Source organism: Lates calcarifer, linkage group LG12 (assembly GCF_001640805.2).
Source record: "Lates calcarifer isolate ASB-BC8 linkage group LG12, TLL_Latcal_v3, whole genome shotgun sequence".
Taxonomy (NCBI): domain Eukaryota; kingdom Metazoa; phylum Chordata; class Actinopteri; family Centropomidae; genus Lates; species Lates calcarifer.
In genome coordinates this window covers 13937835-14082013 of record NC_066844.1, presented here as the reverse complement: position 1 = coordinate 14082013, position 144179 = coordinate 13937835, and the positions used below count along the sequence as shown (strand labels likewise).

Genomic DNA, 144179 nt, shown 5'->3' with positions numbered 1-144179 from the left:
ATCCTTCACACAAGACATGGCAATGGAATAAATGACTGGAAAGTTTGCTTTGGAAAAGTCTCAACGACAACATGCTAAAGCAAAACTGCCACTTGGAAACCACTGCAGGCAAGTCAGTGAAATTAAAATGGACAATCCATTAAACTCACACACAGTGAATACAGTGTGGAAAACATGAACGTGTTATAGGTAGGAAAAAGGACGTCATAGTGACATTCAGTATCTAGTACGTATTAGTAAGACTTTGCTGTCATACAGTACAGTTCTCTATATTTCTCTCTGCATGCTGCTTGTAGCTGAAAACTATGTATGTTCAGGCAGGTGGTTGAAAGTTGCCCAAGTGCTATTTTTTCCTATTCGTGTGACTGAGGTAGACTACAGCTGTTTCTCATCAGCAAAACTTCAGCCCCTCTCGCAGTTTATAATGGAGCACAAACCCACAGGGAAAAACTGTTGCTTGTACAGTATGAGCAAGAGTAAATCATGTTGCTCAAGAGACGGCACGGATGTTTCCCTCATGTAATAAAAAAATGACTGAGAAAAAAATTCAAACAAATGTAGTTAAGAGGATTAAGCCAGAAGAAGAGCAGCAGATCACCACCGGGCTCTCAAAATGACTTCCCACACTGGAGGCCTCTTCACAAATCACTTTTCAGCTTTTCAGCCACACTAACTCCGTCATTGCGACATGCATTAAGGATGAATATATGATCGCCCTCTGTCTGTGTGTCTGACTCTGGGAAAGTTGCAGGAGGTGCACTGGCAGGGGATCAGACCAAGGTAAAGGCTGTTCTTCCATCTGATTGGCCTTGTGTTGTCTGCCAAAGCCAGCTACCTGCAGAGGAAAGGCTCTGCCGATATCAAAGGCAGGTTACTGGTCTGAGTCCAGCTGTCACTGGGTTTCCAGTTCATCTGGCCCAAGGGAACATCTGTCCCTCTCATTGAACTGAATCCAAAGTCTCATCAAGGCCTTATTTAAAGGAGTGAGGATGGTGGGAACGATTGCTTAACTTTTTCTGGCAGTCAGGCTCACTCAGAGGAAGACAACCATGAAAATAAAATATTGTCTCAAGGTACTAAACAAAACCTGCACCTATGGGTTCAGACATGAAATACCAAACTAGAACTTAACCAATAAAAATGGCATGAACCTTTGGGTTGTTACACTGTTTGCTCTACATTATTTTGTCCCTATTGTTAAACATTTTTTTCTTACATTCCATCCTGCTGTGCACCATTTGTCCTCTCAGCCTCTCTATTCACAACCCACAGGGTTTTCAGCCATTGACAACCTGAAGCCACAGTGACTGGAGGATAAAGGACTCACACGGCTCCTGTGAAGTCCTCCTAACACACTCATACCTGATGCTGCATGCAAACAATGAGCAGCAGATTCCTCAAGCCTCCAGCCAGCTAGGCTGTGAGCACACAGTGAGAACATCCTTTGTAAGGCTTTGGACAACATTTATCAGAAAAGACACATTTTAGTGGCATGTTGTCTTTTCTCTTTTTACAATTGTCTTGTGTAGTTTAAAGACCTTCCCAGGGTCCAGTATGTACGTTAATGAATAATCAACTCAAATTACATTGAGTTTGAGACTGTCATAGAGATAAATGAAGCAGTTGCACTAATAATCAAGTTACTTTACACCAGCGGAATTGCACAACGGAATTACCGAAATATGGATTCGACATAAAAACAAACACACGTAAAGAGCATTATAAATACAACTCACCATGACGCAGCAGCAGGCAGCACCAACAATGAAAGACTTCTTAGCCATAACAAGCGGTTAGCCATGAAGTACGGCGTTCTCAATGCAGTTACACTTGCAGACTTGCTTCTGTCCTTCTTGTCCACGTTTTTTTTTCTTGAAAGAACTTGGGTCTCATGCTTGTCTTTTAACGCAGGGTGCTTTGTCTCTACGTGTCGAAGCAGTTTTGAAGGCTTCACGTCTCAATTGATAGCCTGTTGCCACATATTATGTAGAGCGGGCCTGGGGCCTGTGAATCACCTGTCGCGATAATACTTCTGGTATTTCCCACTAAATGCAGCTTTGTTTTTTTCTTGACAGTGTTGGGCTTTTCTATTGTTTCATCATTGGGCGGTTTTCTCCTTTTATAGAGGCTCTCCACAGACATTTGGGTTTTTTTATTCATTTTAGCTAGTTAGCTAGCTGGCTTAATTTACCGGGCATTACAGCCATAACATACAAAGGTATGTGTCAAGTGGTATCAGGAGTTACCATACAGTCTATGGGAGTTATATACGGATGTAATGGGCAGAGATTCTGGTCATTTTTCAAAATAAAACACCGCGCAGACTACAACAGTCAATAACATGAAATAATATAAATTATTTATTTATTCTGTGCAGCTCGGTACCAAATGATCCACGGCCCAGTACCGGCTCGCGGCCCGGTAGTTAGGGACCACTGCTTTACACAGCATAAAGAGACAACAAAGTTGTGTGCATGGACATCAACATTAATATCACTCCTATGTCTGGTCATTAAATATGAGGCTACTGCAGCCAGTTAGCTTAGCTCAGTGATGTGATCACTTTTTTCAGTAGTAGTCAACAAGTAGTTTGAGAGATTACAGTTTGAAATTTGAAAAAGTAATAAAATTACTAATCACACTAACATTTCATTACTTTGACATGTTAGGGGGGCTGTTGGGTTACTGTCCTCCCAGGAGATGTTGATATACATTTGGTCTCTGTGTGCTCAGTGGGCAGACTGGTCTGGGATATCTTACAGCTTGGTAGGAGCGGATGGCGAGGAGTTGCTTGCCTTTATGAAAAGAGAGGAGCAATTCAAAAGTTGTAATGTTGTTCATTCTTAGATGGCTTGCCGACCTTAGCCACTGGTTAGTCTTCATTTAAGAATCAGTTGGTTTTGCTCAGAGTCAGAATGTGTGTGAATTCTGAGGACAGGAGAGTGCTGTTGCATGCATTAGCCAACATTAAGCCAATTGTTGATGGTCTGTAAATACCTCCAAAAAATAGGCTTGTTAAACTATGTTTCTACAGGAGATGAGATGAGTGGGTATGAAGGCTTTGGAGTTGTTTAAAGGCATCTTTGAAGGATTGTACTGAGTTAGTAAAGTGAAGTAATAAATAATGTAACAATTTCTTTATCTGTTGAGTAATTGGCATTGAGTAATTGATTAATCTCTCAAGTATCTTGCAACCAACACTGAATATGAGAGTGGTATTGATCCTCTCAACTAACTCTTGTCAAGAAAGGGAATGAGCATATTTCCATGTACCTTCAACTGCAACTGTTCCTTTAAATGTGAGAATGTGAATCTGTGTACGTTTCTCCAGATTCTGGCTGAGTGGTTGGTATCTCACATGGCAGATGACCTCGGGGGATATGGATCACAACCTGCGCCAGCTTGTGTAACTTTCAAAGGTGTGGCTAATGACCTGTCTCACGTCCATCTGCTTTTATAGCACAATAAAGAAACTGAAGATTGATATTTCATATCATATAATCGCATGATTATTTTAATCGCATGATGTTGGTGGAGCAATGTTTACGTGTAGGTACCTAGGACAGAGGTCTGAAGGAGTAGACACACAAGAAAAAGGGACTGACAGAACCATAGCAAGAAATTTCAGAACTTATAAGTTCACAGTAAGTTGTTCACAGCCCCTGCATTACTATTCACCCCACATACCAAGTATACCCCCTTGTTCAAAGAATTACACTCCCTACATCAACTTTTCATTAAATATACATAAATCCAACATGGTTTAATAAAGTGGACTACAGTGAATCTGCCTTAAAATGCAGACTGATAAATACTCAATCTATATGTAAATATGAGGTACATTCAAAAAAAAAAAAAATCAAAACGCAGGAAAAATGCATTAGCCACCCTATTTGATCAGAGCCCCAGGAGCTGAAGTTATGATTTTTAATGGAATCTGAGGAGGGGAGAGTGTCGGAGCCGAGGCATGGAGGTGAGAGTATGAAAGCATTCACAGGGGAGCTGGCTATCTGAGAGGACGCTGGATAACAGAGTGGACCTGAAAGATTACTCTCACTGAGTGGAAATGGAATTATTGCATTTGGAGGTCTCAGCAGCTTTTCTGCACTCCCACAATCACAAAAAAGAAAATGAAGTCATGGTTTACGTCAAATAAAAAATAACTTTCTCTTTTGCCAATCAACCAGTGGTTTTCTGTTGTGGCTTGCAGCCACTGAAACTAAACCAATGCCAGGATGTTTTACTTTACTTAACTGATCAAAAAACACCAAATTCACAAAATCAAAGGAAGCGAGTATTGATTTAAAATGAAAATGAAAAAAAATGATAAAGCATGTGTTAATTTATATAAAACATTAGCCTTATCTTTTTATTATTCAACAAAAGTCTACAGCTGAACCATGCTGCTGTATTTCTGTAGTTCTGTGCTAATGTTGCTGATGTTGCTCTGCTAACATGACAAAATGACAATGCTAACATGCTGATGTTTAACAGGTATGTTTGGTGCTTAGTTTGGTCTGTTCTTATAACATTTTATAACATGCACACAGGCATTTGGTCATAAACAATGTGATGGACTAAATGAAATTTTGACCTGAGGATGGCACTACAGTCTGCTCTCTGTAACTATTGTAACTATTAAAATGGTGCAGTATTTTGTTTGTTTATTTTTCACACATGCAAAATCTTCTATGGCTCTTCGGCACAAGTGCAATATCTTGTACGGCTCCTGTCACACGTGTAATATTCTGTATATTTTGTATGGCTCTTGTTTTTCTTTCTTCGTGGTTTCACTAGTCCTTTTAATTTTAATTAAATTTATGTTTGGTGTTGGTTGGTGTGCTGCTCCTGTAACAAAGCAATTTCCTGTCAAGGATCAATAAAGTACTATTCTAATTCAAATTCTAATGACAATCTCAAATGTCAACCTATTGGTGGTGCTAGAGGAAAAGTCAGTGAATTACAAAGTTATATGGATCTGTATATCTGTAGCAAAACTCATAGCAATCCATCCCACAGTCGTTGAGATATTTCACTGTGGACCAACCAATAGACTGACAATGTTATTCCAAGACCCATGCTGCTACATAACATTTACTTGTTATGAAGAAATACACATTTAAAGAAATAAACACCATGATGTGACAGGAAAAAAACCTAAATAATTCAATGTAGTTAAACTGAAAATCACACTCTCTCACTAGTGTATCTGTGCTAATATATGCCAATGGTCTGGGTAAACCAGTCTAGGAATGTATTCATCTATGGAGCCTCATTAAGCTGGGCTATTACAGGGTGTGTATGCTTGTAACCATCTGCCTTTTACAGGGTGTAGAGCAGTAACGGATGGTGATATGTGCCACGCAGCTCTGTATGAATCATGTGACATTCCACAAATAGTGATTAGTGCCAAATTATGGTCCACACAGGGACCTGAATGAAGTGTTTGCAGATGTCTGTTGTTGCTCCAAACCTCTAATCCTTAAACTATACTTTAACAACTTTGGAACAACTTATTTACGTCTCATAAAACAGAGTCTTTAAGATCTCGGGACAAATTACCCCACAGTTAGCACAGCTAAAGACAGTGGTACGCTGATGTCATCTCTGTTACATGAACAAAGAGGATTTAGAGGCGAACTGCAATAAATAAACAAGTGACTGCATGGGCCGATGTGAAACCACGTCTTCAGTGTGAATGACTGTTTATAGGTGTGTCCAGTCGAAGAGGAGGAGACTTACTCAACATGCCATCAATCTGAACATAAGTTGATTTATTTTGTTTTGATGAAACACTTGGTAGAAAGAGTAGCTCCTCTTGTGCTTCATTTGAGATTCCACAAAGTCAGGTTGCATCCGCTTCTAATTCTCTGCTGAAATGCAGATTTAATACCTTGCTGTTTAACACCCATACCGATGCAGGCGCTGTAAATCAGACATGAAATGACCTCCGCCTTTACAGCCACATGTTCACAGCTTGGGGATTTAGTGAGATGCTTCATGGGTGCCCTGCAGATGCTGTATATCGTAAAGATTATGACTTAAGTGTGACTTTAGTATTATTGCAGACCTTTCTGGATTGGGATACTTCAGTACAGTAGTTACTAATACTTTCATTGTGTATGTTATATAAACCCAGATAGACACAGCAACACAGTATATCAGACTATATGTCAGTAGGAAAAAAAAAACCAAACTGTCTTTGAATGGACAGACATTACACATTTTAACACTGTAAAAAATGTCTTGTGACTTTCACAGATAACAGTGTGACCTTTGCCTCGCACATTCTGACCAGGCTGTGTGAGAGAAATGGATTACGAGGTTGCATAAACCAGGTGTGATGTGTTCGCTTGTTACAGTGCTGTCCGACAATGAGTGAGAGTAAAGCACAGGCTTCCTTCGCTGAATGTTGAGTGAGACTGTCCAGGGCTGCAAGGACATAAATAAACCAGTCCGTATAAGTGACAGCAGCTTCAATCAGGAGCTGTTTTTGTGTATTAGGAAGCTGAACGGATGCTTACTATATCAGTTTATTTTTGGTAAAGTTCAACATTGGTTCAGCATAAGCTCAGACTTGAACATTATGGATCATTATGCAGAGAACTATCCACAGGGCCATGCAGCAGTTAAATAAGAGTGAAAACTATGAGAGAGAGTGAAAGTGAATCATGTCAGGAGAAATATTCCATAATTCAGTTTGTAGCAGCCCTTGAAATTTTGGTGATGACCGGTCATTTATGGGACAGATGAAGAGTTTGGACACTTAGGAAATGCAAACAGTGCATATGTGACAGTCTGAAGGTGCAAAACATGTATTACTTAATGAGCGCATTGGTAATGGAGTGTAACTACATTAATAGTATGTCGCGCCTTTGGGTCGTCTCCATGACCTCCTCTCTACATAAATCCACGAGGCAGGTTTGTAACCAACACTTAATCCCTTTGCAGTCATTGCAGTTGTAAACCACACACACAGACACACAGGGACCCACACATGCATGCATATAGTTCCACACACATGCTATGGTCTCTGCTGACCCATGGAATTCATCGGGTAACACCTACATCTGTCCACACGTTCTAACTATTGCTGTGGCATACAATAAATGCCAGCACCTGTTCATTAAATGCTACATTTTAGAAATGAGATTAATTAAGGTTTTCCTGCTTTAACTGCACAGTCCGGCTCCAGCTGTGAGATCACAGTTTGCGTTTATTGCCCCCTAGTTTCCAACGCACTCCCTGCACTTGTTTTTTTAAATGTTAACAGTGTTACATATCTGAACATAATAGCCACTTCTTTGCCAAGAAACACTAAGAGGTGTTAATAATCTATTATGGATCTCTAAGTAACAATGGCTGCCTAATGGATAACACAGAACTCTATCTATCCACAAAGGTAGTTAAGTTTGTGTGATGGAAATTATGAGAAACAAGTGTATTGTGGGTGCAGCTAGGCTGCCTGCCATGGGATCCATTGTGGACAAAGGTGTTGTGAGGTTTTAAGTGAGAACTGCAGTGTAAGAAATCCCGAAAACTGAGCTGGAATTAATCATCATGCTCATTTACATTTGGTGCAGTTCTCTAAACCTGCACAGAAACCTGCCCTAAATTAATAACCATATAGCGAGGAAGGCAGGTTCATGATGCACCAAATGAGAACTTAAGGTAAAACTTAAAGGAGCTTAGAGTCTGTGGAGATTTTAAAGTTTTTCCTTCCAAAGTCCTCTGCCTCCACCTAGTGGTGACAAATTAAACTAACAACTTTCCAAGAAGTTTGGATGCAGCACTTGAGATCCTTAAAAATAAAAACAAATTTATTAGCAATCACAGGGAAAGAATGCATTACATCTACAGGAGCATTTGTTGGAATAAAAATGCTAACTTCTTATTTACAAAGTCTGCAATTGAATGTGAATAAGTTCAGCACATGCACATACAAATTGCAAATAGGCTATATTATTACACAGGTAACAAAGCTTTCCCCAAATTACCCACACAGTCACCCAATTATACAGCCCCTCACTGCTGCTGTGGTCCCAACAATCGACATTTAGGATTACAACGATCACCGACAGACACAGCACAACATGTGAGATAACAGAGAGTGTGTGATGGATTTGTAGAACAAACATTACAGTGAAATGCAGGAGCCATGTGGGCCTACATATAGTATTGTAGCAGAAGGGAAAACTCACCCGCATCTGGCGATACACACACACACACTCGCACACACAGACACACACAAAATTAACAGATCAAAATGCACTGGCCAAGCAAGGGGCAGATTAAGATGCAGTGGTCGAGCCTGGGAGAAATCATTGTCTTGGCGCTGAAAGGAAATGGTGAGTCAATCAATGTGTAGCTTTTAGAGGAGCTAGAGTTGTCAGTGGACTGCTAAAGCTTTTACAAAAAGACATCAGGATTCAGACAAGGGTGTGGCGAGGCATGGATGACATTAAGCATCCAACCCTTTGAACTAATGGGCTGTCTTCTGGCCTGTGTCATCTCAGTCATCATGACTAACACTGGCTTTCTGTTATCTGACCCGAACAAAGTAGGGATTATGAAACCGATACCTCGGCATACCCATACTATGATCAGACACTTTTTGGGGAGAAAATAAAAATAAAAAATCCTATAACAACCTGAGAACCGCAAGCAAAAGTCAGCCCGCATTTCAAGCTACATGTAAGAGTCACAGGCTACAAGTTAAACAGCATTCAAATTACCCATCAACCAAACAAAATGTAACATTTTCATCCATTACTTCATTCTTCTTCACTAGTACAGTACTGTCTTCTCTCAGACATCATAATGTGTTTATATAATTACAAAACATAAAATGAGATTGTCTAGAAGTGGTGTTAAGTGTAATCAAGGGATTTATGCTGTGTCTGTACCAAGTATTTCTTCTTATAATGGGTTATAAGTTGCATTGGGCAATAACTGTCGGATTGGGACACTCGCTTAGCCAAAGGCACTTAAAAATCTGCTGACCTATCTCAGGATTTCTGCCTCAGACACAACAACCATTCACAGTCTTAACCTTCTACTGCTCTTTATGTTATGTGTAAACTTTTAATTTAAGTCACTTAATAAAATAGATACTTCCATATGCCAGCAAATACAATGCAGGCTACATTGCTAAGGGTTTATCAGGACTTGAAGGCATTAGCGCAAGCGACCATCATCATTTGGCAAATAACTGTTAAAAACTACAATCACACGATGTCACGTAAACACCAAGATGTTGACAGGCAACAAAACGGATGTTTGATTGTGGGATTAGAGGAGCTCCATCCTAGTGTAGCCAGGGGAACAGTACACTGCAACATCATTTGATTCCTGTGTTGAGGAAACAGTAGCTATTAAAAAAAAAAAAAAAAAAAAAAAAAAAACACTCCATGATGACACAGGCATGTCCGATAAGGCATGATGAGTATGGACAATCCACCTTCTAGCACAGTACTGAGACAACTTTTCAAGACTCCAGATAGTTGGGGTGACGTTAGTGCTGTACAGGGGCTACACATTTATGGTAGTGTATTGGGTGGTGCAGGTGGTGACGGTAGTGAGCAGAGAGAGAGCTGGATTACTTCACGGAGGCAGTGGAAGGGATGACTGTCGAGGACCCATGACCATTAGAGGGCTGAGGCCAGAGCTGCGACTGGGGAGGGCTTCACTTTCAGCTTCTCCGGGACTTTGAATGCTGGATGAGCCACTGCAGTGTGATATCTACAGGGAGGAAAGATATTTGAAACATTTTTATGACCTCAGCAAGCAAATATTATTATAGCCGTACCCACGTGGTTCGATGTAGAATTATTTCAACACTGGTGGGGGGGGGTTTCACTCTCTCTTGCTGGACCCCTCTATTAGCTCAGCTTATTTCATCAGTGTGTTAATATCCAATGTGAGCAATGGGAATTTTATGACCACTGTTTACTTTATTGTCATCAAGTCTTCAAGTGTTGGGCTCCCCCTTATCTATTTAGTTCTGCTTGTTTTTTTAGTCTATTTTTATCTATTCATTGATTATTATCACTTTTTCATCAGTTTTATTTCTTGTGTGTGTTAGTCTCAAGCCGTTTTACTGTTTATATCAAAATTTTCCTACTATTAGCTTGTTAGTCATCTGTAAAACATTCTGACTCGCACTACCCTGTACAAAAGATGCAACACAAAGGTAGTTTGATTGCTTGACTTAAATAAAGTGCTAAAAATTCATGGCACAAAATGCAAGATGCAGACATTAAACATAAACTAAACACAAACTAAACTCTGAAGCATCAACTAGGACAGGTTATTTATTTCACACTAAGAAAATAAAATAATTTGCCTTTTCTAGAAACCTAACTTCTATATCATTTGGGCTGTATATAAGGTATCAGAATCCATATGATGAAAATACATTCAGATTGGATGTGTACCAGTACACAGATTTATGGGTGTGTGTTTCTTGAAATGTTATCAAGTGGCAGGAAAAGGTGAAAATGCCACTCACATTGAGGCTACAGCCATGAGTCACAATTGATTATTAGCTTTAAAAAGGTATGGGCTCAGATTTTAAGAATGCTCTAAGTGCAGCCCATATCGAAGTGATCTGACCAGTCTGACTAAGCCTGAAAACAAGCCCTACTGGGACCAGGCTAGCCAAGAGGGAAGAATTTCTCTAGTAACTCAAGTCAAACTTATTTACACCTCCTGAACTAAACTGAATTTTCTTCAGGTTTCTGAATAAGCCTGCTTTACTGAGCCTGGCTTAACTGGTGATCTAGCTTTATGAACCGCCCCTCAGATGTTTACCTATGTTGTCTTTCTCTTTGCAGGAGACAGAGTAGCAGCAGATCTCTCGGTCCTGAATGGCAGATAGGTTCCTGCAAACAGAGTGGGAAACATCAAATGGCATACTCACGTGTCTAGAAACAAGAAGATCTATAAGAGCCTTCTACTCTGTGGACCCCAGGATATTTCATGAGATTGCTGGATATGCCATTCCAAACCCATGTGCAATAATATGCTGCTAATGACAGCCTGCACTTTGTTATTACAGGGAACCGTTACCTCAAGATTGATGTGTGATGTAAGTATAAAATACAGTATTTGAAGTGCCTCACATTTTTTCAATCAGCTGCTTCTCATCAAGTGCGCCGGGTAAGTCTCGTTTGTTACCCAGTACTAGAACCTGGAAAATGAGAAAAAGAGCTGATCAATATCCAGCACAGCAATATATCACTGTAATAATACAGTGTGATCAGACAATCTAAAGGATTTCTCTCAACCACACACTCCACTCTTCACAGAATCCTTACAGACAGAATAAACTGCCTATGTGTGGTGTCAAGTCACAGCAGCTGGAAGCTTATCGATTCAGCACATCAAACCATGTCAAGTCAATTATCCTGTCAGCTAAGATATTGAAAACTCATTTAAAAAATCCTGGCTTGGGTTCAAAAAACCACTGAGTGTGGCATCATTAAGCCTGAGTCACTGCAAGCCATTAGTTGCAGTGATTACTAATTATGAGTCTAATCAATCAGCAGACCAAAAGAAATCAATGTGATAAACCAAGGTGAGCCTGAACCATAATGATTTTTTTTTTTTTTTTTGGTCCAAAAAAATACAAGCGGCCTCTTACAGGAATTCCCTGTAGTTGTGGTTTGTCTAAAAGGTTGTGCAATTCATTTCTGGAAGCTTCTATCTTCTCTCGATCTGCTGCATCCACCATGTAACTGCAAAGGGAAAAAAGACAATGCGACTTAAAATATGGTAGCACTGAAACATCCATTTTTACCAAGCCAAAATAAAACACCTTTCACAAACACTTTGTTCAAATATTTAATGTAAAACATAATATCTAAGATAACTATGTATTGAAACTATTATGAGAGATAATAAATTGTAATGCTAGAAACCAAGCCAAACGTAAACCGGATGAATACGCATTTTATTACACATATATGTGTTATTCCTGTTCATTTTTTCCACATTTCCAGCCTCAAAGGTCATGTACTGTATTCTACAGCATCCACATACTTACACAATTGCATTGACTCCTCTACAGTAGCGCTCCCACATGCTTCTGAAGCGGGGCTGTCCACCTATGTCCCATATCTAGAACAAAAAAGAACAAAATCAACAATACAGTCCAAAAAAAAGTGCCTGTGTAACATTTTGTTCCCTTTACAAACCTAATTGTTGCACCATTACTGCTCCCAAGATCAGAGTATACAGCTCTAGGCTGGCACTGATCCAGTATAAAATTGATTTTAGTTGAGCAGTGAAGGCATCAAGCCGGACACTTTTTGCTTGTTAGCCTACCTTTATTGTCACATTGCCTTTGGTGACCTTCCGCATGTTGAAACCGACTGTGGGTATCATGTCTTCACTGAACTGGCCCGACTGTATGAGATAAATACAAGGACAGAGGGTGGCATATTGGTTAACATTGCATGCTACGTTATTAAAAGAGACACAAGTGATATATTAACTGCTGAGATGACTAATTGTTTAAGTGACTAACAGATTGTTTCAGCTATTGTCTGCATCAGCATAACCAAATAAAAATCTGTCAACATGTAAGTGTAGTTTCAGGAGATTCAGTAGTCACATGAAAAGCCTAGAGGATGTGAATCATTTCTGTGCATAGGGCTAACATTAAATTAGGAAATGATTTCATTGTGGGGGTGATATTAGCTACTCTAAGCCTGTAGCTGAATTTGAAAACTTGCCCTTTCACTCCATAAATCATATTGTGATGATGCCATCTATGCATCAGCATGCATCATCCTTCAATTAAGCTTTTTACAACCAGCCACAAACATTCCAGAGGCTCAAAGTGCCATACAAAACATGTTTTTATCCTAAGTTGTGTCACCCAACTATGGAGCCATACTGTTTAGATAGACACTACCTAGTCTCACTAATAAATAACATGATCAAATATTTGAAAAAATTCAATTATGCTACATAACTTTAATAGCTTTGGCTGTGCGGCTTATACACAGCCTGTGTCTAGTAGAACAGCCTTGCAATGTCTGTGTGAAGGAAAAGGCAGCTTTGTTCAAACCTAATTGCTGATCACCTGACATGACCACAACAGAGATGGAGGAAAATTCCATTTATTGTTACGAATGGGAGGGAGGGGGCAACTATACTGTGGCCTTGAAACTTGACTTCATCTTGTAGAGTGTGGCCTATCACCTAGAAACACAGACATAAACAAGACTGGACTACTTAATACAGCTCTTACCCAAGCAAAACTGTGGTAGGCTGAACAAGCTAGACAAAGACTGCAAGTATCAAAAACTATTACAAGTTCTAACATTAAACAGGGCTGACAACGTGCCATAAATCCAACAGAGGGGCATGGCAGTAGCAGGAAGCAGTCAACAGGAAGCATAAACAGTTGTGCAATGCTGAGCTCAGCCATATAGGCTTTGCATACAATAGGTTATTCCGAGCAAAGCTAATTTTCGGATATTTAAAATCGATTCTAATGGCACATTTACAGTTGACAGGCTGTACACACGATGGCTCCAGGCCTCACCAGCTTGTTAACACCCAGCTAGATGACGTAGACAAGACAGGCTGTTTACAAAATGTAGTTGCAGCCCGTGTTGTCAACTTATCGCTGGTGTTGACACACCGGCAGAGATTACAAAGCACCTACGAGTCTGTTCACATGACCGGTTTCATAAGAAAGCACACAGTCATACCAACAACTTCGTCATTTTAGCTAGCAAAACAACAACTGAGTGAAATCGTTACCAGTGTTGGTACCGCAGCAATATGTGCTATTTGTGACGCAACCAAAGCTATTCAGACATAGAGACATGTTCCTGAATTTGAGGAACAGTAACTTATAAATAAAACTGTAACATATTCAGAGAAAGCTTCGATCACTACCTCCTCCAGGTAGTAGCCGGGGCCCACACTGACTCTGCTTGTTTGCTAGCTACTTACTGCAATCACATTGACGAATGTGGTTTTTCCGGAGTACTGAAGTCCCACTAATGTAAGCTCCATCTCCTCTTTCCAGAAGAGGGACCTGAACCAGTCCAAAAGCCTGTTTATGAGGGCCAGCATCTTGGATGACACAGCAGTCACAATCGCTGCGGCCGTCTGGATGTGAACTGGCTAGCAGTCTACACAGGAAGTAGCTAGCTGCTTGGTCATATCATGTGATCTACTGACAAGTGTTGCTGGTTCTGCCTGCGAGAAGTGCATGAAATCTGACGGGAGCGCGCACAGTGACTGCGGAGCATTAATTAAAGGAAATCATGATATGTTTGAAGGGTTTATGGAAAGAACAAAACAAATCCAACATCTTAATAGTCATCCATCAGGGTTTTCAGCCTTTGCAATACAGTACTTTATGGGATGTTTTTTCATTCCTATATCCCAAGCAGAATTTCATTTTTTACAATAATTTTCTTGTAACAATAGCCTAATGAGGACATAAAAGCTGCGATTTGTTTGTTACTTTAATTCCATTAAACCTGTATATTAATAAGGTGAATATGTCTTCAAATAAAACAGCATATTATGCATACATGTATCAAGTTTTTTACAGGTCTATCAGTTTTACCCAGTCACCAAGTTGAAATAGATTTTATCTGCCATATGTTTCAAAAAGTTTTTTGTTACTTTTCATTGATGTTTCTCCACACATACTAGGTAATAAAAACTCACTGAGATGTTTGAATTGTGAAAGTCTTAATAATGTTCTCAACTTCATTGTGTAATTATTAATTAGTACAGAGCAGAGGGCCACACAATTGTTGCTGGATCAACGCATCTCAAGAGATGTTCCATTCATCCTCGAGGGTGCACATCTGGAACATCCTGTCCACTCCCACATTGTCCCCCTGCGCATGATGGGTCTTCAGTGAGCAGATGAAGTGACCTTCCTTTGTCAGTATCTCTGCAGGATAGGCGACCTAGTGCCCACCTGTTTAAGTAAACTACAACTGTGGTGTTGTTCAACCCGCTCTCAGATCCAGCAGCTTGATTTGGCAGATCAATTCTGACTACAAACTACCTACCATGGCCCAGTCAAATTACCCCAGGTGCTCAGGGGTGGGTCTATGAACATGTGAACTTAGTGTGGGACACACCACAGACACCATGAGTTCCAAAATGTTATATTGCATTGTACCTGGGCAGGGACACACAGCATAATCCTCTTGGCTTCCATTCTCTTTGTGTTGACAGTGAGGTTGGAACTTCAGCGCTAGGTGCCACTCTCTCTGACATAGCCCCTCACCCCCCTCACGAACCTGGCACCTGATAGGCCTGCTTGTGCTATGCAAGCATAATGAACTGTGCTCTTTATAATTTACTGCGGTACTGAACTAAGGCTTGGACAGTGGACAGCTCAGTGACCAAGTGCTAAGCCTACTAGGAGAAGGAAGAAACGGAGATGTATTGGGGTGACACTGCTGCTGTTTAGACTGCTGGGTCGAATGTGGACCCAGCAGTCTAAATGACGCCAGCTGCTACGACACCTTCTTCATCTCCAGCTATTCTATCATTTGCTTGGAAGTCTAGGTCGAAGAGGACAGGCTGGGTAGTTGATGGTGCTTAAGGTGGAGAGATGCAGCTGCATGTATCTCTGACCTATCTGCGTCCGACAGTGTTGTTTACAGCTACACAACCCATAGTGCCACTGATCTTGGAAAATAAGCAGGGATGGTTCATCAGATTAGCACTTGCATGGGAGCCTAAGCCTAAGCTTTTTATCCTGGTCTTTCATCAGCAGAGGGTGCTGCTGTTTTTGTAATTGAGACAAGGGGCAACCACACCCAACTATGTTTTATTTTGCAGTCTGACCTCCAGGCTGTGTTTTATAGTTTATTTTATAGTCACTTTCAGCAATCCCATTTTAGGCGCTGCAAAAATGGAAATCTACGCTGCCTCTGATTAATAAATGAGCATTTGTATATTGACTCAAAGTACAGTGTGCATTATCCCTACAATAAACAAACATGTCACCCATGACATTAATGTCTGTTATTATCATATAAAAACAGGGAAATATACCAGGGTAATAACTCATTTTAAGTGTATTTTATTTTGTAGTCTGTACATCCTGCTCTGTATTATGTACTTTTATTTACTTTCAGCAATCACATATTAAGTGCTGGGAAGTTACCCTTTTTGGGAAGCTGTCTGCACTGTTGCAGACTGATAAAAGAAATTCAGTGAGTTTTAAAGCATAAGGAACATATCACCCAAAAAGAGGTATAATATACTGATGTTCATTTTAATGCATTTTGTTTGATCAATTCATTTTTGGTTTTGGTCTTGTGTCTGGATTTGTTAAATATTAGAGAAATTTAGATTCATCAATTGCCATTTTCAACATTAGCACTGTTAGTGGTGTTTTAGCATGTATAAATAGCTTGTATATATCAGCCACTGTCCATACTCCATAGAAACAGCAGAATATGAGCTTTGATTTGGTATGTAACTTTCTTCTACTGGTTTGATATTTGCTACAGGAAAAGAGGAAGAATTTTTAAAAATATTTTGGTTTTGACCTGTGACCTTTGTCTTGCTTTGGCAAATTTAATCAGCTCCTTGCAAATCAAAACATGCGACAGTAATGTGATGGTGAAAGATGACATTGTGAGCTTAGTATCAAAATAAGCTTTCTATCCTTTAGAGGGTTTCACAACCAAATTCCTGTTTGCAGGAATTGCAAATCAGAAAAATATGAAAGGAAACGTGACCACTATGAATTTGTTTTAGTTCATGGTGGATTATCAGTGCTGTGCTTGAAGCAGTATTTTGTCTGTTTCTTGTTTACAGAAAAATGGAAGATTATGAAGGAAATCATGTTCTTTTTTTAACCATGGTGTGTCAGCGTTACATGGAGGAGAAATGGCCCAACTCTCAACTATGTGAGTTTATCAATCAAAACTCAAAATTTAGAACCACTGATGATGTTCAACACAAACACAGCCACTATGTTATGTGTAATACAAAGCAAATTTGATGTGGCCAGTCAAATTAGCATGTCCATAATGTCTGCTGGTGTTAGGGGATGAGTAGTTGATCCAGTTTTGGCTGGCCTCTGACCTATGTTGCGTATTGAATTCCTGTGAGTTTTCCTTCATCTGTCTCCTGGTACTAGGCCACAGTCAATGACAAAATGTCTCCAGAAAATGCAGGACATGGTGCTGGTAGCATAGCGTCTAGAGCCAAATAGAGGTCTAAGCCCTCTCCTCTCAAAGACTTGCTCACCACTACATAATCAAACAGAAGCTCTTCATTTATTTCAATGTTCCTGCTTGTAAGAACAAGAATGACATCCTTTTCCTCTCAGTATAAAGCCTGAGCCTTAGGTTGGATCTTTACCCTGAGTGGTTGATCAACTGGCAAAAGTCTTCTCTGTTTTTAAGTTGCATAAATAGATAAATTAAGACTCATCTCTGGTCAGCTAGGTGGCATCGAGTCATCATCCAAACTTATCCAAACAAATAATAGTCTATTTGCAGTTGTAATTTTAATTAAAGGGCTTTCTGGATAATAAAGAAAAATATGTCCCATGAAACTAAAAGCTTACAGGTAGCAAAGATAAATAAATAAAAAAATTACAAACATGATAGTTATGCTTTTAAATAACTGTAAAGACTGCATAAGGACATTATTCTTTTCTGAACTAAAAACAAATTGCATTTGAATGTACTCAGATCTCTCAATAATAATAAGATGAGTACACCATATTTAAATAACGATAAAAAAATACTGTCACCTTTCATATACTTTTGTCACACTGTTGGAGGTGAAGTTTGGTTACTAATATTTAAGCAGTCATGGTCATATGCCTCTCCCAGCCAGTCCAGCTGTAGTTGTTGAGTTATGGCCAAAAACATATTTTTTTGTAATCACTATGAGCTTAACCTCTGACCACCAAAGTCTAGTGAACATTTGCACAGAATGAAGAAATGAAGGAATTCATTACTGAGATATCACATTCACAAGAATGGGACAGAGATGAAGATAAACATAATGCCTCCGGCCACAGCTGTCGCCGACACAAAGGCATAAAACAGAGTGGTGTATAAATTTAAGGGATGAAGCAGACTCAGTTTACTCCATTTTATCTGGGAAACATTTTGACTGGTGCTGAATCTCAGTGTCATTTATGCACTCAAAAATTGGTCCTCAGTTTAGTGCAGACAATCACAGTCATTTCAGTATCCAAAGTTGTATTAAGCTTGATGTATAATTTGCAAAATGATCACATTTACATTCATTAGAGGCAGAAAAGCATTGTCACCCTAAAAACGCAGGTGTCCAATTTCCCTGCTATTCTCAATTCTATAATCTCCACATGATCGTGAATCCGTATCTAACCATGCTGTGCTCAGATACAGTTCAGATACAGGTTCAGATACACAAGGGCAATGCAGCAAAAATCAGTGCGTTGTTGGCTGCAGTCAGTTCAGTCCGTCCTCAGGCAGCCCTTCAAAGAGATTAGAAAGGATGAGGGAGACAGTCATACTTTTCAGAGGCGTCTCACCATTCCATTGCTTATTATTCTAAGACAAAATGATTAGGAAAGAAATTGAGAGTGCAAGCAAATACATTTAAGACATAATGTAATTACCTGTGGCCTGACAAGTGTATTATACCTCTCAGGAGCTGCTGCACTCATTGTTGTTGTGTAAACAGTAATTCTGGGGGATAGCAAGATAGGAGATATTAAATACTATCAAATGTGAGGCAATCCACAAACTTCAATAAAACAAGTTGTGTGAATGTTTTTTAAAGACTGTGTAGGATACACTCACAATTTTAAACACCCTGACTTAAACTCAGCCATAGCTGTTCTATATGTTACTTGCTAAGTGCTGGGAGTAAGGTGTCAAACAAAGGCCTATTGACATTCTTGCTGAGGTGTGGGCAAAGGGAACTGAAACTGCTATGCACACAACTGCCCCATCTCAGCAACATGAACAGTCATGCGATACCTTAAGCAACAAATGAGAGAATAGCTGTACAAATAACTTACCCATTGCACACTGGAATCAGTGACAAAACCTGGAGGACAACACTCCAGTTAAAAATCCATACATTGTCTCTGACTTTCAAAATGTTCACTGCAGCATTTCTGCCAATATCTGCGGTGTACTTTGGTCTACACTTGCCTGATAAAGCGTATCCATGTTTATGTTATCTTGGCCAGTAGCATTTAGCGCTTTGTTGGCTGCTTCTCTGAGAAATGAACATACAACAACAGTGTAATTAATGGGAATAACAAGAATATTTTGGATGCATTCATCATATGAGATGACTCACCTTCGATGATCCCAGGATGGTGGAGGAAGCCAGTGGTCAAAGTTTGTCTCCACTCTGTACCATCTAAAACAGGAACATGCAGCTTTCTGTTTGGATCCAGTTGTGTAATTATGCTCAACACACACTTTGAAGTACCAGATTCTACTCGAATCCTTTATTTTGCCTACCCTCCATTCACAGGATCCAGTGGCCAGATATCAGCGGGACCCACTCGGTCTCTGGTGATGACAGCCCCTTCCCCTGCTCGCACACCACCCACAATGTAATACACCCCAGTGATGATGGGGATTTTAGAAAGACGAATCACTGCGTCCTGAAAGTCTTGTGCTTCCTCCAGTGTCTGCATAGGTTACACATGATTAGTTTAATTTCCTTATACAGTAAGGGCCCTCATTATACTAGTTTACATAACATACTCACCTCCCTCACCAGCCAGCTGACTGGGGACCTCTGAAAGAGGAAAAGCTGACACCACGTTCTTCCACCAGTCCCACCAGTGTTCCTTGCCTAATGATCATGAACAAAAAAATGTAAATGAAAAAAAAGAAGAAAACTACAACAAAATGTTACTATTATAGCCTTTCTGGACAAACATGGCTACTGAGAGTCCATTCTTACCACGTTGGTCACCAGAGACAGTAAACTTGTTGGGACTCTGTCCTGTCCACAGTCCAACATAGCCAGCAAAAGACGTTCCACGGTACGCTACCTGAATGGGGATTTGTGAAAAAAATAATCATATTGTACCCTGGACATCAGATCATCATGCAAGAACATTGTGCACATGCTAAACTTTATAGACTGATATGTGATTCTGCATAAGTATTCTTAGCTATTTTTCTAGGTATAGTTTGAGGAGGTACATTTGCCTGCTATTGAGTTTTTTAATGTTTGGAAAATATACCATACCTCTCCATTTTTGAGGAAAATTATGTTGACAGTCAGATTCCTCAGAACAGGATGTGGATAATCAAGATTCCTGCCGTGGTACACGTGGCCATTTTTGTCCTGAGCTACGATGCTAGTGCAAAATCTAGGAACGCATAGAGGTTGTTTGCATGCATGAGTGGCCTCTCACTTAATCCTGCATACGTGTTTGACATTCTGTGCCTCTGCACGGTACTTGTGTTTCAACTATCAATGCGTAAGTAGGGTTTAATACATACGCAGTTATTTCATAGGCGAAGTTGAGAATGATGACGTCTGAAAGGCTTCCTCCCATGTATGAGGCCATGCCGCGGATCTCTCCCGCGTAAGGCTGAGGGACATACTTTTCCAAGGCCATCACAACAGGTTCAACTGCATGATGCACCCATTTTGGAACTGTGGAGCTGACAAAAACAAAAAAACGTCTGTGTAGTCAATGTCAACATAGATATAGTGGAGGATAAACACAATAACAAAGTCCGGAAGTCCATTAGTTGAGAAGTTAATTTACTCACTGATAAATTGTGTTATATGTAAGGTTTTGCAATCGCTACATAGATCACTTGCCAAGAGCTTCAACTAATGTTCTGTTTACAAGACAAGAGGTTAGATTACGCCCTCTGGGCTACTTCTTCATTCTCGCATGTTTGACTGAGGGCAGAGCAGGATGCTACAGTTATTTATATTCCCGAAGTGGTGGGGATGTAACCCTATTGACACGTTAGTGCAACTGACTGTTTTTTGCACTTTATTATCCAATTGACTGTTGGCACTCTAAAATTAATGCCTTGTTCAATAAACAGATCTTTTTAATAAATACTTATTGTGGACCTGTTACCGAGGTATTACCGTATCGTGAGATTTTGATATTGTTCCATCCCTACAAATTGGTATTACTAGCTGGTTAACATGCTAACTTAAGTAGAAGATAAAAATTATAGAATTAGAAGCAAAACAACAATTTAAAATTGTGTTTGCTTTCCACCCCTCTGAACTGCTCTTGGCTAACACAAGAAAGAAGTATGATGCTGAACCTGCAGCATTTCTTCTGGTCCTCTACTGAACAGGTGTTAATGCTAACCTTGCTTATATAGTGATAGCAAAAACTTACATATAGCACATTTAAAGGCTAACATAGCATGTTAGCTGCCTGACAGAATTGATTTTTTAAGGGTATTTGTAGTTATACCCTTGATGAATTTAGTTCACCCTCTTTTTCTTTACCACCACTGATAACGTAAAGAGGGTGAAACTCTGCCATTTTTGGCCTGTTAGTTACCTAAGCTTGTTTACATTTCGATCTTGACAAACGCCTATTTTGTCCAATTACCTATTTTGGCAATTTCCCTGATAATGTTGATGCATATTCGGCAATACACTACCTCTAACAGAGTGCTAACCTTTGCACATCTGACAAATGTAGCATTACAGAGTAATAGAGCACTTTCTAGAATTAAACACTTACATACAAACTTTTCATGTATAATGAACTAAGTAGCATGCAAAGAAAAGAGCTTCTGGAAAACTTACTCAATGACCTCTGCGGCAGCTTTCTTAAGGTAGTCTACGTCAAACACTTCGAGCAGAGGCATCCATCGCACTTCTGGATCAACATCCAGGCTGATATTTACTGTGGGTGGGGCGAACTCTGCCTGGCACAACACCACCGGTACGAGTCCGAGCAGCAGAACCGCAGATCCCACCATCTTAGCCGGTCCAGCCCGTGACACCCGCTGCCAGACGGCAATGACGGCGAAATTCCTCTGTGCTCCAGTTAGTTGCAGACAAAGTACAAAAGCGAGGCTTCCGCTCCAAGATTTTCAGAATAAAAGCCGATAAGTACCCTGGTCACTTCACAAACTTCTAGCGGAACAGATCAATTCCTTATAACTTCCTCTATACTACTACTACCACCACCACTACTAATGATAATGATAATAATACAACCATGGAATAAGTATCCAGAGCATTTCCAAGGTGAAACAACTTCACATCATGAAAATACTATGAAAACAAACTATGAAAAATTCCTGTAGAGTAGTAGAACTACGGAGCCAATACCAGCACATCCACCAAAAGTGTGAGAAGCAAAAGCACAGTATGCAGAATAGCCCCATTTCCTATTTGCATATGTATATGCATATAGAGTAAATAGTTGCTAAATAATGGTAGAAGTGCAGTCGTTCACTCTAAAATGTAGTGGAGTTGACAAGTAGAAGTAGTAGTACAAGTAACCTACCTCAAAACTGTACATGTGCAGTAGTTCTTATTCTTATTCTTATTATTTTAAGTAGTGTCAGTATTTAATCAATATTGTACTTTTAGTGCTTCACTTGTGGAACTTATTTGATAACAGAATGAGAATAAGGTGCAGACAAAAAAAAAAAAAAAAAAAAAAAAAAAAAAAAAAAGCTGTTGGATCTGTGCCTACCCTCCTAGAATGATACAGGAAGTCAGTTACTGGAATCACAGGAACTGAAAGTTGAAAGAGGAACTCTTTGGTTTGGTGTGGACTTGTTATCACATGTCACAGTTGTTGATGTCCTGCCCTGGTTATCATGCAAAGATGGAGTCAAATCACGAGTGGGCTATCTTTAACACGGGCCTTGAAATCAGTAGAGTGTAGAAAGCTCCCTCTCACTTCATCATGAAAATTTCTGGCATCACTTTGTATTTTGGCAGGTGTGCCCTCTGCTGGACAACACTGACATGTAAGACATCACTGTTTGCTGTTTTGTGATTTATTCACTCCATTCAGTTATTGAAAAAGACAAAAATCAAATATAGACAATAATGTGGATTGTATTGTTTGTTGACCAACATAATGTCCAGCTGGTTAGCCATCACCAGCTTGTCAGTCTGGATCTGGAAGTTCTGCAGGATCTTAGTTCGGTCATTCTCCAATACCTTAGTGCTGTCTTCCATTCTGACCTTCGGACTTCCAGCAAATACTCAGCACAGATATTTCTGTACACTGTGCCAGCCACTTTGTTATGACGTTCCGTGTACACTGTTCCTGCCTGAATCTTACACCCTGCTGTTATGTGCTGAGTTGTCTCAGGGGCAGCTTTGCACACCCTGCACCTGGGGTCTTGTCCGGTGCAGTAGACCCCAGCCTCTATTGATCTTGTACTAAGTGCTGCCTGTTCTTGTGCTGCCATGATTAATGCCTCTGTACTGTCTTTCAGTCCAGGCTTTTCCAGCCACTGGTAGTATTTCTTGATATCAGCCACTTCCTCTATCCATCCATGATACATGCAGTGCAGGGGATTGCCCCTCCATGATGGTTCATGGTATTAATAATAACACTAGAAGTAACTACAACTAATAAACTAGAAATAGGACAAATAAAAGTTGGGCAGATGACCTTCATTCCCTGAGTGTTGCCGTGAACATTGCCTGCTGTGACCCTGCGCCACCCAACCCACTGCTGAAACCACCAGCAGTTTGAATAAAATGCAGCTGAACCAGTTATAGAGCCAGTTAGTGGCAAATATCTGCAGGCTGTTTAGAGATGGTGTTGTCGAAGGTCAAAATGAAAAGTTTCTATGCACAATAAGCACCTCAGAAATAAAATGTTATAAGCTCCTCTTCATGATGCTTTATGTTAATGAAATGCACAGATCATTGAGAGTGTTGTGATCCTTGAGGGCTTTAGTATCCAGCTGTTGCTCCTCATGAGGACACACACACACACACACACACACAACTGAAAGTCTCATGTAACATGAGGCTGCAGCTGATCATTCTGAGTTTGATGACTGGAAAATGTGAATAGTTTGGAATAATAAGTAGATCCCAGAAATGTTAATTTTTTGGGAGGATGCAACATGACTTTTAAGTCCTTAAAACAAATGCATGAATGTGTGCTGTAATCATTCATGAACTTGAAAAGCTCATTTTGTGCAATACAATGTTTAAAAGTATTTGTCCTTACAAATAACTATTCACAGCTTTTGCAAATTGTTACATTAGATACTTTTAGACATGATTATTTTGTCTTTCTCAAATCAATAAATCCAGGAAGAAAAGCTGTTGGTTGAACAGGCTGTTTGTCTGATATTGAACTTGTGTTGAGGTATTGACAGGAGCCCCTGCATCAGGTTTTTATGAAAGATTCTTGTCCTTAGCTAATCCTCAATGTTTCTGAATGAATGGATGTTTTTCAGCCTTCCTCTTAACGTCATCTCTTTCTTTGAAGAGTGCTCAATAAGTATTTTGAGCCCTATAGGAAATCAGCCTTTCAGTCATGATAATTCTCCCTGCTGCCTCACTCACAGTGCAGACACTGTTCTCAGCAACAGTTACCATGGAAGCTATGTCTATGCACATAAGTTCCACAGTAATCCCAGCTGTTATGCCCTTTGTGACACCCAGATTCAAAGTTAGATGTTTATTGGGCAGCTTCTCAATAACAAGGTCATGCTTTTATATATGCTATCTCTTATCTGGGGTTGGCACTTTCTTGGAAGCCAGTCTTTTGATTCCTCTTTTACACTGGTGTCACTGTTTTCTGCAAGAGCCATTAGGGTTGCCACTTTAGCACTGAGGCTCCAGCAAGGCCACATCCTGTCAGTTGGTAGAAGATACAGTCAGATAAGATTGTGAACCAAGTGCAGATGAGGAAAACAAACAATATGAATGAAGAGATTAATTCAAATTACAGTTGTGTGTAGTTTAATGGTTAGTGTATGTGATATCAACACTGCCAGGATGAAAATTTAGGATAATGATTCCCACTATTAGGTATACCAAGACTAGTGATTTTACAAGACCTGGAACTCAACACAGTGGGTTTGACTGGCTTCATGTCCTTTACCTATGGGTTCTTCTCTGGACGCAGCAGCTTCACTGATCATGTCAGAAGTCATTGTGCTCATGTTGGATTTAGCCAGTTTTTGGTGACCTGTGGGCATTAGAAACAAGCTGTAAATATTGCATTGGCATGTTTTTACAGCATAATGTTTATAGACCCATCAACTTGCTGAATAATGGCTTATTTATACATCCAGCAAATATAAGAAAGATTAGCATCAGTTCAGAGTCTCTGTCCAATAATCACTTTTCTTTTAGCTCTGGCCAGGTTCGACATAGAGCTGCTAAATGTTCACCAGCAAACTGCTAACTTTGTCTGTTTGGTGTGTGGTGTTTCAATTCTCCATTCTCCAATCCCACAGTAGCTTCAACACTTGCAAGTATTCTCCTTGGCTAATTATGGATCCACCATTTGTACTTTGCTTATAAGACTGTAAACGCAATGCCTGCCACCTGGGCTTTTATTATTATATCTTGACAAAAAGCACCTATGCACTGTACTATTTATAGGTGTTTGCCATTATATTTTTGACCTGCTATTATTTATACTGTCCCAAAACTCTATGAAACTCTATTAAACATGCTGGGCATTGACTAAAAACATAGTGAAAAAGCATGATATTACTGATGAGAGGTTTCGCATTGATGTCATCAACAAGATTGTCAATGACATCCTCTCAGTTATGGTCCCTGAAGGCAACATCATATCAGTTGTAGTCTTATTTACCAGTTTCTCGTTGGTGTGAAAATGGTAGCTAGTGCAGTGCAATGCCACAAGATGGAGCCAGTGCTGCATTTTCAAGTCCAGTGGTACTGTCAGCAGTCCTGTCAAAATAAAATCTCAAGATACCGTGTTCGAAATATTCCACTAATCAGCAAAATGCTGTAATGATTACAAGAAAAGAAAAACTGCTATTCCCACCTTTCTCAGGGAGGGACTGTGGGTGATAAGCAGTGCATGACAGAGGCCTTTTTATTCTCACTATTACTGCAACTACAGCAGTGTTACCACCCAGGAAACAGAGCCCAAACAAGCAGCAGAGAGTTGGAGGAGACTGATCGCTCATATCATTAAATATGAAAGTAAATCAGAGACTTGCCTCCACAACCTCAAGTACCATTTCCATCCAATGTTGTGTCCTCAGACACGTTTTCTGCTCATATTGTTACAGTTACTGTAATGTATAGGAGAGAAAATACCAAACCACAATAGTATATTTCTACATCTTAAAAAAAAAAAAAAAAAAAAAAATCTGGTAATATTGTGGATTATATTTCATCAGTGTATCTTATTTTTATGACAGTATTTAGTAAACAAAATCATGTTTGTGATTACCCCAGTTGTGATGAGCTAAAGGTGGCACTGATAAAAGATAAATAAAATAAATTCATAATTTGAGCATTGAGCAAGTTTACTACACATAGTTCCTTGGAAATGCTTTAGAATTTGACATGTTTACAGCCTGTAATGTAAGACATGCTATTGATTTACAGAGGCTCTGCTGCTTTATGGGTTATGTAAGTGTTATGTAAGTATGTGTTGTTATGAGGAACTGTCAGGTTGGCTGGCTACAACACGTTTAAGCCATCAGGCAGTGAAACACAAATTCCACGGGGGGAAAAGCTTTATTAATATTTTAATATATATCAATAATACTTTATATACAAAATATGTACAACAAACAACATTGTGTTACATTTCAAAATAAAAATCCCATGTACCTCTTTCTATACAAAACTATTATTTTTGTTTGAACTTTACATTCACTCTCTTTGCCACAGACACAACATTTAAAGCAAATACATTTAAACACCTGCCATCGTTGTGTCCGCATTAAACGAGTAAAGGCAACAGCATGAGCTAAGATCTTGGTCTTAACTTGACCGGGAATTTGTGGGTAAGATGCAAATCTGGCTGAGCACGACGCTATGTACTGTACACGTTCTACCGGCATACAGCTAAAGACTACCTCGCCCGTCTTCTGGTAGCGATGCAAATACACTTCAGCGGGTCACTTATCAAAAATAGAGATGTATGAGTAGTATAAACAAAAATTATTACAAGACATTACTTCACAGGGTCTCCATCTAGATGCACAAAACAGTCATGACTCACAAATTAAATCGTAAAAGCACGTATGGCCACATCACTCCTCAACAGATATGAGTGACACACCTCGTACACTGACAACGCCCTGAATTTTTTGAAAATTATGAACACTGAAGGGTGAAAGGAGCAATGTCTTTTGTGATGTGCCTGGTCAACACGGCCCAGACGTTTGTCTTTTTGGTAACATTCTAGTCTAAAACAATGTTTTGTTGCAGTTACAGGAGTGACAAACACATCCTCCATTCACAGATCTACAGCAGGTAATAATAATTCAAGCAGCATCTACAAGGGGGTTTTGTTCAATCTTTACATTCATTACAGACTGGTGTGTGTGCAAAAAATAGGTCCAAATATTTTTTTTGGGGGGTGCGGGGTGGCAGGTGGGAATCTGTGCCTTACATTCTGGCTTCACCTCTGACATTCAACAATGAGCGCGGAGAGGGCGAACCTTGCTTAAAAAAAAAAACAAACAAACAAACAAAAAAAAAAAAAACACTTTTGCCATCTCTTGAGCACTCATTGCCTTTAACCTAACCATCTTCACAGTGTTTCAGAGCCATGCAACAGGTGAATATATGAGCCTTTGCACGGGCATTGCAGGCTCCCCTTAAAAGTCCCGTTTCAATCTGTGAGAGGCTGGTGATATACAGTGCTGACCATTTGGGGCTCTTTGCTGGGGTCAGTGTTTTGATGGGCCAAACAATGGCTGTGGTTTGAAGGGACACCAGTGCGTTTGTTTAAAGTCTTTTCAGTGGGCCAACCGTTTAACCCCGTTCAACATTCGAGGGAAAGGTTCCAACAGAAAAACATCGGTTTAGTCTTTGGTTTCCAAGTTCAAAGGGGGGACCTGCTTTAAAGCTTTGTGAAGAGCAGGGGAGTCCATAGCGATATGGTGGGGGACTGGAGACCCTGCCCTTGGGGACATCACCAGGGATGAGGGAAGTGTCTCTGGGGGCAAGCCCACTGTGGAGCTGCTCATGCCTGGGTACATAACTGGCATGCCCCCGGGGTACCAGCATTTCTCCAGCATGGGCAGATACGCTGCTGCTGCTGCAGCCGCGGGGGGTATGAGGTAGAAGGGGAGGCAAAATGGGGGCTGGTTGGGTGAGAAGCTCATATAGCTGCCAGGGCCTCCTGCCACATGACTGGAGAGAATCTCGTCCTCTGAGGAGTCAGACCTCGACTTTTTGGCCTGAGGCTCGTCACCCTCCTGCTTGATTGCGCCGGCCACGGGCTCAGGCGCTGCATGCTTGAGCCCCCCCTCCCTCGCGTGGCTTTCTGACCACGGGGCTTTGGGATCGCGTTTGTCGTGTTCTCCCCCGTACCCGCTGTCAGTGTCCGTGTCACTGCCGCTTTGCTCTCCCGTCCCGTGGGGGTAAGTCCTTTGAATAACAGGAACACAGTTCTTAGCGGGGCCCTCAGAGGCCCTTGGGGGCTGTCCAGCGGGTTTCTTGAGTTTCTCTGAAGCTCGAGGGATGGACTCTTCTGGGTGTAGGCTGCTCCGATGCTGCAGGACCTCAGCTGCTACTTTTTGGATGTGGCTTATGACGTGGGAAGGGCTCAGGTCCCTGCTGCTTTCTTGGCTGGCCAGATAGTGGAGGACCTCTTTTGCACACAAGTGAAAGCCAGAGCGGAACATCTCCTCGCTGCTCTCGGCACTGTCACCTCCATGATCGCCTGGTAGTTTAAAAACACAAGGTTATAAATCAGTTTTACTGCACTAAGTCCTGATAACAGCACCAGACCGCGGAGGGCTCAGTCTGTTGATGTCTGATGTAAAACATCTGTTTGTATTTCATGTCTGCACCACATCACGGCAACAAACTTACTAATTTGCAGGTCCTTCTGTAGTGCCATAATTTTCTGCTGCTGTTGCTCCAGGAGAGCGCTAAGGGCTTTCACATGCTTGAGAGTGAGTTCCAGCACCACAGCTTTCTCCAAATGACCCAGCGTCTAAAACAGGAAGACCTTCGATAAGCATGTTGATCTTTCTTATGTAACACATTCTGCAGCTGAACAGAGGACAAGCCGCGTACACCCGGGAAGTCATGCAATCCACGAACGCACACAAAATGTTCAACAATGAATTTTAATTTTAAATATTGCTACGATTTAAACAATAAAATTACAATATCATATGTATGTATGTATATATATATATATATATATATATATATATATATATATATATACACATATATCAATTTTTGTTAATCTGTTCTTAAAATCCAAAACTGAATCCAAAGTGTGTAAGCAAACTGCAAAACCATGTGCCGTGTTGGAATCCCTGGCCGTTCACAGACATGCCATATGTAGAAGATAATACTCACTGTAAGCTTGAGATGTTCTGGCAACAAATCCTTCAGCTGGGCAATGCATTCGTTGATTCGGTCGCGTCTTTTCTTTTCAATCAGTCGGTGTGGCAACTTGTATGTCTCCTGTATGGAGAGGGGTTGAAATGTTGTAAGTGAAATCCAGGTTGCTCAGTTTAAAACTGATAAATGCAGGAATATGATGCAGTTTAACTTTCATTTACCTTGCTTTCATCCCCACGCTTCATGCCCCTTCTGGGTTTGTACACATAAATGGGAAAATCCATTCTTTGGAGAAAAGACAAAATTGGTTAGTCTTAAGTTTAATAAGGGTTCAGTATAAAGTGCTTTATATGGTAGAATAGAACAGAGCAGAAAAGAATAGATTATAACAAAGTAGAAATATATTCCTTTTACCCTGGCATGTCAGCTATATCCAGTGATGGGTGTTTTGGTACACAGGGAGGTGGTTGCGCACTGGTAATCCTCTCCATGTCGTTTAACTGCAAAACCCAATAAATGACTTCAAAATGCCTTCAAAACGTTCCAAATGTGTCTCTGCAATCGCGCTTCAAAACGGAAAAAAAATCACACAAAATAGAAAAAAAATAAATCAAAAAGTATCTCCTGTTATCCAGTGTGTGTGTGTGTGCGTTCCCGCTGTGAGTTGGAGTTGGACACGGCGCAGTGTTGTCACCCTCAGGTCCGGACTCGGTAGTATGTCTAGGGAGGCTCCACGCCCGGCTGAATGTGTGAGAGCTGGGTGGGTTTTTGACTACGTGTTAAATAAACCCTGTGACTGCAGGCACGTCTCTCGACAAGAGACACAGACTCGACTCCGTCACATGAGCCTCACGTGTTGGACGGCGCTTTCAACTCCTCACCCCCCCCGCGCCGCACGCGCGCGCGCGCTCACACGCTCACACACACACACACACACCTCCTCCTCCCCCTTCCCTGCTGCTCGAGTACAACCCATTTCTGTAGTACTGCTCCACTAGGGCCGAGTCCCGTGTACCACCATGCTCCGGCTCTCGGGGCAGAGACGTGTTGCAGAGCCGAGCGTGTTTACAAGAGAGAAAGTAGAGCAACAGTTCTCTCGTTATCAGTTACAAAACTGCAAATATTGCAGACTTTATGTGACACTGTAACTAAGATGACTGAAAACACGACAATAACGAAAATATTTTTATTTTATATATGTATTATATTATACTATTGAGTATCCTGTATCAGTCATTTGCTAAAGGTATAGTAAAGGGAAATGCAGTGATTTTACACGAGATTCGAAAAAGTGGTAAAAGGTGAGAATAAAGTCAGACCTGTACCACAGACGTATGGTAATATTAGAACATATTGTAGCTAGAGGTCGTTTCATTAGGTTAATAACAGAACAACCAATACTACTACTACTACTAATACTACTACTACTACTACTACTACTACTAATAATAATAATAATAATAATAATTTATATAGACATACGGATACACACGTGGATGTGTGTGAGTGTGTATGTATACCAATAACTGGAATATAGCTAGGTAATAGTTAATAGTTATTACTATTACCACTATACTTCACTACCTATATCTATCTATCTATCTATCTATCTATCTATCTATATATATATATATATATATATATGTGTGTGTGTGTGTGTGTGTGTGTGTGTTTAGTGAAGTTTCATGAAGGCCTTTATAAATACTGTATGTATATGAAGAGATTTCACTGTCTACATATGAAACAAATCATAATGTAATAATAAAAACAAGTTGCACAAAAAAAATTGTTCGACTAACTTCAGTGTTTTATAGGCACCATTTCTACTCTCCCCATTCAGTCGCTTGGCATGTGTCTCGCGCTCAGTATGGACACGGTGTAATTTCATACTGTACCCATTTGCTGTGTGGCACGTGCACCTGCGGCGGGATGACACTGTCGCTGTAGCGAAGCGCGTTTTGTTTTGTTTTTATACCGACTGCTGTACTGATACCGTTAAACCTGCCTGTACCCAGCGGAAAGTCACGTTGAGCTCCGCATGGCTGGGAGAGAGCCGAGGAGCAGATCCCTGCCGGTGACGTCACGCGCAGACAACCGAGAGTGCCCGACTGACCGGTCGGTTCCACACGCCGACGTCCCGAAGCAGCCAGAGACTATAGATAGCAACAGCTACATAACAACGGAGCGCCAAGCCGGAAACGAGTGAGCGGGAAAGGGGTCTCTGTCAACACTTGTTGTAAATACCGATAAGACCGTGAAGAAAATGAAACTCTTGTCTCTGACACATTTTTCTTCTATTGTTCTGTCTATGTGGGGAGAAGTAATAAGAAAAAAGAATCACAGTGAGTGGGTCTTGCTCTTCCCACGGTTTTATCGTTTAAGAAAGGGTACTATTAGAAGTTTTTCTTTCTTTCTTTCTTCCTTTCTTTCAGTGGTAGAAAAATAAGTGTATAAATAAAAGTAAAGGTAAAAATTAATCCAAAAAAAAAAAAAAGAGTACCATAAGTAGCTTATAAAAATACAAATGTTATATATAAGCCATATAGCTGTAGGCAGAGTATATTACTGTTGTAGCTAGTTGAGATTGTGCAACGTCATGTAACCTTGCACAACTATTCTCAAATCTACATCAAAGTTACAAATGGAGACAAAATAAAGGATGAGAATAAAAAGAAAAAAACAAACTATAATAAGGAGTCCTACATCTGAGAATGAATCTAAATAGGGTCTGTCATTTACAAGGCATATCCTTTAAAGGACACATGGTATGAGACTGAAAGGCAGATCAGCAATCAGCTCATCTGACAGAATAGCTGATAAGTACTTGGCCTGCAGAGAACCTTTCAGGAAAGCCCCTATTTAATGAGGATATGAAATTTTAAACCCACCCAATTACACACATTCCACTTGTAGTTTACTGCAGACTCGCTGGTTTCAGACATGCATGTTTCCAGTTGACAGAGATCATTTCTCTGAAAGCTGTCAAAATTAATTCAGGACATGGCCTAGTTTAATTTCTGAACTGGAAAACATTGGCTAAAATTTGTGTGCATGGCTGATGTGGAATATATTGTCAGTAGTAATTGCGTATAACTGTGACTGAAACATCGCTTACAATGGAGCCTTTTTTGTGTGCATGTAATGTGAGCAAATATGTACATATTTTCATATTTCATATCAGTGATATTTACATGCCGTTCATGGCATGCTGATTACTTTTACTGGCTTATATAGCAACTGAAGTGAAAGGGTACAACACCAGCATTAACAGAAATTAGTCATGTTAGATGCTCTGATCACTGAGTGTGAGACAATGCACGAGGGCGTGTAAACACACTTTGAAACGAATAGAACATCTTTAAACAATAAAGCAAATGAATGGTTCGCTTTATATGGACATGGTCTTATAATAATAATCCTATGATATCACCTCAACAATAAACACACACCACAGGGGGTAAAGGATAATTACATCAATTTTAATAAATAATTCTACTTTAATATACAAATTGACAGTGCTTAGATTTTTAATTAGTCTTAACATTCATTTTGAATAACAGTTTCTCCACCTCATTTTTCTATACAAAAGCAAAGTTAAGCAACAGACATTATGTACACACAGTCTTCAAAAAAAGAAAGAAAAAAAGAGAGAATCTAACTGTAGCATGAAAACCAACTAATACATTTTTAGTGAACAATGAGCGTAAAAGTTAGTGACTGCACAAGCAGCAAACATGTATCAGACTTTAAATGGGACAATAGGCACAAATGGAACATGTTTGCTGCAAAACATGAGAAATTATGCAAATGATATTTATTAAAGTAAAAGTTACACAACTCCTGAGCAAAGAGTAAAAGCATGGGTGACACTGAAATTATTCTGTATATTTGACAGACGCATCAAACATTCTAAATGTCTTTCAGAATCAAATTGAATAAAGCAAATTTATCATAAAATAAGTTAACGCTGAGATATGACACCACTGGATTTACACAGGTGAAAGAAAAAACTATCTGTATATATTGCTCTCACACAATATACTATTTCTATCGAGTGCCGTGACACTCAAGAAGTATGCACATTTTCAAGAAATAAAAGAAAAAAGTAAAATTGAGAAGGCCAACTTATTAAATATATGCTCTATATTTGCGTAAGTAAAGACAACCAACAACTCCCTATTTTATCCAGTGACGATAAAGTACGAACAAAAACGTTGGCTCACGCTTTTTAGTAAGACATGATTGATGGAACTTAAATCCACACACCAATGAGGTTGCATATTTAAGTTAATATATTGCACAACATACAAAAATAAGACATTTAATACTGCTCATTATGCCAGAAATATAAATAGAAAACATGATGATTAAAATAAACAATGAAAAACAAATGGGATTAACTCCTCCTGTCCAGTCAGCTCCATCGTGTTTCAAGTTCAACCAGTAAAGGCCATGTGTTGAGAAATCTAACTGATTTCTACATAGAAAACTTTTGGCACAATTTCAAACTAGACTGAACAGAATGAGGTGGGTGAATGTTACTGTTTGGAGTAACATGTGCGTGGGGTAGAGCTACACATTGTCTTATGACTACCTATGTTACAGTGTTTCCCTACCGTTATAAGTTAACACTCACACTCAGTACAGTACACGTGAAGCGCAGCCTCTGAAAGAGGCTCCGTCCACACACACAGTCGATGCTGAACTGCTTCAGAGCCGTGTTAGTTGACCTTATGCGGGCTGCTGGGGGTTGACGTTCATGTGCTGAGGGTGTCCCAGCAGGCCAATCCGCTGCTTCTGCTTCCTCTGTTCTGTCATCTGAGGACGACAGAGAAGACAGATCTTTAAAAATAATTCCACCTGTGCCTCTGCTGGCACGCGCATCTTCCTCCTCTGTACATGCTGGCACCTTCTCTGCTCTACAGTCCTCATTGATTCATTCTTTCACGCCACTTTACAGAAACTAACAAATGCTGCACAAACCCTGCACACTGCTGAACTGAAACGGATTCTTCTGAAATCCTGCCAGCCCTTGTCATCCACATTGCTGCGTCTTCTGACGAAAGCAGCAGAATACAAACTACTAATACTGAAACCCAGTCAAAAGAAATTTCAAGATCAAGCAAAGCACATGAGTCATAACACAGGTGTTAACCTTTATACCAACAGGAACAAGAATGGGTTTTCTGCTAAGAATTAACTTTAATTAACAGAAGGTAGTGATTTGCACCTCAGCACTGAAACACAACATTAAAAGTGAGAAGACAGAGTGGTCCTGTAATGAGTGTTCCTGGAGAAATAATTCTGCGTAGAGGGACGTGTTAGAGAAAAATATCATCATCAAGCACAGTAAGTTGACAGTTTAAACTCAGTTAGTAGTAGAATGCTGGCTTGTTTTACACTACAATTTTCTAATTAAGCCAATTTGATTTGTAATGATCCAACACAGAGAGGAGTTGTGGCACAACTTTCTTGATTTTGTCCTACTCTGAATGCAATTAGAAGAATTAGAAGAATTTTAATTAATGAACTCTACACAATCCTGCTTTTTGAATTGTTTCTTTATAAAAACAAGAGAAAGCATGCTGAATCTGGACTGAAATGTGATGCGGTGCCCTTCACAGCTTTCAGAAACACAATAATCATTTCCCCCCTGTCTGGGTCAAAATGTCTCGGTAACATTCACTTCCTCACAGATAGTTCTCATTTCAAGGGTAAAGCCATTTTTACAATTCTGTTTACTAGAAACAGCGGATTGCAGCAATTGTGCAATTTTAGTGCAGAGGACTGTTGATATACGCAATATCATTGGAATGTATTCTTACACAACTTAGCACTTAAATCTGTGAGTTTAATCACTGCTTTAAAATCATTCACTTACTGAATAACTATCTCACTAGCCAGTCTAATCAAAAGTAATGATTTTATAATTCTGTGCTTTTCTAAATACTGAAGAAGGCTTTGTCCAGTAAACAAAGAAATCAATGAACAGATAACAAATAAAAATTCAAATCTTAGCAAAAAGGTCAATAATGACTTCCAGAGAAACTAAAGATAGGTTGTTGCTCAATGATGAAAATAAATCAGGCTGACAGCCTCATGAGCTGTGTTGTGAACTATGACTCATCACCTTTTGCATTTAGTAAGCTCCACATCTAAAGGGCAACGAGCAGCAAACAAACAAACCTCGAGCAACGTCTGCTGTCCACATCTATCGAAAAACGTCTCTCACTCTTCATGTTTTCGCCCACGATGAAGTCAGAGTCTTCAAAGTCTTTTGTCTCTGTCACTGTTTCACTGCAGTTTAACTAACCTGTTCTTTGAGCTCTGTCAGCTGGCCCGAGAGGTTCGACACCAATTTCATGGTGGACTCCAGTTTCTCCTGCAGGTTTCTGATCTCGTTCTGTTCTCCATCTGCATCGCTACTGACCAAGGACATGGCCCGCATCCGTGGGAACCAGTCCAAGTTGTGCTCCTGGAAAACAGAAATGTGGATGGTTAGGGGCAGTATATCGAACCATAATCCGACTGATTTATAACATCCATTATCGAACTTTCTGTTCAACACAGTGAATATGTTTTGTTCCTTAAATAAACTAGTCTCATTTTTATTTTTAAGCGCAGCTGAAAGTGTTTCACACATTAAAACACGAGCAACATCAAGTATGACCAACTAGCCAAGCCCCATTTGATTTGTCTTTTTCATCATAGGCCCTGTTTCATCTCTTTGGCTGTGTGCGCTGATTTGAAGCTTGTTCTAAAAGCGGAATCAAACTAATCATGAGGGACTTTCCATATTAAAATCACATGGGATATAAGGGCCTTCTTGAAATCACTTGTACCAGGCAGTTCACTTATTGGTGATATGTTTCCGTCACATATAGCCTTACTGTGCAAACGACAGAAGAGGCAAACTTACAGAACTAAGGTGGAGAAACGAACTTCCTTGTTTGATCATACACACATCGCCTCACATGTGGCACTGAGATGAACACATAGCTCTTGAACGCTCCTGCAAACTGCATACAGTGACTCACAGAAGCAGTGGGGCAGAGGGTTAAAATTTAGAATACTCTTTTGAAATACTGGCACTGATTTCTCCTGAGAAGATGTTGTAGAATAACTCTAACTACTGGCACACTGGTGTCAGCAACACTCAAGAAACATTAAAGTTTATTGTGTAGATTTTGTCAGTTCTTTCATATTTCTGAAGTTGGAATCAAAGGAGCCATTAACCCCCAATGAAAGCTCTAAATGCCAAAGTGAAAAGGTTTTGAGAGTAGATTCTTTGAAAGGTATGAACCTGTTATATGACACATTGAAAACTGATGGTTGAGGTATTGGAAGTTTGACAACTGTGGGCATGAGTGTTTTAATGTGGTTGATGGTGTAAACTGATGAGCCAGCAATATCAATTAAGTGTGAGGTTCAAACAAGTATGATTACAAGTTGAAATGTTTATGTACGTCTCATAAAATAATGAAGTGAAAAAAAAACTATTAAAGAACAATCCATATGATTTTCATAAAATCATATGCATGTTTTTGATACTATATAAAGTTGACATTTTGTCAGCAATGGCCATTTAATACATTAACATGATGTAATTACATCTCTATGTAGGAGTTTCCATTGGTAGTGGCGGAGTCTGCCATTCTTGCGCTGGATTCTAAGTGTCTTGCTGCAGGTAATATATCATTACATCCTCACTGTTTACTGTTCAATTGTGTCATGCTGTATCAAAGCTGTTATAAGCTATAACTATTCTACCACAAAACACTGGGTGGCTTTTATTGTGATGCAGTCACAAGAAACGCAATGTATCTGTCAGAGTTTACTATTGTTTATCAAAAACACCTCTACAAAACAACAATCATTTGTCAGTGGATCAGTCAGAAATTTTTCAGGGAGTTAAAAGAACAAGACTGAGCAGCACTCATTGAGGTGTTAAATGAAGAGCTGTGAGCAACAGATGACCTCACATAGGTAACCGAATTGACGGTGCCCTGCTGTGTGGAAAATGTGGCATGAAATCAAATTGCAGCAGCAGTTATTATTCTTGTCTGACTTCTTCAATTTGGGTTTGTTTGGTGTTGTACAGGTGTTGCTCAGTTGATATATGTTGACAAAGTACTGCTCACTAGTGTTTGTTGCCTCAGTGTTCTGGACTTGTAGTATCAAACCTCATTTGCTGCTGCCACCAGTATCCACATGTGTTTAATTAACCAGGACTGAAATCATCAGGATTATAACTTCAAGGAAAAGGAAAAGCATTTCAAAAATAAATAGGAAAACAAAAGTAGTATTGATTAAGAAAAATTATATAAATTATATATAAAAATATATAAATTTGTGTCATTGGTATGTATGATATGGAAAAACATACTTTTGTGACCTTATTGCAATTGAGGTCTATAGATAAGGAGGACTATTGTGTACAAACATGGCTGAGGGCCACTCTGAAGGCTGCATTCTTTCATGCTTCTATCTCCTCCGGCACTTGACCGACACATGCCATTGTTATTGTGTGCTGTCTGAACCTGCTCCCAAAATAAGCCAAAGTCATGTGAACACACTGATGTTTAATTCTCCACAACATAAACACACATCCTACATACCCATGTCACTGTCATGTGAACTCAATCCACATAACCATCAGTGCTAATGCTGTATGAATGAAAAGGGAGGATGCTGCATAGCTACTGAGGTCACTGTCTAGAAACACTGTAATGCTGAAGAACTGAGCTGGAAAAGTCCCTAGGTTTCAGTGGTTGATTTGGAGACATATGGGCGAGTGAGGTGGCCGTCCGAACCACAAACCAGTCCTGGGTCAGACGGCAGCCTGAGGGGAATCACACACCACTAAGATAATGAGCATACACTCATTCTGAAAGGACTGGAGGACTGTTGTGAGCAAGTTCCACTTCCTGAATGCAAAGAGACAGAAGCTGTGTTTACCTACTTCACCTGCTCCCTCCCCCAAAACTCTATTATACTCTAACTATATCTGAACACAGCTCCAGATCTACATACATACTTGTTTCAATAAGACATCTTTATATTTCTTGCAATATTTGTTATGAGTGAAACTGAGATATAATATGCAGTTCTATCATCACAGTACTTTAATTTGCAGATCAAGGCTGTCAGAGGAGGATTAATTATGGATAAAATATTTTTGAGAACATTTTCTTGTCACCAGTATTTCCCCACACTCTGTTCTGCTCATATAGAGTCAAAAAAAAAAAAAAAAAAAAAATTTAACTAAACATGACAGAGGTCATTTCCCCATTTGAGATCCTGCCTGCCAGCCAAAGGTACACGTGTGTTTGACGACTTTATCAGCAGCAGCCCTGCCCTCTTTCCATCCCCAGTGTTTACAAATGAAAGCACTTCCAGTAAACTGAGAAGTGCAGCCACGACTTAAGACTCTACATCACGCTGGTTCAATGGAAATGACGGAAGTACATTTTTCATTATTAAAACCGCACGCGCCATGACAGAGAAACAGGATGCTGTGTGGTTAAAACAGCAACAGAAAACGTCACAGTCATGCCACAAGCCACCTGACAGCTGACAGCCCACTCAGTCTACAAATATGCAAATAAATGCCAAAAAATATCACACATCCAAACAGACACAGGCAGACATCACTTAAGCATTTTAAAAAATATGACCAGATAACTGTTTTGAATGTTTGTGGCTACGGGTGTTTCAAATTTGCTCATGGAGCAGGGGCGTCTTTCAGTATTGGGTGCAGTAAGAATTAGGGCAATGAGTGTGAGCGAAACATCATCTTTTTTACACCTTAGACGTGACATTTCACCCAGAGCCTCCACCATTGACGTCAGTCCCAGTCATTGTCAGAGTAGTCTGACTTCTACACCCCTTCTGTCCTGTTGCTTCTTCCACGTTATTGCAGCATCAAATAAATCGAAACACAGTGGGAGACAACCAGTACAGATTGAAGAATTTGGGCTCACAAGTCATCTTTTTAAGTCGTGGTTTTATAATTAAAATCACTCAACACTATTCTACAAATTATCTGGGTCAAACAACATGTAAATATGTGTAAGTTCACTAGTAAGTCAAATACAACAAAACCAGCAGGGCTATATAACTACAGGATGTGACACAGTAAACTGTAATGGTCAAAACTAATGGTCTATGTTGGTATGGTCTATTGACACAAACAGTATGGAGGAAGTTGGTTACAAAGGCCACTGCTACATTAGATTAGATATGCATTAGAAATATGCGTCTTGAAAGACAGAGGTGTATTCATAGGTATATTTAATATTTTCATTAATATATCAGCAAATGATTATGATTTTCTCTGTCTCGGTATGACTGTTCTCATTTCATGTTTTCATTTTCATGGTATGAGGAAAACTAAGGAACATTCTGCAAAGTTTGTACACCTATTAAAACGTAAATTCAATTCTATACATTCTATACAGAACTGCACAATTCTTGCTCTTTGCGTTTTTGAAAATTCAAAAAATAAATCACTGATGCATGTCACCTCTCACTGTCTGTATCTCCACTATCAAATAAAGGCAAAATGCCCAAAAAATAACTTCAGAGAAAAGTTAAATTAACAAAAAATATTGTTTCAAAAAATGCCTATAGGACAAAACATAATCTCCATAAATAATGTACGCTAGAGGAACACTGCAATCTTTGTTGACAATACAACATGGAGGCCCCGCATCAAACACTTGCATGTGAAGCAGAGTTAATGTTAAGGATGACTGGGTCAGCTGATGGGTCATCGGGGTCTTTTCGCACCATGTGTGCCCTCTCTGCTCCGTCTGCCCCCTAAAACCTGCTGGTCAGAATGCACCCATGACAAACTAATTTTGGTTCAGTAGGGTGAAAGGTTAATGGGTAGAGAGGATAGGGATTAATCCCAAATCAGGTGGTTCCTCACAAGACTGAGTGTAGCAGATCAAGGCGAAAGGCAGCGAAGTGGGCTAAATGGCACCTAATGAGAAACTGTGTCAGAAACTGACAGCAGCTCAAGTACGTCAGGGAAGCAACCACTTCAGAAGAAGGGGCTTTCCTTTGACAGTTAAAAATGCTTTCTAATTGCTCACAGGGTATAGTATGATGGAACAATCAAAACAATCTTTTTTTTTTTTCTTTTTCTTGACAATGACAAATGTCCACAGAGGTCATCATGTTAGATCAATTGTGACATACACTTAAGAGCCGGATCAAACTGTGTGTGTGTGTATGACATGTTACTCTTGTTTTGTATTTGTAACGGCAAACCCAAACACTTTCTAGTTGACATTTCAACATTTAGATGATAATATAATCTTGCATTACTATTTTTTTTTTTTTTTCCAATCTGAGTTTCCAGTGCTCTGTCTGAAGCAATGTTTTGTTATTCAACATGTAAAAAAAAAACTATAAATAAATAAATATATAAATAAATACAGTATAGGTCAAAAAAATCATTTTTCTTCCATTTTTCTTTATCCATTTAGTGGAATGTCTTAGTGCTCTCTGAAATTAAATCAGAAGGACAAATAAATAGCAATTTTGTTTTTAAAGTAATTATGGAGTCTTACATCGTAAATTTAAACTCAATTCAGCAACTGAACACACTTGGGATATTCTTACTATTCTTACTACAATGGGAATGAAATATTGTGCAGCCAGTTCGTCCTAACGTGGTAACAGAAGTTGTTACAAGTATGCTGCACTTTTAAGGTGTTTTGCTTTCACCTCCTGTCCAGTTCATCCCAGAGCAGCCCCATGGGGTATATTAGTCATGAGACTGTGCTGGTCTTCCATCATGTGAAGCCACCGTCTTGCTTTTTTCCTCTAATGTTTTGGGTCATGATCTTGCTGTAAGATGAACCTCTGACCAACCAGTCTGTCTTCTTTTGTTACTTGCCCTTTTCTCACCATTCTGATAGCAATATACAGGACTACTTCCTACAGCACAGTATTGTAATAATAATGCATCAGAGGGTGTAGTAACATTGCTTGTTCCAACACTGCCTTCGTACAGACAGAGGGTTTGTAAGTTATCAACAAAAGCTGGGACAGTTGTAGGAATTGTTTGCAGAAACTTTCAAGGTTTCATGAAAGCCTCAGGAAAGCTAGAAGTTGGACCTGAACTGCAATAATTCTATGAAACTGGAAAAAGAGGGGTGGTAGATATTTACTTTTTTGACAGTTCAATAAGCTATTTTGGAATTTTTTTTTTTTTTTTTTTTTAAAGAAATACAGCCTCACACTGCAGGTCTGCCTAAGTGCCTATCATGAGGTGATATGCATGGCTGAGACCTGTGAGTGTGTGTGTGTTTAATGATTAAGGCATGGTTGCTTCAGAGGATTAACACATTTTATGTCAGTGGCCGACTGTTGAATGTTAATTCCCCATTCCCAAAGCTGACTGATGTGATAATACTTTGGAAGGATTCAAGGTCACAGAGGCAGGGATTACATAATGTAGTCATGGTACTATGGGGCAGATGAGGTAAAAAAAAAAAAAAAAGGTAAAAGAAAAAACAAACAAAACAAAACAAAACAAAACAAAAACAAAAACAAAAAAACCCCAGAAATGTTACTCACAGGTGCAGGTTAACCTCAGTAAAGACTACAACAGTAACCTGATATAGTTTTGAACTGTACTTCAGCATGTGTAATGTCCGAAAAACACATGATTTGTTATTTGTAGTGGCAAACAAGGTGGGGTGAACTGGACAGAGAATTTGTATAAATCAAATGTATTTATGAATTCCCTCTCTCAGGTCTCTAAGCACTGCAGTGTAGGACTGAAGGTTTGCTTGTATGTAGGACTTTTGAACAGTTACAAAGCAAAATGCATGTGCATGACAAGATACTTACCCTGATCATTTCAGCTACATAGCTCTCTGGTCCAGTGTACTCTGTGGAATCCTTCACCTTCACCAGAACGATGAAGAACAGGTAATGCCACATGTTGTGCTCGACTTTGATGTGTTCTTCAAAGGTAACTGTCTTATTGTCAAACTTGTCCCGCTCCAACCCTGAGAATGAAATGATTCAACCCAACACACAGGACACACACACACACACACACACACACACGCATATGCAGTCATGCGCGGATGCATGCACACGCACACAAACACACACACAACCACACATCAAATAAACATAGTGCTCTCATTTCTTTGGAAGAGTGAAGAAATACACTTTATGTTGCAACATGACGTAGTAGTTCTTGTGACCTAAATGAGGGTGACTGAGTGACAGAAAAAACAAGAGGAAATGGGGTAACAAAAGAATGGGCAGGCAAAACATCAGAGGTGAGATCTGCTAATAATGTCCACTTATTGTTTGGCACACAAAATCACTGTAATCCGTTTACAGTCTTGCATTTACAAAAAAGAAATAACCCTTAATATGGTTGAGCAACACAAAGCACTAAGAATGACCACAACTAACCAGTGAATGTAGACATGTTTCACATATAAAGCCTTTAAGTGTCTGCTTAGTGGTGGATGAGGCCAGTGTTAGAGTGAGTGTACAGTCTAACATGGTCAAGACCCATATGGCAACAGGAAGAAACACTCCTCCTCCACAGCAGCACCTGCCATGACTAACCATTCATTCTGGGAAGAGGAGGCGTTTCATTGTTTATACTACCCAGAAAAACAGCCCCCATTTTGCACAGAGCCTTGATGCGACACTGCATCACAGCAGTCGCATGCTCATACAAGAGCAGGCGAGGTAGCAGACCACTTGTTTGATTTCTCTTGATTTCATCATCATCTGCAAGCCTTGGCATTCACACCTGCTGACTGTACTGCACAACTAATACGATAAAAGTGTTGCGTCAAGTATCGACTGCAGCTTCGACTCAAATGGAAATGCGAGACATTTCCGCTTTTTTCAATTCTAAGAAGGTAGAATGATTACTATATAGAGATGATGGAAAAAAGATTGGAAAAAATGTGACAAAGGTCATGAGTCACATTCCCATAATGCTCACTAACAATAGCGTCAGTCTGCTGAGTGTGCAGAATGACTTTTATGGTAAACAAAAAATCTGACACGTAATTAAATGGTCTTAAAAGTTTTGTAATATAACAATTTATCTTAATGCAATTTCTCACCACAAATAAAACATGTTGTCTTTAGGATTTCCTCTTTCTTCTGCTTCTCACTCCTCAGGTCAGCAAAAGTATCAATGATGACACCAAAGATGAGGTTGAGGACAATAATGATGACCATGAAGAAGAAGAGCAGATCGTAGATCACTCTGGCTGCAAAAAGGGGTTCCTGTTGAACCAAGGGGAGAAAACTTGTAAGCAGTATCAATATGAGTAACTAAGCTGATGTCTCTCTCTCTCACATACACACACACACACACAGAGTTTGAATCTCCACCCTACTAAACTATTACTCAATCAACCATAGAAGAAGGTTTATTAGTTTGCTTCTCCTAATGGTAACAAATGTCTTCTCCTACTACTTTATTATTTAATTATTTATTTATTTTTAAATTGGAAATTGGATTTGCACAGAAATCCAAAGAAATATTTGGTAGTTATTACAATCAGTAAATATTGAGCCAGTGATAATAGATTTTTAAGCTCATCATACATGTATACAGACACTGATTGCTTGAGTAATTTTGAACTGTAGGATGTCAAGTTTCATTGCAAAAATAAAACATCTGAAATGTTTTATTTAAACAGTAAAAATATCTAATTTACTCTGAGGGGGAAAAGTTATGTCTATGTAAATATGGACACCACTTGTATGTGATTTTGTGTTAACACATTTGAGTGACTCATAGTGCCCTCTTTGCATACAGGGTACTATCTAGTTGTGCAGAAGTTATCTTTGAGTGTTAAACACAGCCTGACACAACTGCAACTCAATCAGAGAATTCACATAAATGCTAAGCTAACTGAGGTTTACGTAAGTCTTGTGAGTCATGCCCTCGTTCTATAGGTCAAGCTGCAACACCAACCACCAACACGTTGTGGTAGTGTGCAAGATTGTCTTTATCCTGGATAAGTACCATTAATGCGTTTTCTGGCATGTTTGGAGTTATGAAGGTTCACTGTGCAACCTGTTTGACCTATCAGCACATTATATGTTCATTTATTTATTTTTAACAATTCAATTCAATTCAAAGAAAGCCACTTTAGACACACTGGCTGGGTAACAATTCTTCGGTGTTTATTAGGTCAAATATGTTATCGAATATCTACTTTTTGAAATTAAAGAGAATTAAATACACATTATGGTGATCCTCTTATGGGCTCATTTAACAAAAACGCCCTTATTAGATAGCAGTTTTCTCTATTCACTTTAATTTAATTCATCTTAATTTAATCTTTACGTGTGTGGGAGGGGGATTGTACAAGCATTTCCATGTGCACTGCATTTTGCTGTTATCTGTATCAGAGTTTGGTAAATAATAAATTCTAATCTAAAATTCTCAAAAGGAGAAAAGAGGTACACAATGGCACTGTTTTGTTTTTTTTTTTGTTTGTTTTTTTAAACTCTCAATCTATTTTTCTTTCATGTTGTTGTTGTGTTCCTGTTCTCTGTACCTCTTTGGATGGCTTCCGTAGGACGTCCCCAACACCTCCTCCACTCCTGAGGCCGTGACTCAATACTGTGACAATGCACATGAGCAAGGAGTCACACGTTCGCTCCTTGTCCTCGATCACCACCGCCGACGGCTGGATGGCAAGGGAAGCTAAAGAGACATACCAATAATGTCAGACGATTATTTCCTGTATAAGCTGAATGCAAAGCTTTGTCTGATCAGTCAGCTGCATTGCCATTACCCACCCATAATGCTTTTAAATTTAACTTCATAAAAAGGAGGCCAGTGGGAAAGAAGCTACACCATAAATAGAAGACTTTTGATCCAATATACTAAAAACACTATACGCATTTGAAGCCTGATTTCATACTCTATTACATATTATTGGTTTAGTGAATCAGCCCCATTAGAGCACATGGGAAATAGTTTTTAATTGGGCTGGGAAATTTCTCAAACTATCCATACAAAAACAAGTCACCAGACTACCATAATTAGCCAGTCTGGTGGTGATGGATAGGAAAGCCTAGACGAGGTCAGGCTCCAGGCAGTTTGAGGATTCATCACGGTTGGCTGATCAATTTTAAGGTGGTGCATGTGTTCATCTTTGATTGGAAGCTTTTCCCATTAAGGTCAGTCAGTTTGCAAGAACTCATTGTTTGCTGCAAGAAGCCCTCTGCGCCATCACTGTGTGCACCCAAAGACCTAACTTGTACCTGATGGTAGTTAATCCTTGACCTTTCAACCCCGGGCCCCTACATCAGGTCTTAGGCTCAGTCCCCTGAGACACACAAGGAGCCTAAACCCTGGGTGTTTCACCCAGCTGCCTGAAAGCCCTGAGTTGCCCCAGCCAGGTTTAATCCCATGACCACTTGGTTGCCCAGATTTACAGCTCAGTGAGACGAATCTCTTTCGGCTGAGTCATATGTCTGCGAGGACATAAAGACCTTTACATACACACACTCACAAGCATGGACATTCAAAGACAGACATAAGCACACAGTCACACACAAACACTTGGGAATCTCTTGAGACGCAGGCATGCACCAACATGTGGATTTAAACTTAAAAGAACCCTTCGACCCCGTCGCCCAACCTCCGCCTCAGTCACACACACACACACACACACACACACACACACGGACACATACACAGTTAGCTGCCACATTTGTGAACCTACCATCCATGGCGGCCTCTCCTGAACAGTTTTCCCTGTTTTCTTTCTGACACACTCCACCAGAGAAGAACTCTCCCACCATACTGGCTCCATGTTCTATGCATTTGGGAACAAAAAACTTTATGCAACTGAACAATCTGCAGTTGGTTTGCATGTGCATTAAACCAGACACACACTTTTTGTATTCCTTGGCTTCACTTTGACTACATGTATTTTCACAGACATCCAGTGAGTGTGCGCTGTGGAAAACATTCCATGTTTGAGTCTCTTGACTGGCTGGGTCAAGACAGGGCAAGTAATTGATGTTTATCCCATTAATGGACTGAGAGGAAACCTGTATTTCAACATACCTAGTGTTTTGTTGGGTATTCTGTCCACAGCCAAAATGAAATCATCTTTGAAGAAGATATAACCCACAATGGAGAAGAGGTAGACGAGGATAAGAGCCAGCACGGCTGTCAGAACAATGGAGCGGCCATTGCGGGTCACACTCTTTATAACGTTCAGCAAGGTCTCTTCTCGGTAAACCAGATCAAAGAGCTGGAAAGAGCAAAGATTCAGAGATGTGTGTATAGTATGTGTATGCATAACATGCATGAAAAAGAGAAAAAAGTGTGTCTAAATGTGAGTGTATGGGCAAACAAAGGCCACAGTTTTGTTTGGATCTGAGCCTTTGTTTAAATCTTCTGAGCATTTCATGGTTAATTGAAGTTGGTAGAAAATATATGTACCTATATAAGCAATCAAATGGCAACTAAATCCAATTTTTATCTCATGTTTCTCTGAGTTACAGAGCAAAATAACAACAGAAAAATTTACACTATACTATCTTTATTTCTATTTAGCACAAGTTGGACATTGTTGTCAATATACCACTACCTTGGCTGTCACTGTCCATGTGTGTAAGAATATATATACGAATAAGATTATCTGGTTTGTGTGTGAGCTAACGTACCAGCAAGCTGTAAAAGAAGACATGGACAAAGACCCCCAGGGTGCAGATAATCAGGTAGAGCAGGTGGTACAGGAACTCCACATCCATGATCATGGCTTTGTAGCCACGGGTGAAGGTTCCTCGGTTCCCAACAAAGCTCATCAGGAAGATTACCTTATTACATAACTGAAGAACAATGGACACACAGAGGTAACATACAATATGTTCAAAGTGACAAAGTAAGGCTTAATAGTAGCAGTAGTAGTAATAGTAGTATTTTTGTCTTTGAGTAAGATCTGGAGATGACCATTATACAGACTACTAAAAATAAAGTGGATGTGGTTGACCACCAGTGGAGTGTGGAATCTCCAGGGTTTATGCATCAACACGTACCGGCTATGAGTGACATTTGTGTTTGCAGCTATAATGCAATACACAGTCCACAGTAAGATCAGACCTCTGGTTCTGGAAGTGATACATAAGTCATTAAAAATCTGTCAGAGTCATGACAACTTCAGGAGGGGAAGTGAGAGAGACTTGGAGAGATTAAATCTCGGTTAAATGTTTAGTGTTGCTCTATACTAATGGGCGCCATGGTGTTCCTGCACTGCATACGTGTTAGTCTTGTATTAATAAGTTTAATGTTCAGTTAATGTTTGACCTGTAACTATGCCTTGTGCCAAGGCACATTCAAGTCAACCATCCACTGGGTAATATAGCATATCTGGGTGTCAGTTTTGAACACACTGATGCACACTTACATTGAAACCCCCCAGCAGAAGCAAAGTGGGCTCCAGGCCTACAGAGAAGATCAAGCGCAGAATGGTGGAGGCGATGAGTGCCCGGATACCATGAGGCTGAGGCAAGACGATGACTATAGCCAGAGACACCAGCATGGCCATCCACAGCAGGGCAGATAGATGGGGCTCCAGGGTACCTGATGATGAAGAAGGGGTTCCACAGAATAATCAATGATGTAGCCAACTATGTATTTGTCTCTTTAAAATGTCAACAAGAGGCTAATTCAGTTAGCTGGGGTTTAGACACACTATAGCTCTACAACATTTAAACTACACTCCAATATGACTTAAAGCATTTAGGAAAAAAAACCTGCAGAAAAGTTTGTGTTCTGATGCGAAAATCTAACTATGAATCTTGATGCCTTCACTCCAGTTTATCCTCTTTGCCTATTCAGAAAGAACTGTGACAACATGAATGCACAATTTTATAGATGCAGCTGAGCATGCATGCTTATTTCATTTTCATTCATTTATAAACAGGGGTAAAATGACCAGTTAAAAATGAATGATGCTTTATTGACTGGGACCGTGTGTCATCCAGACAAAGAAATCTTGGTGTTTTCATTGATGAACCCAATAATTTGTAAAATGTACATCATAAGCGGAGCTCTCTCCCTGTGTGCGTTGTGTTTTACACAACAGTTATGTATTCCACATCAGTAATTGTGGGTCAGCAAAGCATTAACATGAGCTCACCAGGCACCAGCTCAGTGCCAAGTCCTGGGCAGCATGTAGCAGAAAGGCTGATTCATTTTGTTAATTCCTCTGTGTTAACACACAAATGCATTGATCAAGTTGGAAAAGGAGTTCAGTAAGGCTTTCTTTTTTCTGAGGCATCAAGAAGACCACTTTCAACATCTCCCACTATGCCCTCAATTCGAGAAGAAGGCCTCCTTCTTCTCGCCTGTCTGTGTACAGATCACATGACAGGTATTCATTACATAACTCCCAGCTGGCTAAAAATACACTTTAGCATCGTAACAGGCTGCCCGGGTGCTCGGACTTGGCAGCCAACCCAGACACAGCAGCTTGTACGTCACACACCTACAGACTAAGACCATTCATCTCTCTTACTTATATCTCTGCTTACTCTGCAGATAGAAGATAGAGAGACTGACCTTTACACTAAGCCACTTACACTAAACCAAAGCAAATTCATGTACAGCCTGATGTTTGCTGTGTGGCGAACAGTTTCTTTACCTCACATATGCACATTTCTGTTACCGTCACCTTTCTACAGAAGGTGCACAAGCCTGGAGTTTTTCAAGGTGCTCCCAATCACATTTTCTCTTCAAACAAACCGCTAAGAGGAAACATCCATTGACATGTGAGTGATGTGTGCAGCCAATACAATAATGTTTTTTTTTTACTGTGTATCTATACACTCTGCACATTAATCACACCTTTAAGGCTATCAACGTGTCACATTGTCAAACTATATGCATGTCATGCCCAAGTAAAGTTTACTGGAGTAGTTTGGTTTATTCAAGGTTTGCAAGCGGATGGCTTGAATATTAACAGGAGAGGTCGAAGCTTGTATGAATCCAGGACACACCATGTCATTAAATTTTCACTATTGCAAAACTTAGCAGTGACTAAGACTTTTTTTTCTCTTAATAACTGGCTTCAGTCTGAAGTCTCTATCTGTTAACCCATCTTGCACTGATTGGCACGTCCTGAAATGAACTGCTAAGCTCTCACAAGACCTTTGACACTGTAAACCACATGGAGTTTTTAGAACTAAGCTAACAACCTCTTTTTTTGTCTCTTCTCTACCACTGTGAGGAAGTTCAAACAAAAGGGACCTCGCCGTTTGACCCCAGACAGAACAATTGAAAGTTTATACGAATCACAATGTGCGTCTTCTCTCTGCTACTCTGCACTGGAACAATGGAGGCCTTAATGGCTGTGGCTTTTCACATCCCCACAAATACTGCCCTCGAGGAGAACCGAGAAAAAAAGGAAAGGACTGAGAGACAGCAAAACAAATAGAAAACTGAAACTGCCTGTAAAAACATGCTCAGGTCTGTCACATTTTCCTTTGGTTTGTGAAAACCCCTGTCATGCAGGAATTGATTATCACCTAGACATCTCCCTTTGAATGAATATCATATCTCTGAGGTAATCTCTTACACCTCATGACTCAGCACCTGACAAATTTTCCCAACCAAAATCTGTAACTTAAGGTCACATGACAAAACCTGACTGACCATGGGTTATTATGGTGTGGGAAGCAACGTGAAAGGTGTAGATCCCACAAAGAAGTTGAAATGAGTCTGTTTTTTTTTTTTTTTTTTTTTTTTTGTCATGTTAGGTAAAAAAAAAAAAAAAAAAAAAGAAGAAGAAGAAAAAAGTCTGTTCTTTTTCTACTGGCACAACTGTGTTGGAGAGTTGTTTACCAATACATATAGATATATACAGTACATATATAGTAAGGTATTTTTGAGATTACTCTTACACCTAATGCTAAAAAAAATATTAGTTTTTGATCAAGTTGGAAAGTTATTAGTTTTGTTTTAAAATGTATTATAAAAATCAGAAATCAATGATAAATCCGATATGATGACAGATATTAGTCTAACCAATCAAACAAATTATTATAGACTAGAAATTTCTATATTTGTTATCAGGGTAGAATTTTCAGTTTGTCTGATGTACGTTCATGTCATATGGGATTGATGGTAGAGATGAGAAAGGTTGTTGATGATTGTCATTAAACAACAAGCCGTATATAGCGTTTTTTCCAGTCATAAATACGACTTGAATGCTTTAGCCACTTATAAGTTAAAAACTGGTGATTACAATAACTTCTGTTGCTAGGAAACAGCACCATGTTTCTTAGCAAAACATATTTCCACCAGTGTCCAGGTTTACTTCCTGTCAGTGACTGATGCCAGCAAACACTGGCAAGAAACTAGAAACATGAGAGGTGCTGGATTAAAATGTACGTATGTGTACAGTCATAGTTACCAACATTATCCCATTATTACAAAAGGCTTTTTAGTAAATGTTTGTTGAGTGGTTTTGGTTCTCTATTTTTTCTCATAGAAAATCTGGTGTATTGGTGGTGGCTACTTTTAAATGTTTCTCTTGTACCAAAGCAAAAACAAATGAAAAGGTTTAATAAAGAATGCCATGTTGTGGATTACATGAGAGTTAAGTAAAGTAAGAGGCCTGACGTGATGTTTTGCTGTATGTGTATCTGTCTCTTATCTGGTAGGTGTCACTTTCAGTGGTATCTCAAGTGCCACAGTCAGTGACACAGTATTATGTTTCCTGCTCGAGATTCTGCCCTTACGGGGAGCCGTAGTATTTACGCAAGTCTGAACACACACAAACACACACAGATACAGACCTAATTACCAGAAGTGATATATATGGAGAGGAAGACTAGTCAAACCAAAACCAGAGTGAGAATGAGACTAGAAATCTGAAAACATGTGTTATCATGTGAGTGAAGCTCAGAAAAGGTATAGTATCAATTACCAGGACAGGAGCCAATTAAGAACAAATCTGTCTTGGTCTTTTGTGACAGCACTGTAGTTTAAGATCCAGACCTTCAGCTAGGATTACATTCTCATCACACCTCCACTTGTGGTGAAACTCACTTTGGTTAGGGAGGTGTGAGGCTACACCCAAACCACAAGCCCAGGAGCACACAGTGTTCTGTAAAGTCCCATGCACACTTAACGCTAATAATGCATCTTACAGTGTGAGATCTCATCACATGCCAGCTGCTATACTGTAAATATGTGTATGATTGCAAAGGCTGGATGTAAATGCTCAAGCTATATTGGGAGGTAATCCAAGGAACCATGTGCCCAGTTGGAGAGGAAATGATCTCCTGAATGCAGACCATGATCTCACATTGAAAAAGCATGTGTTGCTGATTTATTTATTTATTTATTTATTCAAATTTGTAGCACCTGACTGATTTTGCCTCAGGTGACATCACTTATGGCAAATTATCTGTTTTTGTGCAGATCCCTCTAGAGCCACAAAAGGCTATATACAACTCTCATAAACACACTCTCATGTGTAAAATCAATAGGGATCCCCTTCCAGCTCAAATCTGCAAAAGTACAAGTCCATTTCACTTCACTGTGTCATTTTTAGACCATAACAGAGCTCTGCCCATTTTTACTTCTGGAAAGTATTGTGGAAAGTGGGTGTGGCTGCCTAAAAAATTTGGCAAACACAACATCTCTCTTCCTCTACAAGTATCTAGAGAAGCTTGTCACTGCTATTGGATTAATCTGGGCAAACAAACTCCTGCTGTACAATATGAGGTGCTCAAAGTTTCTATCTAGCTGGTAGCAAGGAGCTGCACCTGGAGGGTGGAAACGTGGAGGGGTGTAACACTATTCTTCCAAACCCTAAAATAAAGAGCTTAACAAGCCATGACCCAATTTGTTTTCTTATTCATCTTTGCCGTACAGGTTTCTGGTAATGCAAAATATGTACTATATGCCTCCGGCCCCACCCCTGCCCTTGCCTGAACAGCTAATGTTTTGCCACTCACTCCTATTTCCTGTGTTTTAATAGTCAAGCACAGGGCACACACGCACATGAACTCACTCACACACATGCGCGCATAAACACACACACACCCAAAAAAAAAAAAAGAAAAAAGAAATCAGGGCCATTTTTCAACAGTTTGTTGTAAAGGTAAAGTTTAAAAGGTAAAGACTGAAGGTGACTGACCTCCACGGACACCCTCCAGAGGGTAGAAGAAGGCCACAAGTAGGTTCATGAGCACAGCCAGGTTGAAGGAGATGCTGCTCCAGAATGACATGTTCCTGGAGCACCAGTACAGGATGGGCTGGGCTGGAGGACAAGGCGTAGTAGCAAATTAATACAGGTCATTGTACCGCACAGAGAACACTGTGGCAGCCTAACATCATGCAGACAACTCTACTTTAACTGTGCTACATACCAAACACAATCTAGCAAACAATTTCGCATTGCACTTTAGTTTACAGTCAAAGTTAATCGCACAGTAACTGATCGGTGTTTCACGCCAATGAGGAGAAAAATTAGTCAATTTTGTGCTATTTTGTCATTTCCAATAATTGTAGTCAAAGCCTACAAAGACAGAGATGAGGATGATTTACTTCGTACTGTCTGCAAAATCTGATCCTTCACACCCTTAACCTCTGCTTTAAAAGGGCATACTAGTCAATGCACTGACACTAAACAATGGTACTGGATGTACTACCAAGGATAATGGGTTGAGATACCTTATGGCAATAGATGAACACTTTTTTATGTTTTTATTTTTTCAACCAAACTTTAATACTAAACACTCCAAAGCTGGGTGATTTGACAAATATCACAAATTTGGGGTGAACTGTCAAAGGTGTCTGTGTGGTTGTAAGTGCAATTATAAGCACTAAAACTGTAAACAAAGGATTCATCTTGAAAAGTAAAATCAGACACAACTTAAATCCATCCACGTACACAAAATCGATCGGCAGTCACATTTCACACACGCTAAATGATTTTTCTACTTTTAGGAGAGAAAAAACACAAGAATTTGCATGCATACATGCATGGCCAACACTATTTTGAGCCTGGCTGTTCATCAGAGAAAGAAGAACTGTGGGTGGGGACTTTCAGCAACAGAAGTCACTACATTCATGACAAGTGGTTAGCACCAATGGAACAATATGGTCTTCAGCTGTGCTGATTCATTCAGATAGGAGAGAGGTGGTTGTCGTCACGTGTTTTCACATTATAGATAAGCCATCCCTTTTTTAGGCCTGACCATGAGACAGGCCACAACATAGTCTTTAAGCAAACAAGGGAGGAAGGGCTGGGAGTTGTCACTTCCCTTCCATAGCAAGAATCTGTCAGGGGGTCAACAGTGACCTGCTCCACTGAAATCGAGACTCAAAATAGTGTTCTGGGCTGCAAGACTGTGGTATTTAAAATTAGTGAAAAACAAAAGTTTAAAATGAGAAAATGACTCCTGAGATTTCAGTTCATTTTGTGTTTTAATCATAACAATCGTGTTAATCATCCACCACATCACACTCTCCTAGCTGACATCACTCTTTCCTGGGTAGAACACATCAATTTAACAACCCTGTAGAACATACTGTATATTGTTAGTACACCTTAGCCTCTTATTAACTTATACTGTATTGTAAGTAATATCAACTGATAAGTTTCTTATCACAGTTTACATGCTGTCGCCACTTCCATCCCTCCAGGGTTCAGAGATAAGGGAGCAGTGTGCAGCCCCGTTTACACATGGAACCTGCTACATTCCTGAGTTCAGTTATCAGAATGAGTTTGTTGGCTTTGTTTACAATTCAATATGGTACACAATTTAAAAATGTGTTGAGCCTCTTTGCAAAAGACATGACCATTACAGTCTGATAAGGCTTTTTCTTGCAGCACTGCTGAGAACACCATAGGAGGGGAGTGTTCTCACAAAGTCTGATTCAATTATGGATTTTAGAAGAGTTACAGTTTAGACCTGTCTGAGGGTCTAACATCTGTGTGTATGACTTGTTTGTACTGTCATATTTGTAATTCTATGAGTACCTGGCTATAGTTGCTCTTGTTGCCACACTGTTTTTTTTTTAATCACACCTGGTTGTCCACTGTGCTTTCAGAGTTGCAAACATGTTAGACAAAGGAGAAGTTCTACTAAGTCCTACTGTTTTTAATAATCAAACCTCCACTGTGTCCTTTACTGTGCTGCATTTTATGGCTTTCGGTCACACTGCAGATGTGGGTGGAAGAGTTTGGGAAATTTCACTAGATCTTAATTTAGGGAATTTCAAGACTGACTTGTAGGGAAATTTTATCTACAGTTCCTGTTACATAAATGATGCCAGCATTATTGGTGTATCATGTGGGAAAGGGGCTTTACTATTCCTATTCTATTCAGGGAGAGCTCTCAGGGACCTGCAGGGATGCACGAGGAAAGCATGTAAACCCAAAACTATAAGGTAAAGAGTTGAGGAGAAAGACGCACAGGGAACTGTGTTTGTGTTACCAGTAGCCTCTTGAGTACCTCGCAGCTTCTTCTGCCAGTTCATTTCATTGAAGAGGTCCTCGGAGCGCAGGAAGAAGTCATTGATCTTGCTACCCTGCTCATCCCGCTCTGTGGTATAGTAGACACGCAGCTTGGACTCTTGGGTGAGGAACTCGCAGATGTTGGGCACAGGAAAGACTATCTGCTCCATGGTGCGATCTAGTCGTACAATCTGGACACAACCAACAGCAGCGGCTGCTAGTCACACACTCCTTGTCACGGTTGTGAGCAAATAAACCATGACCCTGAACTATCTTCTATGAGAATAGATTATCTGAAAATAGACTGCTTCTTTTAGTCAGTTACTAGTTATACTTCTCAATACAAATAAAAGGGTTGTGCTCTTTATGAAGGTGGCTGAAAAACTGAACCAACAACTTAAGTTCAGAACACAGTCAACAATCAACATTCGTTTTTTTTTTCCTTTTTCATTGAGCACACACATAGGAAAACATGCAAACATGCCAAAGGTGCTGATCCTTTTGTAAAGCTACATGTTAAGGCAAGCCAAGAAAAATATTATGACAAGCCTCAAGTCAATTTTAATGCCAAAACAAGCCAAAATAGTGTCACGCTAAAGCAGACATCTTAAAATAGATGTCAGGTAGTGGGCCTACAACAGCACGATTGTGACTATATTTCACAGTAAAACCTTAAAATCAAAGATTAAAAATAAGAAAATGACAGTAGCAGATTCAAAATGGCACAGCCTAACAACTGACCTCAATCTGAGCTGTGTGCTTGGCATAGAACTCAAGAGCCTCGTCACCCTCTCCATACGTGCCCCCTGGCTTCAACATAGCCTGTAGCTCCTTGTTGTGACGGGCTAACTGAAATGACAAACACCATGGAATCAATGATAAACAGATCAATGACACACAGTCATCACAAAGATTATTTCTATCATCATAAGACAGGTTCATCCTAAAACTGTACATGAGTGAATTTAACATGCTGCGCTAGTGAGGAAACATTACTGGTATTTAACAGCTGGGTACAGTACATGCTATTCATTCTTCTTTTGAATGCATGATGTTCCATCCATTCAACCACAAGGCTGCAGGGTGTGGACTGACAGTGGGTGTTGCATAGCTATAATTGTTGTTGTTAACCTAAATCATAGTTTGAGCAGACACTCTGCTATTGAGCTGCGCAGAGCCTGAGGGCTGAAAAAGAGGAGATGAGTTTAGAATGGCACATATCACATGTCTATAGCAGCCACAGGAAATGACATACAGTAACGGTAAATCCATTTAATATCCATTGTTCACGTGCTATATTATGTATGCATGTGCTACAGCCATTTACTCATGAGTGTGACCGTCCCTATTATGGATAGTTGATGGCTTACTTGATGTGCCAAGATGTAGATATTATGACCAACGTTGCGTGGAGACGCAGAGTGCTCCTCCTCTCCATCCTCACCCTCCTGTGGCTCCTCCACCTCTATCTCTCCCTGCATATAGGCCTTTTTTATCACTTCCACCTGCAAGAACATAGACTGTCAGATAACATCTGCTTCATACTCTTGCGACGATCTGAATCGTGTCATACGCACCAGCTCTTTAGGCCTCATGTTGTACAGTATCCTCTCAGCGTTCTCGCTGTCATGGCGACTCTCCATAATTGCAAGAAGCAGCTTGGAGGCATTATTCTACAAAAAAAGATGAGAGGGTAGAGATAACGGCACAAACAGATTTCTCTACCTGATGTTCAGCATTCCATACTGAACACAGGCAGTAAATCAAGGACCATTAAAGAGGAAATCCAACTATGACTATTCTTACTTTTGCAAAACGACATTTTTGCATGCTTATTTTTAGCCACCATTGTCACAAGATTGTCTTCAGTCGGTGACTTCCTGTACTGACTTGATAATCTCTAGAGAAATATGTGTCTTAAGTTCAGCTAGCCAAATAGCTCATAACACTGTGGTGTGACTGCAATCACAATCATTACACTGTGACTACAGTAACTTTGCAATTCAATGACTAATTTCTCCGCGTATGGATTTGAATATCAAGTCTGATCTTTATGTTTTAAAACACTAATTTTAATCTCTAGTGATTCTTTAAAAAAAATATGTCAGTGTGATGTCTACAACTGTCAACAGTCTTCTACAGGAATAAGAAAAATACACCATCAGTCCGAACAGGAAAGACAGCCAAACCTGTTATGTAACGCTAGATGTATTTTGAAGTGTTTTTTTCCCTCTTCAGTGATTAAACCAATAACCACTCACTTTGAGTTCCAGCACCAGATCCATTCTCTTCTTGCCAAGGGGGTTGATGTCATTGAGGATGAGAGCAATGATGATGTCAATGCCGTTGCATTCATGGGTGGCGATGCAGTTCTGAGGAGCAAATGAAATGAATAAAGGAAATTAAGTATAACACAGACTAGGAGGGTTACCAGTTTTAACCAGTGAATAATTCTGTTCTCTGATGTGACTCGAGTTTTGTCAACACTATCTGCAAACGCAGTAGATAAATACAATCAGTAAACAATTATTCTAGAAGTCAAATTCTCCCATTCTAATTATTTACCCACAGTTTATACTAATGCAAAATTGCTGTTTATACTAATGCAAAATTGCTGACAATTAATTAATTCATTAATTCATAATTCATAATACAGATGCTATCAACAGAGAGCTGTTCTGCCACATATTTGTAATCAAAATGCTGCATGTCACACCTTAATAAGACTGAATCTTCATTCAAAGAACACACTGCAAAAACAAAAGTAAAGTACAAAAGTAAAAATATATGCTGTTTAGTTTAGTTTTAAGAAGACAGGGGTGATAAAATGGTGTTGTTTTGGTTGCTGAAATGGATCAAGCTGACTTAAAACCTCTGTCCAAGAGAGCATGGCAGATTTGAAAGCTATCTGGCAAACAATTAAATATTTCAAAAACTGTCCTTTTTCCCTCTGTGATGCACAATACAGAACAAATCTCCATTAATTTACCAAAGTGACACGGTCATGTCCTGATGAGGTGGGTCACATTTCAGAATTATTTGTCAAGTATTATGAGTATTTGCTCTGTACTCACACACACAAATTATGGTTTATTTTGCCAAACATGAGACACACTCCAAAAGTAAACAATGGCCTGTGGCAACCAGATGGTTTAAAGCAAGTATGCTGATACCTTTTAACCAAGATATATCCTACCACACAAACAAAACATGAACAAAAATAATTCCAGCTCTTGCCCCTCTCCTTTCCTTCCCAGTAGATACGTACAAAGAGCTTTGTTTAGTCTGGCAGTCCCCCTTCTAGCGCTGCTCGAAGGAATCGAAATCAGTTCAAGCAGCAACTGCATTTAGCCAGTTGCTTATTTAGTCATGCCAGTTTCACACTTGCCATAGAATGACCCCGAAGCAGTAGGAACAGAGGATGCAACCATCATGTGAGAAGACAGAGCAATGCTAATCCATGCCAAAGAACAAACACAGGCACACCGCCTGCCGTGGGCTGGTGTTACACTGTTGAAGAAAGACAAATGACTGTGTAGCTTCAGTGCAGCAGCTGAGTGCTGCATGAAAGGAGAAATGCCCAGGACTAATTATGGTACCACCCAAACAAAACCACCAGTATGATTACTAAAATGAAAAGGTCACTCTGACGTTAAGTGAGGCTAATTTGAGAAAGTGTTAGAATAAACCCACATTCAACTATCCGGATGAGAAATGGTAAAATTTGTGACGAAACAGAATAAATATACTCATAAGAGTGCATTTTAATTCTGTTCTAAGTAAGTAGATATGTGTATCACCTGGTTTTCATGACAGGGACCCTGGCAGTACTCAGTCAGGCTCTCCACAGTCTGGTTGATGAGTCCTACATTCTTCTCATTGATGTAAAGTCCCAGCAGGCCCAGTCCTCCTGTTGTACTTCCACAAATACAGTCCAGGAACTGGAGGGTCTCGCACACCAGATTATAGTTGTTCTTGTTATTCTGATTGCGCAGAAAGTTCTGGGGATGCACAGAGATAAAACAAAAACTCACAAGGGAAATCTTTCATTTTCAAGATTCATGTTATTACCATGCACTCAGGAAAGGTGATATATCTTTGTCAAAATGGCTTCTTAGAACTACAAAAAGGGGGGCAAAAAGATTGAGGCTGATTAGTCATGGTCTCAGAGTGTGTAGAAACACTTGGTACCAGACACACTCCTTTAAGCTTCTACTTAGGGAATCTAAAACACATTTCTCTGAACTGAGAGTTAAACACATTGGCTGTGGCTTGTTCTACTTTTGTCTTCTTTTTATGCGAGCCAATACAGCAGCCAGACAATTACTGCAGTGATGTCTCCGGAAGGAACAGAAACATCTCAATGAATTGATCATTTGTGCTACATGGCTAGCAGCAAATCAATATCTTGCACCCACGCTGGGTCAGGATGGGCGAGACGGAATGATTCAGCACCGAGCCAACTATCATTTAATGATAACCTGCCCCGGTTTGGGGTGTAAACAGAATCAGTGCAAGAAGGAAGTCTTCTGTCTGGGCTGCCGGAGCTAGCCATTACTAAACACCAACACACTCCTCATAGTGAAACCAGACCAAGACACACCAGATATGGAAACAGCTGCATCAGGAAGTTCTGCAAATGGTGCCTATTTTCAACATGGTTTCATTTCTGTATAAACTGAGTGTGGTGATTGAAATTCAGAACACAGGTCAGGAAATGTTAGGTAATGTCACAGGGCATTAGGGAAAGGGGGGGGGGGGGGGGGGGGGGTGCAAAACAAAAGCCCCGCAGTGACAACAAATTGGCATAATGGCTGACCTGTAGATCTCTGTTGTGGTTCTCACAGAGCAGCTGCATGAGACGCAAGATGGGTTGCATGATGGTGATGACAACACTCATCTCGCCTTCCTCCTGGCCCTTATCAGCAGTCGGGACAGGAGAACCGTCGGCGGCTGCTTGGTGTTCTTCGGCCTCGGCCTCGCGCCGGTAGGTCGTAAAGGCCTTCTTGGTGACGGCTGAGGCCTCCACCAGCTGCTCCTTCACCTCCTCGGTCACCACTGCCACCACTGGCAGGTCTTTCACTAACCACAGGTACAGAGGAGTGAGTCAAACACAAACCACTGGAGATAAGACACAGTGTTATTAAGACTGTTCATCTAACTGACCAATCACTCACATGCATAGATTTTTTTTGGAAAAAAAAATATCACATTTTATCAATGCCTAAAGAAAATGTACAAAAATAAATTAACTAAGTATATGATGTGGCAATTCCTGTTTCAATACAAAGGGTATTTAGCAAACAGAAAGTAACAGAGGTTTATTTTTCTAGTTTAATGGTGTCAGGGGTGATTCCCTTAAGAATATGATCTAACAATTACTTATGTTATGTTGGTGACCTCAACTCCTGACCCCTAACCTTTCTTGCGTGCAGGCGTGTCTTTGTCTGGTGGCTCCTCGTCCTTCTTCTTGCTGCCCAGGTCACTAGTATTGACTGTTACAGTGGCTTTGATCTCCTGCTGGGCCAGCTTCATGCGCTCGTAAAAGACCTTGAAGAATTTCTCAGACTTGTTGTCCCCCGTTAAACGGTGGTAGAACGACCGCTGAAGAAAAATAAGGAGCAAAATGGCAATGCATGTAATGCGTAAAGTAGTTAACTTTCAGCTATATTCAAGTCTTACACTTGTCTCCGTTTTCAAGACTGATTACTTGTTGGCTGTTCCAGATGGAGAAGTTTACACAAACACTTAGAGCTCAGCGTTATAGCCAAAAATGTTATCACAATATCTTTACATCAGTAAACAATTATCATGGGACCAAATCATTATTTAATCATTATTTATTTCAAGTTTAAACGCTGATTTTTGCTCCTGAGTGAAAGCTTGTTGAAAATTAGCAAAGTAATATCATCATTTTATATTGCAATGTAAAATTATTTCACAATAATAATTATTATTATTCAATCGCACAGCCCTTATACCAATTTCTGTGGTTGACATAGGTGGTTAACTTTCAGCGCAACACCAGCATGTACACCAGCATGCTACCAGTAATGTTTCTTTTCAAAATTCACCTTTATCAAAGAACCAGGTGTTCAAGGTTCACTTCTTATCATTATCTTGTTGCCCCTCTTACAGTTTCTACATAGTGCTATGAGCCAGAGGTTCAGTTAAACACAGTTATATAAGCCTGCTCTCACAGTGGCAGGAAATCATGCTGTAAGGCCTCATCGTGCTCACCTGATTTTACACCATCTGCTCTCTGCCCTCTGGGCACAACACGGTTCTGGCACCCTGAGGACTACGTTGGGTGTTAGCTCTTACAGACAAACAAGCAACAGCAAAAAACAAAGACAGGATTTGGAATTCACGTGCAGCCAAATTCCAATGCGTGCAGACAAAAAGATGCAGCTACACAACCAGTCCCACACCCTGCTGCACATGCATTTACTGTATAAGTGTGCATGAATACAAAGGCATGCCAACAAAACACACTTACACCTGCAGGTAAACACACACAGCTGTAGAGACATGTTCAAAGAATTGGGCTCACTTGTGCTGCAACAAAAACCATATTCAAATATAATATATTTATAACTGCAACAAACCACACATTAGCTTTTTTTTTTTTTTTTAGCTTTTCAGTTTTGCAACAATGAAGGTTTGCTCCAGTATGAGTAAGAGGTATGTAAAGTAAAGTAAAGGTAAGGAAGGAAATGCTCTGCTTATAGGAATTACACAAAGGGCAATCTTGTTTGAAAGGCTTGTGTGCATGGAGCTGTTGTTTTTCTGCAACAGGCTCATATGTTCTGTCCCATTTTCATCTCGACAATCCCTCCTTACATAAGACCTGTAATCAGCTGAGTGGTTACAGTGAGGGCACACAGCGCCTTGGCTCTAACACTGTTACATCAGCCTATGGAGGGTGAGCAGTGGAAAGAGGGAAAGGGAGAGGGAGAGAGGAAAACCCTGCCCTACTTTTCAGTGCCAGAATGGCACGAACTGAGTGTGTGGTGTGAGCGGCAAGCGGGAGGGTCCGAAATTGGGAGGAGAGGTGGTAGTGGTGGTGGGGTGGTTCATTTTGCAGGCAGGAGTTACCACATACATAGATTCAGTTTGGAGAGTGTGTTACATAAGATTCTTTCCAGGTTTAGCTCAACGTAGTTACGTTTCTGAGAGAGGAGGAAGACATGCCAACAGTGAAACTGCGAAACATGTGAGCGCAATGGACAGCTGAGAAGTGACTTTATCTGTGTAGAAAATATGACACTGAGAAACCTCCAGAGTGAAAATCTCTGCAAAATCACCTGACTCAAGCCCTGAGGGACGCAGAGCACTTAATGCGTTAACAAATCAGAGTTGTTTTCCTCCTCTCTTTTATGCAACTGTGTGTTCTCGCTTGTTTTTCAAGCTGTTAACATCATGTTGTTGACAAGACAGGGTCATTCATTGATAGTGATCTGATTAAGAGTCAGACTTATGCAAGCAGGCCGACTTCCCCAGACAGGGACAACAGCTCCAGGATAGCGACTTTACAAGATTACCATATTAAACAGACCTCATGACTGCGGCCATAAAAAGTCAATTTCTTCACTGATGCGAAGGGAATAATTTTGTAAACATTTGTCTGTCATATGTGCTGAAGGTTCAGATCAGTTTTACCCCCTTCAGTCTGTATCTCATTTAGGCAGATTTATTGCATGCCTGCTTGTTTTGTTTAATGATAAAAGTGCTTTTACAGAAAAAAATGTTTAGATGTTTTGAATTGAATGAATTAATAAATACTTGGTCAGCAGCCACATGTTCCGTGCTATGTTTCATGTTCCACTGTTGCTTTTATGTTTGATTAAAATTTGATTCCACTTCCCTCGCAGAGCTCACAAGATATCATGTTATGTCACAAGTCTGAATTCAAAGACTATATTACGTAAGGAAACAGGTTGAGATAACAACTTTGATAACCACTTTGAACAAGTATACCAAATTTATCCTCGACTTCTCCCCACTGACTGCTGAGTCATTCTATAAAGAAAACGGTTAGTCAGCCAATCAGCCTCAGCTCTTCCCCCCGGAGCGGCTTATCTGTCTATGTGTCCCACTACAGAACCATTAAGCCTCCTGGGAGCTCTGCTGGTCCTGCTGTTGTCAGTCATGTTCAGCACAGCAGGTTTAGGGTGGACTCATAATTCATTTTTTTCCTCTACAGATTCAACATGGTAGCACAGCGGGGGCCTCCTTTCTGATTATTCTGTGCTTCTACTTTTCTCTCCCTTCCCCGTCAGCTGCCACCCCGGCTCCTGGCATCAACACGGGCCAGTTATGTAAGGCCTGTTTATACCACCAGCTCTCTTCCTTTTTATCCATCTCCCGCCTTTCCAGCCTGACACCTTGGTGAGTGACAAAGCCATCTCTGTGCTTATTGGAGAGCTTCGGTGGCTACTCTGCCACCGCCCGGCTGGTAACCAAGGAGATCTGCACTTTGAAGCTACGACAAGACTGCCAGATAGGACGTCGAAATGAAAGTGAAATATGCCTGAGTGCGTGTTCTCAAGATCCTATACAGGCAGCCAGCCAAGCAAAGTCTAAAATGAATCCAGTGACTTCAACAACAACAACAACAACAACAACAGCAAAAATGTGGATGGTCTGATTCAAAAGCCGCAGAGGACACAGCAATAATGAAACTACCATAAACTATAAACTGGGATTTAGAAAGAGAATCCTCCGCTCACTCTGTGGTCAGAAGAGAACTGGCATGTTGATGACACTGATGCCTGGATACTCACTTTGCAGAGTCTTTTTAAAGCTTTCCAAGAGGTAGCTGTACAGTGAACTTGAACCAAGGGGTGGGAGGGTGGGAGGGTTGGGAGTGGGGGGGGGGGTGTAAATCATGTTCAGAGGGCTGAGGATAGCGGCGTGCCACAACAAGCCTACTGAGTAAGAGTGGTGGCACCTGTTTGCTCCTGTGACAGTTGAGGGTCTGAGGTCATGAAGGCAGTGTTGAATAGATGGATGGTGGGCTGGGAGGAACAGAGATCTACACTTCTTCTCTTGCATAACACACACACACTCTCTCTAAAGGCTGTTTTTGGAATAAGCTTTTTAGCCTCTAAGTATATCCTGGAGTGAGCGTGTGTGTATGTGCTAATGGGTTGAACAGATGAGCATTCAGGAGTGTAGTTTTATGCCATGATACAGTTAGTGTGCTACGTGTCTGCTTAGGTTACACTAGCAGTATCACAGTATCAGTGTTTGTCACTGAGCAAGAGCCTAGGGGATGTGAGCATACGTGTCACACAACATGTTATGTAGCCCATGATGATGGACGCAGGTTCAGATTATTTATGGCAAGTTATGTAGGCCAATGATTAATGTTTGACATATGTGGGTGCCCTTTATAAATGTAATTCATTGCCAGAATCTTCTTTTTCAAAGCCAGAATCAGTCAAAAGCCAATGTATTATCTTCTGTCAAAACACTCTCACCATACGACAAGCTTTATTTAGGCTGTTGTTTTTAGTTAATGAATTTTAAGTGAGGACATAGAATTCTCACTTTACCTAACCTGGTGAGAATTTCTACTGTGAAGTGTAGCACATATAAGCACATTGCGGCTGTGAGGGGTTGGTTTTTATTGGTGGTAGTTGCACCCTTTCAGACATGCTCACATTTGAATTATGACGTGTTCAGCAAACCACAAAAGAATTACTTTCAGTGTTTGGAAGATACCTAGATAAGCAATTCCAAAAAGGCCTTTACATTTAAAGCAAGTACTGACATTACATCAAACACATTTCTTGTTCAGAGATTGTGTATTGATGAGGTGCTATCTGATTTTTACTGCTCAAAGTTATCATATATCTGCAGGGCTAGACAGGTTCTCATGACTCAGTGATTAGCACGGTGATTGAAATTTCCACTTTTTGAGACTGCTTACTTTTTGACCTGCACTAACATTCTATCTGTATTCAGTCCAGATATTACTGTGACTCAAGTGCTTTGGACACTTAATGACTGAGGATGTTTATAGGTAAATGGACAAACAAGTTTGTGACAAGTAAATGTGTGAGAGAAACCTAAGCTGCAGTCTGCTATAGCAACCAGATGAAAGTCTTTGAGCAACATGTTTGTGGCTGTAAAGGATGTGGCCAGACAGCTCCAAAAATGCAATTAATAGGATTCAATAAAAGCATAAATAAGAAATGCCTGAATCCTTCAACTCAGCTCATGAGTCTTTAATATTCTTCATTTGATGTTCCAGCATGTGGCATCATGACAAAGTCTCTAATTATTTTAGTCCAAACGTAAACATCTCTAAGGAGGGAAGCAATTGGTTGGGGGGGCTGTTGATCGTGTTATTGTTATAAATCATACGAGGCGTAAGCTAGGAAAAGGCTGTGTCCTGACCCATATCTTTTTGTATTCACTAACACATTCCCCTTGTCCCCCAGCGCTGCCATATCAAGTCTAGCTGTGGGCCCTGGATGCATTAATTCTGAAGCAAAACCAACAGCTCTCCATCTCCCCCTCTTATAGCCTACTTGCTTTTTCCCAGAAATTTTGTTGGCTAGGCTACGACCCTGGATTACCTCAAAAACAAACAAACAGACTGCTTGGAGAAATCTGTGGGCATGTTTTTGTCCTGCTTTTCATTTAGACAACAAGCACCCTTCTGTCCTAAAAAGGGGGCAGGCAACCCATCGTTATGTAAGACAGGGAAATGTGATGCATCTGCTGATATGTTGTAAATTCTCTCTTGACCATACATGAGACTTCAACAAGGCTCACTTGTCCCTGTATCATGCCAAAGGAGGTGAAAAACACCTAACTTTAATTCTGAAACAAGAAGCGTCTTCATAATTGTGCCGTGTTCTTGTTTATGCTATTAACTCCTCTGCTTATCAAGTTCACTTTTAGGTTCTTTTCTGCGAACAAAGGAAAATCGACTTGTCACAGAAGGAGTCGGAGGCAGAAATTCAGACATTTGCTGTAGTCTCTATGTAATTCACGCAAATAACTTTGGTGCGAATTGCCTAGATAGAACAATAACTGTGACTAACTCGCAGCCTAAGCCCTCTCTGATATTCAAATGTATATAACATTTACATTCAGAACTGCAAATATTTACAATGCCCCAAGGAGCTCAAAACAAACAGTAAAAGAGCCACACCCAGTGCAAAATGCAAGCCAAAGGCTACTCTCAGCAGTGGACACTGAGCTTCATCATGCCCTGACCTGAAGGTCAATCAGCACATGAAATGACAGCTAAGTCAATAAGTCACATGAATGGATGTGTCCTGAGGGAGGCTGTGGGGAGCAGAGCTTCCTCAGGTAACACCTGAGAGCTACTGAAATCTATAGGATCTGTCCTGAGGCCTCCAAGGGGTTGTCCCTTTTATTGCCCTCTTTCCACCAGCAAGGCATGACCCATTTAAGAGTCCAGTTGGAACGTTAGGAGGCCCAGGGCTCAGGGCGTCGATTCACGCAGACGGGGAGGCAGGCAGCAGCTTATGTAACATGAGTCATGTGAGTGCCTTTGTGTACACGCTGGGAAGTCAGGCCTTGTCAGGTAACGACACTATGCAAATAGGAGCCTATTATGCAACGGGCCTGTTTATGCAAGACAACATACAAGAGCACGCATACACAAACCACAAAACCAGAATACACTCACAGACAGTCAACAAGCAGCACACACTCACACACTGGGTCACAAAGACATGCATACACAGATTCTAGTACATGCATGCAGATAAATACACACACACACAAACACACAAAGCACCTTGCAAAGCTGAAATAATGCAGTTGCAAACACAGCAGCTCTCTCCCCTCTCAACCTGCTCGCTGTGAGGTTCGTAAAGAGTTAGCGTTACCGTAGCAACCCCTGGCTGGCTGTGGGGAGGCGATGACGTGTTTGGCAGCACAGCTTGGACCTCTCCCAGCAGACTACTGTTCCTCTTCCTTTCTGACTTCCTTTTGTCCTGTCTATTCATGGCCCAAACTCACTTTCCCATTTTTCCCCAACTCAAAACATTAATAAGTTTTAACATGTCAGAGATGCTTTCTGCACCCAACAGAGAGGTCTTGCTTTTAAAACTTTTAAAAGTATCTTTTCCTTTCCCCATTCTTGGCCACTTCATTTTGTTTGACAGCAGTGGAGCTGCAAGGCAATAACTTAAATTTTTGACGCTGCAGCTTTGAACTCCTGAGATAACATCTCCTTGTTGAGATTCTGCTCATGCCTCTCTGAAGGGAATGCCTTTAGAAGTTCCATTTATTTGCATGCAAGGCGTGAGAGTTGAACCTCATTAACACTTCACACCTACCCTCCACTGAACTGTTTGCACTGTGTCCTCTTGAACCCAGTAACCTCCACTTACCTGGATGACTGTGTTTCCACCCTCCAGCAGTGCAATGGCTAACAGTATGCTCTCTTGGAAGATTCGGTCGCTGGTAGCGTTCATGATGAGATCAATGACCAGATCAGAGGCCCCTTCTTTGTCCAGGTGGCACTGGACCTCTGCCAGACTCAGCTCCCCTCGACCTCCAATTCCGGAGCTGACAACTATGGTCAAAGATGTGAAAAGATTATCATCTACATTAATGCTGATTTATTCAAATTACAAAAAAGGTTCCAAGATGGAACATGGGTCACGAATGTCAATATCATTTTTGATATATCAAATACATAATTTTAGAGTTTGACCTTTTATGTACTTTGATAGATGCCTTGGTCCAGAACCTAAGCCACTGCTAGACTCATATTTAGTGTGTGTTTAGTGTGTGTTGCCACACAAAATAAGGTAGAGTAATTGTTAGGTATGCCTACTGATGTAATAAATAAATATAAAAAAATAAGGACTGGATTTCAATTATAGGAACATGCTGAGTTAGCTAAGCTAACAAAGAGAGAAGGATATTGAATATTAATATTTGGGATTACTTATAGATGCAATAGGTATGTGTAGATACAAACCAGATTTCTCTCGCCTGGTTCCACACATATGTATCACCCCCACACTTCAGATTTGTACAGTGATTCAAATATGTCTGCTTTTGTGCTCGCTGGACGTATTTCCACCGGATGGAGAAACAATCAATGAATAGTAGGTGGAATTAACAACACGGTACATCATTTGTGAACATAGCTAGCTAGCTACATGTAGGAAAAATAGTGACTGAAAAAGGGTGGATGAGGTAGATGCAGCTGTATACACTTGTTGTATGTCCACATACAGAAAAAATCTACATATTTCTGATCAATATGAAAATAATCAAGTTAGCAACTGCTACCGCAGCTACCACGTCAGCTGAAATTGACTGATACGTCTCTAACGAATCCAACAAAGGACAAAACTTCTGACAAGAAAATGGACAACACAAACTCATCAGACTGAAACAATAAAGTGAAACAATGGTAATTCGGTCTGATTACCTGGCTAGATTTTTTAGTGCATAAAGGCAAATTAATCAAGGAAAGTAAAGTAGCTCACTGATAAAGCCCACTATGTGTAAAATTTGAACATTGCTCACTTTGATGCCCTCCAGTGGCCTGCATAAAAAAAAGAATAAATAAACAATATACAACTGTTGTGGACAGCAATGCAAGCTGTCACCCCCCGGACTGAACCTAATAAAGCTGAAGGTGAAAGGAACCAATTTTTACATGGATTACTTATTTCTATGTAAAGCAAAGCCATCAGAATAACCAGAGAGATGCTATTATCACATAGAACATTTCAATGTTAGTGGCTTTAATAAAAAGTCCAGGGGATATCTTTGATGTATGGAATGAGCCACAGGTGTATTTTCTATCCATCCAGCCACTGCACGGAGATAACAATATAACATTTGATGCATCTTTAATCCACAGAGATTCTTTGACTGCTACTGCTGCTGTTGGCTGCCACAGCCAGCTAGGCAAGCAGTGGTGAGATAACAGCACCCATCAGAGCCATCTCTGGCTGGGCGAGCCACTGAATCAACAACACATCCCATTCTAGACAGAGCTTGGCTCTCTGGTCGCCTGGCAACAACACGGCCTAGGTTATGCTGAGGAGAGAGCCGGTATGCTCAGTAGCAGAGCTGAGGTCCAAGGGCTTAAAAGGAGTAGAAGGCCATGGCTGTGAATAAGATCTCATTTTTTCACTCTGCTCTGAGGCATTAGAGATGAACGATGAGTCATCTCTGTGATGAGAGACACGGAGCAGCTCGCTGGAATGAATAAATGTCATTTACGAACGATCTATTCAATTTGTGAATGTCAGTCTCAGCTGAGCAAAGATTTGAGTTAGATGGACGGAAAAACCATTTCAGTTTGGATTCACAACTGTTTTCTGCACAAATTTGTGGTCTTCTGTCAATGTATTACTATGAACCTACAGGGCACATGCACAAGAAGCATATTGCTGTAGACTAACATATCGTCGACCCACTTGAAAGCTCTCTTGTGTTTACTGATAGACAGTGGAAATTGTCAGTGAATTGTGCCACTATGACTATGACTATTTGTGATCTGTGTATCTAAAACACCAACATTTCCGGCATAAGGGGAACTTCTATATAATCTGTAAACACTTGATGTGGGATTCCTATGATGATTTTAACTGATTTTAAAATTGTAACTTTTGACTGAATGTTTTCCCTGTTCCCAGTACTGCTAAAATAATTGGCAAAACTCTTAATACAGCCACAACAAGGGACAGATTTATGTCACTGTAAGATAGATAGATATTTTGGATACTTCTGAACACATCTTATGCATGTATGTCAAGATCTGCTTGTAAGAGGCACAATCTATCATCACACTAACTATAACAGGAAAATATAAAGCACAGAATGTACTGTATGGGTAAGATTTATTTGCTGTATAGTCAGATAAAATCTTCAATGTGACTAATTTATCATAAAGATCATCATTCCACTTCTCATGGTAATGATTTCTAAACTTTGGTCAAGTCTCTATATGAGCAGTTGATGAACTTAGATTTCATGATTGAAATGATTACAAATAATTTCTGGTATTTTCTTTCTTTAAGCAGATTACACATTAGCAATGGCCGAAGGATATGCTTGAACATTAAAGGGATCCTGAAAAACTCCAAAGCTTTATAAAATAACTTGTGTGAAGATTGATTCCTCGCTGGTGCAACCATATAATGTGACATCTATGCTGATTATTTTCTTCCTTTTTGTTCCCATAGTTTGAATGGTATGACTAAAGCTGAAAAGTTTCTTTTTCCCCTTTTCCTTTTTCTTTTTTATTATTTTCTTTTTTTAAATTTAAATTCTAAATATATTAACACTATTGAAAACAAATCTGTTCCCTGATAGCAGCTGACAACTACAGGCGAAACTATTTTAATGTTTGATGCAATTTTTTGTGCTGTACACTGAGTTTGACACAGCAATGACCCAGTTTTGCCTGAGTAAACCATTCTGAAATCTTGTATTATCTTTATAAGCACACCATATAAACACACAGATACTGTAATGTTAACACACACCTGTAGGTGATTTTCCCTGCGCTCCAGAGGTGAGTGGACCATTGCTGAAGGTTGTGACACTATCCCTCCTCTGACCAGGTTTGACATTCCCGTAGTATCGATTAACCAAGATCTGCCGCAGAGCTTCTCCCTATCAGTGAAGATAGATGTTAGGAGATAAAGTTCAGTTACAGCTACAGTATACCATGTCACAGAGACGGACCTGGAACCCACTGTCTGTGCAACTGTGCTAATGTAGCAGTACAAGATTCTAAAAATAACAGATAGCCTTAATCACACTAATAGTGTGATAATAACATCAGAAAGTGCATGATGTAAGACTGTAATTGGTGACAAGATAACATTTAATAAGAAGCCTTAGAATCCTTAGAAATTTTTTGAATTCTTGATCATTTCCCATTTCCTCTTAAGACTGCATGTCTTCCACTTGAGATTGTTCCCCTTTGTTTTTCATACTATTTTGGTCCTTTAACAGCTGCTCAAGACAATTAAATAAAAGACTTAAAAATAACTGCCACTGTGCAAAAATTTTGTATGGATAAAAACAAAAAAGAAATTCAAAAAAACAAAAAAAAACAAAAAGGGTGGCGCAGCCTTGAAGACCAAACATAAAAAGATGTCCCCTGTGGAAGAACTTCATATCTGACTGTTGCCTTCTGATCTCGGTCAGTGATCATCAAAGGCCAAACTGTGCCTTCTCCCATCGCAGCATATGCTGACGTTCAGCTTTGCCCCATATTGCTTTTGGTGTAAATCAGTGCAGCACAGTGACCTACACGCTCCCTCTGGGCAAAATACGTCACAGGCCGTCAAAGACGAGATGAACGCCCAAAGTTAATGTCCATCTGTTGATCTGTCTCACATGTTACATATCACATAATTGACAGGGGGGAGTGAGTGAGTGAGTGCCATGCCGGGAAAGCAGTGTGACTGTGAGTCAGTTGTTGACCATCAATAAGATGGAGGCCCCGACCAGACCACGGCAAACCAATTCTCAGTACCTACCCTCCTTTGATCCTCCAGTTGCTTCTGTGGCTGGTTGGGATCAAGCTCCTTAAAGGTGAGGTGAGTTAGCAGAAAGCAATCAAATAAGAAAATAAAGAAAAAAATAAAAAGGTTGGAAAAGAAATTAGAAAACAAAAGAGGTTGTTAATACAGTGCAAATTAGTTACTCTACTAGCATGCAAGAAACTGAATGTAAATTAGATCGTGCAGTTAAGAGGGAAGTGATTGCATCAGGGAAAATGTGAGGTTGAGTCAAAGTCATGCAAGGCTTTGAGCAGGGAAGGACTAATATTTATTGTAAATCAGATTGCTACATAGAGTTAATTATTATGAGAAGTTCCTTTGTTAGTTTACCCCATGCATCTAAATTTCATGTCAACACCATTTTCCTCCATCTTTGAAAAACTCTGAACACACAGATGTTCACTCTTTGACAGTCAAGTGTGCGACACTTCAAACACTGTACTTTTTTGCATTTGGTGACTCCCTCATTAGTTTACAGTCACAGTGGCAAAAGTGCCTAAATTATTTACAGAAACGAACGACAAGCTGCCAGACGGGGAGAAACACAAGCCATGAAAATGAGGGGGGAAGAAAAAAAGAAGCTCTGTCCAGGTTACATAATGGAGCAGTGAGCTACTGACACACACTGTAAGCACCAATCTGGCATGGAAAAACACCTCACCCATGACATCAACCCTCCCACCCCCCCACCCCACTGAAGATAATTTGGACTTTGCCCAAAAACCAAGAGGTGGAAGGAAAGACAAACGGAAGGCTAGGAGGGAGGGAAGAATGGATGAGTAAACTGGTGGGAGGCAGGACACATACAAGGGCCAATATGTAGCATAATTTCCAGAGAGGGAGCAATATGCACAAGGGGGCCCTTGTAAGTAAAACAAATAAATAAAATACACAGGAATGGGTTGTGAGTCTTATCTATTTAGATAAATAGATGTTAAACACTACGCAGTATGATGGGAGAGAGTTAGTGTATAAATATGACAGATGATCTGTGATCAGCAGTGACCCATATTAGTGGGCAGCAGGCTAATATGGGTCTTAAACACACCTCAGCAGGGACTTCAGGCTCTGGTGGAGGTGCCAGCTGATTGGAAATAAAAGGCTGATGTTAGTCAAAGTTAGAAGATGTAGAATTAGTTATGTTGCTCCTGCCTCCAAAGAGTAGCATCCTCCCTAAAATCTCTACCTAACAAACGTCCTGTCTCTAAATGCTGCTTTTTACTGATGTACCTACCTCTATCTGGCTTTCAACTGCTTGCTAAGATTGCCAGTCACATGCACAACTGCACATCATAAATATGCTTGACTTTAGAGAGCCACGGCAGAAATAAAGAAGACAAAAACATGTTGCTCTCTGGTAATGGATTACTTACAGTATGTTGGAAATGATTTTGTTACAATGTATGTGTCATGTTATGTGTTTTCACAGAGCTAGTCTAATGGTTCAGCATGGATGATATGCAGCATTAACCTATTGCAGCAAGAAAGCAGAAGCTCTGTGCAGAAAAACAAAAAAAAAAAAGAAAAAAAAGAAGCCGTGCCTTCACCACATTATAGACCACTGGCTACAATGCTACACTTTGGTGTGTTTAGTATTCTGTGGTTCCCTTTTAACCTCCGGATGCAAAGTGTTGCTGACAATCCCCTACATGACAATGCATTTATAGCAAGAGTGCCAAGGGGCTATAAAAGCAAAAATATGCATATTCATCTGAGTACCAATATGCATGTTCACACTGGTTAATACAAATGCCACATGAGAATAATTTTTTGTAATCCAGCAGATTTGTGACCCGGTGGCACCACATTGTGAAATACAGTTCAGTTTATTTTTGCTGCTGGGAAGTGTCTTAACAAAACAACAGCAGTGGTAAAAATAAAAGAAATAAATTCCCTGATCAATAAATATCACATTTCCCCCTAATTCTGATTAGCACACCTATAATTTGAGCAGTAAATTTTCAAAACTACTGGGGACTAACAAACAAGTTTAATAATTTCACAAAAAAGTGGGTTAAAAAGATGAAAAATGAAACAGAAAAAGAAAAAAGAAAAATGAATAAAAGAAAAAAACATTGAACTTTGTGGTTTGCTACTGTAGCTAATTCATTTATATAACCAGAGAAAAATAAATTAAAATAAAATAAAACAGACTAAAATAATAACAAAAAATAAAATGCACATTGGCAATCAAGTAATGAAGCATAAATAAAAGGACTTCATAGTTTCTTGGTCCAATAATACAAAGTCCCTCCATATTCACAAAATTTAATTCAGAATCAAATAAAACAGAATAAAGTAAAATTTGATGATAGAGATCATTGAGGCCATTAAATTTCAGTAAACAACTCCTTGAACTGACAAAAAAAAAAAAACCCTACGCACTCGTACGCACAAAATCTCATTGCAGAGCGGGCAGCAACTGTAAGACACTAAATAACAAACACGTAACCCACCGTAAAATGGGCAAATGTCTCCCTCTGTGACCCAGCCATGCTAGTCTATGCTGATTGATTGTGCAACTGGACAGGAATTTCCCTAAAACCAGGCCTCCTTTTACGTCAACAATTTGATTTCCACTGAAAAATAGTGATGCATTACACATCACAGCTATATTCAACATCTGTCTCTAATGTTGTCTGCATGTCTGAAAACAGTTAATACCGCTTTGGTCGGTGGAACATAATAACACCCCTACGCATAATCTGACCTAATTTGCTACATTAACTATTGCCAACAGTTCGCCTGTAATTTTTCTTGGGTATAAAAAGATGCATCAGCTTGACCCTGTAAGCAGCATCAATTCCATCTGTTATGCTTCCTAGAATGTGTGATAAAATCTCCACAGCGGCAATGCCAGACACACAAACACAAAACGATTCAGGGTGTTTGTGGATAAAGAGACAGTTGAGGTCATATGGCACTGGCAAGCAAAATCTGTATACTCCTCCATAGATGCTGTAACGTTCTTGAGGATCTGCCAGTAGTCAAACCATTCCTCTGTTTAGAATAACATAACTAGGAACCTTAACCCATATCCCAAGATAACCAGACACAGTGAGCACTGCTTTACCTCATCTCACTGGGAAGTCATAAAGGAAATTGACTGTTCATAATGAAAGAAAACAAGTCTTCAGGGAAAAGGCCAGAAGGACTGTTTTGTATAGCACTCTGCTGACAATACAAAATTGGCCCTCTGCCCTGTAACAGAGACAGACCACAAACAATTAATAGGTGTTACATGGCCTTGAGTGCACACCCACCGTCTCAAGTAAAACCCCAACTTTCCCATGACCTTCCCTGCCTACCCTGCACTGCTGAGATCGAGGCACACCACTGCTACTGTCTCCTGGAGGACATCTCTGCTGCACTTTTATTGCCAATTACCACTGAAGGTCACACATCAGTGGAGAGTTTAAAATTCCAGGAAAACAGAGAGGGGGGGGGGAAAAGAGAGAAAATTGTTGGCTCTTATGTAACTGCTGCCTGAGAGCTGGCAGGAGCCCAAGAATCGTGCAGCATTAAGTTAAGGAAACTGGGACAGTGGTGCGTGTTGTTGAGGAACGTCAGCAGCTCCCCCTGTTGACTGAGACAACAAAAAGCAGCCCGGAGTCTCCTGACTTCACACAAAGTAGAAGGCAGGAGGATAAACGAGGACAAGTGGAGTCTATCTGAGGTAGCTTGGCAGAGTTAGTGATGGGAGATGGCAGCTGGATAAGTTGCACACTGGTAGAGTTAGAGGCCAGACAGCAGAGAAGGAAAGTGAAAGGACAAACTGGCAGTATTAGTAAAAGGCACAACATGGATGTGGTCAGAAAAATGCATGAGAAAAAGAGGAAACCGCAATCTAGAAATTTCTTGCTAAATAAAACAGTGATTGGATAATGAGGTGGTTGTGATAGGCTGAAGTAATACAAATAGATGGGGAGCACGAAAGACAGGTTCACATATAGATAGACAGAGCACCGCGCTGTCCCTGCATTGAGACTCCCTTATATAACACTTCATGTAGGGGTTACGTACTCAGCCCCATCCTCAGCAACATTACATCACCAGAAAGAGACAAGGACTCCATCTGAAGCCTTTAACCTCTCGTAGTCTCACAAACAGAGGACTTCACATGCACGTGAAGGAAACACAAACACACTGTGCAGCCGGTGATACGATCAGGCCTGACAATGAGGGTGGCAGGCCAGTCGTGTCTTGTCTCTCCCTGGCATGCATTTTATCGGGTTTCTATTTCTGGAAGAATGAGATAACCTCTGCTAATGGGTGAACAGTCACTCCACTTTATCCTGCTCTCTCATCACTCTGTCTGGATATGCAAAATCCAACCCACAGACATGGGCATGCAACAACTAGAAGTATGATGGGCTCTGTCAAACAGTAGTGAATCTGACAGCTGCATTCATTCCTAGAGACCTTTGGGTGGGCGTTGTGAAGAGAGTTGTTGTGGTAGGTCAGGGAGAAGTAGTGGGCTAAACACTAGGGTTACATAACAGCTATCGTGGCAGTTTATCTAGCTGCTGCTGAGGGGAAGTTGAGGTTTTGGCCTGCTCGTCTTCCATCTGAAAGATATACACACACATGCTGCCAGCCGTCGGTCAGTGCACTGTTTGCTGTTGTTAATACGAGCGTGTGCACAAATGAGTGACACACGGCATGTGCTGGGGGTTAAGGGAGTATGAGTACATTCTTGAGATACTGCATATGGGAGGAGTTGATGAAACAAAGCACCGGTCTCTGAGAAGAACAGCACTGTTTTTGTGGAAGCCGGGGATTTCCATTGCTGCACTACCAGGCGGCATTTATAAGGAGGGCGGGAAGGAGGGAAAATAAGACAGACAGACATAACAGAGAAACTGAGAGCATGTTGCTTCCTGGCAACTCTGGAAAGACCCTTTCCGACAATTTCTCCATTTCCCCAGCTAACATCATTGTTCACTTCCCTTGCACTCACCACAACCTTGATTAAGTGACAAGTCTACCGCCTGCCTGTTTTTCACCCTGTGCCTATTTTCCTACTGCCACAGATTCTCCTGCTCTGACAATGTGTACTCTCAGTTTTGTCAGATTTACTGATTTCAAGAGAAGCCACCACCTAGGCTGTGAATATCAATATGGGCTGCACCAAACAAATTCAGTAAAACAATCCCACCTCAAGGGCCACTTACTAGGTTTTTTTTCAAAAGCTTTCAATCATGAAACACAGTCCTCATCAGTGGATGGAGTTTGCTCAGTTGTCATGGAGATGAATCTGCTGACATGGGAGCTCAGTAGAAGCCTTGATCTTATCCATAGCACCTTTAGGGCTCTAGGGCTCTAAAAAACTCCCCAAAAAAAACTTAGTAAGTGGACCCTCAACTGTTTTGTTAACCTATCTCCAAGGTCAAAAATTAACTTAATGCTCAACTCTAAACCAACATGGGCAAGAAAATCCTAAGAGTGCTACAGAACTTACATGTTGACTTAAGCTTCTGTGGAAGACCTCGTGATACAGTTGAAAGTTATAGAAAAAAGCTAGTGAGTGAATTTTGAGGTTTCTATTGTTTCATCAAAATGTCATAAAATAAGTAAATACTTGACAATAAAGACAGCAGCTTGAAGAGCAAAGCAATATAATAAAAAATAAAATCAAATTTTAAAATTAAAGTAAAATGATCGAAAAATGAAAAAGACTTAAATGATTTAGCTTTCAAGACCAGTGGCTACCTTCAGTCAGCTAAAGGTAGGTGGACTGATTTCAGAGCTGAATAAAGTGAACTGCAGAAGTCCAAATGAGAGGAGACAGAAGCACGGACTACTTTCTTAAGATCAGTGGCAGTTAAAATGTCTTGGTCCTGTGGTTATTACAGTACTTGAAGGACTGAAAATTCTAACAACCACCAGTAGTCTGACTACGTTTTGGTCATGTCTGAGGATATCAGTGAGCCACGATGCGTCAGATATGGTTCCTCTGTAGTCACACCCATACTGTAATCCCTGAGACATCCGTTCATTATCACAAACAGAAATGAGAAACCAGTTTTATTTACTGCCTTGGCCACAGGTCATGATCACACACAGTTTTGCAATGCACACTCAGGACGTGCACACCACCGCACACTGCTCAGCCCCTTGTGTTATGAACTGAATCTGTTAGATGGAATATCCCCAGCTATATATACACTCACACCTGCTCTCGTAATGGTGGCAAATGGCTTAGAGGAAGAATATGCTCTCTCACTGTCATCCTTGTGTGTAGACAGAGTGACCAGACCAAAAAAAAAAAAAAAAAAAAAACAGCTCTATGATGTAATGCAATGTAACACAATAACCCTAATACATACCACATTACCATATTAAGTTTGTAATGGGACTAAGTTGTTACTGTGTTGATTTAGTATGATGGTACAATTGGCATGGTCATAGCTACAGCTAGAAACACGATGACTATGTCCTTCATATATTTTCAGAGAATTCTATGTTTTAGCAAATTTTGCGTATGCTGAGCATTATTATTTAACATGATTTATATCAAACTACTTTTGGACCATAAATATATTAATGATTATTAAGTAGGAATTAAATGTGTGGCAGTGTGTTGTCAACTTTGAAAAGGCATTTAGACCATTGTGTTGGGAAATAACATTTACAAACAATGAAGTTGAAAAGTTAAATGAATAAATAAAATATAAAAAATCCAAATTAGATACAGTTCGACAATCAGTGCTGGTGATGTTGTATATTATATTATATATTTTGTCCTCCTAATTTACTGAAGCAAAAATATTAGAAAGTAGGGCTGGATGATAAAATGATAATGATAATTATCACAATATGATTTTATATCACAATATAAATGTAATTATATAATTTTCCACAATAGAAACATAACAGATGGTTGATAAATGTTCAATATAATTTCCATGTTTAGATAGAATGCACAAAAAATAATCATGAACTGCCAATCATGTCACAGGAATAGAGGCGTGTATTGTGAAAGTTAGGTTTTAGATCAGTCAGGTTAGATTTTACATCATCATAATTGTTTTCCTGACTTATTTGAATTTTTTTTGCATGTTAACATATTAGGCCATATTGCCATGCCCTATTAGAAACAGTAACAACACCACAACATAGAGTCTAAAATATTTCCATATTTCTAGAGAAATGAAAGTAACAATTTAAAATGATTCATTAGCTAAAATTTTGACATTTTTTTGGATTGTAATTTCATTGTTCTATTTTCAGATCTGTGGGTCAAAATTAAGTAGAAGTCAATTATGAAAAATTGGATGATGTGACTGTGAATGTACAGATCTTCTTAATGAAACAGGAGAATGAAGTTTAATGGGGTTCCAACCAGTTCTTACAGTTATGGTTCACAGTCAAACAAAAAAGGGGAGAGAGAAAAAAAAAAAAAGATACTCCCTCCACGGAAATTCCAGGGCCTAAAAGTCCCACACAATTTGTGATGAGCAATCTTAGCCGTAAAAAGATGCTGTTAAAGGCAAAATGTACAGCTGGCCTGTTACAAACAGACTTTCAAATTAAGCTATTAAAAAGGAGCAACAATAGTAAACTTAAAACTGGGTAAGACTTTGCAATGGCAAAATGCAGTAATGTTTTGTGCCTGCATACACAGAGCAGAATGTATTCAGTAAATTAGCCTTCTTCTAAGATCTGATTTCTTCCTTAAAGTAAGTACACGACCATACACAGGCATAACAGACAAGCATATTGCATGACATGCTAGCTCTACACTACATTTTAACATGGAGGCCAGGAACAACTCTTCACAGGCACAACAAGGAGGGATGGACTGAGCTGCCAACGAGTGTCACAGGTGAGAATGTGATTCTAGAAAGTCTACTCGCAGCACAAGCACATCTATGCTGTTAGTTGGAGACAAATCAAATGTACATCACAATAGTAAGTAAAATGATCAACCTCAGCCACATCCATTTCATCATCAAAGGCAATCAGCTGCAAGAGAAAAAGTATAGAGGGGCAGAGAGTTAGTAAAGCTAGATTAGTGAAGTTAAAGCTTGGTCACAAGTGTGCAAATGTAAAGCCTGTTACACAGACAAATACACACATACACATACAGTGAAACAGTGACAGCATGATAAAAACCAGAACGAACTAGTAATAGTAAAAACACCCTCCCACCTTCATGTTTCATCATTTTACAACACTGAAATTACAGACAATATTGAGCTTGACACTGATAAACAGAAAAAAAATTCCATGTTAATATAACTTAATGCAAGTTTTTTACCTTAACACATACTCCTTTGTTCTTTTTGCCAAAAATCTCTGAGAGTTTCTATGACTTTTTTTCAACACTGGCTTTCTGTTCGCCTCAAGCTGCTACAACAAAAGTTGTTGTGTTGGTCTCCCACGTCAGCCATGGAACCCTGTAAATCTCATCTTTGTGACCTTTTTCCAGTACTGCCTTTCTCACATCAACCTGTAATTTACCATAGCTTAGTTGGAAGGGTGTTCAAAACCTTTTTCTTGCGCCCTTTCCCTGATTGGAACACGTAGATGCAGATGTAACCTGCCACATCTTGATTGCACATAGCCGTTTTTTTTTTTTTTTTCACTTTGACATTTACCAGTCTTATTCCTGCTGATCAATGTAGAGTAAAACCCCAGTTTCAGTTCAGTGTTGTTATGCAATAAAACACAAAGGAGTCCATGGGGTAGGATACTTTTGATAGCTACTATATATAAAGTTGGAAAATGGAACAAAAATCTGTTTTCAACATCCACAACACTCTCCAGCAAATCATGTGAACAACTTTTATTTTTAGAGTGAGCTGAGTCTATGGCAACAGACAGACAAAATGGATTGAGAAAACAATGGAGCGACCATAGATGCAGCTCCTGGTCTAATCATACATGTTGCACTACGTGAAAATATAGCTTTGGATTTAATGATGGCTAAACGTACATTTACTCTCTTCAAGATTCACAAAAATATGTGATCACTTCGTTCCACCTTTCCTTACATATGCTGATGTAGTATTGGGCTACTCCTGTCTACATGTTGCCTTCAACTTGGTGCACAGATATTACTTGGGAGAAGGCTTATATTACAGAATACTGTATATATTTTATAACTCTTAATACACTCTTTACAGAGCAGTGGTAAAAGGTGAGAAAGAAGAAGACTGTATTTCAGAATATTTGACAAAAAAAAAAAAAGTTTCTCTGTAAATAAGCATATGTATGTTTCCTTCAGTGTTTCCAACCGAGAAACTTTTTTTTTTTCCCCAAATATTCTGAAATACAGTCTTCTTCTTTCTCACCTTTTACCACTGCTCTGTAACCTTTCTTGCCACATTACCACCAGAAATGTTTGACAGTTACGGGGTGTATTTCGTTTGTTTAATTTGCAGGTTGACTTTGTTTCAACCTGTGGAGTCTTCCTGCCTGCTAATGCTGATTTAGCATTATACTGGAAAACAAGCTGAAAGAGTTGAGAGAGTGTACAAGAGAGCATTATCAGCTAATGAATGTTGTGTGAAGTGGTAGTAGAGCGCTGGAGCATGCATCTTGTTAATAGTGTTAATAATGCTGACATTCATTGCTTTAACCATTTGTACTTACCGTTTGACAGTAAGTGTTTTTGGGAGAAAGCAATGAGGGAATATTGGGGGAGTTTTTACTGAGTACGCACCAGAGTCTGCCAAACATACAATTAGACGCCACAGCGAGAATTCACAAACTGCCCTGGTTGAAGTGATCACAAATAAAAGCCTTGATGACATACATATGGATCATTTCTGTTCATTGTGCTGTACAGTCTCCAGAGGCCACTAAAGAGAGCCCGGCCTCTTATATTATTTTATTGCTTTTTGATCTAAAGTCTTCCAGTAACTTTGGCAAAGTGGGACAGGAGCACTGCATCCTGAGATGTGAGCAAAGTGTTTTATCTCGTGTGTGTGGGTGAATTCTGGGCATGACTACAAGCAGATGATGAGAAACAGGAAACACAGAAGGTACATACCTTCTCCCCATAGCCCCGGTCTTTTGTCATCATTTCCCTTAGTGTCTGCAGTACTTTGATGCACAGACGCTCCTCATTCTCCTCCAGCAACTGCTTGGTGTGTTTGATCAGTCTGGTCAGAAGAAGAAAAATCAGAGATCGAATGGGTTGATGCAAGCTGTGGTTCTCCAGCCATCTTATCTCCACCGCTGAACGTAGCTATGACAATGACACCGAAATCATTTTTATGATAGAATGATTCTTCTTTTAGCCTAAAACAACAGCTTTAAAGGATAAGGACCTGGTAGCATGTTTAAGTGTCCTGCATGTAAATGAAAATGATAGAAAACCATAAGGTAGGGTTTATTCAGTGGGGAATTTGGAAAAAAAAAAAAAAAAAACAACTACTCCTACACATCATGGCAGATGTTTTAAGTGCTCAGAAAACTGTAAAGAGCCCAGTAGGCTGTTACCAGACATAACATAACACCAAATTAATATGTGTTTGTGTATCTCTACATGTGCATTTGTCCACATTTCATTATACTATCATCTAGAATTAAAAAAACTCACGATTCACAACTACAGTTGTACTAGGCTTACAAGCTGATTGCTGTGCTACAATATGAGGGGAAAAAAAACACAGGCGTGCACACTTGCAGCCCTGAGTTCAACAGACTCTCAGGTTGTCCCACCAGTGTAGTTATGCCTGTTCAAGAAAGTCCCTTAACCCAGGTTTGACCTCAGTGGTTGGAGGTTTAGACTCACTTTGATATGAATCCTCCACTTTCACACTTTTTGCGAGCTTCCGTGTTCTCGGGGAAGAGCAGCTCTGGACGATGCAGGACGTCCACGAGTACTGAGAGCTCAGCTTGGACTAGAGGCCTCAGACGGTCCTCCAACGCCGATACTATGTCCTGCAGAGCATAATAACATGCAGCCAGAGGTTAGAAATGACCCGAAACTGTGGTTTTACTACAAAAGACTTAAGCATGCTCTTTGAAGAATTCGCTGACTTCCTGTCAACTGTGATCACAGCAGACAAGGTCATCTCAGGTGAATGATCTTCACGTTTACATGCTCAATAACATCAGTGTCTGATATTTAATACTCTAGCTAGCTACTGGCAATTATCTCTGAGAATTTATTATATCTTTAAGATTGGCTAGTCTGTTATGCAAAGTTAAAGAATTACTCCCACAGAATTTCAGCCTGTGACTTATATTTCTCAACATCTATTTCATATGCATCCAAATGAGTTACTTCATCCCTGAAATCCAGATGTGGCCAACATCAAAATATGTGCAATTGCTTAATGAATTGAAGTAAGAGAAACAGAAGGAACCCTACATATTGTGCATAAACAAATCAAACCATATGTATGATGCACCAGCACGTCTCACTTCTCTATGCACTTCCTGTGTCGTGTCTGGTGATAATTAGAGGGAAGATATACAAATAAGTGAAGTTGTATCATGAAGGCTGCTAGTCTGGATGTGATTATAGCTCTGCGTGGGCTGTTCAGTGAACTGTAGAACAAAAGGGTAAAAAAAAAAAGCATGAACATGTGAAATACACAGTACATAATGAATAGACTGAAGCATAGACAGTGAGAAATTCTCTTCGCTCAATAAAGGCAAGAAAAAAATGGGAGGGAAACCATTCTCGTAACAATATTCTCTGTCTTGGAATGGGTTGAAGAATAACCTGAAACAACCTTCGGATAATATTATGACAAAATTCGACTCATTATTGAAAGGAGTTGTTTAAGTAAAAATAGTATTAACATTACAGCCAAACCCCTGGGGTTTCCTGTGTAACTAGAGATAATAGTTTAACTGAATAAATAGGTCAGAAATTTCTCAGACTTCCACTGAAGACTGAGTCATGTGTTACAAGAAAATAGGGTGTAGCTTGGCCTGTTACTAAAAAAAAAGTTATTTTTTCCCCAGGATCCAATCAGGAACCACTTCTATAGTATTTTGCTTGCGACACAGTTACCAAAAGCACTACATCACTCTTGGCATATTACCACTATTTAATGATACTGGTGCAGAGTCTCGACTGACCCATGACAATCACACACGCACCACATTACAGTAGGAAAATTACAGTTGAGATAGAAAGGCAGACTGAGCTTATTCAGATCATTATTTTTCTGCCACTGTATTTCTATCATGCTGGTTGCAGAGTATTTTAAAGTTTTTGGGGGGTTTTTTATTGCTTGATAAATGTGCTGTAGATATAGCTTTTGGGAATGTCAAACTAATTGTTCTCCTTTTCCTGCATTAAAAACTTCAGGGAGGAAGAGGAAATGTACTGCTCTTCTCCTGTTGTCAAAGAGGTGATATATGTGGTTCAAATACACCAGATGGTTACTAGATTAGGTGGAGAACCTTTGGGAGAATTAAATTGCTTTAGAAGCTTTATGTGTGAATGGCCTTAACTAGCGTCATGTTTTCAGAAAACATACTAACTAAAAATGTCTTTATTTGAAATGTCTTTTGAAATTAGCATATGTCGGATCCTGTGTCAGCATGGATTTTATATAAGCTTGGATTTTTGATGGGGTTGAGAAAAAAAATATCCAAGACACCAGATCTGATCTACATAATACAACAAATGATCCACGTGATCTCTCACCAGAATCCGATTTCTTTGCTTCCAGTTACAACATTTTATATTATTTAGCAATATGCTGAGACTGAGGAAAATGTGAGAACAATGCAATTATTCTATGAAGGATTATCCTTCATTTTATTATTATTATTTTGCAATTAAAGTGTCAAAAATCAATATAGTCTATCCAAACAACAGATATCTTTATCCCAATTCAATGACCATCTTACCACTACTGAAAGAACTTGTCCTGTATCACTTTGCCATTAGATGTGTCACTAATGCCCTTTATAAAAGTTTATTATTATATTAAAGATTATTACTTGTTCCTGTATGGTCTAGGCCCGCTCCATATGAAAAGTGCCTTGAGATAACTTCTGTTGTGATTTGGTGCTATATAATTGAACTGAACTGAACTGAATTGAACTGTTCTCCTCCATAACCTGACTTTCTTTCTGCACACAGCTGGCAAGGCATGGATTTCAAGAAAACACATTTCAATCAAACAAGAACATGTTAATTAGCATTTGCAGCTGCTTCAACCATTTAAATTGATTGAACAATCTTTTATTTAACATCTGTTTTTACTTTTTTGTTGTTTTTCTAGTTTTTGGTCATTTCACCTACCAGCTGCACCTACAATTAAAAAAAAAAATCTAATTATTTACGCCAACATTATGAGAATAAAAAATAGGAATAAAAATATAGTAGTGTCTTGCTACCAACCTGCAGCCTCTCAATGATGTTTCTGTAGTCTTTGGAAGTAGTCAGGCCAGAGTCTCTTCTGGAAGTGTTCTTAGCCGAGAGTCTCCAGTTGAGGATGCTCTTTTGCACAACATTATTGGACTTGACGAACAAGTTGTTCACCTGACTGTCCAGGTCAACTGGGATAGCAATGGCTCTGCTTTTAGCTGGGTACAGGTAAGAATATATATAATTTAATGTCTTTGATACATACCACAAAATATGTTTCTGATGTAATGCCAGAGGTTGGTGAGTGTTGGTGAGCCCAGAATCTTACCCACGTCCGAGAGTACTTTAATGCAAGCCTCCACTGAGGCCTTCTGAACAGGGTTCAGCCAGTTACAGTGGTAAACCCTGAACACACCCTGAAGTAGTTGTACAAATACTGGCTGACGAGTCTGTAAGACAGGGAAAAACAAATAAGTAAAAAAAAAAAAAAAGACATTAAGATTAGGTAAAGAGAGGAAAACACATAGATGGATGAATAAGAATTTAACAACCAATGAAGAACTAATGTGTTCCTTCACTAGGTTGAACTCAAAACCTATTTGTACTAAACACCTCTGTGTAAAAATACTATAGCACCTATTGTGGAAGGGTCTACAGCTTCAAGTCAAGTAGACCAGATGTTTATAATCATGTGCACTCCCAACATAACAATCCAAACCAGTGGTTTACACAGATTTCTACCACCATGAAAAAAGAGCAACCTATCAGCTGGCCATAGCCCTAGAGTACAATAAATACCTCAGTTATCTTTCCAAGAATGGCGGCCTGTTACAAGAGAAAGAGGGTCTTGACGTCATCATGTACTGGTAAAGTGTCAGCAAACAGAATTCTTAGAATGTGCACATTATGGTTATAGAAAAAAAATTACCGATTCCTACTGGAGCCACATGACAGAAAACGGTGTTTCGAATGGGCAACTGTCTGTAAAACTACACCACAAAGTTTCTGCACAAGGGATTTGGCAATCTATGTAGGGTAGTGGTCATGATTTATTAGGAAAGTTGAGGGCAACAGGACACCACTACACCAAGGTCTAAGTAACAGAGTGATCACATTGCAACAGTACATCATCTGCACCACATCCCAGCAAAACCTTGAGCAACACACCCACAGATCTGGGAACAGCAGTTTCTGTGCTGACTAAGCTATGAAAATGTGGAAACCCACACAGTGAAGATACATTCAGAGCCTGTTGATAAATAACAGAACTAAAGGTTGGGAAACAGATGTGGGGGAGAGTCACCTTTACTTACATACATATGGCGAGCCATCTATTCAAAGGGAAGAATGTCGTATTTTGTAGTATATGTACATGAGGAGGCTTCCTCTATTTCAAACAACTAAACTTGACCATGCACATGATTCATAGACTTTAAATGGCAGTTGCCAGACTGACTGTAATATGTATTTCAAATGTCCAGATTACTGTCTACAGATTCCATATATTACAGATTACACAGTCCAGATTACCTGCAGGCTTGTGCTCTGGTCAGAGAAAGGAGAGCTGAAGAAACATGTGACAATGCTCATGACTGTCTCTGTTACATAACGCTCAAGCATGGTATCTGCATGCTTCCTGTCACTGGTATTGTTGCACACCTAGGGAAGGGCAGAAAAGATATCAGCATGACGCACGGCCACTGGATCACACTTCCTGTATGTCTGGTGACAGGTAACATACAGTATGTTTGCCGCACGCTGTGTTGATATAATCACCCTAACCCATAGCATAGCATAGCATTCTCCTCCTATTCATCACGCTGTCAGATACACGGTGGCTTACCCTACAAATGTCCACCAGGAAGTTCTCGAACAGCTTCCACATATGGTTGGATGTATAAATCTCCTTCATCTCCACCTCTGTGTCGACATAGCAGTGGTTGAGAAAGTTGATATAGGCAATCTTAACCTGTTAGAGAGAAAACAAACAAACAAACTTGGGCCACATTTATTGTATCAGGGTTAGACTGGAAATCAGTGGACAGACTGTAAACATATCTAGTACACAGCATGCATGCAGCAAAATGTGTCAGTGTTTTAGCAGTGGGGTCAGAACCTCCAAAACTGTAAGATGTGCTGTGAAAATTGATATCTTTTATCTTCATATACTGTTTTCTGGCACACCTGGCTACTTCAAATTGAGACCCCTATTTGTATTCATAAGGTGCAGAAAATGTTTCTCTTTGCAGTTTTGGTGTATGCTGAGTCAGCACCATGATGCAATTTGTGCAGACCTTTGATGGCACATTCATGTTGCTGAATTCCGCTGTGCCGGGACCGTGTGAGTGTATTAAAAGGTGTGACAATATCAAAAACTAAAAATGTGACTATAGATTTTAGATATTCACTGCCAACAGGAGATAGTATTGTCACTGCCAACATTAGATAGTATTGTGGCTTCTGTAGATCTACTTTATAAACGCATGTATCTGCGTATCATCAGTGATAAATTATCATTTGAAACACATACCATTCTACTAAATACTATACTTGGAATGAACACTGTATGGATGGTGCAGTCTTCTTTTAACAGCCTTCATGCATTTAAAGCCCAATCCTGTAAAGTTCATGATTTCTTACAATGTGAAAATGGGTTCATAACGTAACAAGTAAAGCCATTCTGTTATCCATTAAAAAGCTCTTATATATGGACTAACATAGTATTTGCTGAGACACGTCATCTGTGTGTTCTTGTTTCTTAAAAATTTACCAAGCAAGTAATTTTTACTAATTTCATTTTATATATATAGATATTTATCTAATGGATCATTAAGCCTCACCTTATCGGCACAAACCTCTCTATAGAAATGAAAGCTCCATAATCCAAATGAAAATACCATGCATAGAATGCTCTTTTAAATTAGTTTAGATATGCATGTAACACTGTAATGATAAAACAGATAACAGCAGCTGATCATAATATTTCTTTGATCTCCTACAAAAACAAAACAACAAAGTCTGGACCAAAACGTATGGATATAAACACCCTCAAAGTTGAAAGCCTGCACTTTATCCTTATGTTAACTAGTTCATTTCTTCAGTGAAGTTAAGCACACAGGCAAAACAACAAAAACTAAATCTGTGCTACTGGCAAAATACATACAGACTACATTGTTTGTTTCAGTGCACAAAAAATTTGAATATATCTACATTAAGACAATATATATTCACTTTTTAAAAAACAAAACTCATGATTCATACCTCAGGGATGCAGTCTTCATGGGTGACAACCCGCACAATATCATCTAAGGGCAGCAGGGAGTTACACTTGATCTCAGTGTACACGTTCTTGCCCTCAGTGCAGACAGCCAGCAGCTCCACCAGGTGGATGTGGTACATCAGAGGGCTGTTTTCGTCCATGCGGTCCCGCTCTGAACGCATCATTTGGACTAGTGTTTGAAAGGAGGCACGATCGTTGTAGAAGACCAGAACATCTTCACCTGAGTTCACCAGCTGTGTGAAGACATTACAGCACCAAGACATCTAGTTAATATAACAGCAAATCAAATTCGCCAGTATCTTTCCTTTTCCTTATCTTTCCTCTTTTTCTACTTTAATTGAATGAATCTGCAGCTGGTATTACCAGCAATACTAACTTTTTTCTGATGGCATAAAATTCACATTACAGACCTCAGCCATGACAATATCCTGACATTTCTTGATGAACTTGTTCTCGGCCTTCACTATGGTCTGCAGGAACTTCAGATACTGGACATGACGGCCATGAGTCTCAGTGCAGTGGACAAAGTGTTGAACCACACGCTCATTGATCTCACTGCACAGCTGGAAGTTATTCATGAAGATGTGCTGCATTGTGACTGCCTCTAAGATCTGAGAAAGTTGGGAAAAGAGAGGACAAAAAGGACAGTCCGTTAAAAACAACAAAAATAACAACAGAACAATTCCTCGGAGTAACCCTGCACCACTCACCCCTGGGTTAAGAAACAAGTTGATATGCTTGTGAAGAAGAGCCTGGTTCTGCTGATTCCCTGCGCAGAAATTCTGCAGAAACTCGTGAGCCAGTTTCATGATCTCCTGCATTCTGACATCCTCACCCTAATGCAGATGACACAGAGTCAAGCCTCTTTAAAATTTAGATCACACTAATGAGAAACTGAAAACATGTAAACGATTTAGCATGTGATGCTGTATTTGGTTCCAGTGTTGCACCTTCTCATAGGGGATCTGCAGGAGCTCAAGCACCACACAGTGAGCTCCCATGTTCCTCAGCAGCCTCTGCTGCTGTTTCTTACTCTTCTTCCCTGAGCTCCCCTCCTGGACACACAGCTTACTGAGGCGCAGCAGGATCTGAAAACAAACAGAAGGATGATTTTAATTACAGAAAACAGGGCACAAACGTTTTCAAAACGATTAATGTACAAAGGATCATACCTCTTTTACAACCCTGTAGTTGTAACTGCTGGTACTTTCTGTCTTCTTTTTGTCTGAACCAAGTGAGTCTCCCTGCAAAGCAAGAAACAATGAGGAGAAGAAGTCCTTAAAGTTTTATAGTACTACTCCACTATGATTCATATTATATTTATTAGCCTTTAAATTAATTAGTTGATCAGTTTACCAAATCTTTCATGTCTTCAGGTTATTGCACACTGTACCTTCTTTTTGTTGTCAGACTCTGAAGGTCCATCTCCGTCCATCCCATCCTCTCCTTGCCTTTTGTACACCCACAGTTCAGACTTCTCCACAATAGACCGTAGCTGGTCCAGATCTGACTTGATCTGTTTGTAGTTATCCACATCCTGACTTGTAACCAGCAGCTGGACCTTAAATGTAGTGAAGGGAGATATGTACAAACTTAAACTTCACATCATTAATCCTTAATTTCAAGGTTTCTAGTAGTGCACTAAAATACATACATGTGCATGGTCATATAATTAAATTAGAGTGTTAAAGAGTGGTAGGGCTTACTTGTTTGAAGGCCATGAGGACCTCCTGCCTCTGGCTGAAGTGTCTAAAGAGCAGGTGAAGCGCTCCAGACACCAGAGGAGGGTAGTCATGCATGGTCAGGTGCAGCAGGACTCTTAGGAAGGTACGGCCGCCATGGTCATCCAGGTCTAGTGGAGTGTTCTCCTCACTATGAAGACAGTGGAACAAAAATTACATTAACTTTTATCTTCATTCATCTCACTTCAAAAACGTTTTGGAAGGAATGGCATACTATGGATTACCTTCCTCCAAAGATCCCCTCCGCCTGTTCCTCGATGTTCTCAAAGTCAAGATTTCCTAAAGTTAGTCAAAACAATTTCAAAAATAAATACTTCAAATCAATGTGAGTATTCATATGGGACAAAATAGTAAGCTACAATACTTTTTACATTGTCATCATTAAATCATGTGGTTTCATACCTGGCATCTGACCTGTGACATTATTGATTCCGTTCTGAGTGGCAATGTTGTCTCCTTGTGGATTGTTCTCATCAAACTCACGTTTGAAAATACAGAGCAGGCAGGAGATCCTGTAGTCAAGCCTCACATTCAAAATAAACTGAGGGATAAGAGAGATATGTTACAACACATAGAAAAGGCCAAAGTGTTTGGGTTCAAGGAATAACCAGTGTTACCGAGCCCTACCTGCAGAATCTCAATGATCTTGAGTTTAGTGTCCATGACCATGATGTCTTCTCTCTCTGGTTCAGTCTGTGTTTTGACCACATCTCCCTCAGGCTGATGAGTTGGTGTGGTGGGCAACAAACCACCTCCTCGCAGTACTACCTGGGTCATCAGTTCCCCCACTCCATGAATGGACTTCATCACATTGCTGCCAGCTGCAGAACATAAACAGAGGAGTAAGTTAAATTCATAGAAATGGTGAATGTTTGGAATGGTCTTACTTGTTATTACAAAGCTTCTAAAACTTTACAATTCATAATTAAGAACATATACATGGTTTCTCAGTGTCAGTTTCTTGGCATTATGCTTTTTAATACACATCCTTGAATATTTAGCTGTGATGTAGTCACAGCTATGTAGTGTTGCCTTTCTTGCAGGCACTCTAACTCTACATAGCTGTGAAAATGGGAGGTTAACTAGTTGAATTAATCAGTCCTTCAATAATGTGTTCCTGCAAGAAAGTTAAGACTAAGGGAAGAAAGAGACAGCAGAGCTAGTTCAGCCTATAGAGATGGATGTTTACCTTTGTTTTCCTCTCCCTTCTCCATCTTGTTGATGGGATATATGGTACTGACATGTACGCAGTCTAAAATGTTCAGTAGGATCTTTGTCAGTCGGAGCAGGTCACTAAAGTTGTAGAAACCGAAGTATATGAGGTTCCTTGCCAGGTTCACTACCTACAAACAAAGAGATTTCAGAACCATCATTTAGAATTGAATTGAACCAATGTGACTATTCGTCTGTTCATAGCATCCACAAAGACACAGTACCTCAAAGGTAAGCTTGTTTTTCTCCTTGTCAGAGAAGGGAATGTTCTGCGACACCACCTCCCTGAGGTAGTTCTCCACAAAATCCATTGTGAGGCAGAACCGCTCTTTGATCTCATCTCTGGTGGTTCCATCGTTGTCATAGCTGGATAATTAGAGGAGAATCGCATCTAAGATATGCACTGACATCTCAAGAATGGAAATACATGTCAATCAAATGTATTCCTGAGATGGACTCACTCATCAATAGCGATCTTAGAAGGAATCTCAGACCAAAGACGAGCGTATTTGACAGGTGTAACCTGCTCCTGAGGGTCACGGTCAACATGCATGTGCAGCATCAGGCGGCAGAAAGAGGCCCGCAAGTCATAGGGCAGGTCCTCATCAGACATACAGCGCAGGATTAGGTCCACATCGAGCTGACCAGAGATCTTGTTGATGGCCAGGTACTGACGGTCCAGGCACATTCGGGCAAAGAGGTTCAGCTGGCACCTGAAAGAAAATGTGAGTTTGACCAACATCCCCTTCAAACTAATATTAAAATCAGTTTGATATGATTTTACAACAGCGCAAATGTATTCATATGTGTATAACTACAGACATCTCACCTGTAGTAGCTGACCACCTCCTGGTCCTCCTTCTGGCCCTCTTTTGCATCCTGGGCCAACTCCCTAATGCTCTTACTCCGAATTTCCTTACAATTGTCTTTCCAAAACAACCACACCTCCTCCTCATCCTCTGCCTCTACTGGGTTCTCCCCATTTGTTGTTGTCTCGATCTCAAACCTCGACAGGACCAGTCTGGTGAACAGCAAAAAAGTTAATCCAGGATTCTCATTTCATCTTTAACGAAACTTCTAATGGTTAAGAAAAATGAGGAGCTCACTTGGTTTCAATGAGGATGTCAGCATTGGTAGGGTCCAGCACTGCATTGCAGATTAGCTCCTGTGTTACAGGGATGGACTTATTCATGGACACGCAGAGATCTGACAGGTAGTCCAGAAACCTGGAAACAGATCACAAAGCATGGAATATTTTTCATGAAAACTATAATGGGGACAAGAGTTAAGAGATATTCATGGCCAGTTTTACATTACAGTATAGTCTAAAGTCAAGAGGTAAAGTAAGTAAAATTAAAGAAGAACATTAAAATACTGAGATCCATTCCATTCCATCTCAGCACTGTAAGAGTTCAAACTGTGAAAGCATCCTTTATTCAACATCCTGGATCAGCCTGATTCACATATCATTAAAACATTTGACAGGGCTTGAACACAGCAGAAACACTCACTAACTGTCAGCAAATTACCTGCCGTGCCAAGGTCATGCACAAGCACTAACACTCATACCACCCTGCACAAATTTGAATACATTTACATAGATTTAAATTCCTTAGGAGCTGTTATACAAACAATTCCGACCAAAACTGGCCATAGCCTTGCTTCTATGTCAGTTTTAATGATACCAGCAAGGGCTTGTCCCTTCCTGTGAACCTCACCTTGGTTCCCGATTCTTCCTCACTAGAGTGACAAATGTGTCTATCTCAGCAGCAGTGATATGTTTCTCCAATAGCTTCCGGTTGTTGTGGAGCAGAGCTGTTATTGTGTCTTCTGCTAACACATCATATCCTATCTGCTTCTGCATGAAGCGAAATTGTTTGGCTATGTATTCCTGTAAAGACGAGGAAAGATGAAATTGTTACTACAAAGAAAAACTCATAGTATCAGGAATCAGAGTGGCGATGTTGTGTCCGCCCACCTGGTTCTTCCTGTAATCCTGCTGGGAATGGCGTAACACTCTGTAGCAAAGCCTGCAAATATGTCTAAAAGGAGCGTGCCGCTGGTCTCCAAGTTCTTCCAATCGGAGCATGGGACCATCACCACTATCTGTGAAAGGTGCCTGGAGAAGTTTGAAAATCTGAAATGGAGAGGAAGAGTTTTTATTCCCAAAAATGTAGACACAGAACCTTGCAATGCAATTACAGTCTTTAAGGTTTAAGACCAACCTGTTTAAGGATATTCTGCTCTCTCATGAGTTTCTGTCTTTCTCTGTTGGGTTTGTTAACCATGATCTCCAAAACATCCTGCCCACTGTTGGGGATGTCCACCACGAAGAAAACTAGATCTTCAAGAAGCTTGGTCACAAACCTGGAGAGCGTACAGGTTGAAACATATTCGGTAAAAGATTACAGGGCACTTCAAAAACAGAATTTCATGGAGAAATTCAGTAGCTACCTACCTCCTTTCATTTTGTGTTATGGTACCCTTTTCCAGCTTGCCAGCAATAGATGCTAACACTTTACTTGCATCATTAGCAAAGTCTAAATCACGCACTTCTGCTGGCGGAACTGGTACAATGGCGAAAGCTTCCTTGTCTTCTTTTACTGCTGATGTTCCAATCTGGAAAAATCAATTGTTTTTTGTAAACCTGTTCAGAAAACCTCAACAGTGCTATACATCTTTGAATGAGTCAATCGCTACTCACCCGTAACATAACAGGCTTCTCCTCCTCTTTGTCAATGGGGTTGTTGGTGCTGTGGACCCAAGTGTTGGTACACAAGTGTCTTAGCCTCACATAGGAACTCCTAGAAGTAACAGAGAAAAGTGTTTGAGAGGAAGAAGCAATAAATCAAGCTACAATGCACAGGACCAGAGTCATAGTGCTGTACAAATATGAGTGGCGGTCAACAGCCACTAGTTCTATCAGAGACTTTTTTTGACATGAAATTACTTTGGACTTTTAACTACTGGTCATTGCCCAGAATCTACATCATCTCTTTACTGAGATACTTCATTTTTTCATAACTTTCCATGTCCTATCAGTTCATTGTTTTAGCAACATCTGCAAATGTGTTTGTGAGAACTACTCAGAGAACAGTTAATGTTCAGATGAACCCTTTTCATTTTCACTCAATGAGCTTTCCTCTTGAGTCACGCTCAGGCTAACTTGGGTCAACTTTAGTACAAAACATATCCCAAAATCAGTTGGGCCAATCACCAAGACACTGGAATAGCAAATAAATGTTCCCAGGGGAATAAAACCCTTTCATTTTAATGATCCTATGGCCTTTACTCTGTCGTGTCACACCTTTAGAACAAACTAATGTGCATAAAAAGTTTAACTAGAAGTATCAGAGGAAAGAAGAAAACTTGTAGTCTGAAGATTTTCAGTCATCTAGGTCATGATTATCCAATAATCTGACTTAGACGTAGATACCTGAGACATTTTGCCTCTTATCCAAGAGGCTTCAGTTCATCAGCTCTGCCTGACTGGTGGGAAGACCCCAGTATTTAATCTCTGTATGGATCATTATCAAAGCCAGAGATGTCACTTGGTTTGTCAGTACTCCTGGCTGTTCTGTTGAGACAACAGTCATTACAATCGCAGGAGTCTTCTGAGGCCAACTGGAAACAACCTGTCATGCTGAGCATGCCTCAACATAGGAGGACCAACTCCTCAAGTCAAGACACAGCAATTTATGTGCACCTGAAGGAGAAGGGACACTCCTTTGAGGATAACATGTGATGTGAAAGAGGAATTTTCTCCCCCTCTCACCATTTTGTGTGTTTACTGTGACATATTTAAGGGCAAAATGCAAAAACATAATTTCATATTGTTGCTTTGTTAAAATATCCATTGAGATGATATTATTTGTTTAGAGCTCAGGTAGCAGTACATTGATATTACCACTGTCACTATCAGTACTTACCTGTGTGTGTGTGTGTGTGAGTGTCAAAGGTCAGTAGCTTCAAATCAGGAATGAGAGTACCACAAAGACTTACAATAAAAGTTGCTTGAAACATGATGTCTACTTGATTACTATTTGTCTCCACCTAGTGGTTTTATCAGACTTACTAGTAACCAGCCTCATAACCTTCACATGATTTGCTGTATTTTCAACACAAGTACTATAACTAGAACATAATGAAAATTCAATTAACAGACATGAGAGTGACAGAGAACTATGACACAGTCCAACACTCTATCATTTTCTATAGCCTCATAAATGATGATAAATCAACACCTCTCTGAAACAGTGTCAGCAAAAATGGAAGATTATGCACATCATAAAGACAGGATTTATTGCACGTTGTATTGTGATACAGAATAAAGTGGTAAATCAGTTTATCAGTGTATAGTAGTAAATAAGTTTCATTCCTTGCTACTCAGAACTAACAAGTGAGCAAGGTTTGTAAATAAAACTGAGTGGGGAAGAAACAGCTTACGATAGCTGTCCTTAGCCAAGTGTGTGACATGAATACAGCTTAGCCAGTCGTGACCTGAACAGCATCATCTCCTCTCCATTAAGCACTAAACCTTTACACATAGTACAGTCCGAGCCAACTACGTCCTTCATTCTCAAAGCATCAGGCCTGCTCCACGTGTGTGAGTAGGTGTGTGTACTGTTGATTGTCAGGCCTTCAGCACAGACATCTGGCAGTAGCCATATTCTTGGCAGGCAGTACTTAACCGCCCACTAAAGCTAACAAGCTTACCTTTGTGTACCGGTTTTCCCAGGTATTAATTAGTCCCCTGGCTAAAGTCTGAGGGTTATTTCAGGTAGGAATGGGAGGTGCTAGCAGCAGTAGACTGCTGTATATGATAGGTGGTATATTGACACACACCTGACAACATGACACAATAGAGGCTTTAACAAAGGGTGGAAAGATTCTGTTCTTATCTGATGTGCAGTGACATGGACACATGTGCTATTGTAATTTTAGAACTATACATTCCCTCTCACACAATCCCATCAATAAGAATAAAGGGACAAACCAGCGGCACAGTGCACCTGAAAATATACAGAAGGTACAAGGTTCAGCCAACACATCATGACAAAGAAATGTTCTAACTATCTGCAAGTACAAGAAATGCCACATAATATTTAAGTAGTATGAGTAACAAGCAGACATCCTGCTGAAGCACCTGCCAAATGACGTGTGAAGGCATATGTATTGTTTAAAACAACATCTGTTTTTTGTGGTTTTAGCTCAGACGCATATCAAGGATTTTCTACCCATGTCTCCTTACTACAATGGTTTCCTGTTTCATACCATGCAGGGACTTTCCTTCCTCTTCCTGGTTAGTGACTGTACCATCTAAAGGTGACCAGTACACTGAATTTCACACACAGAGGGTTTGAGTGTTACATGAATAAGTGAAAGGACAAGACAATCTAACTTTCTACATTTCACCTGTCCACAATATCTTGAGTTTTGAATCGACCCTAAACAATGTCTCACCTGAATGTCCAGTCAACAAGTGACCAGAACAAAAAGCTGTGAACCAAGACTTAAGAGATCATACAAAACAAAAAAAGTTTGTCCATAGTTGCAAAACTGAACAAGAGCTTTTGTCATTTCAGAAAATCCCTACCTGCTGATGTTCCAAATTCCCCTTCAACTCTATACATGAGTCAAATGTTAACTGCTGCCACTGTTAGATTTGTGGTAGTCTTGACATCACTGTGGTCTTTCTGATTAGACAACGTGGCACTGAGATATTTGTCATTCGACCTATTTCTCCTCATATTTTCCAACATCCTTCATGTTTTTTTTCCATTAAAGAGCAAAAACAAGTTTCCCCTTGAGGGGTCTCTGCCACTGCCTTTGCCTTTGATATTTTATTATCACTTTCTTCTTCTCTCAAACATGTTTGCACGCTAATGCTTCAAGTGTTTAACAGTCTTCAGCGTTTTACATACAAAAACCTCCATGTGCAGTTGTAGGTAGAATAACGAAGACTGTCAATGTTTGTTAATGTTAATCATTAAATGCCCTTATGTCACATTCTTCTTCTGTGATATCTGAATATTATGTGAAATTTGATAAATTCAGCAGCTCTAAAGGAACTGATTCTGGTGTGTGTGTATGTGAGGTTGTGTTTACATTTATTATACCTGGGCACCATGGAGTCACCGCCTCTCAGCGTGGTAGGATCCAGCTCAAAGATGGAGGAGATATCCATGCCATCAGGAACTGGCACCAGAGTGTACATGATTTTCTCCTGGGGAGCTCGCAAACGACCCCGCAACGCTTCATTATCTGCATCCAGCTACAGCAAGAAAACATGCAGTGAGAAAGCTGAAAGCACTAGCTACAAAAAGTGAAGTCTATGAATGAACTGAGACCACTGACAGAATACATTATTGTTCCTCAACCACGATGAGGCAGAGGAGTATATGCTGCTAGGCCCAACTGAAAGCTGATATCACTTATTAGTTCTTACTCCTGACTCAAGGTGTACAAATCAGCTTCAGTCATTACTACAGATTGTTGGGCATTCTTAGCACATAGTTGAGAACAAGTGCACACAACAGCTCTGACAAGGTCAGTGTTGGTTAGTACAACACTGCCACCCAATGGTGATTTACAGTGAGACATGCATCCGCTGAGATGATGGCATGGTAGCACTCTGTAATCTACTGCTACTTAAGATAAAGGCACACGCAACCTAAATGAAAGTTTGTTGGGTTACTGATGATTAAAGACGCCAAAAGATAAACTGAATGACAAAGCAGCAAAGACAACATGACATATGTGCAGACATAACAATGACAGTTGTTTGTGCTAGTTTGCTGCAGCCAAATAAAGATTATATGACAGTACCTGGAAATTAAAAGGTGTAAAGTCCACCACCTAGAGCAGAAAGCAAAGATCCACCGCAAAAATTGAACGGATTAGATCGATAGCCATGGGGCAACCAGTGTGACGTTGCTAAGCACTTAGATGGAGAGGAGATCTGGTGGACTTACCGAGGACCGCTGCTCAGCATTCTCCTCCTCAAAGTCTGGGTTCACCTGGGAAACACACCAACATGTCAAATATCCTCCCCAGAATCATTAATTTCAGATTCTGGTCCCTGCTCTGTGCATATAACAGCCATGTCTTTCTGCTGTCTGGCTCTGTCAGAGTATTTTGCTGATTTAAACTAAAATTCATGCTGCCAAGTCACATTCATATGAAAGCACATGGACAGTATGCATGGGTAAGGCATTATCAATATCAGACAAGAAGGTAAAAGGTAAAGAAGAAGGTAAAGACAAGAAAGTAAGGAAGTTGACACACACCTCACCCACCTCAGCAGCCAAATAACACCCTGTGGCCAAGTGTTTAAACCTGAACAGGCTGTTCCAGTAGCCTGCACCTCCCCTACATGGGTCATGGTGGACCACCTGGTAATGGCAGAAAACATGGAAAAGAAGGTGCAAATACATCTTATGCCAAATAAATTGTGTTATCTTAGTGTGATAATTTCTATTGCACTAAAGCCATATAAACCACATGTTGCTTTCTGTCCTCCATGGTTGGGTCACTTGCATTAACTACAAGCACAATGACAAACTCGAAAACATAATAACGTTCGTTTGGAGAACATGATGTGCTAACCTCTACTTCCCACAGCGCTTTGCTGCTGGTGGCAGAAGTGGCTGACTGCCGGCCAGTGGTTCTGAGAAAGACATACTGCTTCTTCCTGTGATCGTCACATGTGAGGAACTTCTCTTGCTCTGCGTGGAACAACCGCACCACATCACCCTGCAATTACATACAAATACATACATATAAAAGTTGAATTTTTCACTCATGTCAATATTTTGTAGTAGTTTTTTCTCACCATTGATTGGTTTTCCTGTCTCACAAATTCTGTTTCAAAAGTTTGATTTTTTTGTACCATGTATAATGTGTTGTAATATGTCTGTGTAGCCAGTTAATTAAGGTACATGTAAATATTTGTGAAAACTGCTGATTATAAATTGAAGTCATATAAAAATATGAGGGTACCTACCCCTTTAAGTATTGTTTCCTTGTTGTCACTCCATTTCATGAACAGAACAACTTTCCAACTTGTGTTGCAGTTTACAGAATTAACCTGATAGGCAGAGGAAAGAAATATGTGGGAAAAAAAACTGAGAAATTTAAAGGTTAAGACGAGTAACTTCCTCTTGGATTTTAACGTCCATGTCAATAATGCAGGCTTTTAACCATTATTTGCCGTACAGCCCCATAAGCCGGCAAATGTTCATGTACCTCATTGCATCCTGGATTGTCAACTAGCTGGTGGCTGCTGGCATGTAGAGGCTGTCCCGCATTCACAGGGTTAAGAACCACTTTATCTCCTATCACCACCTGCAGGAGCAATAAACATAAACACAACATAATGCATTCACAGAGCATTTAGTTTAGATAAATTAAATAGAATCAAAATGAATCTGAATCTATTATTAGACAAAAGCGATACATTAGTGCAGCACCAACAGTCTTTTTAATTAACATTAATTAACACAGACAGAGACTCATCCGGTGAGGGGCAATAGAAAATGAAACAAGATGAAATACTACTGCTCTAAAGAGCCACTGTGTGGGATTGAGTGCTCAGTTTAAGTTCCAAACCATAAGTATGTCACTTCCCAAGATATCAGCCATCATTCTTCAACACTGCTATTCTCTCTACTCACAAGGCGAACATAACATGTAGGTAAGGGGTACATTAGATCATGCTACTCTCCAGACAAACACTAGGGGGAGTAAAGGACCATACTGTGTGTGTGTGTGACAGAACTGGATCAGATAGAATCATTAAGGTGTTGCCCTGACCTTGTGCATGCACAAAGAACCACAAACCACAAAGAAATATGTGCAAGCCAAAGCTGCAAGTGTCAATAAAAACAATTTTGGTTGAACCGCTAATTTCTGTGTTTGTTTGCAGCACTGGGTGCACAGAGTTTTAAGTTGAACTCTACGAAAGATACAAGTATCCAAGCAAGACTTTTAGATATGAGAAGCAGTTTGGAGTTAAGTTTCACACTGATTTTAATGTATGTGTGAAGCAACAAAAAACAACTTCTACTCAGTGTAATTATTCCAGTTTAGTAGCAATGGACATTTGGACCTTGAGGTAAAATCTTCATGTTTTCACAGAATCACTACACCGCCTGTAGCTTCCTCTGCCATTGCCCTTGACCCAGACACTGGCGTCAGAAGTAGAGTCAGTCACTGAGCTCTGCACTGGGGCTGTTCCCTCGTTCCTACAACTGCCGCTTAAGATGGATCGGACACAAAATTTCCCATGGCGATTAATAAAGTACAGCTTAATTAGTCACTTAGCCAACTTAACTCTGCCAACTTCCATCAGCCACTAGCAGAAACTGTAGCATGATCAGCAGAGGTTATGTCCAAGAGGTATGTGCTATGCTATGTGCTCAGCACAACAGATACTGTCTTCCACCAATTGTTGGGAGTTTCCCATAACTATAAATCATGGGAGGTGTAGATAACCAATCACACTTGGAGTGACTGTGCCAGGGAATTTTTGGACATTTGTGTTATTTTTTCAGGAAATAATGTGTAAATCTTGAAGGAAAAAAAATCTCATTTATGGTGTTGCGATCTAGGAGTTTTTTACAGTTTGATGCAGATCCAGATAATAATCCAGACCTGGTGGAAGAAAATGCAAAACAGACGTGCAGGGTTGTTTGGCCTTGGCGGAGGTATGCGCTCTACTGAGTGCCATTCTAGCTGACATGGAAATTGCACTGTACCTTATCTAGCTACCAAAAACAACTGAAAAACATGTGAAAAGACTGATAACTATGAGTTCGAAAGCAAAGGTTTCCTGATGGGAAATTGAGCATTACTATGCCAAAGGAAGGGCAAACTGTAGCATGAACTGGTGCTGATTTGTCTTTTACTTTTAATTTTCCCAGTCTTATAAAACCAAGGTACATGCCAGTCCATGTGACTTCTGTTTTGAAACCCTGTGAAAAGTCTAAAAATACATCCTTAATGTCTCCTGCTGAGCACAATTAACTTGAATCCCACACCCCGCTCTACCCACACTGTCTCCCAGGGATCGCAGCTTGTAGAAGGGCTGGATGTAGAACCAGGATCCCTCGTTTCCCGCTGAGTCCAGAGTCACTCTCATGGCATTCTTCTCCAACAGTGCAGGTAGGCGCTTGTTCACTGTCAGGTATTTATTGCTTTTCAAGTGCAGCAGCTGTTGGCAACACAAGAAACTGAGTTACATTGTTAAGAGTTACATAGCTAGCTCAATGGCATAATGCAGACAGTGGAAACAATTACAGAGGTTGGGACAGGTAAAGATAGAAATATGTCACAGACTGGCACAGCAGGACCCAAGGGAACACTTCACTGAATATACGCACCCCTGGAACAGTTTGGTATCTTTATGTCTTTAATCAACAGGCCTGCCTAAAATAATATATTACCAACCTGCCTGTAATCTACAGACTTTTGAGGCCCACTGACTTAACTAAATGCTCATTTTCATCCTACAGCATGATACAGTACATAGTGTTAGAACCAATGGGCTTTCACAGCAGAGTAGAAGACTGGATGAAGCTTGTACAGTATGTTACAAACTAAGACGGCCTTTGGAAGGACATTTTCTTAAATATATGTTTAAAATTGCTGTCTACAGTAAGCCAGGAATGAATTAGTCTCCACTTTATTACTGGAGTGACAGACCATTGCAACTAGGACATTCTCCAAGGTACATGCCATCTTCCTGTGGCAAATCGCATGGCAGGAATGCATGACCATTTTTAGTTTTATTTTATCTCATACCTGAGTGCAAACCATTCCTAAGCCATGAGCAAAACAAGATAAGACTTTACAACACATAACCTCATAGCACACCTTTGTGCAGTAGCAATTATTTAAAACAGACTGATTAAAAGGGAATTACAGTTCATATTATGAAGCACACAGTGTCATACATGGTGTTAGATACCGCAACAGTTCTGTCAGCCACAGCACTTTATCTCATTGGTTCCCTTAACGCACCTGAATGACATTTCCATACTGGATGACTGTTCCCAGCAGCTTGCGGTTTTCAGACTCATTCTGCTTCTTCTCCAGGTCAGCAGCATGCTAAAACAGAACAGGGCACAGAAATGCTCAAGAAAACATAATAGTCTTTCAACAGTGTGCATTTTTCAAACGAGTTTTCTTCACAACACTACAGAATTTAACATTTCTGGAGAACGTGATGTCAGTCTTACATGGAGTTTGTTAAGGAGGACTGTGTCAGTGGTGCTGTTGCCTCCAGGTTTTGCCGCCTTCCAGAACTGTTTCTGTGCTGAGTATCTGTTCATAGGACACAGTTTGAAAAGGCAGTCTGGGAAAAGGACACAAGAAGAGAAACGTGAAAAGCCAAACCTCATCATATATTATTAATGTTTCCCTCTACTGATCACCTGCCTGCTAGACCCAATCTTAGGAGAGATGCAACTCAAAAGACCAATGCCAAGGAGAAGTTTTCCTCACACTTTATTAACCCACACCACTAACATCATCTCAGCTGTCACAAAATGACAGTAACTTAACTGTAATTTTTATAAGAGTAAAACTGTAATTCTCTTTTAATCAGTCACATTTTAAAAAAATATGATTTTGACTATTTTGTAGAAAAACTTTTTTTATGAGAAAAACAAAACCTAAGGCTTAAGGCAATACAAAAAATATTTGATTTTCAGTATAATGGTACTTGACCTACAACTCCTTGGGTTCTACAAGAAAAACTCCAGTTTCATATCAACTAGGGGTGTAACGATTCTGAAAGCAAGACTGAAACCACAATAGAAATGTCCACAAAACTGTGTCATAATAACAGAAGATGGAACTCTGACATTGCTGCCATCACTGCAGGTGGAGCCTGTTGAGCTATCATTACTTATTACTGATTACTGACTAATTACTGATGTGACAAAACTCATTTTTCATTGCACAACTAACACTAGAACATATGTAATTCCTGAAATTGTGATTTTATTTAAAGTTAGGGTAAGCTGCATATCTTGGAAATATTGCACATTACACCTATTTTATTGTCTTACAGCTGCATGTGTTATGTGACTATTGGTCCCATCAAGATTGAGGGATCACTTCTGCAGTAAGTTAGGCTGGTTTTAGAGATTGCAGACCCCTGGGTACTTTCAAATCAGCAGTTTGGTAACATTTTAGTTAACCCCACAAGCCCTTACCCCCCAAAAACATAAAAAAGAAATCAAGTATGAACCAAACCATGGCTCAAAGATTGAAGTCAGAACCAAACTATAGATTTGGAAAATCCCTTACACCCCTAGTATCAGAATTACACATGGTACACATCTGGTGGCAGCAGTGTCTGAGATCACTGAGGCTAGAATACCAAACAAGCAGAGCAGGCAGCTGTCCTCCAGGTACACCAGAGGCCCCTTACAGCCAGCAGGGCCACCTTGCAGTTAAATTTGCATTGTTACAAACTTTTTAATAACAGACAGTCAGTTAGTGGATAAGAGACATTCAGTCTTCCTGCTTTATTTGCTCAGCTATCCAGCAAAAATATACTTAAAAATAAAAATAAAAATAATAATAATAATAATATTTGCCAGAAAGGCTTATAAGTACACACACATTCTCTTGTGTGGAATCTGTACTACTAGAAATCACTACACAGGTTGTAAATATGCTAAAAAAATGTTTAATTAATTAATATTCAGTGGCTTCACACAGTATAGCTATGCGTTAATTGGAACAGGGGACCTGATGAGCCACGACCAGGGTAAAAATAGCCACTCTGGCAACCTCTGTCTAAAATCAGAGATCAAAGGGCACTTAGTAGAAGAAGGAGGACAGGAAAAGAGGAGGCCAAGGACTGAAAATGGGGCACTGGGAGAACATCTGTCTGAGAGGGAAGAGCAAATGGGGTTAGGAAAAAAAATATGGAGAAGGAGGTATTTGGGTTATAGGTTTACAGCATTGACCCAGGGATAATGAATGAAGGGGTAATGGCAGGTTAGTTAATATATTTTTTTATATATAACACAAAGAACAAGTATATTAACAACAACAGTACTCTTTTCTATGGTTCACCCAATTTAACAAATAAAAACAAACACATGATCTAGCAGGGAAGTTATTTTGTTACTGTTCTGCAGAAGTAAAAAATAAGTTTTGTTGTTTGTGTTATTTTCATTATTGAGTTTTGACTGCTCAAAAAACTTCCTCTGACTCTGTAGCCACTCAAACATACCTAGTGGACATTTAACTAACTAACTGAGCAGACCAGCTAGACAGTAGTAAAGGGTTGTGACTGAGTGCAGGACATTATATTTACCATCCTTCATTTTATTCATGTCTCCAAATTCTCTGAAATGTTGGCCTTATATATGGTGACTTGGGGAAAAAAAAAGTGAAAAAAAGTAGCATCCAAGATGTGTACACTACTTTCTGCTTACAATCCCACAATATATTGTGGGAGTGGTAAATGAAACACCAAGGGAGTGATTTAGGCCAAAACCAGAGTTTGTAAATCTAACACTCAAGGCCCTGCAGCTTTTGGCTCTTGCTATACACCTGATTAAAATGAGGGCTTACATTTTTTAAGACCTCTAAACTGTATCAGGTGTCCTTATGACCTGACCAAATACAGTGCTTCCATGTCAATCATCATGCACGACCCATTTCAATCAGTTGCTGGTTTCTGTAGTCTACGGACTGGCTTCCACGCATCTCACTATAACCATTACTTCCCCTATTAAACGGAACACCAACATTGCAGTAGCTAGTTTTTTTCATTTACTTCTCTTTATCTTCAGTCAGTTTGTGATAATAAACTTCTACTCAACCATGCTCTGTTTTGTTTAAAAGAAGTAAATGACATTGACCGTTCATTAGCAATGAAGTATACAGAACAGTTGACAGACATAGGTTGTGTGAGAATCCTGTTTATCTCTCTTGCAATCTCTCTTCTTTGTTTTATTTTTATGACTGTAAAATCTATGTGCACGACTTTACCACTTGGAGTAAATGGTTTGTGTGTGTGTGTGTATGTATTTTGCTGAGTGTGTTGTCCCTTTAATTTGTCCTTATGAAAAAGGAAGCTGGAAACTTCAAATAGTTTTCATTTTCACATGCTGATGTGGTAGTAAGCAGCTAGGCATGTTGACAGGCTCTAGAACGAGAAGGTACTGTGATAGGAGAACCTCACTCCTTGCATGCAGTGGTATCTCTGTCAAACTTTATCAACAAAGAATTACGAAGAACAAACTAACATATTCTTAAACAAAAAAGTATTGTATGTAGTCCATTGTCTGGACAGCATGGAAGCTCATTCTGCTTTTCTTTTCTGCTTTTCTTTCCCTTTTTGGTGATATAACAACGGGTTATGCTACAAGAGGGCTACATATTTAGTTGCTTATGTCCTCCAAAAACCTGCTAATTGTGAGGAATTCATTCGTTTAATCTTTTGAGTTTTGTGTGGCCATGTGTGGAATAAGAATAGAAACTGGAGCAGTAATTCTGAGTGATTTAGTTTCATTTAATTTGTGACAAATGTATGCAAATTTACTGTGTGATTCAAACACCTTACTTAACCCATAAGAGCCCACAGTGACACAGGTGCCACCAACTCTTTAAATGTTGACTTTTAACTCATGAAGTCCCCAAGAAAATAAAAAAAATATAAAAAAAATAAAACATTGTTTACGTCTCATCCATTTAGTCTGTTTTACATCCCCCATAATTGATAACTGATCGTTTTTCTAAAAGGAGAAATGGGTCTGGGCTCTTATGGGTTAAGGGTCATTTCATAAAAGTTGCAAACATTTTACCACTTGTCCCTATTTGTTATCTAGCTATGAAGACAGTTTAAGTTCTATTTGTCCAAGTTTTGAGATGTCTGTTTAAGGGATTTCTGCCACCAGCCCTAGTTTCCATCCTTTTGCACAAAACACTCATGGACAATTTTCACAAAACACACAAACTAGATACGTCACATAGCACCGACAAAGGTGAAAATGTGTAAGCTAGGCTACAGAGGACCAAGGTAACACACAGACACACACAAACAACCCCCCTTCATTTCATACATTAGCCACTCAGATCAGAGAAAAAGTAGCAAGGTTTAACATGCTGTGCCACAGTACAATACAGACTTTTTAAATAGTGTGCTATTAATACTCATCAGTGATGTTAGGATTTAGTCTGGTAAACTTTGCTTCTGTTTAATACTGGCCTTAATAAGAGAGGAGAGACTGGAACTCGCGGTTAAACATAATTTTACAATACTTTTAAATTTTTAGAGAACTAACTTAACTCATAAACAGTGCCTAATACGCTATTTTTTGTAATGAGGAAACTATGTTCTTCAATAAAAATAACTAATAAAACTGTAAAATAAGTCACAATGAAGTTTTTTTTTGGGGGGGTGGGCTTTTCGCCATTATTCGGTAAGGACAGTGGAGAGGAGACAGGAAACAGGGAGAGAGAGTAAAGGTCTGGCCAGACCGGGAGTCGATCCGGGGACCAGCTGCTCAGGGCACTTGGGCCCATGTGGTACACGCCCCAATCAATTCGGCTATGGGGGCGCCCCATCATGATGCAGCTTTAATGTTTTGTTATTTTATATGGTCTACTTTTGCTATTGCATTTGTGAATTATGTGTATGGCCATGTTGTACCTGAAAGGTGACACAGCTTGATACCAGTAACATTTAGTTGAGTCAGTCACACTGCTGTTAATGCAGTTCTGTCATGTTAAACCACAGTTTTGAATATGATTTGAATAGCTCAGTTAGAAACTTACAAGTGAAGTCATTTCTTTGCATCCACAAATGGAAGAGCAGCGGCTTAAAATATGGATAGTTGTTGTGGCAGGAGTGTGGCACAAAAGCTATTGAATGCACGGCTTGTATAATATATAGCAAATAACACAATGAATATGTTTGCAATTGTACTGTCAGGGAATCAGTCATGGTAGAGAGTATATGACATGATCATCCATTTCTGGAATCATATTTAAAAATACTGATTTGTGTTATTGCCAGTTTCAGTGAAAAAAGGAGCCACAGTGTCCTACTACAATGAGTGAGTAAAATAAAATACAGACAAAATAATGTGAACATCTCACAGAAATAAGGGTAAATATCTCAAGTCATGTGACCACAATTACATCATTAACACTGAGGTGGGTAGTAGGTCAAAGTGTCAGCTGTTGAGGCATCATTCCTATGAGGTAATTTTACAAAGGGTAATGATGCCAAATCATTGGCACTTGAAACCGGGCACACAGGTGCATCAGTCAAAAAAAATGAAGAGTACAGAAGGGTAACAGGTGTTAAAGAGGATATGGCAAACCTAGAGAAGTCACTTCATTTGAAAGACATTGACTCTTTTTAACTAAATTCATACAGTAGACACTATGTCCACAGGTCAGAATCCTAAACTGAATTAAATCAAACTAAAATTTATAATTATTAGGTCTCTTGAGTCATTTGTTTTATTACTGAATCCATATCTTAATTTCAGTATCAACATTTTGTCAGATTAAATCTTAAACCAAAAATAGGCTCTGCACACTTGTTTGTGTCCATCATTAAAATAAATCAGCGAGAGGAATAATTGCTTGAATTAAAGCTAGTATGTCCCTTTCTTACTACATGGCTCAGCTCAGGATGTCATGTTTACGTTGTTTGTTTAACACACACTCTGCTCTTGTCAGTTAAAACTATAACTGTTGTATAACTTCAGCAGTTCTGAGTTTATATGAAAATTACATAAAATGATATAATTATATGTATAAAACCTAATATGACTCACCTTTGCAGTAGAGTGTACTATGGTGACTCAGTTACTTCAAAGATTTAATTCAATCTACACCATACTGCTCCACAGTGTTATACCTTCAATTTGCTTGTGTTCTAATTTGTTTTGAATTGTGGCTTCTGTGAGGTCGACCATCAATTTGACTAGACAAAAACTAGACACTAGTAAGAAATTCTAGTAAGAAAGTCTTCATGTTAAGATGATGAACTCCCTCTAAGAGTGTTAAAAATCTTTATTTGTCATGCATTTATCAAGCTCCAGCAGGGTCCAGGGCACACTGTGCTGTTCGAACATCAAGGTTGTCTCTTGATCTAGCAGACATGCTAGTGTTTTTCTCAGTTCTGGGAAAAATCCGTGTGTAAAACTGTTTCCGATGAACAGCCATGCTCAGCACCCGCTGTGACACAACTAGTGAATAATCACTGGAACTGCAAAATCCAAATCAATATGCACACCCTGACATACTGTCTGACAAACAACGCTGGATACAGAACAATCAGCAGAACAACTAGCTCGCTAAAAATCACTATTTCCAGATATGCACAGAGCGACCAGACAATCAGAAACACCTGTAAGAGGTAATACAATACAGTAAAATAGCCCTGCAGAAAAAAGCTTGCATAAATGATAACTATAACTCAGGCTACTTATTACTTCTGTATTAACTCAATTCTGTGGTAGGCTTTGAGGCTGTACTTTGTGGTGGTGTTGTATCAGACAACAATATGCTCAGCTGCTGAGCTAAGTGTTCTACAAGCAAGTTAGAAAATGCTGTGATCTAATAAAAACACTACAAAACTACATAACATTAGCATTCAGTTCAGCACATTTCTGCGTCAGTCTCTTAAAAATTCAGTTTCACAAATGTTGTTTTCGGCTGGTCCAATAAATGCAAAAGGATGTCTGTCACTGACTGAGTGATGAAGTTACATCATTGGTCAGATGACCAAGTGTTGGAGTTTCCTCACTGGCCATTGCTCTTTCAATTGGCTCAAACAGTTTGTACTATGTCATCGGGGAACATTTACAAACAGTGTTGCCAATTGCTTGCTTTGCTTCTAAATTTACAGACTTTTCAGACCCATTTAGAAACTTTTTTTTTTTTTCAAATCAGCACCATAGTGACACATCAAGCAACTTTTTGGACAAACCTTAGCTGCTATCCTTGAAGAGCATTGCCCCAAGAGCACAAGGTCAGGCCTCTTTATGTGTCTCATTCAATTGACTGCATGGCAGCTGACATGAATGAGCTATTAACATTCTCCCTGCATGATCATTTTGTAAATATAGCTGAAATCCCAGCACAGTCCCTGTCTTTGACTTATGTGTCTGGTGATTTTGCCAGATGACATTATGGTTATAGAATCAGGATTTTAGCAGTGCAGGGCAGCAGTTTGGAAATGGCTAAGAAGTGATTGCTGGTCAACATATAGTCTTAAAGTCAGTGCAAATGTCTAAAGCCTGTAAACTATGTATTGCTGCATTGTGGAGTTAGACCATTTCACAGCTTTCCATTAGTTTCATTCTCAGGATTTTATGGGCGGGTCTGAAACGGTGGCTCAATGATGCACTGGAGCCACCACTCAGCATAACACCGCCCCTAAGACTGTAACAGTTATAAATAGCAGCACTACGTTAGCATCAGCGCTCCTCCTGCACGACTGCAAGTTATTGTAGTTTTGGCTAGTTAGCTATGCCGTCATCTTGCAAATGCATCGTGCAAGAGTTCGCAGAACAGCTCAGATTAAATGACCGTTTCACTCTGGTTAGTTTTACAAAGTTTCACTGGAGACAATGGGAATTCACCAGTAATCCACTGATGTGATGGTTGCACATTTCTCTGTGATGTGACTAATTCAGAACACATTAGTATTACTGCTTTACACAGATTTTAATGGGCTTCATTTCAGTCACCATTTCATTAGGGAATTAGGCTGTATTAAAGTACTGCATAGATGAGCCCAGAGAGTAGAAGAGAAGCAAACAGACCAGCAGACACTAAGCAGAATGCGAATACAACACAATGTCATTATGCTAATTAGCGTATTACATCATTATCATTTAGCAAAATGTAGCAGATTTGTGAGCAGGCTTTAGCTACTTTCCATTGAAAGTAGTTGTTTAAAGCAGCTCAACAACAGTCTTCAGAATATGGAATAGAAAATGAAACATAAGAAAAAAATATTTTTCCCCAAATTTTTTACTTTATCTAACTTTTCTTGAGATATGCTAAAGAATTTGGACAGAACCTCTTTGAGACACAATTATTTAAATGAAACTATATTAGACAGAAACATCAGTCTTTGGATAACTGACCTGTACAATAGTTTAAATGGTAAGGGAAACTGAAACAAATCAACAATTGATCTGTGCATGGTCTTCACAAACACTACAAGAGTTATTTGATTCTAGGCCTGCCCTTTTTAGAAACTACTCATCCTAGGCCATAAAATGAAAACTTTCATCTTTATCAAAAGCAGTTTAACTGTAAATACACTTACAATGTGTGGGTTCTGCTGGTTTTTGCTACTTGTCATTACAAACTTAAACTGACTGACTATAATACATAGAATATATGTATGTATGTATATGTATGTGTGTGTGTGTGTGTGTATATATATATATATATATATATATATATATATATATATATATATATATATATACACGCGTTTAGTGAGTCTGTGTGTCCTGGTTATCATCACTCAAGGATGATAAGAGGGCATCAATTATGTCAATGACAGAAATATGTTAAATGACAACCTGCAAGGCTTCCCATATATAAAAAGGTCAACTGAATTTAATCAGTCTGGAAGGAACACTGTTCCAAATAGATGGAATTGACATTGGCAAATGGGTCATTTCACTCTTAATTAATCTACTAAAGACCTCACTAAGAGCCCTACCGAATCAACTGGAAATGTACTTGCTATGAAGTGGCAGCTAATTTGGAAATAGACTTAGTGGCTACCACATCAGTTACACTTGTTGTGGTTTGTGGTCTGTCTGGTTAAATGATCTTCCATTTCTTTAAATGACACACTCTTGACAGGGTCAGAATTTGCCATAAAAACTGCACAAATGTATGGTTCCTGTAAGTGTCAGGCAGCAGTTAGTTGTATAAAAGTGTGCCAAATGTTTTCTTAGGGGGCTTTCACATCAGGGACTTGGCCCAGATTTGAGTCCACTCGACCCTCGTGTGTACTCAGGTACTATTCACATCAGGTTTGTGGTGTAGTCTAGCATCATGTAGTGTAGTCTTCTTTTAATGTTTCTTGACAGATCGTGAACTAACTAGGTGCATACTACCACCTACTTTATCGGAGTGTGTGGATACACAAGCGCACTAAGGCACAGAACAACAGTACTAATGTGAAAGCTGACTGGCGGGGCAATCATACTCAGGTACAGCGCAAAACAATCGTACTTCATATGAAAATGCCCTTGGGCCCTTACCAAGCAAGCATATCTGAATAAAACAACACATGGGCACTGTTGCTAAGCAGGTGATCATAACCACAGTCAACCCCTTTTTCAAATAAATGCTACAAACCATACAATATGTCAATATAACAATTACTATCAAAACACACTTTCAGGGATACAAAAGTGACTTCATTTCAATAAAGCACCTTTTGATGGAGGAGGAGGGTCATGGCATGAATGTGTGATTTCAAATCTGCAAGCACTATTGAACCAAGAGTATTGAACTAGCATGGAGGAAAATCACTATGAAGCGTTTTAAACATCTTGTTAACAAAAAGGAATCAAAGAATTCAAGCTGCTCTGAAGACAGAGGGGGCTTGTACCAACACAGCCACTTACTGTCCATCTTCTAAATGAGTTTTTAGTAAAGATCTAACAGCATGAGAAACCAATGTGAGGGGAGAATTTTGAGTTTACATATACATTCCTTCAGAACAAACTATATGACAAACAACTTAGGAGACAATCATTTTACCAACCCTTAATAAGTAAAAAACAAAGAAACATAGTAGGTTCAGCACAAAAAAAGTAAATACAACAAAACACAAGACATACACCTGCATATTGGAAAGACTGACGCAAGCAACATCATATCCTATCTACCTGAATAGTCCTGTTTTCGGAACTTTAATATTAAATACTGATGTAACACTTGTATTAGTTTTCGATATAAGAAAAGAATGTCACTGATCTAAGTCTGTCTTATCTCGTCTTACATATTCCTGCTGCATTTTTTAATGTAATCTTTATTTAACTAGAAAAACATTGTTGAGATTTAACATATGCTTTTCAAAAGTATCTTTGCTGTGATAGGCACCAGTGGCCACAACTGGCAGCAATTCCTATGGCAGACACCTGCTCAAAATCAAGGGAATCAAATCTTGTAGTTTATGGCCTGCATCTCTGACTTCTACAACACATCTGACCCATCTGACATAACACCTACCAGCAATCCAAACTTGTACCATAAATGTCGAATTATCATTAAGTTACAGGCAAGTGATTTTGAGGACTTACCTCTGAATTTCTTGGGTGGGTTGTTTAGGTCGCCTGTGTCCGGTTGTACCACACAACGGTCATCCACGAGGCTGGGGACAGAACAATCCATATGATGAGTCAATTATTCAAGACACATCAACAACTTAAACAGACCTCAACACATGAACAGCATGATCAAGACATACAGTATTTCATTGTACTGACAGAAAACATCACGTTGGAGACGTGCTCAAAAGACTTGAGTTAAAAGTGTCTAATATCATGCGGCCTAAACTGTCTAAATCTCTGCATCCCACTTCAAGAGTATGATCCGCCACACTACAAGGATAGTGCAGACGTAGCTTTCTGAAGCTTAGAATGAGTGGAGCAAGCATAACAGGATTGCTCTGCATTTGTGCCTGAAATTAGTACTGTATATCACAGAGTATTAAAGAGGGAAATATTTGGTGTAGCAGAAGCTACCAACTAAGGACTGAGAAAATGACAGTGTTCTGAACTGGGGCACTGATGACAGATTGTACTATCACTGTACCTGTAAATGAGAGGGGAACCACAGCCTTTCCTGAAGAATGCAGTGCTACTTTATTATTCCCTGTTGTATTACTATTATTCCAACTTGTCTTCCGATTTTTTCCAAACAGCGTTCAATGTATGCTGGTGAGACAGTTTGTTGAACTTGACAGCAATATAATACACAGGAATTCTAGGGAAACCCCAGGGAATACTAGGAGATAGTAGATCAGCACAAATACAACACTTTAGTAGGATGCTCTGGTTGGTCCAGTCAGTTGCATCTTTTTATAGCTCATGCAGTATACACTGCACCGCAGAAGCAGTGTCATGATGAAGGGGGAGAGCGCATGGGGTGAGATTCTCTGCCAAGAGCCACAGCCTTGATCACACTGACACATCGATGGGCCATGGTCCAATAAGGGTTTCAAGGGTCATCATTATCAAAGGTCAAGAAAAGACCTCTTCTTGCATTCTGGGAAAAAACCTCATGCCTGTGTCCCAGCCTCCTAGCATCAAGATGTTGGGTGCCACCCTCTCTGAGCTAGCAGTGGTCCAGGTGGTTGCAGGCATCTGTCAGGGGTCACATTGAGTTTGCTGGCTGCAAAAGCAACACCTAATACAATAATGCTATTTATAGGTACAGTGCGTCCCCCGAGCTCCTCTCTTTAACAGAGCACTATAGTGAGGGATGGGGGGCATGTGAAAGAGTGTGTGTGTGTGTGTGTGTGTGTGTGTGTGTGTGTGTATGTTGGGGAGGGGTGATTACTAGGCATAAAACATGAGACAGTAAATTTAACAAATGAGCTCTGTCATGCTGGCACACATTTGTTGCCATGGTGGGTGACGCACAACACTAAACTGTGAAAGCATAATTTCCAAGAGATGGCAAGGAGGAGAGCTCGGCACGGCCTCTGGTGAGTGGCAAATAGAATAGTGGCATGCCAGGAGGAGGAAGGCTGCAGCACTTAAAAAGGAGAGGAGGAGGAGAGGACAACACAGATGCTGTGCTCATTTCCACCTTAGGAGAAGAAAAACAAACACCCTGGGGTAGAAAATAGAAAGGAGGCAGAGGAGAGAGACAGACTTGATGCGAGAGAGTAACACAGAAATTTAGCGACAGATATGCTGTCAAATATGCAGGGCAGGGACATTTAGATCAACAATCAACCTCACTTTTCTTTTGGCCTTTTGTTATTTCTGTGACTGTAAACTCTACGTCAAGCTTTGCTCAATTCGCACATAATGAGATGCACCAACTCCTTGCCTACAATTAGGGAGGAGGGAAGACATCAAGTGCTTAAATAAATGGTGTTCAGCACGTAGCAGGAAGAGACAGGGTAATTTGAGGCCAGAGTACCAACTGAGCCCAGAATATCAAGGAAATAAAAAGAGAAAAATTACTTCTACAGGCCTTACCACTTCTCAAATGAGACTACCTTTGCCTTTACATTCGTAACACCTGGCACACACTGGTATTCAAAGTGACTCACGAGACTGCTCCACATTCATAAGAGAAAACCATCAGATTAAGGGCAGATAGACATTTGACTGAAATCAGTCATCCCACTGACTAACTGACTGACCGCAGACTATTCTAGAAGTGCATACCTGTATATATCTGAGTCATTATCCTTGCTGCTTTTTAAAAGAGCTTTTAAGACAGTGAAAAGTGTTTACCATACTCCATAAAATACATAAAAATACAAAAAGTCAGGTCAAGTCACATTTATTTACGTAGCCTGAATTATTTACACTGCAAAAATAGTAATCAAATAATAGAAAAATACTACTAAATAACTTTGTATAACTGAAGATGCCCTCTACTCTTACACCCTCAAAAGAAAGTTGTGAAATTATGCAACAAATTAGATGCATTTTAAGGAGTTGGACTTTCACTGTCTGTGTTTACGGATAGCAACAATTCCACACTGCAATCGTCCATTTACCTCTGTAGGTCAACTATTACCTCTGGTGCATCTGTCTCTGTATGACTCAAACAAAGTTTTCCTACATGGTTCATATGGAAGTTGTTTCCCCTATTTAACTGAAATCAGGTAACTTATTCGCCATAAAATGTGTACATACAAATGGGTACATACAAATGGATAATGCTTATGCTGACAGTCTACTGCCACCAATCAGAGGCATCAAATCAAGCCACTATATCCATCCGTCCCCCATCTACACAACCGTCTCTTTTGCTTAAAACAGCAACCATGTAAATCGTTACATGTATTACTGTGTTTATTTGGTAGCCTGTAGTGTGTTATAGTAGTGTATTCAGCACTATAGGACAATATTGTCAGAGGCCCCATCTATCTAGCAACCCCACAAGGAATTGTGCAACATGAGGCAAAAGGGGAAGTGGAAACAGACAAAAGGTCGTGAAAGCCCTCATAAAAAAGGAGACTTACCCTAAGGTGCTAATAAATCCACTGGTGGAGCCCTCTGCATACAGGGAACAAATGTCCCCAATATGGAGGAAACTGGACATCTTGTCAGACATGGTTGCTCAGGGTTGCCTACACCTGCAAAAGATTGACAATACAGGTCATTAAAGACATCATGACATATAGCAGTGTCTCCTAGATCACAAAATTTGAACCATTATGGCTTAACTGAAACAATCACAGACTGTATAAATCCCTTCAAGTAAAAATATCAAACCTTTGCTTTTTGCATGTTATGATTTAATGGGTTGTCAATAGCTGATTTTGTTTTTGAATAAATTGTAAACATCAGAGGTCATGATCATCTAAGGGGATTATATTTATGATACTGACTTTGTTATTGGGCATTGTGGTCATTTGGGTCCAGATCATTCTAATTTTTTAGGTCCATCCTCAGAGCACCTCCTACTGTAAAATCATTAGTAAAATTTAACGGAAATTTAATTACTGCCTTACTTTGCAGCTTATTCAAGTCAGATACATTTGTGTAAACCACATGTAAGGAATTATTAGAAATGTAATAAAGATAAACACGAAATTAGTATAATAATAAGTTTTTATGTGCACTGTGCTATTGTTAGCTGTGTGAAGCCACTACTTGAATGTAGGTCACCGTCCTATAGTCTGTTCCCAGGTAGAGAGAAAATGTAAGCCTGTGTAACAGAACTTATCACCGCTTACAGAGGTTAAATAGTCTGTGTGGTCTGTTTACATGGATGTTGTTCTCGGTAAAGCCACCCATACTCAATTTTACCATCATTTTAACTTGAAATACCGGGTGAACTCATGGTGTTGTAACACCAAAGAGTAGGAAAGCACAAAATATGGCATTTTTTCATTGAATAAACGTTTAAATATATAGGCTAATATTGATTGGTGCGTATGGTGATGTAGCTGGAGGTTATATTTACTCAGATCAAGAGGTCCCACACAACTCCATACAACTGAGATACATGCACCATAAAGTTTGTTATTCTGCATTGCTAAATATCAAAATATACAAAGTAATTTGAACGTTTTCTGACACATTTGAAATATTTTCTGGGATACCAAATGGGATGCAAACATTCCGGCTAGCTAAATTAAATATCATGTCGCCTCATTTTCTTTTCTTTTTTCCCCCCACACGAGCTACAGTAAAACAACAGCAACAAATGAGCGCGTGGGCTACTTCCTTGACAGGGATGCGTACCGCTCAGTGACAAAATGAACAATGCCCTAGCTGGGAAAACTACAGATACATGAGGACTTTACCTGGCAGAAATGAAAGAAGGCGTCAAAGATGGAGAGAGAAAGAAACGTGTGAAGAAGTGGGTCAGCACCGGATAATTTCCACAGCGCTATCCTCGGTTAAGTCCATGGTGGTGAAACTCCAGGTAAGAGCAGGCTGAGCGGCGTTATCTCTGACAGCTGAATGCGTCCTCGGCAACAATCCGCTTCTTACCTCCTCCACATGTCACTGAGGGAACGCCCCTTTCGTTACTATTTATACAGAAGCAGCACTCTCTGGGTAATGTAGTTCTTTAGCCATTTAAACTACAATGGAACTCTCTTTATATAAAACTGAGACTCCTAATCAAAGAGACATTGTTGTCATGACTGGAATAAGGCTATTTCTTAGTTCATGACGTATTATTATTATTATTATTATTATTATTATTATTATTAGTAGTAGTAGTAGTAGTAGTAAGTAATATGCTTAACAAAAAATGTTCATTTGCAAGTAGCTAACTAATAAAATCACAGACATAATGAAATAATACATTGCATCTTTATTTGAATCTCCACTAGCTGACATCTCACCCATCAAATGGGATCCATAGTTCCTTCTGTTACATTATAACATAACAGGAACTCCCATCTCCATCAGATCATACGCAGCAGATCTGTCTACTCCTATGTACAAATAATTCCTTCGGATGTGTCACATGTTTTGGACTGTAGTGAACATGTCTCTGAATGATTACATCTATGTGACTGGATGTTTTTGTCAATGTATACATCATTTAACATATATAATGTCAAAAACAGAAGCGCACACACTGCCTTTCAAAGAGGGAATCATGCTGTGCATGTCAAAGTGTGAAAGGACATGAGATAAAGACTGCAGTTGTGTGTGCAGTTTGCTGTCAGAAACACTGACTCGGCTACTGGCGGTCAGAGGGTTTGTGAAGATGACACACCATTGTGGTCTGTTTATACGTATGTTTTTTTCTTTTTCTTTTTATTACAAATAAATTATTACAGAGAGAATATATATTGACAGGTCAATAAACCATTCTCATATAGACAGATATCAACTTGTGGTTTTGGCCATGGACTGCCAGGTTTCCAGAACTGTAATGTAAACTTTGGAAACCATAGTTTGACAACTTTGAGTGATCTGGTTTATTTGCAGTTGACCCATTAAAATCACAGTGTGACATTTTCAGTCACGGGAATTGGAACAGACTCTTCTGTGCAATGAACTGTTCAGAAGCATTGTATAATACTGAACTCACAAATAACTAGGCATATGAATGAAATAAAGAATAGACAGACCATCATCCTCACAGTAACCCTAGTAATTCTTCCAAAACAGTGCAGAGGCCCACTTCCGCTTTGTCCATTAAAGCCTGTAAACAGCAGATGGTTAATTTGAAAATGTGTAAAAGCTTGATTATTCATACTTAATTGAAATATGAATGAGATACTGAGAGACACAGGAAGGAAAAGAACACTTTCATCCCTAAAATGGGCCTAGTGGCATTAACCAAACCCACTGATTAGCTGTTAATTTGGTTTCTTAGCTACAGGATCTAGAGGGAGTGCAGTAAGTGCGGATACACAAGTGTTAAGAGTGTCCATTACCATAAAAGTGCTTTTCGCATTTTCTACATTCTTGATCTGCTTTTCACAGGGCACAGTGAGGTCTTTTAAGATGTAAATGGCTGCAGATTACTATGCTATTTAGTACTCCTAGGCTAAAAAAAAAAAAAATGTGTGATTTGTGTTTTAGTGTTCTGTATTTCTGGTGTTGACATGAAATCCAGTTCTGGTATGATGCAATGGGAGAGAGAGAGAGGGAGAGAAAAAAAAAAAAAACACTTATTATGCATGTGACGCCACTTTCTGTTCTGCCAGACACTCTCCTCTCTTACCAGCAATGCAGTTAGTCATCATCATCAAATTATATCACAAATAATATAAAAAGTTAATTTAATTCAATTATCTAAAATAAAAAACGTTGAATCATTGTCACTGTGAATGGAAGGATGGAGAATAAGTGCGTTTTCTCAGAGCATCATCTTCTGATGTAAGTATGTGCATCTAAATGTGATGATGTCAGATTCATGACATCACAATATCTGAGAGACTGACCTTTTTCCCACTGAAAGTATTTCCAGCCTTTGGTTAAATTTGACATTAAGTGAAATTGAATACAGATCACTGAGTACTCAGTTGTCATGGATACAGTGTACAGACGACTGGCTACCATTCTATCACAGAGCAAAAAAATGGTTTGTATATAAATATATATTTATATATAACTGGACACAACTGCTGCTGTGTTTGTGAACTGCAGCAATTCTGAAGTCAGAAATGGTTTGATTTGTAGCTTGGTAAACACAACACTTTCTTTATTCTCTGGGTATTTTTTTTTTTTTTTTTTTTTTTTTTTTGGCCAGTGTTTTATTATAGTATCCTGCTTGAACCTGAAGCTAGTCAGCTGCCAGAAGGCTTTTTTCCCCCCACACAGTGTATGACTGCAAAAGAGCCATTGATATAGATAGATATGAGATGGGATGGGTGTGGAGACAGAATTGCTTTCTCACATACTGCAAGGGTCATGAACAAGAGTGCAAGTTTGGCAGGGAGAGGTGATTCATCCTGATTGGTAGTCTGACTTGTTGCTGACTTGGAGACATGAAGCTGCCTTCTCTAACAGAATTAACAAAATGACTAACAAATTAATGAACACAGCATCTGCATGCTTGGAGTGCAGCAGAGATGGAGGGATGACAAAATGCAGCGACCATCTGTGTGGGTGCACAGATTGTGAGATTCATCATTGTGCATGTGTTAGAGTGAGTATTCTCATGTGCAGATTCAGGCCTTCCCTTAGCAGCGATGAGTGGGCACAATGGTTGGTAGTTTTCTAGTCTGAGGCCCCCCCGATAGTCCTCTGTGTGGGCCATGCCTGCAAACCATTCCCCACATTCATCAGAAATGTTAGACTAGGGCTAAATATACTTGCAACAAAGACTCTCTTGTGTTTTTCATTATTCCAATTCATATCAAAGATTAAGTTCCAAAGTCCAGCACAAGTTAAGTCTTGTTAAAGGAAAGATGGAGGGCTCTGTAACTCTGTAACTCTATAAACAATGTGCTGGCCTCTAAATGGTGTTCTGGATCTGGGACAATGAACCACTGAAGACATGATACCTCTGGGAGCAAGAACCATAGATAATGGCTTATTAGCGATTTCAAGCTAAATGTAGAATACTGATAGAACTTCTTTTAACTTCAGAAATCTCACATCCACTGTCTCTTATTCTAAACCTAATTCAGTTGACAATTTCAACTCTATGATGGGAGCTTTGAGAACTGGAACAATGAGTCAGGCTTTTTCAGGATCAGTACATGACGCACACAACTGGAGAACAGAACTACTGTATGTGGTACGAACAAATGTGGTGTTAAAACACACTAACTGTACACAAGACCTCCTGGCATAGTGTGAAAAGAAGGTCATACAAACACCAGTCTCTTGTCCTCTCACCATCTGCCATCTCTTCTCACTCTGTGATGTATGCAGACTGTGAATGACATCATGTCTCTGCTGAGTCCAGTCAGTTATGCAATCAAAGCTTGAGAGGTTTACCATTCTTCAATATACTCAGATCACACGCACGCACACACACACACACACACACACACACACACACACACACACACACAAGTAGATTGCCACATCTGCCTCTCCTAAGAGACCAGGTTTTTCAAAGAAGCTTTCTCTTCTTCTTTTGCAGACCAAGGTCAACCAGCTGAGGAAGAAGTGGGATGGAGCACATGCAGCTGAACATCATGCATAAGATAAGAATATAGTAAAGACTTTTTGTGCTCCTCAGTTTTAAAAAAAAAAAAAAAAACTTGCAACCTCTTAGACTTAGACTTAGACTCGACTTTATTGATCCTTTTGGGATGACTCCCTCAAGGAAATTAAGTTTTAGTTGATATACATGTTGATGCTCCCTTAAAAAAGAGGTCCCACCTCTTGTCTTGTTGCAAGACAACATGTATTGGTATGGTACCCTAGGATAAAGAGATCTACCTCACTAAAAATAAAAGACAATTATGCTGGTATAATGACCTGCATATCCCCAATGGAAATAGACTGATTAGACCAGCTGCAGAGATATTCTAATTAGGCCTTGTGATTTTGTGGTATTACTTGTTACCAATGTGGGAAAAATAAGTTTCACATTCTGTGCTGCATCTTTGATTCTGTCTGACTGTATGTCAGTCTCTCTGTTGGTGATGATAATAATAACTATAACATTTGGGTTCATGTCTCTCAGCTATTAACAGGCTTAGAACAGGCTTTGTACAGAAAACGAAAATGATCAGATACCCAGCTACATTCAGCACCCCCACCCCTTTCATAAACACACCCTGCACAGAGCAGAGGATCACTTCACCACATCCCCTTGGTTACGGCATAATCAATATGCCAGACCGTACATGTATGCCAGAGGAAATTATCTGGCCAGGTGTTTGATTTACAGACACAGATATGAGTTGAGTGGAATTTCGCACACTGTTGCTCCGCAGAAAGAGAACAATATCCAAGAAGGCAGTGGTCTGAAGTCACCTATTTAACCTGCAGAACATGTTCTGTAAGCTGATTTAACTGCAGGTAATCCATTAGGGATCAGTAGGATGGAAGGACTCCTAGCCTCACTTTCATGATGTTATAACCTACCTGGTTTCCTAAACTAACCTGTGTACATATGTATTTTAGTGTTCCTTATATATTTTTTAAAGTAATCATTAAGATGAATAAAGGTTTCTCTGGCTTAGAGCTACACATTTTAGTTCAATTACAATTTGTAGACTTTTTTTTGCACAATTACCAATTTAAAAGGATACAATATAATGAATTGTAGCTGCTCTGTTAACATTAACTTAATAGTGCAGTGCATATTTCCAGAGAGTACACAAATCCTGTTGGATGTTGCAACAGTGAAACAGGACTGATAATGGGATTGTGACAGCTTAGCTTGCACAGAAACACTTGGGATCGACTATTTGTCAGTGAGCTGTTGCACAAGGATGTCTAATAGCTCACACATGATTAGTCTGAGCCTGACATGTGCAGTTAAGTGTCTTCCTCAACTGTAACCCCAACATCAAGTACATAACATGCCCCACCAAGCACTTAGACTCAGTGGGAACAGACTGGGTCATTATGCAAGACTGTGATTGCAGTGGGAAATAATGACAGTGATTAAATCAAGGCGAATCTCTGGGTTATCGTAGGATATGATTAAACCTATCATTACCAGGATCTTTAGAAAATAATACCTTGTTTTCATTATAACCAGGGTTTCCCTTGTATTTATATGTTAAAAATGTTGCTTCTAAATTCCACTCCACCTCGAAGCATACTGATGGCTGCAGAGCTACATTCCAAAACTGCTTAGCTAAGAATCTATGCACTGTAAACATAGTGTAGGTGTAGATAGGATATGTACGTGCAGGTCTCATCAGTGGTGAGAGCAGCTATAGAGGTGGGTACTTTACCTCTTGGGCTTCAGAGCTTCCTGCTGAGCACAGCTGCAGGTGTCCCTGGGCCAAATTTAACTTAACATCTGTGATGGGAGGAGTTAGTGTAAAAAAAACCCATTGAAATTCCCTTCCTTTAACGTTGAGGTGAAGCTGCAAAAATACAACCCACTCTGTAATACACACACTTGGAGCAGGACATAACATAGTAAAAAAAAAAAAAAAAAAAAAAAAAAACATCTAACGTGTTGGCGAATGATGAGTCACATACATTTCTAAAAAGCTTCTATTTTGAAGAATAATCAGTTCTTCACTATAGGCACTTGTTTTGACAGTTTACTTTGGTGAAACAGTTGACTATTTGATTATTTTCCTACTGAGTAATTCAATGACCTATAGCTTCCAAAAAGCTGTTTAATCTTCTTAACAGTTACAGTATTGTGGTGGTGTATTGTGGTTCATTTGAAATTGGACTTAGAAATAGATAGCTGCTGCTGTTTCTCTTGTCTCTCTCTTTTTTTTTTTTTTTTTTTTTTTTTTGGATTTGGCTGCAGGATTACATGGCAAGGACATCTGCTCCCTCATCAGAGAGGTGCTCCATTTTTGAAAAAATGGAATGCCAGTTGCAATTTCTCCACTGGTCACTCACCCTGAAATAGTACCTTGCTCCTTCATCAATGTGATGCATGGCTCTCATTAGCATAAGGTGTATCTTTGTTTGTCCTTTAGACAAAAGTCCTATCTTCCTTCCAATTAACCTTTAATTAATTGAGAACACACCCTATTTACAAGAATCTGAAGTGAGACTAATGTAACATTGCCACAAGTGGCAATTGCAGGATAACAGGCCATTTTTAGGGTTTTCTGAATTCATATGCTTTAAATGAGTTAGATGAGAGGATGGATACCACTGTCATGTCTGTATGCTACATGTAGCTTGAGCCAGCAGCCAGTTAGCTTAGCTTAGCATAAAGACTGAAAACAGGAGGAATCAGCTAGCCAGGCTCTGTCCTTAGATAGCAAGATCGGCATCTATGAAGGTCACAAAATGATTGTTATATCTCACGGTTTCTTCCTGAAACACACAGCAACAATAAAAATACACAATCACAAAATGACGTAACTGGCTCCTGCATTGTAAAGCATCCTTGTTGTGATTGTGCGGAGGGCGGGGGTGGGGGGTTCGGTGGGGAAGTTCACCTCATGTGATTAACTGGTGGTTGCTAGGTGACCATCCTGGAAAGGAGCCATTCATTTGCAGCCCAGCTCTTCTACAGTCGGGATTTGTGAACGGCCTTCATACACCTCAGAACCAACCACTGCTGTCCAAATCACCTCCTGTACACACAGCCGGTTGCCATAGGGATTCCAGGGACATCTGACTCAAAACTGACAGATGAGAGACTGCACTTAGAGTAGATTGGTTATGAAGACAGGGTCTGATTTATCACAAAGGCACAACAATGAGAGCCACTGATTGAAATGATCTTGTCTTCAAATTAAATGTAGAGTCTAAAATACCAGACCGTTGCACATGAGTCAGCTTCCATACATTTTTATCCTTTGGCTTGAGAAATGCCTGGGTATTTTTTTTTCTCTGTATAAACTGTTGGATGACCATGGACCAAGGCCATGGAGACAACTAATATCTAACCACATTCCTCCACATAGCTGTACAGTATTTCTGAAGGAATACTGCATCTTAGCATCTATTGTAAAAGACATATTTTCTCCCACTGTTCTGACTATTCTTTTACTCAAACTGAAGGTTATACCATGCACCCTACAGATGTCAATACATTTGAATTTGAACTTGTTGGATTTATTTTTTGGTATGTGTGTCAGGTCAAATCCAAGTGCAATATGATGAGTAGTTTGGTATTTCTGTAAATATTCTTACTCAGTTTCTTGCTCGAGAGTAAGATGAGGCTTTCTATGCCTTAAATATGAAGCTACTGAAGATAGCAACCAATTATCTTAGCTTAGCATAAAATGTGGAAACAAGGGGAAACACCTAGCCCGGCTCTGTAGAGCTCCATAATTAATATTCTCTGTGTCATTTGTTGTCAATGTTTTGTCGTCACTGTGACATTGCCAGGCAACCCGTGGAGACTAAAGGAAGTGACTGTGCTTGGCCAAGAAATAAAACCATTTGTGAAAATGAATGTTGATTTTGCATTCTAGTTTTCAAGCAAATTAAAAAAGTATTAATTGGTGAGCTCCATAGATGTTATAGGCAGATCTTGCTATCTTAGGACACAGCCTTGGCTCGCTGTTTTCTCCTGTTTTCAGTCTTTGTAGTAAGCTAAGCTAAGCAGCTGTTGGCTGTAACTTCATGTTTAGTGTACAGACCTGAGAGTGGTATCAATTTTCTCATCTAACTAATGGAAAGGAAGTGAATGCGTGCATTTCCCAAAATGTCTAACCATTCCTTTAAGTTTTAAGTTTTCATTCCTTAAGTGTAAATCACATCAGGTGCAAAGACACAGCCCATTTTAAAGAGAAACAATCCCAGGTAACCCTCACAAAGGAGAAAATGTAGGTCAGCACAACAACATCCTGTGCTGTTTGCCTCTCCACTGGGCGACATAAAAACCAATCAACTTGACAGCAGTCTCCGATCAGCAGAGGGCTTCCATCTCCTACCACCACCATTTAGTTTCTCTCTCAGCCCCAGTGTGGCTGGAGCATTGATCCCATTTTTGGATGAAACACGGTCTCCATCCTAATTAACCCAGATGTGGATATTAATAAGATGAAAGCAGGTCTAGACTAGAAATGGGGCAGATTGAGAGGAGAAGGTCCTGATTTCAGAATGGTCACACTAAAGTGGGACACCTTCACTCTCCTTTGACAGGGGAATAAAGCCTGTTTCTATATAAAAATACCCCCCTGGCCCTTTTTAATTGGTCCCACCCCTCTTGAGGTTTGAGTGCCAACTGTGATAAGAAGCTGAGAATATCTGCACGCGGAGGCTGCATAGCATGAACGCGGAGAAGAAATGTCAAGTTGATGGAGACTTATGACAGTTATTACTTTATGTATGAATTTTGCTTTCTGGGAAAAAAAAATAACTTCTCTTAACAAAGCTTTGGCATCTGAACGGATGTAAAGATCAATTCTGTAGCCTGTGTAACTATTAAAAGAAACCTATCATTCCTTCCATGTCTGCCGGTGCAAATAACTCTCTCGCTCCTTCAAGATTCATGTGTTGCGTGAGAAATGGGACTTATATGTGCCAGGACAAGATGACAGCTGCAGGACTATAAATCCAGAGGGACACGTCCTACACAGAACAAGCCTCCCCTGATAGAAGAAATGGATTGTACATGTGAAAGAACAGACAGGAATGTCAACAAGTTTACTCACAGAAAAATGCCTTGAGATTTAGTTTTCAGTGTATTATCTTACACTGAGTGGGAGACAACATTTAAGACAATGGCACATCAGGAGACACTGGGGGACTAAACAGGAAACAGCAATGACGAGCACAGACATGACTCATCCAGCTGATTGTTTTTATAGAGCCACCAACGTGTTGCATTGTCTTATTCTAATGAGTGGTTGAATTAACCAAGAGTTCAGAGAAGCTGAAAATAGACCCAGACATAACTAAATCAGTGTTTTAAAAGAAAATCAGGAGGAAAAGAATAATCTTCTCTCACTACTACAACACTCTGATATTAGTCCATCTCTTGACATTGAGATAAAAACTAATTTGAGATGAAATGTATTGCTTCTTCCTAGGAGTTCATGTTTTCCATCCATTCATTCATCTTTGTTGGTTTGTTTGTTTATTTGTCAGCAGGTTTATGCAAAAAGAACTTGGGAAAAACACATTCAATTTTGGTGTGAATCCAGTTAAAGGGGCGGATGTGACAAATAAATCATTTATCAGTTGTCAGACTGCTTCCTTTTTCCTTTTATTTTTCTATTATATGAGTTAGGATTGTTTGGCCTTGACAGAGCTATTTGCCTAAGTGCCAGTCTTGTTTTGGATTATTTCAGTTGAGAATAGATAAATCCAGTGGAAGGAACTGCGTGCACTTGTTGGCACCACAGTGACATGCTTTCCTCTGAAGTCCAACTGTCCTACTGGCCTGTATGGCAGCGTCACTTTGTGTGGACAGCAGCTCTACAGGAGGTTGGTTACTGTATCCTCCTGAGTAGTCAAACGTCAGCTCCTCTTGTGCATTGATGTCCCGTCCAGCAAATAGCGCCAATCTAGGAACTACAGAGTGCACACGGACAGGCAGCATGAACAGGTTGGGCAGGCAAGAGTGGTTGAGAAAGCGGCCTACGTTTCCCACCACTGCCGGGTCGACAAACGTCTCGATAATGGAGCCCGTACCTGCATGCTCCCTTACTGCGATGATGTAATTATTTTCCTCAGATCTCTGGGTAAGCTGTCGGCGTCTGGCCTCCTCAAATCCGATCACCTCTCCTGCATACTCGCACACAAAAGTCCCACGCGTGATTGCCTCTAGTGTCCGTACTCCCCAGCCCCTGTTACTGGTGCTGTAAACCTCCAGCCGGAGTCTCAGCCCCCTCTGCACAACACGATTACAGCAGGTATCGCTGCAGGTGCAAAGGGCGTTACACTCAAACACAGGTGAGCAGTAACCAGAGTCTGTTCGGCTAAGGTCCAGCAGTATGCCGATGCTGTTGTATGCCTGCCCACGAGTCTGCAGGCAGGAGCAGCTCTCAGGGCAGCAGGAGTGGGAAGGGCAGGAGCATCCAGGGAGGGTGACCTCACTGGGGTCAACGTTGCATCCTGGTCCCTCAACATTATCTGGTGAATACTGGAAAATAAAGGGGGTCAAGAAGAGGCCAAATCAGGCAAAAATGGCCATCTTAGTTGTGCAATTTTGCTGCTTGTCTTTGTAATATGTCATAGTACCCAGATTGTCTCTGGGTTTTGGACTTTCAGACAAAGAAAACAAGACGTCTGAAAACATCATGTTTGGGACACTGTGACAGATATTCTTTCACTATTTTACATTTTATGGATCAAACAATTAGTCAAGAAAATAATCATCAGAGTAACTAATACTAAAAATAATCATTAGTTTCAGCCCTCATTGAAATGTATTTTAAGTTATAGCAAATGTGATTTAGAGCACAGGTCTAAAGATTTGCATATACTTAGGAACTTAAAAATTTTGTATAATGCAGTCAAGAAGGTCTTCTAGCGCATCGTAAGCAAGGAGTGTTAAGTAGGACAACTCCTTTGGTTCTAAAGAGGCAGTTATTTTTTGATTCCCTCTACTGCAGTCAGGTGATGTAGCTGTAGCCTGTAATGATTTGCTGCCATCTGATGGTAAAACAACATATTTCGTTTGATAGAGTTGATGAACCAGGTTTTGTTGGGCACAGACAGATGCTTCCTGAACAAAGCTTAAGTAGGAGATTACACTATACCATATCATTAAAAAAAAATTATTATTATTATTTTTTTTTACGTCATGTCAATAATGTATTTTATTGCAATGGCAGCCCTATAGCTATTGTAAACAGTGTATGTCGTCTTGCATGGCAGCAGTGCTAAGCGCCTTGAACATGAATTTGAAAAGAAAGAGCACATACTTAAAACTGACTGGTGAGCATGTGTGTTGTTTTGCTGTTTTAGCATTACTCAGGGGAACTCTACATATCAGCAGCATCACAGTATCTTCACAATTCTTGATTTTCACAACCTCTGAGGGGGTACTTATGGGAGTTAAACTGATATCTGAACTGAATCTGCCTGGTTGATATATCAGCTGATATTTTCTTACAGCAGATACATTGTATCAGTGTACATGTTATCTGATTAAGAAAGTATACTAAAAATATTTTGAGGCAGAAATAGCACTGATTTTATATAGCTTGTGGTCAAAATGCAACCACAAGTTTATTTTTAAGAAGAATTCCATATAATCAAAACAAAAATACTCATTATATACACAAACAGTGATTTAAAAAAGAAACAAATGATCTGTTATGCTAATTTCTGACAAAAAGTTTTCATAGAAATAAATCAGTGTATCAGTATCACAATTTTTAAACTAACAAATATGAGAGATCATTCCTACAAAAATCCAGTATTGGGCTATTCTCTCAGTTTCTAGTTTATTAAGTACAACTAGCATAATTCAATGCTTTTACAGCAGACATACACAATAGGAAATACACAGATGTAAATAATAAAATTAATGATAGCAGAGTATACTAAGCTATTGAATTTTTTCAGGGCCCTGCTACTGTACATGCTGGCTCCCTGTCACACTGTCATGACTTACTAAAACACTTGAATAGAACAGAGCCATTTTTAATAAATAATTAGTGACACCTGTGCATCTCCTACTGTGACAAGTCAGAATGTCTGCAATGAAAAAGAAAGCAGCGGTTAACCTGTTTTACTTTTACTTTACTTTATACCAGTATCAACTGTGACAATTAGGTCCACTTTTTAAATATTGTAGCTAATGTAACATTACTTTGTGGCAGTTAAATAACTTAACGACACGTTCAACATTAACGTTCATCAGACGACTCTATACGGTTTCAGCTGAATTGCGAGATACTATGTTAACGTTACCTGAAAGTCAGGAAATGTCAGTACGGGCTGAAGTCTTTTCAATTAAAACAGGGACATTCTCCAGACCGTTGCTAAGATCCACACCATGCCTACTGTCGCCAAGCACATTCATATCTGAAATGTGGGAGCTACAGAGCAGCTGGGATGTAAACAAAGTCGGACTGGAAGCTGCAACTTCCGGTGGCGTAATTAAAGACTAGCTCCCCCCAGTGATATGTCCGCATCATTACATTACTGTAATTAAACCTGTGTGGCGATTTGACCATCTGGCTACACTCAGGACAAAATGGGCAGCAGGAGCTCATTAAGGACAAATACAGAACAGCATGGGATAATTGTTTCATCTAAACTACTGTGAGAGTGAAACTGGAGATCATTAATTGTTAGAAACCAGACAAATAGCCTCAGTGTTACCTGACTTCATCCTGTTATTTACAGGCCACCATGTTTGTTCAACAGTGTTTTTCTTTCTCTGCTTTTTCATTTCTTTGTCCAGTTACTCTCATCATTTTATTCATCATCATCATCATCATTATCATCCCTGAGCAGCACAACTAGTGGTGTAGCATCCAGTGGTGTAGATTCAGACACCTGCAGGAATGTCATATTGCCTGCAGATGGCAGGCCAAGATAGGGTAAGTACTAGTATTCCTCTTCTGCATCCACAATGGATCTCCTGCACAGTGAGCAAGACAATAACGAAAAAACAGAGACTTCAGGAATAACCTCAATAACCTTGAGGAAATTTGGACTACACTGGAAAAAGTATGAAGAGGCTCACAATACCCACATGACTGGACAATACTGAAAACGTGGCCATGTGAGTAAGACTGTAGCTTCTTGTGAGATTATAGCAGCCCAGACAAACAGGCCCAGCAGTGGTAAAGACCATTGCGTAGACTCATGATTGAAGGCCTTTTTTCACTGAAGTTCAACACAATTCATCAGGTGATGCAACAGATGATGCATGGTTCTAGACTGTTGTATGTTAAATACTTAACACATGACTTACCTGGGTCTTGATCAGAAAAAGAGATCAAAAAAGAGAAAATAGTCTTTTTTTCAGTAGACACAGTAAGTTGTGTAGTCTCCATGCCTAACCTTTCTCTGGTGCTACATTGTTGTCATGTGTAATTGATATGCAGTGGTTTATTCTCTGGTGGCTATGTGAGGCAGATGGGGGGAGGTCATATTGTCAGTTGGCATTTCCACACTGTACACAAGTGACCAAGGATTTTCCTTTGAGAATTGGCCTTCATCTTTGTCCTTGGGCAAAATTAGTGCTGTCAGTTGTTAGCCCTGCATCTAGAGTTCAGATTACATACTCACAAGATGAAATGGTGGAAGCAAGTTGGTACAAGTATTTGACAATAAACTGATTGACAGTTTGACTGATATGACAACAGCCGGGGTTAATGCTGAAAAGGATGTGGGCTTCATGACTCAACTGCTTTGTTGGGATCCACAGTCATTGTTTCTGAGATTAAATAGCTTTCAAAATATATGACAGGTCTTAAAACACAGCTTAGTTTGTTATCAAGGATTTTCTATTAATACAGTATGAATCTATCACGTAAGTCGGTTGTTTTGTACAAACAGGTAAATTCAGTTTATTTGATCAGTTGGAAACTATGCCCTGTGTGATGCTCCAAATGGAGCTAAATTTCAATACAAGTCAATATACAGTGATTCCATCAACCATGGTGCTGGCATTTAATAGTAAGATTAAAGACCCAAAAATGTCCTGTGCATGTCCTATCTATCATGTAACTGTAATGTCTTTCCTGTCTCTGTCATATCAATCTAAAAAAAAGCCATAAATCTACAACATAATAAGTTGACTAAGAGTCTATAGTTATGGTAGTGGCTCTGTCAGGCGGTACTTTGGTGGTTTAATATGTTTACCATCTTAGTTGAGCATGTTAGCATACTGACATTTGCTAATTATCACACACCAACACACAACAAACACAAAATACATGATGCCGTCATTAATATTGCAGGTGTCTAGTCACAAACCAAGGTACTGGCCTAAACTTTTGACCTGATCTGAATCTGAATCTGCAAAGTAATTACAACAAGCCTGTATCCTTAGGCATAGACCTAGTAACTGTCAGAATATCTCACTCAACCACAACACTCAACTGTCAACATGTGGTGGCACTACAGGAAAACTCAGGGGATCACCAAAGTCGGAAGGATCCATCCTCTGGGGACATGAATGTCTAAGAAAAATCTATCCATTCCACTGTTGTTGAGACCAAAGTGACTGGTCTGTGGACTGACCACTTGACAGAAAACCAGTTCCATCCCTTGAGTCATCCTGTAAGCGTGGCTAAAAATAACTCTGATTTCGAGGGAGATGTCTGTCATGATAGAAATAAAAAGGTATCAGACTCTAGCTATGATGATGAGCTATGATTGGTTCAACACATTTTTGTAAAAGCTATATTTTAGAGGTTAATATGAAAACAACATATTTCAAATTAAAGTAAAATGGCAATTTCTCATTTTTCCATCATCATAAGATATGATTTAAAAAAAGGCTAGGGACATTAAACCATTCCTCTCATATATCCTTGGTTTCGTTTAAGTCTCTGGGGCTTAATTATTACTAGAATACTCAATCTGATGTCTGGATTTTTAAGGATTTTGTGAAAAATTTTGTTAGTAATATTTTTTCCGTTGCGTAATCTAAATGTTCACAATGTTATTTCTATCAACATTTTGAGGATTTCAGGTTAATTTGGGGTCTGTTCCTTAATTGAATAATTCAACATATGTTCATTTGTTTTCTTATAGCCTTTAAAATGGCTTTTCATGGGGTACATAATATGATTTGACATTGTGGTTCTCATTGTGTTGTCTGACAATAGGGTGAAACAGCTTCCCTTGCTCCAGATGAGGCAGGTTGCTGGGGGTCTTTAATGGGCACTGTTGTTAGGGATCCTTTGGCTTTAATGAGAACACACACACACACACACACACACACACACACCAATACAAAGGAGCTGAACTTTGAGGCTGGACTACAATTGGTTGGAGAGTTAATGAACCAAAGGCGTGATAGAGCACGTTCTCTGGGGAGATTATCAACAACAGTCCAGCACTCCCTCTGCTACTGTGCTGATTGACTTGGCCTCAAATTGGCTGCGATGCTTCTCCCAGCTTGTAAGGAAAGCTGTGCCGTGGCCCACTGGATGCACTCTTGTCTGGCCTGACAGTGGAGAACAAAGGAAATTTCAAAGCTTCTCCTCATCTGCCTTTGTCAGCTTGAGTAGGCATGATTATGATGAGTTGACCCCAGAGGTTTCAAAGGGGCTTTTTTTGACTGCTCCACTGAGTTCATCAAAGGCCATCAAAGGCAGTGAAAGAAACAGGAAAGCAGCCACGCAAGGATTAGTTGCAAAGAGGACCAGAAAACTTGAGGGTTGTATTTTAAAATCAAGGTGAAAAATAAGAGAAAAGCACATTAAGAAACAACAAACAAACACAATCTCACTGCATTCGAACTTTTGGGTGAAAACACGGCTCACAGCAGGATGACTTCAGCCCACATTCGTGCACCCTGCAGCAGTCATCCCACGAGACTCCTGGGTGCCTTCCTCTGCTGCCAGGCAACTGCAGTGGCAGTGTGATACACTCACATGACAAGATTTTGCAAAGCAATTGAGTGAGGAGTCAAGGGGTTCATCAGCCCCCCGAGGCAAGCAACATATTTAGCTCTGAGTTTGAAGAATGAATGAAGTTTGACAGAAATTTACAGAGAGACAAGTTAGTCAAGACTGTACACAGCTAAACAAAATGTGTATTTCTTTATTAAAAACTTTTGCTTTTCCAGGCACTGCAAAAATGTCATATATCTACACATTTCTTCGGATAGCGAAGAGTTATACTTCAAAGGTGTTTTCTGACTGCAAATGTGACATGTAGAATGTGCTGTGTGTGTTTTGCCCCAAACAGCCAGTGTACTGACTGCACAGACATCAGCTGTCACTTAGCAAGTAGTATGCACAGCAGCTAACTAGCAAGATAAGCACCAACAATGTCTGTGTGTGGAGTCAACCTGTGCTGTGTTTGACTGACAGCTCAGACTCCAGCATCAAACTCAAGTTCTCTTCTGTTATTATCTATAATGGTTTCTCTCCTGATATGTTTGTTAAACCATTTAGAAAAGCATACATTTTCAACCAGCATTTTTCTTCAGCTTGTGCCTCCCAGGGTAAATTTGAATCTATTTGTGTTTGCTTGCATCTTTCCATTGACTTTATAAGTAACAGGAGTTACTACAGCTTCACATTCAGTCTGTACAGTAAAGTTCTTAACACCCCATCAGTCATGGAGCAGCTGACATGCATGCCAAGTCATCTTATTCAGTTTATGCTTCATTAACTTGATTTTGATTGTTTTGTCACCTATGTACCAAACTCTACCTTAAACATCTGGATCACATGTACAGATGAGGTACTGTCCAAAGGCTGAAATGTGGGCTATATTGAATTTAGAGCTTCATAAACTAGAGATTCCTCACCACCTTAAATACTGAACATTCTCAATGTGGCCTGTGTTGAAGATTGAAGTTTGTTTTGTTTTTATTATTTCTTTGCTAAAAAAAAAAAAGGAGTCTGCTCCCACTCAGCTCTGACAGCAGATGACACTTTACTTTCAAAAGTGTCAATTTTATTTATATGGCACCCATTCACAACAGAAGTTAACTCAGGGCACTTTTCATACAGAGCAGGTCGAGACCATACTGTTTATAATATTATTCAGATACCTATCAATTCCCACCATGAGCAAGCACAGTGGAAAGGAAAAACGTTCCCTCCTTTTAAGCGGTAGAAACCTCAAGTATAACTGGACACAGGGCGAGCTCTGCCTCAGTGTGTTGGGTTGAGGGAAAGGCTTTTTTGGCTTCCAGTCACGCATTAATCCATTTCCTCCTTCTTGTACAGAATTCAACTGAACTTTGACCAGTGAAGTCACAAGGGTCTCCAATGTCCAGCTGGTTTGATAATACAGGCAACAGATAAGAGGGGATGCTGTTAGACTACATGGAGTGACAGGTTTATGACAGTGAAATATCATTTTGTAATACTCACAGACAGAATTTTACTGTTTTATCTATGGTTGTGATGATGCTCCACCAGGAATATACACTTGCATTTACTGTATACAGTAATGCCAAGTGAGTCAAGATTACAGATATTACAGGTAGATGTAATAGTTACTTAAGAAAGACACAAACAAAAAGTGACATGTACATGTATTTACTGCACTGTTAAATTTGAAGCATGGTGTCTTTAGACTTTTACACTTTATTTGAACAAACTCAGACCTTCATTGTCTACAGGTTCTTGATTTTGATTCAGTTATGTTGCTCTGATTCTTATGTTGCTTTGGTTTGTTGGTAGTCTTGAGAGAAATGATACTTTATTCAGCTGTTGACAATTTAAACCACATATAAAACTTCACACCACTTTAATTCCACTATACAGAACTACAGGAAAATCAACACCACTAACAGTACTGTGGTGACAGTTATGATGTTAAGAAAAGCACAGTGATTATCTGCTTGAGATAGCAATTTTCATACCCCATCATTTTCTGTGAGAAACCTATAGATTAAATCTTACAAAAGTATCCAGTTACTTCTAATGTTATCCACAGAAGGCATCAAGGCTTAAAATGATAATTACATGTATTTGGATTAAATTTAAATTTAGAATATACAGCATGGTCAAATTAAATGGTTAGGATAAAATGACAAACAAGATTACAAATGTTCTGGTTCAGTGCAGGACTTGTGAGTAACATCACATTTTGCACAGTTTAATTTTACTCCCACAAGAATAACATGCAGTAACACAAGTCTTGCAATGTTTTACAGAGTAAAAGGGAATAACAGCAGTGCATAACCTCCAGCAATCAATGCTCAGCTTTCACAAATCAAGTCAGCCAGGCGTGTTCCCTGTAAAGATGTTGAATCTCTCAGGAGGCTCCATTCCTCCGATCCAATCGATACCCTTTGTCTGTTTCCACTTAGCCGGCTATGGGTCAGTATCTGTGTTTTAAATGGGGTGTAATAACCAATGGACACTTTCTCAGCAGGGCCCTTGTGCTGCAGAGAGACAAAAGAGTATCACCTCAAACAATCTATTTGTATTTAGCTTTGTGTGAAAGACATGTTCACTGTGCCTTGTCAAACTCAAGCTGGTACCCATATTAAATCAGTGTTAAACAACATTTTCATTTAAGTGTGGCTGGTCGATTCAGGTCCAGTGTTGCAGTACGAAAACCTGCAGTCATGCAGTCAACTAAAGCAGTAGCTAACCCCTGGATCACAGATGTACAAAGCCACAGGTTTCACAATATATATATTTTTTCCACTCCCATTTCCTCAGTGCATGTCTTCTAATTTCTGTAACTGTCAGTAGTGGTTACAGGACACAGTGTGTGTACTCACTGTTCACTGCTCAATTTCAGCCCCTCATCAGTAATGATCATGCAACTACACTGGCTCCATATTTCTCAGAGGTGTCTCGACATCCTATCCTTCAGCATGCGCACAGGCATGAAATGGGCTGTCTATGATAAGTCTTTGCGTCAGTCACAGTAGAAAATGATTACAACTCACCGCAATAAACACTTTTTAATGTTGTGTTATCATCATGGCAAATGGAAACATATTTTGGAAACAGATCTCTCTCATGTTTTTAATGTAAATTAATGACCTCATTATGTGCAAGACCCATGTGGATTTTGTAAGTCAACAGATGGTTGACCTTCTCTGACCTGCTTCTAATGTCACCACTGTGCTTGAAGAAAAGTCAGAAGCAGCATAAGGTCATTACAAAACATGTTAATAGTGTTGTTATGCAAGGCTGACATCTACTGGCTTTCATTTATTTTGGCACTAATGCCCTAACAGAAATATAGAATATGCGTGTATTGACATACTTTAAAACACTTACTGTACAGTATGCACATGCACATACGCATGCACGCACACACACAAACACACACACACACACACACACACACAAAGAAGTAATCAGTGTAAGAGAACATCTTGAGCTGTTTTGATGACTGGGCAATCAAAAGAATAATGGAGTGAGGCCACCTTTGATTGTGTTGTTATATTATTGTTTCGCCTTCATGACAGAGTGGAGTGTTATCTGTTAAAAATGTTTTCCCACTGCAGAAGGAATGTGTATGCTTATTAAAATTGTCTTTTGTTGATTATGTACACTTGTATATTCTGTTTCTGATTTTAGACTACTATTGTTCCCATGGATTTGGACTTTCATTACTGCAGAGCACTTTATATTCCTGTTTGAATAAAGACACAACTGTAACAGTAGGAGCTACGTCTCAGAAGATGGAAATGAGCTTCAAGCCTCTGTGTCAGCACTGAGACTTAACACACATTCACACTTACAGTATGCTGCAGGCGAAAAGCAAAGCTCTTTAATTGGGCCCTGGGAGAAAACACCAGAACAATCCATCCAACAATTCATTATGTGTTTAACAGATGATTAACATTACTGAAATGCATTATGTCTCCACACTTCTATTGTGATTTTTCACTCAGTACGCCTCCATTATTCAGATAGTACAGAATCAATAGTTTCATCACAATAAAGTCCTACAAGTAAAAGAGACAACAGCAAGTGAAACTAAAATCCTCCTCTGCTGGTGATTGTATTCCACATTATTCAAACTGAATGTCTGTGTCAATAAAGGCTAAAATAACAACAGTGCCATATGACTTCCATCCAACATGCTTCAATTTTGAATTAGATTCTACTGATTGCTGAGAGATGTCACACCACTCTACAGTGAGTGATTTCATGTTTTGTTGTCACTGATGGAACTTATTGCCTCATTGCCCCAATACTGCAGAGACTGCATTTGTTTTACCATCATTTTCATACTCATTTCCACTGTTAAGTGACCATTCCTAGAATAGGCCATTTGCATTCTGATTTAAAAAAAAAACAACATAATATAAGATGATGAAGGTGTGCTATGCACATAGCTTTAGATGATGTTTACCTTGCCAGGAAAGGGTGCCAGGAACCTTTAGTTTAAAGCACCACTGTGCCTTACAAAGCCAGTACCATGGCTGTAGACTCTTTGTCTTGATCAATTATGTTTACACAGGTTTTCAGCATTGGTGCAAACCACTGAGTCTACATTTAAGGGACATCGAAATGTTTGCTGTTTTGAGAGGTGTTTTTTCCTTGGCCAATACACACAAAATACAGTTGAGGCTAATGTCAGGAATGTCATTAGTTTTGCAGGTAGTATTGGGGTAATAAAGCATTGGAGAAATTTAAATGTCTTGCCTGAGAGGTGACAGTCCATTTCATGCCTGTGCATATGCTGAAGGTAGGATGTTGAGACAGCCATATGGAGCCAGTGTGGTTGCATGATCAATACTGATGGCTCACATTTCACTCAAAATCACAAATGACAACCTGGTATTTGCACTAGAGGGAAAAAAAAACAGTAGGATTCATCTGGAGACCATGAATGTCTGTACAAAATGTCATGACAGTCCATCCAACAATTGTTAGAATAATTCAGTCTGGACCAAAGTGGTGGACTGTATGTATCTTTGTATGTTTTTTTTTTCCATTCAAAGAATTTGATGGAAATTTCATCAAATGCTTGGTGAGTAACCATCACTTTGCTTGCAGTTAAATATATCTGTGTACGTGTGAGAGTTTGGGAATAATAAGAGAACATGCTCACAGGTGCTGTCTCTGCAGGACAGCCAGTTGCTCTCAGGAAAAGGTGTGAAGTCACACCCACACTCTCCCCCAGTACAATGAAAATAACCAGGGCTTGGCCAACATGATTGCTGCAACCAACACAGAGCCATGATAACTTTGGTAACACGTGCCTTCTCATTTGCTTCGATAAACAATCTATGTGAGCTGACGATCATCTCCCATCTCAGAGTGGAGCTCATCACGTTGTCCAAATACAGGTAACGAGGAGCCAGGGACTCTGAGCCATCAAGTGCTGTGTGGATCACAAAAAGCAGTGAATTGTTTTCTGCTTTTCAGATTTCAGCCTACGACTGCACTCAGCTTTGGAGGAGGCTCTTGTATATTTTTAAAATAAAAGTACAGTTTCAAGTTAAAAGGTGAAAAGGATGCACTGTGCCAAAGGAATACATACAACAATGATGAATGTATGCATGGTGAAAGTCTTGTAACTGTGACCCTCAGCAAGAAAACACTCTTAAATAAAACTGAGAATAAAAAAGAACAACTGGACAAAACTGTCCAAAGTCATCAACCTACTGTATATAAAATCTCCCAAAAGCCAAGAAATTAAATATTATTACCACATCATCACTTCACCCCCACAACAGGGTGATCTTGCCTGAGAGAAAAAGCAGCTTTCATTTAAGAAGAGGAGAATGTCACTAGTTTTGCTGTCAAATGTGACCTTGTGTGGGGGTGAAGCTGGTGATGCATATCATTAGTGTAATCAGGAGGATGTTGGAAAGTTAACACACATTTAATTCTCCCTCTCGATTGAGTAGGAGTCATGTGGAATGGCTAGTTCTGTTTCACAATTGTTGCTGTTACTTAAATAATTTAATTTAGGATTTAGTTGCAGGCATTTTATTCCATGGAAGGTTCACTCAGTTGCTTCATCATGTGAAGGTGGATGTGTTCAGGCATTGTGAGAAGCTAAATGAGGGAAATTTTATCAAAGGTGACAGATGTGGAGAACGTAATAGCTTTTTTATGAGGAAAAAAAAAAAGCCTAAGTCAATGCTGCATTTAATAACACTGATTTCCATATAAAAGGGTTTGTATTGATTTTAAAATTTTGGATCAGTCCAGGCGTTTTTCTTCCGCTGGGCAGTTTTAAATACAGTTCCAGCAGGTAATAGTTATCATGCAGTTTCCCCTGCTTGCTGTAACTGTGATATTTACCACTATCAGACAAAGTCTCTGTCTTGTTTATGGACTGGTTGCTGTCAAGAAACTCTCCATTAAGAAACACACTGGTTGGTTGTAAACAACAGCATTTAACATGTCACTGTGTTGTTCCTAACTACTCAATATTCTCATTAGGTAACTCTAGCACTAGAAATTACTTGTGTTGTTTTACAGTACATGCTCATTTACATCACATGGCAAGCAGCTGATTGAGGCCTAAACACAAACTATTTGGTAGATATTCCCAGTTTTAACAATTTAAAGTTCAAAATCATCCATTATGATGATTATGAATATCCAAGTCATATAATGGAGGCAACAGATAAAATCTTTTCAGCACAGTGTTAACATACAACTAGTCAATGTTCCCTCAGACACACACAGAAATAAATATATATATATATATATATATATACACTGTATGTTTTCATCACTTAAATAAATTTATGTCCCAAAATCTTGCTGTATTTGTTTTGATACAGTAATCAAAACTAACTGACCATTTATAAAATGTTTCCCCTGGGCAATGATTGTCCAAATGAAGATGCTCTTTAATATCTTTTCTACATGACCACGGAGAATACAGTTACACACAACCTTTCAGGTCAGTGTGCAAGTGACACTCTAATACAGATGGTCTCCTCTTTTATAACATTACAGTCAATTCCTTTTGGCTTAGATACATAACACAAAATTAAACAGTCATCCAATATGCGAAATCGACCCCCTTCCTGGAACACTCATGTCCTAACATTGCCCAGAAAGAAGATGTTTAGCCTCATTAATGATCATACAAGCCAGGACATCTTTACCCAGCCAAGGACAAGATTGAGGCCAGATCTTTCCACTTTTCTGAATGTCAGATAATATTTCTCCTTGAGGGTCTTGTTAGACTGATGGAACATTCCTAAATACAACAAGTTAGGCAATGCACTTTAGCACAAAGGCAAAATCAATTCAGTTCAATCACAAATCATAATTTGGCTCACATCTCTCTGCATGTTGAAGTGGTGTTCATGGCGTTAAGTGGAAGGAATGCCTGTAGCTTACTTCCTACAGTTGTAACTGGACATTACTACCAAAGGCCAAGGAGGATGTGTTTAAAAGGTCTAAAAAGGTATGTTTCACAACTAGCTCACCTACTGTGCAATAAATTGGACATCTTGCAATATTAAAAGCAGAAGCCTTCCTTTTGAAAATACAAACCAGCGCATTAGCTAAGGAGCTAAACAGACTTATGTTTTTGCCAGAGAACTGTAAGCTTTAGGGTGTTGGTTTTTTTTTTAGTTTTATCAGATCATCAACCTGTGACAGCATTTAAACCAGTGTATAGAGCCAACATCATAACAGCTTAATAACTTGATAAAATCCGTCAGTTACACACAGGACACTACAGGACTACATACGACAACAGGCTTTTGCTTACCTCTGTTTGGAATCAATAAACCATTGTTTCAAAAGCTACCCAATGTGGCTGAATTAGGTTAACAGTGGGGCTCTCACTCTCCTGTGCTCAAAGCTAAACCATGCCTTCACTCTCTTTTTGGTTTATCCACAGCTTTTAAAGCAATCTTTTAGGCTTTCAGTGGCAGGAGAGCTTCAGATTCTGGCTTAGACTTGGCTTCTGCTTCTCAGTGGACTAAGATTAAATTTTGATTAATTTCTCTGAGCGACTGCCGCAGGTATGCTGGAAAAGAGCTCAAAATGCACACAAGAAGCAACCCTTGCTGTGAGCCACTGGGTGCTCTATCACCTTTCAAAGTAGAGAGGGCTGAGGCCCAAAAGAAGCAGGTCACAACCCAAACACCCCATCAGAGTAACACCATTTTAGAGACTTCTTAGACTGAAACTTGAGGTAGGTTTTTGGGGGTGTTTGTGTGCTTGAAAGCTGGCCTCTGTTTGCTGCAGTATTTTTTTTTTTTTTTTTTTTAGATTGTCTCATTTCTGTCGTCTGAGATAATTCAGAGAAAATAATTGGACCACATAATCCTTGAAATGGAGATGAAAGTGTGTAAAAAATTGGCACAATGGCATTTTGTTACTCATGTTCCTCCTGTCTTCAGCTGCAGTTTTACATGGTTCACCTTAAACATGACAGAATGGATGAAGGATGAAGCCCAGTACAGAAGGACTCTGTGTCATTCTACTTCACCTTCAGTGCAAAGATGGAGCTTTTCTTGCTCCACACCTTTGAAAGCCTACATGATGTTTTAGTGGTTTCCCACCTGCAGGGTGTTGACCTTGTCAGTGGTATTTCAAGCTCTGGGGACTTCTCTCACTTGGCTGCCAGCACCTGCAGGTGGATGGAGGGAGGGGTTGTCATGGAAACAGGCCACTGGGATGGGACACGGTGCAGGCTCTAGCACACGCTTTGAAAAGCTTTCATTGATAGCTGTCCCAAAGAGCTGATTTCCGGTCTGTTACTAGGCTACCCACTGAGTTAGTATAAAGGCTTGTTCGTTCTGTGCAGATAAAAGGACGCAGAAGATGTTTAAAAGTAGCAGTTTCACTGTGCAGGTTTAACAAATGCCAGACTATGGATGGTTTGCCCTCCTCTGTCCATCATTCTCAGCACAGGACACAGGTCTCCCTAAAGGGTCGATGACATTCACTGACATTTTTCTTGCAGCATTTCCTGGCATCTCTATACATGAAGAAAAGCAGCAGTCTGAAGGGGTGTTTAATCCATTTCACTGCCAGCATTTCTTTATGTGCAATGCATGCAAAACCAAACCAGTTACTGACAGTACACTGACATTAGAATCAAGGAACTTCATCTTAGGTATTTAATGTGTATCAGCAACACTATGTTTTAACCCTGCTATCTAGCATCTTTAGCAATATGAGCATATATAAATTGTAAATAACAGACTATAATGTGGCTTAAAGCAGATATTTTTGTTTATTACTGTAATTGTCAACTACCACTAAGCCTGTGGAGCCTGTGTAGCTGGTGTACAAGCAGTTAATGATGATTAATTGATAACACATACAATTTATAATATAGTGGTAATCACATTAGATATATAATTACACATGATAATATATATGATTATATGAATGATTTGTTTTACATTTAAAACTTACCTGATGGTTCATTCTTAATTGCAGTATGTAACACAAAAGCTCTTCAGTCAACGTCTACTTACTAGATTTTCTGTGGCGCTTTCAGCTGCATCAACAGATGAACTTTGTTCAGTTGTCATCAGAGTGAAGATGTATAAATATACAGTATATATATATATATATATATATATATATATATATATATATATATATATATATATATATATATTAATCATCTATAACTATTTTCTATATATATTCCACCATGTTGCGCTGCCATGTTTGTAATGTTTGAAGTCCCACATACTGGTCCTTTAATGATGCTAAATACATATTTCACATTCACAGAAAAAATTAGGTAACAAATGTGTTGTATTATATTGCTAATCATTCATTAACTATTCATAACCAATTATGGATGCTATAACTATATTATATAGTTAGAGTTGTTGACAAATGTATTTTATATCTGCTTACAACTACAATATAGTTATAAAAACAGTATTAATAGTATATAAATCAATAGTATAGTCTTATAGTTTATATACTGATTATAAATCAAATTTCATTCAATCTAATTTTTGTAAACACAGAATTATATACAAATGTTCATTTGTTTAAGTAAGTCATCAAGGCGGTATTTCTTTTCTGCTCAGACATAAAACCAATTTAAAGCCAACAAAAGCTAGGTATTATATTACAATAATCTCAATATAATTTAAGTTTTACAATACTATAAACTCACTGGTAACACTGAAAGATGCTATCAAAAGAGCTGCTACACACAAAGGCAAAGTTTCGAGTGGTTGATGAACTGCCCTTTGTTTCCTTTACACTGAAGAATATTTGTCTCTATTCCAGCAATAATTGAGGAGAAGAGGGACGGAGAGAGCGTACAGGAGAATGAGCATGTTGTCAGGGGAGACTAAACGGAGATCGTTTGATTGCACCATAAAGCCCAAAGCTGTCAGTCAACATCAGAAACAAACAGAGCCTCTGGGCTCCCACTGGAGACCCACTTTTGTAGACAGTGAGCCACTGAGATTGGGATTTGCATTGTGGAGGAGTTATGGACCTTGCAGATACATTGATGGTAACTACACTCTCATATTACTGTCTCACTAGTTTTTGCAGAGAAAGCAGATGGTTGTTCCATGTCATTTTACTCACAGAGATGAAGAAAAGATACCTATAATGTTACACCAGTTTAAAATCCAACAAGGCACAATGATGAATAATGTGCGGTCTGAGACATGCTGTAAATTCCACACCACAATGCAAAATGATGAGAATATGAAACATTTGGATTGTTATACCAGGGTTGTGTGGTGGTAAACAATACTGCAGTTGCTCTAACTGTCCATCATCCATAATCACCATGTCGGTCTGTCTCAATTACTTTACTTCCTTTCTAAAACTTTGGAGATGCAGAGGTATACTTTATATAATAAAACGCACATTGAGCAAAAATGTAGGGACTACATCCTTGTTTTCGAGTGACTGATTTCTTTGTTTTTGAAGCTACTGTATTTACTCTGAGGCATCACAGCAAAATCAAAAGTGTCAGATTTTCAGAGTTGAAAGTAAAACTATAGAGTAATTTCAACTCTTGTTAAAGTCTAATTCAACTACAAGATAGTTATTCTTCAGACAGTGTCAGTGTTGATACAGAGAGTTGACATACTCTGCTAACAACTCAACAGAGTTGATTGAGTTATTGCCAGAGGTCCAATGTGTCTGTTTTTTCGTGGCGGGAGACCAGCCAGCTATTGTCTTTATTTTTGACTGGACGTGACCAGACAACACTCCAAGTGTCACCAGGAGCATTGATGTGTGTACATCTAATCTTAAATTACCTACCCAGTATTATTTATTTTAGTTGGTGGTTTATGCTAAATATCCCGGTTGCTTATGTATATATATATATATATATATGCTTATGCTATATATATATATATATATATATATATATATATATATATTATGATATATATATATGTGTATATATAGCATTAGCTAATCAACTTGCCATGTACTGCCTAATTAAGTGAAAAGAATAACCCTCTATCACATTTTGCTCATAGGGAAAATAGCAGTTAGCAGTCAACTGGTCCCTTATGGCAACGGAACAGTGAGGTAACACTTTTATTTTCAAGGCAAGGACTCGGTAATGGCATGTTTTGAGATTATTCACAGAAGTTTCATAAAAGGCCACTGTAGCAGTGTGATGTGATGTGATGATGGGGGAATTCAAATGAAAACACAGACTTTTATTTTGAAATATGCAGATTAGCATTTCCGCTATCATGTTTAAACACATAGTGCCACATTGCCATATTGTGTGACCTGTGCCATTGAGGACTGCTGTCCATTGTTAGGACAATATGTTACTGTAAAACCAGTGCTGTCAATATGTGGTGTGACAGAAAATACATTTTTGCTTGAAATCCAAACTTATTTTGTATGGTCTT

General features: G+C 39.6%; 5 protein-coding genes across 20 annotated transcripts; all 5 read right to left on the bottom strand.

The window, feature by feature from the left end:
* Positions 1 to 9689: 9689 nt before the first annotated feature.
* Positions 9690 to 14191, bottom strand: arl8bb (ADP-ribosylation factor-like 8Bb). The gene is made up of 7 exons (XM_018679955.2): positions 13972 to 14191; positions 12328 to 12408; positions 12047 to 12120; positions 11645 to 11738; positions 11124 to 11191; positions 10813 to 10883; positions 9690 to 9741 (listed from the first exon to the last, which is right to left on the bottom strand). Exons 1-7 carry the CDS (start codon positions 14092 to 14094, stop codon positions 9692 to 9694), a joined length of 561 nt encoding a protein of 186 aa, XP_018535471.1. The 5' UTR covers positions 14095 to 14191; the 3' UTR covers positions 9690 to 9691.
* A 3308-nt stretch (positions 14192 to 17499) lies between these two features.
* Positions 17500 to 22025, bottom strand: LOC108885561 (N-acylethanolamine-hydrolyzing acid amidase). The gene is given in 12 exon segments (XM_018679954.2): positions 17500 to 18481; positions 18626 to 18695; positions 19031 to 19059; positions 19167 to 19233; positions 19318 to 19380; positions 19485 to 19657; positions 19738 to 19779; positions 19781 to 19824; positions 19936 to 20026; positions 20227 to 20350; positions 20484 to 20648; positions 21775 to 22025. Coding segments are annotated over 12 exon segments (1065 nt in total). The 5' UTR covers positions 21951 to 22025; the 3' UTR covers positions 17500 to 18460.
* Positions 22026 to 26666: 4641 nt separating this feature from the next.
* On the bottom strand, positions 26667 to 30309 carry bhlhe40 (basic helix-loop-helix family, member e40). The gene is made up of 5 exons (XM_018679953.2): positions 29899 to 30309; positions 29706 to 29769; positions 29500 to 29607; positions 28999 to 29122; positions 26667 to 28846 (listed from the first exon to the last, which is right to left on the bottom strand). The coding sequence occupies exons 1-5, from the start codon at positions 29973 to 29975 to the stop codon at positions 27984 to 27986; spliced, it is 1236 nt and encodes a 411-aa protein (XP_018535469.1). The 5' UTR covers positions 29976 to 30309; the 3' UTR covers positions 26667 to 27983.
* Positions 30310 to 32942: 2633 nt separating this feature from the next.
* Positions 32943 to 116773, bottom strand: itpr1b (inositol 1,4,5-trisphosphate receptor, type 1b). 16 transcript variants are annotated; one of them, XM_051074628.1, is made up of 62 exons: positions 116581 to 116773; positions 115291 to 115404; positions 112382 to 112452; positions 102296 to 102411; positions 102078 to 102164; positions 101110 to 101268; positions 99303 to 99401; positions 99061 to 99144; positions 98664 to 98810; positions 98345 to 98449; positions 98030 to 98074; positions 97884 to 97913; positions 97175 to 97329; positions 93760 to 93859; positions 93514 to 93674; positions 93281 to 93422; positions 93034 to 93192; positions 92774 to 92946; positions 92162 to 92281; positions 91885 to 92076; positions 91517 to 91768; positions 91280 to 91421; positions 91033 to 91186; positions 90471 to 90664; positions 90246 to 90384; positions 90068 to 90122; positions 89808 to 89973; positions 89495 to 89662; positions 89274 to 89345; positions 89052 to 89189; positions 88812 to 88937; positions 88512 to 88712; positions 88083 to 88334; positions 86665 to 86790; positions 86352 to 86480; positions 85150 to 85270; positions 84855 to 85039; positions 82278 to 82426; positions 81531 to 81642; positions 79463 to 79498; positions 72579 to 72614; positions 71507 to 71554; positions 70502 to 70631; positions 67376 to 67560; positions 60413 to 60596; positions 59812 to 60074; positions 58793 to 58993; positions 57254 to 57364; positions 56570 to 56665; positions 56363 to 56497; positions 55734 to 55841; positions 54952 to 55183; positions 52668 to 52790; positions 47925 to 48100; positions 47185 to 47349; positions 46580 to 46769; positions 46233 to 46325; positions 45057 to 45205; positions 43605 to 43770; positions 42352 to 42512; positions 35798 to 35959; positions 32943 to 34302 (listed from the first exon to the last, which is right to left on the bottom strand). In XM_051074628.1, exons 2-62 carry the CDS (start codon positions 115380 to 115382, stop codon positions 34216 to 34218), a joined length of 8355 nt encoding a protein of 2784 aa, XP_050930585.1. In that variant the 5' UTR covers positions 115383 to 115404; positions 116581 to 116773; the 3' UTR covers positions 32943 to 34215. The 16 variants fall into 16 exon arrangements, with proteins under 16 accessions (XP_050930585.1, XP_050930584.1, XP_050930590.1 ...); XM_051074627.1 differs by having other exon boundaries at positions 115291 to 115398; XM_051074633.1 differs by having other exon boundaries at positions 54991 to 55183; positions 115291 to 115398.
* Positions 116774 to 125431: 8658 nt separating this feature from the next.
* Positions 125432 to 128854, bottom strand: setmar (SET domain and mariner transposase fusion gene). The gene is made up of 2 exons (XM_051074648.1): positions 128684 to 128854; positions 125432 to 126904 (listed from the first exon to the last, which is right to left on the bottom strand). The coding sequence occupies exons 1-2, from the start codon at positions 128784 to 128786 to the stop codon at positions 126099 to 126101; spliced, it is 909 nt and encodes a 302-aa protein (XP_050930605.1). The 5' UTR covers positions 128787 to 128854; the 3' UTR covers positions 125432 to 126098.
* Positions 128855 to 144179: the final 15325 nt, after the last annotated feature.

Bases quoted from the DNA above. Each gene is read 5' to 3' on its own strand.
- arl8bb (XM_018679955.2), bottom strand. From the start codon at position 14,094: ATGCTGGCCCTCATAAACAGGCTTTTGGACTGGTTCAGGTCCCTCTTC. The intron at 11,739-12,046 runs GTAAGTATGTGG...TTCCCTTTGCAG, and splicing joins AGAGGAGTCAATGCAATTGT to TTACATGGTGGATGCAGCAG. The intron at 9,742-10,812 runs GTAAACATCTGA...TCCTCCCTGTAG, and splicing joins CAAAGAGAAAGACAACATAG to ATATCACACTGCAGTGGCTC.
- bhlhe40 (XM_018679953.2), bottom strand. From the start codon at position 29,975: ATGGAGAGGATTACCAGTGCGCAACCACCTCCCTGTGTACCAAAACAC. The intron at 29,123-29,499 runs GTGAGTATTATC...TTCCTGTTTTAG, and splicing joins CAGAACATCTCAAGCTTACA to ACGCTGGGTCATTTGGAGAA. The intron at 28,847-28,998 runs GTAAGTTTGTTG...TTAAACTACCAG, and splicing joins ACAGAAGGACCTGCAAATTA to GCGATCATGGAGGTGACAGT.
- itpr1b (XM_051074628.1), bottom strand. From the start codon at position 115,382: ATGTCTGACAAGATGTCCAGTTTCCTCCATATTGGGGACATTTGTTCC. The intron at 97,330-97,883 runs GTACTGTCATAT...TTCTTGCTGTAG, and splicing joins TTACACCTTTTAATTTCCAG to CTGGATGCAGATAATGAAGC. The intron at 58,994-59,811 runs GTCAGCCATTAT...GTGCATCCCCAG, and splicing joins ACCACAACAGAGATCTACAG to AACTTTCTGCGCAATCAGAA.
- setmar (XM_051074648.1), bottom strand. From the start codon at position 128,786: ATGAATGTGCTTGGCGACAGTAGGCATGGTGTGGATCTTAGCAACGGT. The intron at 126,905-128,683 runs GACTTTCAGGTA...TGACCCCCTTTA, and splicing joins AGCCCGTACTGACATTTCCT to TTTTCCAGTATTCACCAGAT.